Source organism: Phytophthora cinnamomi (genome assembly GCF_018691715.1).
Source record: "Phytophthora cinnamomi strain GKB4 chromosome Unknown Contig108, whole genome shotgun sequence".
Classification (NCBI taxonomy): Eukaryota; Oomycota; class Peronosporomycetes; order Peronosporales; family Peronosporaceae; genus Phytophthora; species Phytophthora cinnamomi.
The window spans coordinates 1-135,494 of record NW_027151041.1 but is presented as its reverse complement, the minus strand read 5'-3'; the positions used below and the strand labels follow the sequence as shown (position 1 = coordinate 135,494).

At 53.2% G+C, this 135,494-nt stretch overlaps 36 protein-coding genes across 40 annotated transcripts; 23 read left to right on the top strand and 13 right to left on the bottom strand.

Moving 5' to 3' along the window:
* Positions 1-6,783: 6,783 nt before the first annotated feature.
* IUM83_15107 (putative carbohydrate-binding protein) lies at positions 6,784-7,755 on the top strand (the record flags this gene model as incomplete). The annotated part of the gene is made up of 1 exon (XM_067939897.1): positions 6,784-7,755. One exon carries the CDS (start codon positions 6,784-6,786, stop codon positions 7,753-7,755), a length of 972 nt encoding a protein of 323 aa, XP_067782248.1.
* A 2,930-nt stretch (positions 7,756-10,685) lies between these two features.
* On the bottom strand, positions 10,686-12,012 carry IUM83_15106 (dynein assembly factor axonemal; the record flags this gene model as incomplete). The annotated part of the gene is made up of 4 exons (XM_067939896.1): positions 10,686-10,691; positions 10,784-11,521; positions 11,587-11,829; positions 11,917-12,012. 4 exons carry the CDS (start codon positions 12,010-12,012, stop codon positions 10,686-10,688), a joined length of 1,083 nt encoding a protein of 360 aa, XP_067782287.1.
* Positions 12,013-13,063: 1,051 nt separating this feature from the next.
* IUM83_15105 (fructose-bisphosphate aldolase, class II) lies at positions 13,064-14,139 on the bottom strand (the record flags this gene model as incomplete). The annotated part of the gene is made up of 2 exons (XM_067939895.1): positions 13,064-13,673; positions 13,760-14,139. The coding sequence occupies 2 exons, from the start codon at positions 14,137-14,139 to the stop codon at positions 13,064-13,066; spliced, it is 990 nt and encodes a 329-aa protein (XP_067782247.1).
* Positions 14,140-16,463: 2,324 nt separating this feature from the next.
* IUM83_15103 lies at positions 16,464-51,096 on the bottom strand (the record flags this gene model as incomplete). Of its 2 annotated transcripts, XM_067939893.1 has the most annotated exons (3): positions 16,464-16,838; positions 24,027-24,393; positions 50,885-51,096. In XM_067939893.1, 3 exons carry the CDS (start codon positions 51,094-51,096, stop codon positions 16,464-16,466), a joined length of 954 nt encoding a protein of 317 aa, XP_067782294.1. The 2 variants fall into 2 exon arrangements, with proteins under 2 accessions (XP_067782294.1, XP_067782293.1); XM_067939892.1 differs by lacking the exons at positions 16,464-16,838; positions 24,027-24,393 and having other exon boundaries at positions 50,806-51,096.
* IUM83_15104 (uncharacterized protein) lies at positions 43,379-45,112 on the top strand (the record flags this gene model as incomplete). The annotated part of the gene is made up of 2 exons (XM_067939894.1): positions 43,379-43,972; positions 44,072-45,112. The coding sequence occupies 2 exons, from the start codon at positions 43,379-43,381 to the stop codon at positions 45,110-45,112; spliced, it is 1,635 nt and encodes a 544-aa protein (XP_067782292.1).
* Positions 51,097-62,529: 11,433 nt separating the features above from the next.
* IUM83_15102 (uncharacterized protein) lies at positions 62,530-65,477 on the top strand (the record flags this gene model as incomplete). Its single annotated transcript, XM_067939891.1, has 4 exons — positions 62,530-62,872; positions 63,477-63,607; positions 63,670-63,765; positions 65,064-65,477. 4 exons carry the CDS (start codon positions 62,530-62,532, stop codon positions 65,475-65,477), a joined length of 984 nt encoding a protein of 327 aa, XP_067782327.1.
* Positions 65,478-76,461: 10,984 nt separating this feature from the next.
* Positions 76,462-76,767, bottom strand: IUM83_15101 (uncharacterized protein; the record flags this gene model as incomplete). The annotated part of the gene is made up of 1 exon (XM_067939890.1): positions 76,462-76,767. The coding sequence occupies one exon, from the start codon at positions 76,765-76,767 to the stop codon at positions 76,462-76,464; it is 306 nt and encodes a 101-aa protein (XP_067782325.1).
* A 436-nt stretch (positions 76,768-77,203) lies between these two features.
* IUM83_15100 (ATPase, vacuolar ER assembly factor, Vma12) lies at positions 77,204-77,936 on the bottom strand (the record flags this gene model as incomplete). The annotated part of the gene is made up of 2 exons (XM_067939889.1): positions 77,204-77,329; positions 77,400-77,936. 2 exons carry the CDS (start codon positions 77,934-77,936, stop codon positions 77,204-77,206), a joined length of 663 nt encoding a protein of 220 aa, XP_067782326.1.
* A 142-nt stretch (positions 77,937-78,078) lies between these two features.
* On the top strand, positions 78,079-81,753 carry IUM83_15099 (ER degradation-enhancing alpha-mannosidase-like protein; the record flags this gene model as incomplete). Its single annotated transcript, XM_067939888.1, has 2 exons — positions 78,079-79,622; positions 81,135-81,753. 2 exons carry the CDS (start codon positions 78,079-78,081, stop codon positions 81,751-81,753), a joined length of 2,163 nt encoding a protein of 720 aa, XP_067782295.1.
* Positions 81,754-83,149: 1,396 nt separating this feature from the next.
* On the top strand, positions 83,150-84,517 carry IUM83_15098 (ribosomal l1 domain-containing protein 1-like; the record flags this gene model as incomplete). The annotated part of the gene is made up of 3 exons (XM_067939887.1): positions 83,150-83,355; positions 83,488-84,354; positions 84,466-84,517. The coding sequence occupies 3 exons, from the start codon at positions 83,150-83,152 to the stop codon at positions 84,515-84,517; spliced, it is 1,125 nt and encodes a 374-aa protein (XP_067782296.1).
* A 176-nt stretch (positions 84,518-84,693) lies between these two features.
* IUM83_15097 (AP-2 complex subunit alpha) lies at positions 84,694-87,669 on the top strand (the record flags this gene model as incomplete). Its single annotated transcript, XM_067939886.1, has 1 exon — positions 84,694-87,669. The coding sequence occupies one exon, from the start codon at positions 84,694-84,696 to the stop codon at positions 87,667-87,669; it is 2,976 nt and encodes a 991-aa protein (XP_067782297.1).
* A 2,224-nt stretch (positions 87,670-89,893) lies between these two features.
* IUM83_15096 (uncharacterized protein) lies at positions 89,894-91,213 on the top strand (the record flags this gene model as incomplete). The annotated part of the gene is made up of 1 exon (XM_067939885.1): positions 89,894-91,213. The coding sequence occupies one exon, from the start codon at positions 89,894-89,896 to the stop codon at positions 91,211-91,213; it is 1,320 nt and encodes a 439-aa protein (XP_067782298.1).
* A 234-nt stretch (positions 91,214-91,447) lies between these two features.
* IUM83_15095 (50s ribosomal protein l24) lies at positions 91,448-91,849 on the bottom strand (the record flags this gene model as incomplete). Its single annotated transcript, XM_067939884.1, has 1 exon — positions 91,448-91,849. One exon carries the CDS (start codon positions 91,847-91,849, stop codon positions 91,448-91,450), a length of 402 nt encoding a protein of 133 aa, XP_067782299.1.
* A 608-nt stretch (positions 91,850-92,457) lies between these two features.
* On the top strand, positions 92,458-94,529 carry IUM83_15094 (putative protein kinase; the record flags this gene model as incomplete). Its single annotated transcript, XM_067939883.1, has 7 exons — positions 92,458-92,536; positions 92,639-92,792; positions 92,878-93,072; positions 93,154-93,269; positions 93,347-93,532; positions 93,604-94,391; positions 94,464-94,529. The coding sequence occupies 7 exons, from the start codon at positions 92,458-92,460 to the stop codon at positions 94,527-94,529; spliced, it is 1,584 nt and encodes a 527-aa protein (XP_067782300.1).
* Positions 94,530-97,095: 2,566 nt separating this feature from the next.
* IUM83_15093 (putative C2 domain-containing protein) lies at positions 97,096-97,491 on the bottom strand (the record flags this gene model as incomplete). The annotated part of the gene is made up of 1 exon (XM_067939882.1): positions 97,096-97,491. One exon carries the CDS (start codon positions 97,489-97,491, stop codon positions 97,096-97,098), a length of 396 nt encoding a protein of 131 aa, XP_067782301.1.
* A 1,611-nt stretch (positions 97,492-99,102) lies between these two features.
* Positions 99,103-99,858, top strand: IUM83_15092 (putative C2 domain-containing protein; the record flags this gene model as incomplete). The annotated part of the gene is made up of 1 exon (XM_067939881.1): positions 99,103-99,858. The coding sequence occupies one exon, from the start codon at positions 99,103-99,105 to the stop codon at positions 99,856-99,858; it is 756 nt and encodes a 251-aa protein (XP_067782302.1).
* Positions 99,859-100,294: 436 nt separating this feature from the next.
* IUM83_15091 (Hsp70-like protein) lies at positions 100,295-102,550 on the bottom strand (the record flags this gene model as incomplete). Its single annotated transcript, XM_067939880.1, has 3 exons — positions 100,295-100,450; positions 100,533-102,398; positions 102,509-102,550. 3 exons carry the CDS (start codon positions 102,548-102,550, stop codon positions 100,295-100,297), a joined length of 2,064 nt encoding a protein of 687 aa, XP_067782303.1.
* A 170-nt stretch (positions 102,551-102,720) lies between these two features.
* IUM83_15090 (uncharacterized protein) lies at positions 102,721-103,620 on the top strand (the record flags this gene model as incomplete). The annotated part of the gene is made up of 1 exon (XM_067939879.1): positions 102,721-103,620. One exon carries the CDS (start codon positions 102,721-102,723, stop codon positions 103,618-103,620), a length of 900 nt encoding a protein of 299 aa, XP_067782304.1.
* Positions 103,621-105,087: 1,467 nt separating this feature from the next.
* Positions 105,088-106,404, top strand: IUM83_15089 (CCT domain; the record flags this gene model as incomplete). Its single annotated transcript, XM_067939878.1, has 1 exon — positions 105,088-106,404. One exon carries the CDS (start codon positions 105,088-105,090, stop codon positions 106,402-106,404), a length of 1,317 nt encoding a protein of 438 aa, XP_067782239.1.
* Positions 106,405-106,757: 353 nt separating this feature from the next.
* Positions 106,758-108,117, bottom strand: IUM83_15088 (Aspartate aminotransferase; the record flags this gene model as incomplete). The annotated part of the gene is made up of 3 exons (XM_067939877.1): positions 106,758-107,676; positions 107,730-107,908; positions 107,986-108,117. The coding sequence occupies 3 exons, from the start codon at positions 108,115-108,117 to the stop codon at positions 106,758-106,760; spliced, it is 1,230 nt and encodes a 409-aa protein (XP_067782238.1).
* A 1,857-nt stretch (positions 108,118-109,974) lies between these two features.
* On the top strand, positions 109,975-110,529 carry IUM83_15087 (Histone H1; the record flags this gene model as incomplete). Its single annotated transcript, XM_067939876.1, has 1 exon — positions 109,975-110,529. One exon carries the CDS (start codon positions 109,975-109,977, stop codon positions 110,527-110,529), a length of 555 nt encoding a protein of 184 aa, XP_067782243.1.
* Positions 110,530-110,714: 185 nt separating this feature from the next.
* On the bottom strand, positions 110,715-113,131 carry IUM83_15086 (uncharacterized protein; the record flags this gene model as incomplete). Its single annotated transcript, XM_067939875.1, has 5 exons — positions 110,715-112,103; positions 112,173-112,352; positions 112,435-112,896; positions 112,974-113,014; positions 113,092-113,131. The coding sequence occupies 5 exons, from the start codon at positions 113,129-113,131 to the stop codon at positions 110,715-110,717; spliced, it is 2,112 nt and encodes a 703-aa protein (XP_067782242.1).
* Positions 113,132-113,306: 175 nt separating this feature from the next.
* Positions 113,307-114,928, top strand: IUM83_15085 (Isovaleryl-CoA dehydrogenase; the record flags this gene model as incomplete). 2 transcript variants are annotated; one of them, XM_067939874.1, is made up of 5 exons in its annotated part: positions 113,307-113,387; positions 113,465-113,655; positions 113,732-114,025; positions 114,124-114,594; positions 114,685-114,928. In XM_067939874.1, the coding sequence occupies 5 exons, from the start codon at positions 113,307-113,309 to the stop codon at positions 114,926-114,928; spliced, it is 1,281 nt and encodes a 426-aa protein (XP_067782240.1). The 2 variants fall into 2 exon arrangements, with proteins under 2 accessions (XP_067782240.1, XP_067782241.1); XM_067939873.1 differs by having other exon boundaries at positions 113,385-113,387; positions 114,124-114,573.
* Positions 114,929-116,861: 1,933 nt separating this feature from the next.
* On the top strand, positions 116,862-118,376 carry IUM83_15084 (uncharacterized protein; the record flags this gene model as incomplete). The annotated part of the gene is made up of 3 exons (XM_067939872.1): positions 116,862-117,307; positions 117,874-118,263; positions 118,343-118,376. 3 exons carry the CDS (start codon positions 116,862-116,864, stop codon positions 118,374-118,376), a joined length of 870 nt encoding a protein of 289 aa, XP_067782211.1.
* Positions 118,377-118,393: 17 nt separating this feature from the next.
* On the top strand, positions 118,394-120,804 carry IUM83_15083 (Transcription factor GTE3; the record flags this gene model as incomplete). Its single annotated transcript, XM_067939871.1, has 7 exons — positions 118,394-118,576; positions 118,646-118,685; positions 119,104-119,166; positions 119,240-119,377; positions 120,284-120,480; positions 120,553-120,718; positions 120,788-120,804. 7 exons carry the CDS (start codon positions 118,394-118,396, stop codon positions 120,802-120,804), a joined length of 804 nt encoding a protein of 267 aa, XP_067782246.1.
* Positions 120,805-121,160: 356 nt separating this feature from the next.
* On the top strand, positions 121,161-122,377 carry IUM83_15082 (uncharacterized protein; the record flags this gene model as incomplete). Its single annotated transcript, XM_067939870.1, has 6 exons — positions 121,161-121,331; positions 121,415-121,495; positions 121,557-121,590; positions 121,685-121,746; positions 121,808-122,273; positions 122,331-122,377. 6 exons carry the CDS (start codon positions 121,161-121,163, stop codon positions 122,375-122,377), a joined length of 861 nt encoding a protein of 286 aa, XP_067782245.1.
* IUM83_15081 (Ribosome functionion factor 1) lies at positions 122,374-123,318 on the bottom strand (the record flags this gene model as incomplete). The annotated part of the gene is made up of 4 exons (XM_067939869.1): positions 122,374-122,578; positions 122,652-122,885; positions 122,944-123,134; positions 123,193-123,318. 4 exons carry the CDS (start codon positions 123,316-123,318, stop codon positions 122,374-122,376), a joined length of 756 nt encoding a protein of 251 aa, XP_067782244.1.
* Positions 123,319-123,641: 323 nt separating this feature from the next.
* On the top strand, positions 123,642-124,016 carry IUM83_15080 (MBO2, coiled coil flagellar protein; the record flags this gene model as incomplete). The annotated part of the gene is made up of 1 exon (XM_067939868.1): positions 123,642-124,016. One exon carries the CDS (start codon positions 123,642-123,644, stop codon positions 124,014-124,016), a length of 375 nt encoding a protein of 124 aa, XP_067782260.1.
* Positions 124,017-124,196: 180 nt separating this feature from the next.
* Positions 124,197-124,574, top strand: IUM83_15079 (MBO2, coiled coil flagellar protein; the record flags this gene model as incomplete). Its single annotated transcript, XM_067939867.1, has 1 exon — positions 124,197-124,574. One exon carries the CDS (start codon positions 124,197-124,199, stop codon positions 124,572-124,574), a length of 378 nt encoding a protein of 125 aa, XP_067782305.1.
* Positions 124,575-125,129: 555 nt separating this feature from the next.
* IUM83_15078 (MBO2, coiled coil flagellar protein) lies at positions 125,130-126,062 on the top strand (the record flags this gene model as incomplete). The annotated part of the gene is made up of 1 exon (XM_067939866.1): positions 125,130-126,062. The coding sequence occupies one exon, from the start codon at positions 125,130-125,132 to the stop codon at positions 126,060-126,062; it is 933 nt and encodes a 310-aa protein (XP_067782306.1).
* Positions 126,063-126,646: 584 nt separating this feature from the next.
* On the bottom strand, positions 126,647-128,044 carry IUM83_15077 (D-2-hydroxyglutarate dehydrogenase, mitochondrial precursor; the record flags this gene model as incomplete). Of its 2 annotated transcripts, XM_067939865.1 has the most annotated exons (2): positions 126,647-126,734; positions 127,575-127,957. In XM_067939865.1, the coding sequence occupies 2 exons, from the start codon at positions 127,955-127,957 to the stop codon at positions 126,647-126,649; spliced, it is 471 nt and encodes a 156-aa protein (XP_067782308.1). The 2 variants fall into 2 exon arrangements, with proteins under 2 accessions (XP_067782308.1, XP_067782309.1); XM_067939864.1 differs by having other exon boundaries at positions 126,647-128,044.
* A 448-nt stretch (positions 128,045-128,492) lies between these two features.
* Positions 128,493-130,007, bottom strand: IUM83_15076 (D-2-hydroxyglutarate dehydrogenase, mitochondrial precursor; the record flags this gene model as incomplete). 2 transcript variants are annotated; one of them, XM_067939862.1, is made up of 3 exons in its annotated part: positions 128,493-129,262; positions 129,403-129,675; positions 129,809-130,007. In XM_067939862.1, the coding sequence occupies 3 exons, from the start codon at positions 130,005-130,007 to the stop codon at positions 128,493-128,495; spliced, it is 1,242 nt and encodes a 413-aa protein (XP_067782228.1). The 2 variants fall into 2 exon arrangements, with proteins under 2 accessions (XP_067782228.1, XP_067782227.1); XM_067939863.1 differs by lacking the exons at positions 129,403-129,675; positions 129,809-130,007 and having other exon boundaries at positions 128,493-129,008.
* Positions 130,008-130,275: 268 nt separating this feature from the next.
* On the top strand, positions 130,276-130,814 carry IUM83_15075 (zinc finger, C2H2 type; the record flags this gene model as incomplete). The annotated part of the gene is made up of 2 exons (XM_067939861.1): positions 130,276-130,533; positions 130,596-130,814. The coding sequence occupies 2 exons, from the start codon at positions 130,276-130,278 to the stop codon at positions 130,812-130,814; spliced, it is 477 nt and encodes a 158-aa protein (XP_067782307.1).
* Positions 130,815-130,830: 16 nt separating this feature from the next.
* Positions 130,831-131,576, top strand: IUM83_15074 (c2h2-type zinc finger-containing protein; the record flags this gene model as incomplete). Its single annotated transcript, XM_067939860.1, has 2 exons — positions 130,831-130,893; positions 130,953-131,576. 2 exons carry the CDS (start codon positions 130,831-130,833, stop codon positions 131,574-131,576), a joined length of 687 nt encoding a protein of 228 aa, XP_067782288.1.
* Positions 131,577-132,591: 1,015 nt separating this feature from the next.
* Positions 132,592-133,828, top strand: IUM83_15073 (uncharacterized protein; the record flags this gene model as incomplete). The annotated part of the gene is made up of 2 exons (XM_067939859.1): positions 132,592-133,452; positions 133,505-133,828. The coding sequence occupies 2 exons, from the start codon at positions 132,592-132,594 to the stop codon at positions 133,826-133,828; spliced, it is 1,185 nt and encodes a 394-aa protein (XP_067782310.1).
* Positions 133,829-135,027: 1,199 nt separating this feature from the next.
* On the top strand, positions 135,028-135,494 carry IUM83_15072 (uncharacterized protein; the record flags this gene model as incomplete). Its single annotated transcript, XM_067939858.1, has 1 exon — positions 135,028-135,494. A coding segment is annotated over one exon (467 nt), but the record flags the coding sequence as incomplete, so codon positions are not given.

Here is a 135,494-nt window from a genome sequence, read left to right as displayed (position 1 = left end):
AGGTGGTAGAACTATATTTCAACGGCTGAAACCTCTTGCTGTGTTGTGTGATCTCCGTGTAGATGTCTGTCGTGTAGGAACACGCGCATTTATATATGGCACACTTTCCCACCAACAACACCCACCGAGTCACCGAAGACTCAATGGGCTTGTTAGGGTTAGAACCTGAAGGCCCAGGAACTTTCCCTTGCACCTAGTTGATGTTTCCTCTGTGTACTGAGCTTCCGCTAGTCGACCGACGGAAGACTCAGCGTCACTAGCCACGAGCAAAGGCTAGCACGCTCTCACACACAAAATATACCTCGCAGGCCCTCAGAAGGGAGGGTCCCGGCCTTTTACGGCGTGATACGAGGGTGCCGGAGCTATACTCCGGCGGGAAGAAATAAAAGGAGTGCGCTCTCGCTCCTCCAGTTCCTGGCGACGACTCGTCGCTACCAATGCACCGGCCACTAACTCTTGGCCCTGCCAGGGATGAACACACGCTACACTAGTAGATGTGCCCACCGACAGTCATAATCCTACCTACCAGGTTTACCTTGAGCTGCAGGTCGTTCACTGCAGGCACCGGTGTCGCCCTTGCGTGGTTGGGAGGAAAAGCTGTTCTGTTATTGTTGCCCGAAGGCTTATCTTGTCTTCTCTTAAGTTTCCTATCAATCAATACAAATATCAAGTATAAACGCGTCCGTTTTGGACCGCCAGTTGTAACTCACGACTCTTCGGCGCTTTCTCTGCGACGTGGCAGCGTTACCGACGACTCAAACGGCCGCAGAAACGCCACCGACGACTGGGGACAGGCGGCGACGACTCATAAGTTCGGATCTTGCCAGTAGGATCGCACCGTACTTAGCGAGCTGCAACCGCCCGCGCTTGACTTGAGACTGTCGACGAGTCATCGTCACCGGCCTATTTAGGCCAATCAGCGATCGGGGAGTTTGGTCCAATGACTGGCGATGGGTTGTGACTTGCCAGTTGGCGTCGGCGCCTCGAGTCTTCTACGCACCCTGTCTCGGCTGCATTTCTCGACACCACATGTCGCGGCGCTGAAGGTCGCTTTTATTGATCTCGAAAGGCACGAACGACAGCAGCAGAAATGCAGTCACGCTGCGGCAGGTGGTGCGGGAACGCGTCCCCCAGCGGTTTCGAGGCCACGGCTGGAGTGCTGAGAGGGCCATAGTGATCAGGGGAATTCTTCGGAAGTGCCTATGCGGGTATTTGGCTACGGCAGGATTAGCGCCGTAAATGGCTAAGTAAAGCCTCAGCGGACTATTTAGATTGGCCAAAATAGGCGTGGACATGAGCATGCAGACATCAGGTGGTTGTGGTCCTGTCGTCTGTGCTCCTGACAAAGCTGTGGTGTTGGTTGTGCAAATCGTGGTGGTATCGGTGCTAAGTGTGTGCGGTGAGTGCAGCGAGTGTGTTTTCGTAAGAATGCGTGTGTTGTGAGGGCGTTCTCGAGAACGATCCCGAACGTGTCAGGAAGATCGACACATACACTCGCTCGAGATACTGCATGAGCGTCTCCTTGCAGATTCTTCCCATACGGTTGTAGCGCCGAGAGAACGGCCGTTCGACGGAGATCAACGGCAGACGGTCCATCATAACCCAGTCACACCATCGGCAAATATCGCGTGCATTGATCGTGCAAAAATGCGTGCTTAATTCAAACAATGGCAACTCATTTTTCAAATTGTTACTTAATCGGCAGCACTGTCTGCAACATCATTTATTCAGGTGCTAGAATCGCTGTTAGCTCTGAATGTTCTGTGCGTGATGCCCAAGGCTCCGGTCACCTTGTACTGAAACAGACGCACTGCCAGCCCAATATCTCTAGTTTTGTCGCACTAAGAGTGCTCATTGCGATTTCCATCGCGTTTTCAATCCACTGAAAAAGTAGATGCCGGTGCCACTTAAGCGATCAGGGGGTATGTAACTTACACAAATTCGAAACATGAGATATGATTGGCTAATTTCATATATGTAACATCTGAATGCATTTTTATGCGTCAGCAAAAAACCTCATTTTAAATCGTGTCTCTAAATCTCACAAATCGCACCTGTTAGCGCTAAACCAAGATCCACAGCAAAGCTTGTGTTGAGACGATTCCACGGTAATTTTCTGATCGAATATCGCTAAAATTCTAGGCTATTGCGAAAAATAAACTAATTCCCTCTCGGATGAGCAAAGTTAAGCGATAGAAACACAAGTGTTGTGTGCTCACAAAAGAAACCACTAGCTGCACATGTAGCTCTGCTTCTCGTTGGTGCATCACTTGTCGTTCAATTCATCTTACCGGCAAAGTTATAACCGTAGAAGGTATTCGCGCATATTATCGTGAACCAGAGAAGTAGACCTGAAACAACACTCGAATAGTGGCCTCTACAGGGTAGCATCTTGTTATTTGTATGTACAATGACCTAACCCTATAGGTTTATTTTCGCGCGCCCTCGGTCGTTGATTCCGTACGACGAAGCAACTTCCAGGTCACTAGGTTTCAGTATAGGGTTAGATCGGAAGCAGCTCCCTCTTGCTTGAAACAACATTTGGCGTTGTTTGGTGTTATTTGGCAATGAAAATCAATCATTCTAACTACGAAATAATGATCATCTACAATTTTCCAGAAAAAATAAAAACCACTCTAAAACTCACTCCAACATTTGGATGATCTAGTTCATACTACAATCTACGAGTCATACTGAAATGTATGAGTCATACAGAAATGTCCGAGTCATACTGAAATGTACGAGTCATACCGAAATGTACAACCTATTCTGGTTAGATGCGACTTCGGTGAGCCTGTGCGTATGAACACGTACATTTTCGTATGGCCACATACGTTTTGGTCTTACCATAACGTATATTTTGGTATGAAAATGACGTACCCATTGGTATGAACTCGTACCTTTTGGTATGAACTGTAACGGGGTTACACACACAAGTGACAACAGTCACTTGTGCATGACAACAGACACTTGTGCATGGCAACGGTCACAAGTGACAACTGTAACTTGTGCGTGACAATTGTAACTTGTGCATGACAATTGTCACTTAGCGTTTTAACAGATAAATATCTGTTAAAGGTTTTATATACTTCCTCACATTGGTGTAAGGCACACCAATGGATACATTGAAGTGGGCCACCACAATGAGTGGTCCACACCTACCCAAAAGATCCTATTGGTAGAAAGCAGTATCTTTCTGTCAATTAGAGACGTCCATATTGGCGGGGCTCTGACAGCCAGCCGCTGTCAACCCTTTCATAGATGATAAACAGTTTTAGCAGATTTAGGAGGAAGATCAACTAAGAAATAGTACAGTTCTCATTTTACCTTAAACTAGCTACTTGGTGTCTTTATTTGATTTATATTACACTTGTGTACTCAAGTATAATCAATTCAAATTATTAATAAACTTTACGCTTCCTCATACACATGGCGCACGTGTAAGCTAAAGTAGTGAGCCAAAGTGGGCCCACTACATGAACCCATACCTTTTGGTATGAACTCATACCTTGTGGTATGACTAAGTTGCTTTGCTATGTGAAATACCGATTAAAAAAGTTGTAGTATTCATCAACTTTAGGTTGGTTGCACCTCCAAACGTTGAACCCTAGTTGGAGCCTCCTTTGCGCTTCATGGTGGACTCTTTGAATTTCTCGAAGGTAGCGCACGCTCCAACACTTTCGAGTTTCGCAATGTCCTGCATCAATTTGGCAACTCACTCGTCTCGAAGTTGTTGGGCCTTTTCCTTTCGATGTTGGAATGCTTGCATGTGGCGTTCCATTGACCTCATGTAACGCGCCAATTTCCTGCAATACATGGGAAGCCGCGCCTTGAACTTGATATGATCGGCCTCTGCTTTGTCTTTCGCCTCTCTGGTCCTTTTCATGCGAAAACGTTCGTTTTTATACTCCACACCAGTCATCATGTCAAGTTCGTGGAGGGGTTTCCACTTCGTATCAACGGTCATACTGTCCCAGAACACGTTAAAGGCCTTTCCAGTATCACTCCAATACGCCAAAACTTTCTCCAAATGATGTCCTGCGCAGTTTTCAGTTTGGCCGGATGTAGCACGAAAATCGCCATCCGGTAGAGATACTGTACTTGGCTGTCACCTCTGTTGGGTCCTGTCCAAATTTAGATTCACATTTGCGCTCAATTCAGAAATGAAAAAATGAACAGGTGCGGATCCTTGCTGACAGCATAGAGGAGGTTTTTGTTAGACAACGGCTGGAAATACGTTTCCTCTGCGGTTTCCACGTCCAGAGGCTGCGCCTCTAGCCTCTAGCTCCTACAGTTCGCTGCGCCCCTCTGTAAAAAACAGATATTTTTGTAACAATAATTTTAATTTTAATTTACTTTCTAGAGGACGAAATTGCTCGAACACGCATTGCTCCCCCGTTACTTGAGAATGTTCTCTCGATTACGAAGGTAGGAGTCTCGATTGATCGCCTTGCGTGTCTTTGGGGGCCACACTCCTTGCGGTGCTTCGCCACGTTTGACTTCGAAACCACCTTGGAGCACAACCTTTTTCTACGACTGAGGACATCTGTGGAAATCGCATTTTGATTGGCTTAAAACCTTTTATTCTGGTGACTCGTTTGATTGGCTAAAACAAAACGTTGTTTCATGTTGTTCCAGGGAAAGAAGTATCTTTCAAGAATACTTTATTGCCCGCGTGATTGGTTTTCGGCATGTGGGGAAACATTCAACTAAACAAGCTTCTCACTACCACCGATTTGAGTAGTGGTCGTCCTGAGGAAATTTATTACACCAACACGAGTGCAAGCTATTAAAAAATAAATGACTGCCAGGATGAAGTTCCGGAAGTTTGCAATGAAATCACCAGAAAAAAGTCAGAGGCGGCTGTCGACTGCTGTTTACCCAGTTTCGCGCCTCAATATCTGGTCTCGGCTCCTTCGCAGGGATCAGCACAATGCAATACGATATTGAATGGGTGCTCCACTCTTCACCAACTAATAATGGTTATTTTCTTATTGTTTTCCATTAATGCATCCCTCCCGTTGACGAGGTAAAACTTCTGGAGTGAAGGACTGAGCGATACGAATATGCGAAACCGATAAATTTATCTTCCGCTTGGTAACTGCCCGATGCGACTAATTGTCGGTGCCTTTAGTATTTCCTACTAGGTAGTACTACATACACATTATCTCCATATTGATGAGGTGGCTGAAAAGGAAAGTTCATACCAATCACACGTATGGAGTTCGGCGGCAGGCTTTGATCTCTTTATTGCACCAAATTGAGGAGTTATTCCAATAAGTTACTCTCAGTTATTATTACGGTTATTCGAAGTTGCTTATGGTGGCGAACTTGGCTCAAGTTGCGATAAAATCTTCGGTGAGGACCGCTATAGTAAGCTTGCCTCTGGAGTTAACAACTCTATGATTCCGAAACGTCTTATCCACCGTTTGATATTGTGGGGTCATTGTCACTAATACCAGTCGTAGTGAAGATGCCTGATGAAAAAACTCGGGTAGAGTGATTTGGTATCGTGATACACAGAGGTGCTCGAGCGCGTGGAAACAATGGCGGTAAGAGTTCTTCATAAGATGCGCAGTTTGGCACGGAGTGATTGCCAGCCTTGATGCACTTCGCCGATAAAGATTCGCCATCCGAGAGGGTGAGGTGCTGAGAGTAAACCTACTCGCACTTTTGCCCGCCGCGTGCGCACCGAGAGGGCGAGACAAACGATCCAGAAGCTTCACCGGCGCTGCATGCAGCACCACAAAACTCCAACGGAACCCCGTGCATGGGGTCAGCTGATCCGTTCACGAAGGTTTCGTTTCAATAGTGGCAAGGTCGGAAGTTGGTCACACACTAGCAGCGTTGCCATTTTCCCACGCTTCAGTTTTTGCAAGCAGATTGCCATGTTGCACTTGAACCTCAGCCACCACCCAGACAGGCATGGCTGCACACCTCCCTATTTCGCGAAGCCATACATGTGCTCGAGAAATACATCAAAGTGAACTGCCCAGGGCACAGGCAACGTAGAGGTGCTGTGCAGTACGGCGATGGCACGACCAGCCTCCAGACGTTCGCAGCTGTCCTCAAGTTTACTTCCAAGTATCAAGGATGCCAAGGTTGTTTTAGCGGTGTAGGGGCCTACAGCACGCCTTGATTGACGGGGCAGGGGGGGGGCAGGGGGGCGTCAGCGTCGTCCTCGACACGGAAAGATAGCCAGGAACGGCTATCCTAGCATACAGCCCGTCCCGCTCACCATCCTGTGCGGACGAACGGTACGTCGCAGTGGCGGCTGTGCCACATGACGGGCCGAAGCAGCGCTGTGAGCTCGGCCTCGACATTTCGCCATGCCAGGGACGCCAGCACGACCCAACAACTCGTGAACCTAATGCACACAGGATGATCCAGCTGCGGCCGCTCTCCTCCATTTTCGATGGTGATTCCTCGCATTCTTGTCAATCGACGCTCCGCTCCGCAAAAACACCCGTTGTCAGACGCAAGCCGTGCGTCTTCCGCGTGGAGTCCGGCACCCGGTGCCGCACCGCAGTGGGCACTCCGAAACCGCCTCACTCTCGGCGTAGAGGTGCCCGTCGTCGTTTTGTGCAGAGCCCTCGGCTCGTCCGTGGCGCCCAGATGGCTTCCCCGTGCCGATCTCCTTGTGGTCGCTGAGGCTTTGACACGACTGACTTGATCTCCCGCTCCACCCGCGGAGCAACAGCAGGGGCCAAGCCCTCATTGCCAGCTTGTCCCGATAGAGGAGAAGACCGTCCAAGGACACCAACACAGACAACCCCAGACACGATGCGCTGCTGGACCTTTGGAGCCGCGCTGGGCATGCTGCTCTTCGGCGCCGCCGACGCGCTCGACAACTGCGACAGCAACGTGCTGGTGAACGCCTACGCGGGCCTGAACGTCAACTCGCAGCTCGTGACGTGCATGACGCAGAACAACTTCAGCGCCGCGCTGGACGGCTCCGTGGACCTCACGACCGTGAACGCCGCCTCGGCGCCCGACCAGATCAAGTCCATCTGCGCCTCGGACTCGTGCAAGACCATCCTGTCGACGCTCGTGGGCAGCGCCAATTTCAAACTCACCAACTGCATCGTCGGCAAGAACATCGTGCTCATGACGGAGATCTCCAACCTCCAGGCCACTTGCACGGCACTCGCCTCGACCACGGCTCCGGCGGCTACTACCGCTACTCCGGCCGCTACTACGGCTGCTCCGACCCCCGCTCCGGTCGCCACTACGGCCACTCCGGTCGCCACTACGGCCACTCCGGCTGCTACTACTGCTGCTCCGACCGCCGCTCCTACGGAAGCTCCAACCACCGCTCCTACGGAGGCTCCGACCGCCGCTCCTACGGAAGCTCCGACCGCCGCTCCTACGGCTGCACCGACCGCCGCTCCTACGGCTGCTCCGACCGCCGCTCCTACGGCTGCTCCGACCGCCGCTCCTACGGCTGCACCGACCGCCGCTCCTACGGCTGCTCCGACCGCCGCTCCTACGGAAGCTCCGACCGCCGCTCCTACGGAAGCTCCGACCGCCGCTCCTACGGCTGCACCGACCGCCGCTCCTACGGCTGCTCCGACCGCCGCTCCTACTGCTGCACCGACCGCGGCTCCTACGGCTGCCCCGACCGCTCCGGTTGCCACCGAAGCCCCGTCCTCGGATGGCAACAACAACCAGCAGCAGCAGCAGACGTTCTCCACGCTGGAATCGGACAGCGGTTCCGCGGGTGGCGTGTCTCCGGGCAAGTACTGCGAGCACTAAAAAGCAGGGAACCGATCGAAGAGGCCTGGCGGACAGAAGAGATGTCTGCGCTAACAAATTTTGCAGCTAATATCTACGTGTCCGACGCGTTTACAGCCGCACCACTAAGCTAGACTTGTAATGCATCGGTGCTGTCTTTACTCTTATAGCTCCGCTTCTTCCTCATCTCGCTGTCAGCTACCAGTATGAAGTACTCGTCGAAGTCACCTGTTCTGTGGACAATTTGGCAGTGATTCCTGCCGGTCAGGATTCTCTCCTCTACACGACACTTTCAATGCAAGTGGTAGTCAAAGCGCCAGCTCCAGCAGGCTCTGAAATACATGTACTACTACAGTAGTGCCTATGTATACGCCACCAGGTCGAGTTCATGTTCCTGCCCCATTCACCTTGCTATACTTCAGTAATTCAAACGAGTGAACTAGCATTCAAGTTAGGAATGTCAAAAATTGTTTGCATTATTGACAGCAATATCTAAAACTTACGACGAGGAAAGGTAGTGATCGATTGCAGACAGACATTCCGAGACAGTTGTCTTGCAAATTGTAGTCGGCTTGAGCGCCGCTGGTGCATTCATCATCTGGATCTAGCTGCTTTTGCAGTCTCGATCGGATGGGTCTTTACATCCAGGCTTTCCTCCCGGGTTACTGGGGCTACCACCACGGTAGTCATCTTCCGCTGCCATCCGGATGCTTGGGGCAGCGAAGACTTCTGTCATCCAGAGGACGGCGACAACGATCGCAGCTTGGAAAACCTTCATGGCTCTGGTTGGTAGGCGGAGAAGCTTGGGTGAGGTCGCAAATTGGAAAATGAGGGGATCCCGTGCGACTGTACTTGGTGGCGCGCAATGGTTATCAGTGAACTATTGAGGAAGGGAAAAGCGCTGCCAACAATCGACTTGCGTTTTGAATGTACTTCCATCAGTTGCTTCCTCGTTCATGTATTATACTTGGAATACGGTACGCTAGCTAGGACTGTCGTGACATAGTTCGGGATCGTGTGTACGATCCGTCAATGTAGGGTGATAAACCAATATTCAAGTTGTATCCCTTCTCCTACGCAGGATTCATACAGCCACTCCAAATATCGTACAGTATGATGTAATTCAACGGGAGGATGAATGGCAAATATACCACGAGACAAATGTCGTCCTTTAACATTGCCGCAACTTTGAAAAATATAATCGTAGCATGCGCGTTTAAAAGTGGTGAGCACAGCATGGATCTAATTGCAATCCTCCCACGATTTATAGCTGAAGAGCATGTCTGCTAATACTCTGCAGTTTTTATTTTTACTATTTTGAGAGCTGGGAATTACGACCGCTGATTGTGTTAGTCATCAAATACCGAGAACGTCTCTGAAATGTCTCCACCATCACTTCCCGCTTCTACTGTACGACGACTCAAAATTGTTCATATATATATGGTATGAACGCACATCATTGAGCAAAGCCAAAGACCGGCGTAGAAGCGGGAAGTGGTGGCGGCGACACATCCAGGAGACGTTCTCGGTATTTGTGATGACTAGCACAAATCAGCGCGAGATCGTGAGCTCCCACGAATTACAGCACTTGAAGTGCACAGGTTTAAAAGAGACTGCATTACAAACTGTAAAAAAACAGCAGCGCTCTTCATGCTATACATCGCGATTAGATCCATGACATCTTCACCGCTTTCAAAAGACTATGCTGCGTTCAAGGTTGCGGATTTTAAATAAAGGCGACTCTAATGGGAACGACAGCATTATTATCGTGGTGTCTCTGCCATTCACAAAGACTATCCTAGAAGTACAACACTTCGAATGGTGCCCATGTATGTCTGAGTCGTGCGTACGAACAGACATATCTCATGCTACACTGACAATCGATGTCTGCTCGTAAGCACGGCAAACGCGATTGTGGCGCTCGGTTCTGCATGAACCCGAACTACGCCAAACGACAATCCTAATAGCGCAACGCATTGCAAGTATAGTTACTATAGTACACCATCGTAATCAAGGCGTGTAGACTTTCAACGCGCGATTCGTAGCGCTTTTCCCTCCCTGAATACATGTACTTCGAAGTAATTCACTGACCCGTCCAGTCCAGTCGCTCCAAGATATCACCATCATATCCCAATTTGCGTCCTCACAATCGGGCTTCTCCCCCACCGACCAGTGCCATGAAGATTTTCCAAGCTGCGATCGTTACCAGTGTCCTCTGCATGACACAAGTTTTCGCTGCCCCAAACGTTAGGATGGCAGCGGAAGATGACTGCCGTGGGAGTGCCCCACCAACCCGGGAAAATCCCAGCCTGGCTGCTCGGATCCATCCAGGCGAGACTGCAAAAGTAGTTAGATCCCGGCAACACCACTCAAGACGGCTATTACTGTACACGTAGCCTCAGACATTTGACGCAATATTTGTCTTCGCTGGGTCAACTCTTTTTTACGAGTGTTTTTCAAGCTTCAGTCGGCGTTTAGCAACTAGACACGGTATGCGTGGTTTATTGCAGGGAGAAATGATACACTTCAAAGAGAACGCGTTGCTTAATTGCTCGTGAGCACTCAATCGAGCTCATTGACGTTCGTATGGGTGGGCGGAGGCGGCGGTGGCAGAACTAGCGTCGCTTGTTCGGTCTCCAACACTGGTGGGGGCGGAGGGAAAGGGAGTTTGTAGAGCTATCTGTCGCTTGTATTGCCGGTGTCGAGTTCTGCTGCACCATTTTGGGTAGCCGAAACTCACTTTCTTCGCTTGTTGATGTCGTAACGGGTAGATCTCGTGGTGAAATGGCGATAGGTGCCGGGGTGGTGCTAACATCGCCTGTGGAATCTCAACAGATTGAGTTTCAATCGTTTGAGCAATGCCCTCAGACTGGGTTTCCAGTCGAACACTCGCGGCTTGAATACCGCTACTATCGACGGGACAAACCGGAGCAGCAGAAAGCTCGCCAATGCTACCGCTGCCAGCTTGGGATATTTGAAAGGAGCTGTTAACGAAGGGGTCTTTGCCAGAAGAATCGCCCGCTCCCACGGTGGCACACTGGTGAAGAACCTCCATACGGCGCTCGTCGACAGGAATGGCTCCGGTTGGGGTGGATTCATTTGATGGCAAAGAACCTTCACAGTCAATGTCCTGGTTGTTTTCGTTGGTAGCATTGTTGCCACTGAAATCGTGCTCATCGGGCGCATTGACCACCGCCTCCCATCTCTTCTCCCGCTCTTGCTGTAGGAAGGCGCAGTCTTGAACAGGAACAATCTTTTCGCCAGAGAACGGGTTAATCTCCTCTGTTGGCTGTTCTTCACTCTCTGGGTTTTGGGCCTCCTTACACTTGCGTTCCTCTTCTTCGCGTCGCTTGCGCCGACCTTCAATCATCATCTGCTCGAAATACAGGAAGTTCTGCTCATCGCGCTCTTTCTTCTCGCGTCGGATTGTGTCCATTTCTTGCCGCTCTGCTTCTTGAGCCGCCTTCATATCGCCGTTCGAAGCCTCCAGAGCCTTCCCCCACGCCTCAACACGACGACGTTCATCATCGAACACCGGCCGGTCGTCCAGGTACTTGAGCTTGCGGCATCGGTACACCAGCGTTTTGCGGTACTGCTTGATATGCTTGACCACCTCGTTGCCCTGTAAGTACAGCACCTTAAGGTTCGGCAGCTGGGCAAGGATGTCTACGATGTCGACGTCGTTAATGCGATTGCTCTGAATATCCAGCACCGACAGACTCGGCAACTCCAGGATGTGAGCGATGTCCTTCGCACTCGTAAGATAGTTGGACTTGAGTGCTAAACTCTAAAATACGAGGCACTAGTCAGATAGCATTCCTGTCACAACTCCGAGACGTGTCAAGCGCTTACCGTTAGCTGCTTGAGGTGTCCGAGGTTTTCGATGCAGGAGATCTGGTTCTGGGAGAGGTTGAGCGTGTCTAGCAATAGCTGTGACTCGAGCCCTTCTATCTTCTGGATCAAGTTCTCGTGCAAATAAAGTGTGCGCAGCTCTGTCTGGTGCTCTAGTCCCTCAATCCGGGGCAGACCGTTGCCTTCCAGCCACAAAACCTTCAGCCCTGTGTACTCCTCGAGGTTCTTGATACTGCGAAAGCCCTGTCACATCATGCAAGCAGCACTTAGTAACTACACTATCACTACGCATTAATGTCCGCGCAGTTTTTTTTCCCTGACGCCTCTCACCTTGTAGTGCAGGTACAGCTTGTCGTTGATGGCCGGCGTCACGTACAGGTCGTTGTCCCGGCAGAGTTTCTTGAGCAACTTCTTTTCCATCTCCATATTGGCAGCGAGAGGTAACACACAACCTGACGCGGATGCGAATAGCGAAGTGCTGCAGCTGTTGAGCAGCCTGTTCAGGAGTGCGCCTTCAGCAAATGCACACGAAGGGACACAGCTTGGGATCTGTCGCGGCTCTTCAAGATCCGCTTCGTGTGCAGGACACCACGTTTTGTACCGTGTTCCACATAAGTGCTCTCGTGCGATTTGCACCACGGGGATCTTGCTCCAGCATTGCGACCTTGCTCGGAGAAAGTTGTTCAGGTCTTCATACCACGGATGCATGCGACTTGCCTTTGCCTACAACAAACGTTTCGTCTCAATGAACTATAGCGCCCATGCGGATCTCAACTCAGTCATATTGCAGGGTATAACAGCGACCGCCAGTGAACCTGCTGCTGCACCGCTGTGTAAGCGAAGCTGGCCGCTCAGGATGGGCAGCAAGCCCAGCGCCCAGCGATCCAACGCAGCGCACAGACATGTTCAACGGACCTCTTGCGCTCAGTATGCTGTGCCCGTGACGTGGACGCTCGCGCTCCACTCGACAGCCATGGTGTTCTCTGCCTGCAGCTAGAGGTGAAGCACCCCTAGACTGACTGCGTTTGCCCTGCCAAGTTGGCAGTGCCAACACCAATCTGCAGCTCGCCTGTGCACCTTCAAGTCGCAGTGCATCCGCTCAAAAAGATCCCTGCTGGACTACATGTAGACCACCAGCTGCGAAGCTGAAGTACATGTACCTTACCTTGTCCTTGGCCCTTGACCTCCTCGACCACCACCACCCACTGCGGAGCAACCATCGCCTGCCAGCATTGCTGCATACGGAAGAAACATCGTCGTTTTGGGGGTCCTCCCTTGCGGGAAGAAGATTTATTTGCTATTACATGGAGAGAACGCCGCGGCGCCAATGCCCCGAGACGACCTCAGCTCAGCTGAAACCAACCAAGCACTCAGCCACCTCAAACCATCAACGCCGCCGCGGATACTAACGCCGGAAAGCGGCTACTGTACGCCGCCACCCGGAGACCAGACAGAGCGAACGAACGCTGTGCTACGCTTACAGCACGTTCACGCAGTTCAGGTTGTGGTACGCCTGGTGCAGACGAGCGATCATCGACTCCTCCGACTTGCGCACCCACACACGCGGGTCGTAGTACTTCTTGTTCGGGGCGTCCGGGCCCTCGGGGTTGCCGATCTGGCCCTGCAGGTAGCCCTTCTTGTCCTCGTAGAACTCGCGCAGGCCGTTCCAGTACGCCCACTGCGTGTCCGTGTCGATGTTCATCTTCACCACACCGTTGCCCACGGCCGTCTGGATCTCCTGCGCCGTCGAGCCCGAGCCGCCGTGGAACACGAAGAACACCGGCTTCTCCGCCGCCAGACCCTTCTCCTTGGCCACGAACTTCTGGAAGTCGCCCAGGATCTCCGGGTGCAGCTTCACGTTGCCCGGCTTGTACACGCCGTGCACGTTGCCGAACGCCGCGGCGATCGTGAAGTACGGCGACACCGCGCCCAGCTCGTTGTACGCCAGCAGGATGTCCTCCGGCTGCGAGTACAGCGACGCGTTGTCCACGTCGCTGTTGTCCACGCCGTCCTCCTCGCCGCCGGTCAGGCCCAGCTCCACCTCCAGGATCAGGCCCATCTTGGCCATGCGCTCGAAGTACTTCTTGCTGATGGCCACGTTCTCCTCCATCGGCTCCTCCGACAGGTCCAGCATGTGCGAGCTCCACAGGGCACGCCGTGCTCCGCGAAGTACTTCTCGTCCGCCTCCAGCATGCCGTCGAACCACGGCAGCAGCTTCTTGGCGCAGTGGTCCGAGTGCAGGATCACGGGCACGTTGTAGTGCTTGGCCATGGCGCGCACGTGGTACGCGGCCGCAATGGCGCCCAGGACCGAGCCGTTCTGGTTCTTGTTGTCGATGCCCTTGCCGGCGTAGAACGCGGCGCCGCCGTTCGACGTCTGGATGATGATGGGCGACTTGATGTCGCGCGCAGCCTGCAGAGCGGCGTTGGCCGTCGACGACGACGTCACGTTCACGGCCGGGATGGCGAAGTTGTGCTCCTGCGCGTACTTGTACACCTTCACCACGTCCTCGCCGTTGAGGACGCCGGGCTGCACGATGTCGAGGAGACCCATCTTGAGTTGGTAGGGGGTGGTTGCGACATGCATCAAATTTGATGAATGAACGCCTATTTTTGCTCCTCGACGCATGCGGTTGAGAATGCACCTCAGAGCCATCTGGTCCCGGCTCAGGATCATTATTGGGATCGTGCGGCGATTCGTGCTTAATGATGTAGCCCGGATGTAATTACAAATTTCTTTGTGATAGCCCCACGTGGTAATAATGTAATGATTTGAAAAACCTGACATTCCTTGCTGTCCAGCGTTTTAGAGAGCCAGAACCATCAACCGGCAACGGATTATACGAGCTCATAAAGCTATAGGTCAAGTTGGTTATCTTAGGATCTGACGGGGGGTCCTATTACGAAGGGAATTCTTTTTGGTAGATCTATTTACTGGCTGACACGTTCCTCATGCGACTATAACCTTTCCTCCTATGACGTTTGCGCGCTCGATAGTAAGTTGCGAAGTGAGTACATTTAGCAGTTAGACAAAGCTCCTTAACGCTGCTTGCCTTACAGGAGGCTCTGCAGCTCCAACCACTGGTGCTGATTATGCAGTGTCGCGGTTGACGCGGCGTCGATTACTACTTCGTCTCAAAACTGATGTCCCGTTGTTGTAGAACACTTACGCGTTTTGTCAATATTTCGTCTTTTGCAGCGCGGTTTGGCAAATACGACGCGGCGCGTTCTCACGGTTTGAACCGTGTGCTTATTTACTCAGCACGGTTAGTTTTGACAGCAGAGTGACGAAATGAATGGCCACGGAGGTGATTTAAGAGCTGGGACAGGGCGGCAGATCGCAGGTGTCGCCCTTCCTCCTCAAACCAAGCGTCCAGCTCCGCCTATTCTCCTACTTTCCCAGTCCAATGGAGGTTTCAAGCACGCCGTAAAGGCGGGAGCTCACTTTGATGAGCTCATTGATGCCGTTACAGCAGCGTACTGGGAGCTGCCGCCATCGACAATAATGCCGCGTTCTTAAACCTGCAGGGGTCGATGGACTTGTGCATTCAGGATACAGGAGGCAACACGTTCAAGCCTCCTCACCGAAACTTCAGCGGGAGGGAAGACTGCCTCTGAGCCTTCAGTGCTCCCCTAAACAGCCGTAATTGTGTCGCAGCATTACAGGGAGCAGACTACTCACCATAGTTAAATCAAATACAGTTTGAGGACATCATTTTCGAGACAAAAAAAAGAGTGGGATGGGACATCAATTTTGAGACGGAGTGGTATGTAGGTGTAGTTTATGAGCGTCGTCCTCCACTACCCTACCCCTACTAACCCTATCCTTACCAGGGTCTACGATTATTCATTGATTACAAGTACTGTACATGTAATATGGTACAGCATGCTCATCAAGATTCCCTTCCTAGTGCGGTGCAGTGCATGATCGTTATTGAGATCGTGCCTCGTGAAATACCGTAGGGCTACGTGTACATGTAAAATAATAATCATACACATGTCGCATCAGTGGAGCTATCGGTGCCCATGAAACTGCCGCATTTCTCATTCTACGATTTCTCCTCCAGTCCTCAAGACCCAACAACCAACGCCCTGTCTATCCAGCACGACTCTTGTGGATCTTGCGGTCGTCCTCCTCGCAAGTGGCATTGCAGTGTCGAAGGCGACCAAACCGGTGTGTCGAACGTGGCCGTTGTTCACTCCTCGGATGTTCTCGCTGGCGAGGACAAGCGATTTCTTAGAAGGTACCAAACGGTGAGTGACGAAGACGCCGAGGAAGAGAGAGTGATGAGCGCGAATACGCTGAGCGATATGATGCACGATGAGGTTTACCGATTTCAGATGTTCCAGAAGTGGAAGGAACTTGGACATACCGCGGACAGCGTATTCCCCCATGTGCCAAAAAGTCTCTACGAGTACTACATAATCTTCCTGCGTATGAATGCCAAGAAGCATTAGCATGCCATTTGCATGTTTCAACTCTTGAAGCACGCCCCACAACGCCAGGCAGGAGACTGTATAGCCTCGCTGCGTTCTACTAGTACGTAACTGGGAAACTCGAACGGTACTGTAAAAGAAAAATCGTCTACAAATAGATGTTCTCTTCAGAAAATCGAACTCCCATTTGAAAACGTTTCCCGCATAACTGTGAAGGGGGATGTTCGCTCAACTAGCCTCTGGTATAAATGTAGAAGCACCCAGGACCATTGATGCTTTAGCAGTTGAACTAGGAAACTACACAAAGGACTCAGCGATAGGCTACACCTTGTTGCGGCCAATGGCATTGACTACGGTCACCGAGGCAGCAACAACGATTGGAGTGTTTGGTACTACCCGAGGCGATTCTGGGTCGGCTTCCCATCAAGACGTCAGCGTGGATCAATACTCCAGAACTGGAATCGCCCATAATCTTGGCGTTATCCGACACCACGGGTACGAGAAGCCTGTCAAGTTTAAATACACCGTTGCTTTGGTTTCGTCACAGATGACCGCCTGCAGCTCTTTGTAGAGCTCGTCGATCTGCGGCTGGAAGTACGCCTTCAGCTGCGGCCGCTTCAGCTTGACCGTCGGTGTCACCAGGTCGTCGTCAGACGAGAACGACTTCGGGTGGAAGTCCACGTTGCGGACGCGCTCGACAACGCGCAGTTGTGCTGCCTTGGTCACGCGCTCCGTGTCGTCACGCACGTCCTTCTGGTACTCGGGGTTGGCGAGCACCTTGGCCTTGCTGGCGTTGTCGCCACTGAATCCGTGCTCCTGGGCTCACACCTTCAACGCCTCCACATTGGGCACCACCACACCAACCAGACAGGTCTGCAGCGAGTCGCTGTAAACACGAAGAGCTGTGTAATGTGCTTGCACTTGGAGTAGGCGTTCTCGATCTTCTTGGCGGCGACGTCCTCCCCTGCGCCAGCATGAAGATGTTCTTCTTGCGGTCGATGATGCTGGGCTTGCCGTCGGCGTTCCAGCAGCCGATGTCTCCCATGTGTACCCATCCACGTTCGTGAATGACCTCGCGCGCCATCTTCGGGTTCTCATAGTACACGACGAACCTTGACGAGGATCTCGCCGCGCGGGCGGGGCTTGTCGCGGCTCGTGTAGCCAATTTCGGGCACGTCCTCTAGCTGTACATGACGGGCGTGCCCACGTGCGACTCGGTGGGCAGCCGGCTCGATCTATCGCAACCGGGATGCTACATCGTCTTGGTCTTCGTTTGTCACTCGTTGATTTGCGAACTCAGGAAGAATGGTCGATTACCGATTAGTGGTCTTCTCAATTTGCTAAGGGGTAGTGCTATCTTTTTGTCGTTTATTCGATCAGTGTCTGGAATACGATGCCTGGCCGTTGGGTGAGATGTAGCTGAACATGACGTACTCGGAATATATCGTGGTTTCTTCGTTGGAACTCCCCGAAGAAACTGGATGTTGCCAAATTTTGAGAATGCTTGTGAAGTTCTTTTGATTCGGCTTGTCGGTCTGTCTAAGCAGCCGACGGGAGTGAACTCCGAATGTTGTGTAAATCGCGGCAAGGGTGGTATTGAGTGGTTCAGGGTCGATTTCCCCGAAGCAGAGCCGGTTTCGTTCTGTCCTGCGGTGGTGGAGGGTAATGCACCTGATCATATTCCATAGTGATATAATCTCAGCTTGTTGGTTATTCCAGCGTGGTGCTACTTGCAGCTTGTGGGGCAACACAATATTTGTCCTTCAAAGAAGCGGCACCAGTCTTTCCAGTTCTTTCAACAGTGCGTCAGACTTGGAGCAGTCCTTGAAGAGATTTTTTGCTGTCTCTATGTTGTTGCATGTAGGATAAGGACAGCACTGGATATTTGGATCTAGATGTTTGAGGAACCAAAAGCGCGACCTTACTGGCAAAATACGTTGCGCGATGCGCATTTGTAGATCATCGTAAATTGGCAGGAGTTCCGATCTGTGTTGGCGTCCAAATCTCACAAAGGCGGAAACATCTTCTAACGTTGTGGCAGTTAGATCTAGGCAGATAGGATGTTGGGTGGGGTTTAGCAGCTGTGGTTGTAGTAGTTGTTTCACCTTGTCCCGGGGTATGTGAGGAAATGCGAATATTTTTGCGGCTGTTTTGACTCCTACGTTGGGAAGGAAAGTCGTCGCTTGGTTTGTTTGAAGTTCCAAGTTGCCTAGTGTTGCTTCCACTTGGGAAATAACTTGCATGAGCTCTTTATGGAGACTTCGGAGCCACATTTTCTGAGTCTGTAGAGGGACGCTAGTATTACTAGGATCCAGGGTTTTCCTTAGGAATGTGGAAATTGATGGATGTTTGCCAATGTCGTCGATAATATCTTTCATACAAGCGTATTGTAGATTTTTGGCTACCTCGAGTCTGAAACTCCTTTTCGGCTCCGCAATTGTGGCAATGTTTCGTTTGTGCCCTTGTGGAGTTGTGTAATGGAGGAGAGGGTTTTTTGATATCCAGAGTGGGGCACATAGTAGTGCTTTTGCGGGGCGGTTCTGTCCTCCTTTCGCGGGCCACTCGATCTTGTGCCATAGCTTTCAAGTTTCGGTCCACCAATGGGGCAGAGCCTCCATACGTAGCAGGCACTTGAACTTGGAAGGCGAGAAGTCCAGGAAGTCTAGCGGGTGGTTTACTGGTACGGATGGAGTTAGCGTCTCGAAGAACGTGGCTGCTAGGGATGGCCAGTTTCCCTTCTCTGGAGCTTCTGTCATCTTCGCAAACTGCTGGAGAAGTTGTAGTCGTTGTACATTTAGTTGTGTTTGCAGGTGGGGAAGTTGGAATCCGCCTGCCTTTCGCGGTTGATACAGTCGCTCAGTTGGAGCCAGTTGAATGAAGGTCGAGTCCTCTTCATTTTTCCGGGTCAGCACAAACTTATTTAACATTCGCTGTCATCTCCGAACGCAGGAAGTTGGGATCGTAGTGTGCGGGGTGAAGTGCCAAAGTACGGAGAGTATCATAGTGTGTACTGGTAGGAGCCGCCCCCGGAGTGTTCTCGCTCGCCGACCCCATATTCCGAACCCTCTGTAGAATTTGAATTTGTTGTTGAGTTCGGCGACTATTGTGTCATCCGATATGTGTTGGCCGATTGGTATGCCTAAATATTTGACTTAATCGTTGGGGCCTAGACACTTAACTTCGGGGATGACTGGACACGTTTGCCTTTTGTTTAGTGGCAATAACGCGGATTTTTTAAGTTGAGGCGTGCTCCTGATCCTTGACAGTAGATTTGCACCTGTTCTAGTTGTTGTCGTAATCTATTCGGGTTCGTGGCTATCAATGTCGAGTCATCTGCAAAGTATAGACCAGCTATCGTGGTTTGTACATTGACCGGTACACCAACGTCTTGGCGTTGGCGGATAAGATTGCCAAGTGGCTCGATACAGAGTAAGAAAAGAAGTGATGACAGCGGATCACCATGTTTCACGCCTCGCGTTACTTGCAGAGGTTGTAGTAGAAACCCGTTTAATAAAATCAATGCACGAGGTTTGTTGTACAGGAGGCGAATCCACGAGATAAAACGTTCGCCAAAGCCAAGGATTGCCAGAATAAGAAAGAGGTACTCCCAATTCACTCTGTCATATGCCTTCTCGAAGTCTAGGAACAGAGCCATCGCTTCCGAGTTAGTCATCGTTGCATGATGTTGGAGGTCATTTAGTAGGCGTACTTGATGATGTAGTGATCTATCAGAAACAAATCCTTTTTGATCGGGGTGTATAATGGTAGGTAGAACCTCTTTGAGGCGGTAAGTTAGCACCTTCGATAGGACTTTGACGTCTACCGGCACAAGTGCGATCAGTCTGTAGTTGCCTGGATCGCTCCGGTCTCCCTTCTTGTAGAGAAGAGTGACACAGGATTTTCGTTGGGAAGGTAGCAGATTCCCTCGGTCTAGTTGGTACTGAAACACTCTACATAGAATTTTTCCAAAAACCTCGGGTGATGTCTGGTAAAACGCTGGGGTTAGCCCATCCAGTACTGGAGCAGAATTGCTTCGCATGTGTTTGATAGCTGCTGTAAGTTCATCGGGTGTTATTGGACTATCCAATTTTTCAACATCTTCTCCTGAAAGTTTTAGTTTAATCGACTCGAGCAAGGCCGCTCGCTTTTCTTCACCAATCACAGTTCCATCTAGTGGACTCGTTGGGTCTCCGACAATTGTCCCCCAGTGGGAACGAAAACGTTGTTGCACTTCTTGAGGGTCGGTGGATATTTCCCCCGACTCTAGTTTCACTGACGTCACCTGCACAGGGCGCAGTAGGGAAATAGGAGGTCGAAAAAATGCTGAGGTTGATGTTTCCATGCTACCTGCGTGGAAATCAGAGGCAGAGTCCTGTTGGAGTCGAGCCACATGTCTTTCCGCTCTGTATAGACAGCTTTTGCCTCTTGATAAGTGTTATGGGCACTGGGTGACGGATTATCGACGTAATTTTCCATGCTGTGTTCGAAGCATTTTCCGCTGCTCGAAGGCCTTGATTTTCTTGGATCGCCATTACTGCTTGCAGGGATTTTAACTGGTTTGCCATTCGGCGTTTCCACCCTTCCCATACTAATCCAGGGTTATTGGCGTTAAGTTTGTCTGGAAGGAGGAGTTTTGTTTCGTTTTCGATTGCTTCTTTGATGAGTGGACATTCCAACGTTTTTGTGGGGAGGCGCCAATACCCTTTACCTCGCGGTTGGCGGCATTGCCTTAAGGTGACACTATGTGCTAAATGATCGCCCGAGTGAGGAACTTGAAAGTAGCGTGATGATCCGTAGTAGCGTGTAGTGAATGTATCGGACATAAAGCAATAATCGAGTCTGTTTTTCCTGGGTGGTGGTCCTGTGAAGACACGGCGCTCTGGGTGTTGAATTCGCCAACAATCAGATACGCCTAGACTAGCTATCCACTCCAAAGCGCTCTGTCTTGGTCGGTTTTGTCTAGATGACACCGTAGCCGAGTCTAGAAGTGGGTTAAAGGTCACGTTTAGGTCTCCCATTACCCAGTGTACGTCGCCACGGTTGATTTCCCGTGTCAACAGGTCTCATAGAAGTTATAATTTTCCTGTGGGTCGACCGGTGCATACACATTGTGGATGTATAGGTCTTGGTTTTGAACCCGTATTCGCACTACTAGGTAACGACCGGGGATTGTCCAATCTTCCATTTCTTCAGCTGAACCAAATCCAGGAAAATCGTTATGGATTATGGTAGCAACTCTACCACTTCTAGAGAACTGAGTGGTTGTATGCACGGCATTTCGGTCTGATATGAAATATTTGCAGACGAAAGTGGCTTGCAGAAGGAATTGAAATTTGTTGGCATGATGAACATCTCTAAACTTCGTCTCTTGTAAGCAGGTCACGTGATAGTTGGAAATCGTATTGTCAATCAGTTTGTACCCATTTTCTTGACTCCGTTAGTATTTACGGTCAAGATGGATACGTTTTCCCAGAGCGAGCCCTTAACAGTCAATGTGCAGTGGGCCTGCTGCTAGCAGCATGTTACCATCCTGCACCTGCATTTGTAGCATCGCTTTTTCCTCTGCTAGCCATTCATGGTTGTTCCTCAGGTGGATGAGTGTGGCCAGGATTCGGTGTGTCCACCCAGAGCTTGTCACTCGATCTAGAATGATCCGTCCGCACTCAGTGCGAAGGATAGCCATTAGTACATTCGGGTGTAGTTGTCGGGTGTCTGATGTCTGGATCCATGGCACATGGGTCGTGGCTAACGTTTGGATCCAGAAGTCGTTTTTGAAGATCTCATGGGCTGCGGCATACAACAGCAGTTCAAACAGCGCCAGTGCTAGAGAGATATCGTATAGTTTCGACTCGTCCTTCATGTTCACCAGCATTTCTCCGGTTCTTTTGAATAACGCCGCACGGGATGTCAGGGCAGCAAGCCCAGTCAGTTTTTTTTTTCATTTTGTAGTGAATTTGTTGCCGTTAGTCACTGAGTCGTGCACACAGCGGAACCACAGGTGCACACGCGTTAGTAATTCAATCAGCTCTGATTTTTGGCGCATCCACCGTGAGACTTTCAGCAAGAAAGCTAGACGGTTTTTGCTAATCTCTTTCATCACATTTTCGGAGCTCGTTTCGCTCGAGAAAACCTTCGTTTCCTCTGCTTCTAATGCCTGTTGAAGGGTTTTGTTTTCTTGTTCGAAAACGAGTTTTGATTTGACGATGTTTTCCGCCATCTCCGGAATCAATTATCTGACTGTAATAGGGTTCGTCGATAGTTTCACCTTGTTTTTCTGGTTTTCGTGGTAGTACGCGTACTCATTGCTGTTGGTGCTCTGTTCCGACGGGTTGATGCGGGTTACTACGATTTGGTAGCCCGAATCCCCATTTTCGTCGGGGTTCGACACACAACATCCCAACTCCGGGTCTAGTTCATCGAGGTGACTCCAGAAGTTGGGTGAGTTCCAGGATTGTGACGACGTCGTTGGTGGTGGACCACTTCGTCGGCTCTGTAGTCTCTTGGGCGAATGTGGGGATGTATCGCCTGGGAATTCGGTTGTCGGAGATGAAGTCTCTGACATGTCCGAATCTGCGCCAATGTCTAGGGATAGATCGAGTTGGATGTCATCGGACTCAGCGCCATGCGAGACCGGGCTTAGGACTGTGTCCGTGTTTTCCGCGCCCTCCATGGTAATATCGATACCGATCAGGGGTGGCATTGCGTGACTGGCAATGTCTCCCTCGCGTGATCGTTTCTCTCCTAGTTGTTTGGACGTTTTGTTGCGAGGTTTCTCAATGTTCGACACTTTCTGCCGGTATTCCCCGAACGGCAGTTTGCTCAGGTCGAGACAGTTGGGAGCCATTTGCTTGGCTGGAGGTGGTAGTACTGAGGAGGCACGTCTTTGCCTTTGACCGCGTATAGGACACCGTCCATTAAAAACTGTGAGCATACCGAGCCGTTTAACAGTAGGCTCGGCGGGCATGTTGGGCTTGCGAGAAAGAAACGTAGAATCCCTTAAGACACTCGTGTTTCCCGGCTGATGAATGTAGTGTTGTAGTAGATTGGCTTGCAGCTCATTAGTACCAACGCTTGAAACACCTTTCTAGCAGTGGCTTGGCTGCGAACGCCCATGATATCGATGAAGTAGTTGTCTGAGAGTTGATCACAAATCTTAAACTCCAGTCTTTTTCCGAGGAACACAACGATGTCCCTCAAGTTTCTTTTTTGTTTCTTTGGAGTCTACCTGGAACATCAGTCGGTTTCGAGGTAGCTTGTGCACATGCACGATGGCGTGTTTGTCCATTAAGTCTCGAATGATTGGGTTATCATCGATCAGCTTCAGGTTGGCGATAATCTTCGGGCGTGACAAATTTTGGAGGTTTCCACCAAAGCTTGCTTGAACGCTGAAGGGAGCATCTCGAACGGGAGTAGGTTGCGCGTTTTCGGCAAGGCGAAGAAGTTGTTCAGGACCTCGAACACCTTTGTTGTACGCTTCGCGTACTAACTCCAGACTATCTTCGTCCGCTATTATGCTGCCAGGTTGGTCTTCATGTTGGCCACAATTGTCCTCGCGGAACTCGTGACTTCCATTCAGGAGGTCCCCAATAGTGACTCCACTTTTAGGGGGTCCGTTACGTTGCGGTGTTGGACCGTGCACCGGGGCGTCGCCACTAGCAGGCACGGGAGCGGGTACGACGGCTTCAGGTTGGTTGTTTCCCTGCGAGCTTGGTTCGCGGTGGGTCGCTTCGCTTCGCTGGGCGACAGTGTGAGCGGGAGGTGGAGCACCAGCATGGTTTAGTGCCACTTGCTGTACGGCGGTGGCAGACATGGTCATGTTGGGAAGAAGGCTTGAAGGGTCGTTGGTTTCTCAAGTTACTCGAAGGCGGCAAATTGAGAAGTGATTTGCGAACTCAAACAGCGCTGATGTCTTCGTCTCTCATACTTCACTACCCTGTTCAGAGGAAACTTTAGGCGAAAGCAGTGGTGGGGAGGCCAACGTGAGCTCCGTCTTCGATGCGTGACGAAGCTGGCGAGTTTCGGCAGGTCGAAACCGAACATGTCGGCGGGGTATCCGGCGTCCATGAGCTTCTGCTCGTGCTGCTGCTGCACGGGCACCACGATGCAGCAGCCAAAGCCACCGCCTGTCATGTGCGCGCCGAAGACGCCCTCACAGCCGCAAACCGTCTCGAACAGGTAGTCCAGATCGTGCGTGCTCGCCTTGTAGTATTCGCGCAGAGACTCGTGGCTCTTGAACACGAGCTTACCCGGTTCAGCGTACTGGTGCGCACGGATGTGGTCACCGTGGGCTAGCCCCCCGTGATTACTTGTCGCGCGCGGCGTGGGTTGCTCTCGGTGGTGGACCTCTGCGTTCCTAACGAACTGTGAATGCCTAGTTAATGGCGGGGCGCTAGACACAGTCCTAACGAACTGTGAATTATACACCCGAAACGAGCAGCTCCGAACGGCGCTCATACCGTCGTCCCTTCACTGGTCAAAACAAAGAATCACAGGCGTGGATGCAGACGCAAACTGCGCCTAGTATCCCGCCGTTAACTATTCAAAGTTCGTTGCCGTTTAAAGCATCTAATTTGTGAGGTACGGTAATCGTAATGATTACCGTACATCGCAGAAAGAACGCGTAGTAGTAGTAAATGTGGTCTCACGTTCATTGCGCTAGTTAAGAGTCAACTTATTGAGCCTCCTGGCTAGTGTAGCGTTCGCATACATCGGGTCTCTCTTCTGAAGGTGTGTAGGCGAGGAGGGCTAGATAAGAAAGAATGCGTAACAATAGAATGCCAAAACCAGATTTTCGGTTTCGTTTGATAGCTATTTCTTAGAAGAAGCAGTTTCCAATCGATGGCTAACATAATATGTGATGCATAATCGTTTTACCTAATGGACGCCGCCCAAAACCGCTATAGATGGCTTGATGACTTTAGTATAACACTGCTCAGTGACTTTGCCAAAACGTAGCTCCACAACTGACAAAAAAGCGGGGATTGCGTCCTGTTCAATGAGCCCGGGTCACGACACAGGAAAGTCCAAAATGGTCATTTGACATAGTACACAATTTAGGCGCGAAAACCTGCTGCATATATCTTTCATAGTCTTCCAAAGGTCACTTTGCAATCTTGTCCAGAAGCCAGCAGATCCCCTCTCACTCAATCCTACAACAATGCTATCTCTCTCGCTTGTACTAGCGCTGGTCACCATGCCGGAGAGCCAAGGGGACATCTTGAAATGTGTGCGTCGTGACGTGAATGAGCTCCTCATTGCGGCGGAGCTCAAGCGCCAGATGCGAGTTCGCCACCGACTTTCGGCAGGGTGTCTTGGAGCGCTGCATCTCTCACCGAGGGTCCTGCTGTACGAGTACGGCACGGACGAGAACTTGCTAACCGTCACGACACTGACACGATAAGTAGATCTGGGCGAGAATGGCTCGTTGTTTCTCACTGCTATCTGATTATGCTGTGATTACTAGCGCTGCCTTCGACAAGCTTCTGGTCGGTTTGTGCCCTACTACAGTATTCACCGCCCTGATCGTAAAGGCGGAAGACCTCCTAAACTACAGCATCACCATCAAGTCCTCAGGCTCCTCATGCATTACTACGAGGGATCTATGGGTTTGAAGACCCTATGCCAAGTATTTCCAGTTCCACCAGCGAGGCCGCAGAGAACGCTTGCTCGCGGTGAGCTGGCACTACAAGCTTCACTAACGGGGGGGGGGGTATCCTGCGAGAATAGGCTGACCATCACTGGAGCATCAGCAACGGATGGCTGCCTGGATGGAAACAAGGGAACCGTTGCTTAAGAATGCTTTTGGCTTCGTTGACGGCAAGTGTGACGAGGTCCCCAGCCAATTCTAGGCCAGGACCCATCGGTCAGAAGCCCAAACGCTACCACGTAGCGGCCATATGTCACTTGATTCGTGGATATTTGTTGACCCAAGTATTGGCTGTGTACAGACTTCAAGTTGGATTGGCTAGATTTATAAACTGAGTTCTGTGGAGGTCAAGATGCAGCGACCTCGGACCCCAGGTCTGAGATTTGAATTCAGTCTGGGGCTGAGGTCTGAGATTCGCTCTAGAGGCACCAGATCTGGGGTTCCAGGCCTTTAATCGGACTCTGGGCAGAGATCTGAGCTTGGGCCTTTGGATCTGTGACTTGGCGTCACTTGGTTGCTTAAGTCTCAGATCCCAGATCTCAGATCCGAGTTCTAAAAGTTTGGAGTACCGGCAGATCTGGGACCTGAGAGTGATGCCAAACGTTTGAGTCTTTGGTGTGGCGAGGTTAGCAGGAAAATTCTGAACCCGCCCGTCGTCTACCCGAAACCGCTCGGCCCGACCCAACATTGACTACTGCGAACGTCAAGTGGACTGGCTCGCTCCTGGTGAAATGGCCTGGCTAGGTCTGCGGCTTGGGTGTATTCCGCCCAGACTCTGGACCAAGCTGGCATGCAGTTGAGACCCAGGGTGCTTGACTTCGACCACCGGGGGTCTGAGCTGAGAGTCCGGAGTCCAAGCTGAGAGTCCAAAGTCTGAGCACAGCCTTCACTGTGAATATGGAGTCTGAGCTGAGAGTCTTGAGTCTGGGCTGAGATCCAGGAATCTGGGCTCAGCCTCTGCTGTGATCATGGAGTCTGAGCTGGGAGCCCCAAGTCTGGGCTGGAAGTATGGAGTCTGAGCTGAGATCACGGAGTCTGGGCCCAGCTCCCGCAGTGGCTATGGACTGTCCGCCCAGAGTATGGAGTCTCAGCCAAGAGTCTGGGATCTGGGCGATGTCCGGGGTTTGAGCGAGTTGTATCGGGGCGGTCTGGGAGAAGTCGACTTGACATTCAGTCAGTCACTTCATATCAGCCGTACTACCCTTAGGCACCCCCATTGTGGGTATAAGTGCCTCACATGCAGTGACCAATTGGCATCACCGGGGACCTCTACGTGGCTGGCCTGACCTCAGTCGTAGTGAATACAATGACCTGCCCAGCACGAAGAGTCGCCCAAGTCAGTATTTGACGGATTACATCCCACCATTGTTCCAGGTGTACCCAAAGGGAAATTGCGCCCTCACGTGATAAATCTTACTTTGTGCATGTGTTAAATTCAATCAGAGTTCGATCCCCCCCCAAAGACGCAGGTGGTGCTTCCGCAGGGTCCAAGGAGATCATCCGACTAAATTCAGCTCCACATACCAACTCAGTTGCTATTCCTACGGGGTTGCAGCGGTGGGGGTATTTCATATTGTTACGCGCTGGGTACTTGCATACCCAGTGTCGTATTTCGTGTTTTCGGGCGGAAGGTGATCCGCCCTGAGGTTTCAAGGCAGAGCAGCACCTGGGATAGTGGTTTCCATGGCTGCTGGTGAATCCGTGTGGCGCGACTGATCTGGGATAGTGGTTCCCAGCGTCGCTGTTCGCCTACATCAAGGCGTGGTGCGCGGAAGTCCCAGGGCGCAGAGCGAGAACCCTGGACCAAGACAGGCTCAAGCCGAGCCAATTCTCGGGGCCACTCTGGTCTGAGGGGCGAGTGAAGACCTGTTACGCGGCTTACAGTCTGAGCCACAGGAGGAAGTTTCGTGACTGGAAGCGACTCGAAGCCGGAGTCGCTGAGCAAGGAGGAGGCTGTTAAGGCCCAGAGTCCAAGGGCCTGTGAAGAGAAGTGGACTACGTGTGTGTGGTGTCGTGCCTGCATATTCAAGGGGGTGAATCGGGCGAAGACACGTGCGGACTGAGACTTGCCAAGCGATGTACAAGTTTCGTCTGGGAACACTTGGAGACTTCGGGATCGGGGGTAGCTGGTGTGGCCGACGCAAGTCTGGGCCCACAGCGTAGCCCTAGGAATGACCGCACCAGGGATCACACGAGTGAGGAAGCAACACACACCTCGCTGACCTAGAACTGGGCTGAGCGAAGCCGTGCTGAGCCGAGAAGAGCTGAGCTTTGCTGAGGTGGCGCTGAGCTGACCAACCTGAACGGTGCAGAAGGAGAGCTGAGCTGTGTCGAGCTGAGCCAAGTCCGAGGTTGTGCGATCTGAGCGTCTTACGTGTTTCGTTGAGAGGCGCTTCGCCACATTGGGATTTGGAGCTCATTCTGGGGGTAGTAGTTGCATTATACCACAAATGACCGCCCGTTTTTTTTTCAACGAATATATTACCACCTACAGGTAATATAACCGTCGAATACCAAAAGTAATCAAAAAATGGGCAAGACCTCTCGATACCTTCTGATGCAAAGGAGCATTCTCTAATTTTTCAGACGCTACAATACTTCTAAATATTGTTTCAGCTAATGCACAAATGACTGCCGGTTTTTCAAATATAAAGAACGATCCATCCTGATAGATAAATATAAAGATATAAATAATCATATATACGATCCAACGATCCAACCATAATTATGTGTGAATATATTATTCCAAGTTCAGGCAGGAAATGTAAAAAGGCACCTAATAAGCCATTTTGTCATATTGAGAGCCATCATCCGGATTATAAATCATTTACAACTGAATATCATATCCCGAAGCATGGTATTGACCCCTTTAGGGAAAGAAGACACCTATCAGCAATGGATAGAGCGTGGCTATTGAAGCGCACATAAATTGTAAATATTTTTTTTCATCGAACCTGATATAAAGTATTCAATAATATATAGATAATCATAGATAGAACGACTTATACTCCGGAATTCTACCAAGCTAACAAGGATCGCCTCAAAGAGAATATGAGGCGCTCATATCTAAAGAATAAGGAAGCTCGCGTCGCCAAGCAGAAGGAATGTGATACTGCTAACAAAGACAAAATCAATGCTCGACGTCGTGAGAGGCGTAGAGCACTCAAGGAAGCGCAAACAGCAAACGAAACCAAGGAATCGAATTAATTAGTTTCATTTTTTTGTCATCAATCAGATATAAAGGTCTATCTTAAGCGAATATCAAACTAATATAAAGACATTTTTACGCGACGAAATATAGCCACCCATATATAGCTATGTTTGGATACGAACTCGAAGGACTACGCCGACTCGATATTAAGCCCATCAAATGGGGAACCTCTTACCGTTTGAAGGTGCGTGGACGCACTGGTAGAATGGTTTTCATTGGAAAACCAAGCCTACCCAAGAATATGAAGCTCATTGCCAAGCAATACAATGTCTCAATCGATGAGCTCACGAAACAACTTTCACCCGACTACAAGCTCGACACGCAATGCATTTTCAAGAAGGAGAAATATGGTGAGAGACACTTCTATGAATACATCCCAACGAGTGAATTCTATGATAAACTCGAAAACGTGCTTCTAAATCAGCCTAAGGCCTATAAGATCAACATCGCACTGGGTTATACGCTTTATGACCCAGTCAATGATGAAGAATTTTACTTCTATCCAAACATTGCTAACACGGCGGTGTATGACAGGCCATTCACCGTCAATAGCCGTGCTGATGCTCGAAAAATTGTTTCGGATATTAGAACCCGTGAGCTGGCCGACGGACTTAAATATCCGAAGTCAGGTGCCAAGCTCAAAGCTATCTCGGGCTTTCTGATTCAAATCGATTACCGCGATCATGCTCTTGGAGACAGCGATGCTCTCGTACCTGAATTCATTAAGAAACATAAATATATCGTTAATTTCACGAAGACTAACAACAAGTGCGTATTCCATTGCCTTGCATATCATTTCTCGGATAAGAAGGACTCAAGAAAAAATCAGACTCAGGTCAAAGCTGCCTTCAAGCAATACTGTGAGTTCAAGGGTTTTGAATACTCTCTCAGTGTCTATAAGAACTTTAAGCCTATCGACCTCCTTGAGTTTGATAACCTTGAGAAGTGCTTCAATCTCAACATTAATGTGTATACATACGATGAAGAGACAGGAGCTGTTGAGAACTTTCGCCCTACTGACGGTAAGTTCGAAGATACGATCAATATCTTATCTCACGCTAATCACGCACACTATATTACAAGCCCAGACAAGGTCCAGTCTCGATATGTTTGTCCCGATTGTAAGATGACGTTTGATAACTGCATCAGATTGAGGGAGCACAGCAAGTGTAAGTGTGATAAGATCAATATCGGATCATTTGTTAAGGCTCCTAAGATCTATCAACCTAACGCTAACACCATTAAATCGATTCTGAAGTCTTATAACGTGAAGAATGTAGATCATTACATTGATCGTTTCATCGATCTTGAAGCCATTTTAGCACCTCAAGACTTCGATAAGGAAGCTAAAACTCAATTCTTCAATGAACACGTTCCTGTTTCAGCAAGCGTTTGCGACAGCTTGACACGGGAGATTAAGTGCTTTGTCAATTCTGACCCGAAGCAGCTTGTTATTGATATGATGTGCTACATCAAAGTGGTTAGGGACAAAATATTTGCTTACAACGTCAGCAAGTATGAGAAACTGATTATCACTCTAATGGATTCGCTTGGTATGACTATGATTCCAGGCGAAGAACTTACCGACACATTCTTCAGTAAGGATCTGCACCGTTGGATCAAACCCGGAATGTTTTCGAATTTGGCCGAATTCGTTGATTGTTCCTGCGACTGTTTCATCAATAAGAAAGCTAAGCCTCTATTGGGTATTCTTAAGAAAGTTCCAGTTCTCGGTTTCAACAGTGGGAGCTATGATATCAATATGATCAAAACCGATTTGTTTGAAGTCTTAGGCCGTATCGATAAGGTCATCAAAAATGGTGGCTACATGGCCATATCGACTGACGATTATAAGTTTCTCGATATCATCAACTATGTTCCAGCAGGAACATCTCTTGATAAGTATCTCACAACTTATCTCGGTGGCTGTAAATGTGTTGATAGCATTCGTTGTGTCTGTGGTATGACTAAAGGTGTTTTCCCATACGAATATATCACCAGTTATGATGTTCTCAATGAGACTGAGCTTCCACCTAAATCAGCTTTCTACAGCAAATTGCGCAAGATCAATATCAAGGATAAGGACTATGCCCGCCTACAGTTCGTTTGGAGGCAATATGGAATGAAGACCATCAAGGACCTTCTCATCTGGTATAACAACCTCGACGTAGCCCCATTCGTGATGGCAATCGAAAAGCATCGTGAGTTATTCAAGCGTTTCGATTTGGATATGTTCTGTGATGGTGTCTCTCTGCCAGGCTTGAGCGAAAAGGTCATGTATCAGACTACAATGAGTGAGCTCAAATTTCCGCCTAAGAAGCCGGCTGAATCATTCGTCTTCCCTGCGAAGCGTTTCCAAGGCTATATCGCTCAAGACAAGGAAGCTAAACGTGAATTCGATATGACGAAAGATCACATCGCTAAGCTAATGAAGAAGCAGAGGTATCTCTGTGCCCTATGCTATTGCAAGCTAAATGAAGAGATTGTTTCAGTCGATCGTATCAATAATAAGCTCGGGCATATCGATGACAATGTCATGATTACTTGCATTGAATGCAACGTCGCACGCAAGGACATGGATATTAGGGCTTTCAGATACAAGAAGCTACTCGATTACAATGCCAATCGATTGGTATTCTCTATCGATAAGGAAGAGTCAGACATCTATTACAAAATGAAGGCCAATATCGCCGGCGGACCATCAATCATCTTCAATCGCTATGCAAAGCGTAATGAGACGAAACTTCGTGGTCCTGGTGGTAAAATGTGTACGAAGGTTATTGGATACGACGCTAACGCTCTATACCTGTGGTGTCTAGGCAATGAGATGCCTTGCGGACGATTGACTACTATTGACGCCTACGAAACGATCATTGACGATATCAAAGACAATAAGATTTTTGGTTTTCTTGAATGCGATATAGAAACTCCAGACCACTTAAAAGACTATTTTAGTGAGATGACCCCCATTTTCAAAAATATTGAGATCGAGCCGACAGCTGAAGTCATTGGTCAGCATATGTTTGACTACAATCAAACTCGAGGTAAGAACATGGCTAAAGCAGGGCGCAAGCTTATTGGGAGCTACTTTGGCAAGCAAATCCTCATCTATACACCTCTTCTCAAGTGGTATCTGGAGCATGGATTAGTTATTACTAAGACGTATAGCTTCATCAAGGCTCACAGTCATCGACCCTTCAAGTCATTCATGGAGCAGGTGTCTGCTACACGGCGAGAAGGTGATGTTGATGATAGCAAAGTTGTGATTGCTGATATGATGAAGCTTGTCGGTAATGCCGCTTTCGGTCGCTCTGGCATGGATATGAGCAAGCACAAGGAAATTAAATTCTTGAATGATGAGAAGCAAATTAAGCAGTCTGTCGAGCATTTCACACACCTATCAAGAACGGAGTTTTCCAATGGGACTGTTGAGTTAGTTAAGCATAAACGACGAATCAAGCTTACCAATCCTATCCATATTTCTATTGCCATATATCAGTTAGCTAAGCTACGTATGCTACAATTTTACTACGATTGCATTGACTTTTACTTCGATAGATTTGACTTCCAGTATCAGGAGATGGATACCATAGTGGATATATTGCCTTTAGTAATGATAATCCTTTCCCTAATATCATCAAGCCTGAGCTTCTTGACCATTTCAACAAACATAAGTATGAATGGTTCCCAAGAGACGATACCAAGGAGAATGCTGCTTTCGATCGAAGAACACCAGGTCTTTTCAAGGAGGAATTTCGTTGCAATGCTATGGTCAGTCTATCGTCCAAAAACTACATCTGCTACCTGAGTGGACAAATCGATGATAAGACTGGTAAGGAGAAGATCAAGCTATCAGCTAAGGGTGTGCAAAAATCGAAGAATGCTAATGTTCTGTGCTCTGACAACTTTGAAGCCGTTGTCAAGGGACAACAATTCACTTTCGAGGGAAATAACACTGGATTCCGCATTCGCAAAGAGACTAATTCAATCATTACCTACTCTCAGACAAAGACAGCCCTTTCTTACTACTACGACAAGCGACAAGTACTGTCGGATGGTATTTCTACCGTTCCTTTAAATATCTAAGGGGAAACATTTGCCATTTTTTTAATCATATAATATAAAGCTATGGATGATCTACTTGAGGGGTTATACTATGATCCAGCCACTGGTTTCATATCGGCAAAAGCCTTATTTAGGAAAGCTAAGGAAAGAGATTCATCTATCCGCTTAAAAGATGTTGAGGAGTGGTATAAGGGCAAGCTCGACATCCAAAGACATCTATCGCAGAAGGATACCTACGACAACTTTAGAATCACCTCTCACGACCCGAATTCATGGCAAATGGATCTTGCGTTTTGGCACAAGATTCCAATATTAGCAGCTATCAAAATCAACTCTCGACTGGGTTTCGCGAAGATACTCAAAAACAAAGGAGCAATCGCAGTATTAGGTGGAATCAAACAATTTGTTAAGGAAGAGAGGGTTCATGTATTAACGTCGGATAATGGTAAGGAGTTCCTCAATCGTAAGCTTCAGGCATTCCTCAAAGAGCGAAAGATCACACACTACAATAACGATGCTGGCGATCACGCTAAAATGGGTAAGATTGAACGTTTCAATCGAACGTTGAAGATGCGATTACTTAAAATTAATCAGCCTATCACTGAGAAACTACTTAGCGACGTTGTAAGTGGATATAATAACACTTGGCATAATTCTATCAAAATGACCCCAAATTAAGCCAAAGGCTCAACCATAGAAAAAGATCTTGATCATAATCGTGAGTTAATTGAAAAGGTAGAAGGAAATCTACCAATCAAATCTACAGTACTCTATCGTCTATCTAAAGGTGTATTTGATACGGAAAACGCTCGATGGAGCAATACCATCTATGAGATCGTTGGTATCGATGGATATCGTGTTCAGATTCGATCCAAAAATGGACATACCCTCTATAAGAGTCCCAACGATATCAAACTATTCAATTCAAAACCTACTGACGCACCATTCGAAAACGGACAGATCTATGAAGCTGAGCGACTATTGAAGCATAAAAAAAATGCCATCTAGCAAGCTCAAGTACTTAGTCAAGTGGAAGGGATATGATGAACCTACCTGGGAGAGTCAAGACAACCTTAGATTGATCAATAAGAATCGAAGAAGTAAATTGGAACAAACTTATTTCACAAGGTAATCGAAGCTAGATCAGGCAAGCATGCTGGCATTGGCTTAGGCATCTCAATAATCCTCTGATCTATTTTTTTTCTTAGACTTATGCTTACTAAGCTCCTCAGCCTCTTCAACGACCTTGCTATTATCATATATGTAAGCGGACAGCGGATCGTAGTCAATATACTCAATATCCATAATTTTCTTAACTATACTATATGTATACATAAGTTCAACATGCTTTGCATCGCGATCACCCTTTCCAATAAACCATGCTCAAGAGAGCCTCTCGCTTGTGGATTCTGTACTCAACACTCGAAAGATTACAAGATCCAAATGTATAAGAAGGAACTCAAGAAGATGCATCAGAGGATGCGTTTCTACGCAGAGAAACTTAATAAAATGAATACGATGCTCAGTGATATCCACCGCCTTGACTACATCAAGTATCGAATTCAGCAGTTAGACTCAACACGTCCATACCGCTACCTATGCTGCGATCCCGTTTATAAAGCCGAAGTCGAGGACATATTTGGGCTACCAATCGATGAATGTCAAGAAGCTTATATAAGGCTACTCGAGAAGCGCAACACAATTGTTCATAAATTCGCAATGCGACTTTGGGACACTCCAGACGAAGTACCTGAAACTATCGAATATAAGAAGCGATTTTATAAATAATATCGGTTGCCACATATAGAGCAGAGCTTAGAGATTTCAATTTCAGGTCTGCGACCCTTCGTTTTGCAATCTAATAGCATTCGACATGTTTCCATCATTTACATCCCTTGGTCAACGCGAGCAAAAGCGTATCGATCTACTCGAGCGGACGAAGCTCCGTGTCAGACAGAAATATGCAGCTCAACAGATGTACGCGGAAGCATCATGGGCATCGGACGCAGGCAAAACCATCTCACTTGACAAGCGGGCCACTCAGGATTCGAATGATCAAGCTGGAGATGGTGATTTAAAAAAGCCTTCAGTAGCAACTGAAAATCAAGATGATTCACTAAAATCCTCCCAGAAAATACCTGAGTTATCATCGGTTGGAATCAATACTGATCCACTGAAAGTGCCTATTATGGTTGATGCTGAAACTACTGCCAGACCAGACATGGCTGACGCTGAAGCAGTTGCTAAACCATCTATAGCACATATGGGGTCTACAGCTAAACCAGTTGCGATGGATAGATCGGCCGGTGTTAAACCTGATACCGCTGATGCATGGGTCGAGACCTCAGCAACCGCGGTCATTCGAGATCATGAAGATCAAGTTGCATCAAGAAATTGGATTAAAGCATTCTACAAAGCTAATCCAAACTGGGCGACCATTGGAATCAACCCAGTTAAGAAGGATGGTAAAGACGATAGAAAACGTGTCATTCGGGAAAATGGATCTCTTCGATCGGTAAAGAGTGGCAAAAAATTTAAAAGTTATGGCTCAATCGATTGGGTCGCTACCAAGTCTAAAATGCGAGATATGCTCTACGATGATGAAAGCAATTCGATTGATGAACTTGGTCCCATGCGCGCTGAAGATAAGAGAACGCTCGAAGAGCGTTCGATCGGCCAACAACGTCGGCCTCCCCAACCGCGATCAGATAGAAAGAGAAGGCGCGAAGGTGATATTGAAGATCTCGATAAAGCGCTAAAAGATCCACGGCTTACATTAAAATATTTAAATAAATCGACTTCGACAAAACTCGATGATGATGAGGCTAAATACAAGCTGACATGGTTTATCATTGAGAATAAAGCTATGTTAGAGGCTAACAACCTACAAAAACGCATAACTCCTATTCTTAGAGATGGTAAGGTGTATTTGGGTGGATATCTATGGATTGACAGCCATTTTAGGATCTTCGTGTTTGGTATAGATTATAACAAGCATCACCCCGCTGTGCAAAAAAATGTAAATTGGTCTGCTACGCTCGAACGATTCTTGACCATTGTCAAAGAGAAAGGACTTAGCTTAGTATCAAATACTGAGATGGCTAACGAAAAATTTGCTAAACCTTATGAATTAGCAGATGATCTCATCGATGAACGACCCGGTGTTAAAACCAGTAAAGATGAATACACGGACAAAGAGCTTGCTATCCCAGAACTTGAAGCTAAAACCATGCTCACGGATTATTACAGGAAGCTTGCTGATAATCAAGTGAAGATAATAGTAAGATTACGTCCGATTGTTAATTCGGATAAAGGTTCGAAGATCCACCCGACTTACTACCTAGGTGAGCCAACTCATAACAACCCCCTATATTTTAGAAACGCTCAGCACAAGCCTGTGAAAGGCGACGCAATGTCGCATTTGATGAGAAATATTCGATGGATGGACACATTCCAATCCTTACTAACTGAGCTAGAAGACTGTGGGAAATATGTTGATGATACCGGAAATCGAAATATAGAAGAAAAAAAAAACTCAATGATAATCTAAAGTTGCTACGAGAAGCCATCTTCAGCAACGCTGCTGATATCAAAACACCACTTGGCTATGAAGCTTATGGCGATGAGACCCTTCAAGAGCTACACGATGACGCAGAATCTGCTTTTCAAGAATATGGAGAAGCTCAAAGCCGCTTGGAGAAGAATATACACGATTCTAAGAAGTCGGAATCAAAGGCTGATAAAGACGCAGTAAGAGCGTTAAGGGCAGCGGTAAAAGCTACCAAAACAGCATATTCAATCAAATTTCGTGCTTACCAATCCAAGCTTGAGCAGCAGCGAGAAAATGATCAAATGGGCGATAATGATACGTTAATGTCAGCTTCAGCACTTGCTAAGGTTGAACGGGCAAATGGGCTGAAAGGTCGCGGACTACAAGGGGCAGGTGTCGTGCCATTGGAAGGTGTTGAGCGTAAAGGTAGGACTTACAACCTGAATGACATTCAAGGCAAAGCGACTCCATCAGAATATGTTTATCGCAAGCTTCGTTCTAAATTTATCAGATTGCCAGATCTTGACAAGAGGACGCTGACCATCGTTCATCCAAATCGCAGAAAGGTTGGTCCGATGCGTGAGATCAGTGATTCTCTACTGACCATGATAAAGGATCTGGTATTTAGAAACGATATCAGTCAGGAGAAATATGATCATCTATCTATTGATGATAAGAAGCTATTCAAAGAGATACTTGAGATGGCCCATCTTCAATACAACTTTGATCAGCATCTTGAGGACCCGCTCGAGTCGCTTCGGATGGAATACGATAAGCTCAAGGGAGAACTGATGCTTGGCAATACAAATCCATCGATTCTAAAGCAACTCAAGGTAGTATGTGTGGATATGTACAGCAATCGATTGATTTCTGATTCTGAATTCAAATCGATTATCACGCGACTACTATAAGAGCAGAGCTTAGACGAAGTCAAGGTCTGCGACCCTAACAAGGTTATAGCTATGTTAGTACTCGACCCACGAAATATTTCCAAGAGCGGAGGGCTCTATAATCTAAATGCTGGTCATAATCTAACAGATCTCAAATCCATCATGAAGGATCTCCTCGTTAAGGAGGTTCCATCGCGTAATCGTCCGACAGTGTGGGCGACTGATTCTAAGCGATACTCGAAAAAGACTGTCTCAACACAAACTGATGCCTCTGGCGAACAGTGGGAGAAGCACAGTGATACTAGCGGATCAGGCGTATGGGCCTATAAAAAAAAGAAGCGATCGGTCAAGACCTTTGCACTATGAAGTCATTGAAGCAACTTTTTTTTTGGCGCGGGCTAACGCCCCGCCCGGAGCGACTTCACGATGGTGGGGGAGAGGATCGAAGATCCCTCAGGGGAGAGAGCCCTGAAAGGGCTCGATCAACCAACTTCGTTGGTTTCTCCCTTAAGGCTCTTAGTCAGCTCTATTAACTCATCAAGACGTGCATACACATCGTCTCGATCCGCTTTGAGAATCTCCAACTCAGTCTGCTGTCTCAAAACCAGCTTATGAAGGAGACAGGAGACCTTGCCATAGTCAACAGTCATCTGAAGACCTTCCAGATCAACTGTTTCATCCTCGACGTGTAAATCGGGATTTGAAACGTAGTTGATACAATGGTAGAGGCCTGCCTTCAGCATTTCCTGAGCACAGTATCCGAGGTGCATAGGAGTGTCCTCCGAGTCGTTTTTGTATTTAAACATACAAGGCTCAATTTTCAGAAGACCATCGCACACAGAGTCCTCCACCGGTTCAAAACAATGCTTTAGACGTCGATCACTATATGTGTAATAAGCAGTAGAGCTAAGCATTGAACCAGCACAAGCGATAGCTATTGGAACAGAGCTTATAGGACCAACTGTCGAGAGAAGACCTCCAGATTGCTTGAAGTACGCTACACCAGTTGCCCCAGCGTCTATAGTGGTTGAAACGGTTATTCCCACGTACAACCCATACAGAGGCGAAGTACTACCAATACCTACCCTACCAGTAGTTGCTTGAATAGTAATATTAGTTTGATCATTGGTTCCTAATCTAAAATCATTGTTTGTAAAGGTTCCTATATACAAAGAATTGGTTGAAGTACTCTTGCTACCGTTATTAATTTCGATAACTCCTCGTACTGGTGTTGCGTTGCTGCCATACCCGTTTTGAACAATTGTGAAACTACCATCTAGCCATTGTAATCCATCGGACACAGTCGTAGCAAATGCGGATTGAGTCGCCGCTTAAGTAGGATTGATTATTACGCCTGAAACAGCTTGAGTTAGATTACACCAAATATCGCCGCCAACACCAACACCGCCTCCGACCACGAGCGTACCTGTAGCTTGACTCGTAGCAGCAATAGCTCCACTCATATAAGTACTGCCCGAATTGATCCAGAGAGCATGTTGGTTGGTTAGACTGACATTGGTTCCGGCCGATGGAGCATCGGCTATATATACGCTGGCTGCTCTAGTAACAGTAACGCCAGTATTACTTGCAGCGATGGTGCAAGCAGCAAAACTATTCATTACAGCAGATGCAGCTGTGCCAGAAGCAGCAGTGCTTGAATTGGTATAGGTTTGCCCTAGCGTGGCAAATTGAGGACCTTGGATAGTCCAAGAAGCTAGAGTTGTCGAAAGCCCGACGAAGAGGTTCCTAGCCCCAATACCACCGCTAGCTACTAAACAACCAAAATTAGGACTTGTTGAAAATGTTGTATTCGATAAGGTTACAATGCCAGATGCTGCAATAGTGGTTGCTCCAGCAATGGATCCCGCTAAATTGAATGATCCGGCTATTCCAAGACCACCAGAAATAACTAGAGCTCCAGTAGTGGTACTACTCGAAGCTGTTGTATCTCCAAGTAGTACTTTCCCAGCATTGATCCATAGGCTGTATGCATTAGTAATCGCCATACTAGTACCAGGAGCGGGACTATTATCGATATATACAGTGACAGCATTTGTAACGGTTGTTGATGAAAAACCACCAATAGTAGGCTGTGCATAGCTCGTAACTACAGAGCTCGGGAAGGTGCCTGACGAATTAATGTTGTAGGTTGTCGCCAATGAGTTGTGCTGGATTCCATTAATTCCCCAGGATGGATAATATGCTCCAGCTATGCCTCCAATCGTGATATTTTTAACAATTGCAAGCGAGGTAAGAGTGCCAAGAGCCGTAATATTAGGCTGACTAGCAGTTGTTAAGGTTCCGCTAATGTTACCAGAGCAACTAATTCCAGTTAGAGTGCCAAGAGACGTAATATTAGGCTGAGATGATGTACTCAGAGTACCACTGATATTTCCACTCACCGTAAGACCAGTTAGCGCACCAACGGAAGTGATATTAGGCTGAGATGATGTACTCAGAGTACCACTGATATTTCCACTCACCGTAAGACCAGTTAGCGCACCAACGGAAGTGATATTAGGTTGAGCCGATGTATTTAAAGTACCATTAATGTTTCCACTCACCGTAAGACCGGTTAGCGTACCAACAGAAGTGATATTAGGCTGAGATGATGTACTCAGAGTGCCACTAATGTTTCCACTCACCGTATGACCGGTTAGCGTACCAACGGAAGTGATATTAGGCTGGGCTGCGGTTTGGATGGTTCCAGTAAGGTTTGCAGATGATAGCGAATTGATACCAGTGATATTGCCCGATGCATCAAGTACCAGTGATTTCGATAAAGCTGCAGTGCCAGGTGTAATACCGATTACGTAGCTTGGCGCCGATGACACTGCTGCACCGTTAACAGTTAGACTTGAGCAACTTAGTGCTCCTAATCCGCTGAGTGATCCATCTGGAGCAACGACAAGAGCTACTCCAGGAATAGCTGTTCCAGCTGTTATGCCCGTAATATAGCTCAGTCGATAATCATGAATACCGAGATATAGTGTTTGGGCGTATGCATATGTCAAGTATCCCGTCTGATCAAGCGAGATGTAGAATGCTGGGTTATAGCAATTAGAAATGAATAATGGTGGCGGATAACTAAATCCTGTCATTTTTAGCCTCTCTTATATACGTCGAACGATTTTCTTAATCATGAGCTCTATTAGACTGAAGTCAAGTGGCGCGAGCCACGAGACAAAGTCTCTAGTCCCGCTTATTCCTGACTATGGAGGTTCTCTGCCTAAGAAATACAAGGCTGAGTCGGTAGGTGATATCAAAGAGCTTGGAATCAAAAAGCTATTTAGAATGGTCATCCTTGGCCCATCGTTCTCAGGCAAGAACAACCTGGTTTTTCATATTCTAAAGCATTCACCTCATGTTTTCAGTCATCTTCACATCATCGCGAGGAATCCTCATCAAGAGCTGTACGACTATCTCAAGGACAAATTGGAAGGATTCATCACGTTTCATGAGACTCCTCCGCAAGTCGATGTCATCAGACACACTCCAGGCAGCAAACCCGAACTTGTCATCATCGATGATTATTCAAACGATAAGAGTCTGCAGAAGAACGTTTTCAGCCATTATTTCACGAGAGGTCGCCATCATAAGTTGAGTACGATATTTCTGAGCCACAGCTGGTTTGGTACTAATAAGATGATTCGTTTGAATACTGAGTATGTAGCGATACTGAGAGCTAACTCTCGTCGCGATCTAATGCTGCTAATAACCGATTTCAACATCCCTGGTCTCACGGAGGAAGGCATAATGCACTACTACAATCGTGCTATCGGGCGTGGTAAGGGTCAGATGTTGTTCATTAACTCTGTAAAGGGTCAAATCAGGTACAACTTTGATCAATTGATTAAAATTGGCGAAAACTATTAGTCGGATTATATAGCAAATATGAGTAGTTTCGTCAAGATTGATAATACTAACTTAGTCCAAAACGGCTTGAATAATACCTGGCGATATCAATTTCCAGGCTCAGCTTGTAGTTTCCAAGATGTCGAGGCTTCGATTCTATCGATTTCACTGTACAACTCCGAGTTCAACATCGATTCAGGGCAGTTCGCTAACACCAGTTTCACGATTGAAGTGCCTACTGCTGCTACCACTTCTACTATTAGTGTCAATCTCCAAGACGGATACTACTTGTACTCCGATATCAACCGAAACATACAAGCGGCGCTGGTCGCAGCTGGAGCGTATCTGATTGATAGTAATGGAAACAATGTTTTCTACATTCAGATCGAAGAGAATTCAACCTATTATGCGTGCCAACTCGATTGCTCAGCTACGCCCACATCCCTTCCAACTGGATACACGCGACCAGCAACGGGTCTGTATTCGACAACGGGAACAGGTCTCCCAACGACGACACGAGTTCCGCGTTTGATCATCAGTAATGTCAATTTTGGTTCGATTCTTGGCTTTACAACAGGAACATATCCAAGTGCATCTCAGACGACTTCTACGAGTCTTCTGAGCAATACCATTCCAGCTATCAGCCCTTCTACAAGCTACATAGTTCGGTGTGATCTTATCAGGAATGACTTCGTGATTTCAGGAGATACGATGGCCTGTTTTGATAAAGGAAATGCTGGTATAGGTCAGCAGATTCAGTACTTCCCATCGCATGAAACTTGGTGCCAGACGCATGACGGCCCTCGGGCGAGCATTACCCTCTCGATATGGAACCAGAACAATCAACCAGTGAAATTTCGTGATAACAGCGTTAATATCATGCTTCTACTGCGTAAGAAACGAAGCTAAAAAAATAAGTTTTTTTCTTCTTAGTACGATCACATAGTGAAAGAGCCTCCGGTCTTGTTTTTACGCATAGAACGAAGCTTAGCCATATGAGCCTTAGCTTCAGGGGAACCCTTCGAAAACTTGGGTTTTCGCTTAGGTGCTAGACCTACTCCAAAGCGATGCTTGATACCCTTGCGGACACTGCTGATGAGCTCGTGATGTTCAGGCTTGGTTGCCTTAGAGTGTAGGAAACGCTCGCCCTCATCGATGGCGTCAGTGATGATCCCTTTGTCTTAGCATATCGGAGGGCATTGCTCGCATGTCGCTTGACATCTGCGAAACTAACGCGACCTCCTTCCTCATCACTATCATAATTGTCTACACCGATTCCGGTAAGAGACTTTAGACCTGCTCTAACAGGCACAGAAGCTTCAGGAGCACCAACTGCGGTAGCAAGAGCTGGAATGGCAGCATCAGCAGCCTTACTTAGTAGTCCTGAGTCTTTGGCGAATTTGAAACCAGACTTGATTCCCGACCAAATTTTACTCCAGATAGAGCCTCCTTGAGCCTTTTTGTAGCCTTTCTTAATTTCATGCTTCGTGATGTGAAGCCGGACGCCACGACCGCCCTTTTTGGCTTTTAACGCCTTCTCATGAGATTCAGGGTGCAAGTGTAATTTGGCACCTGTTCCAGCCAGCTCGGCTGCTGTAAGCGATAGCTTGCCAGATTTGACAGCTTTACGTAGCTTATGTGCGGGGACACCGCTTGAGATGATAAGTTCACAGTACATGATCGTAGTATATTTAACTCAGATTTTTAAAGCACAACGATATTTAAATTATAAAATCGTTTGAAGATATCCATGTGATTATGCTGCTTTGCATATAACCAAAGAATACACCATATGCCGCAAAAAGAACCATGAGCCGATTGGGTTTGAATTTCGCTATATTTGCTGATACTATAGCATGTTGGTGGGCCTTCTCACATGAGTCGTAGTATTCATGATCATGGACCGCTGTCCAATGCCCTATATGCTGGTTTGGCTTGCGTAGTAGAATCAGAAATGATCCTTTCCTTGGGAGAGCCGATTTGATCTCATTCGACTCATAGATGTGATCAAGATGGATATCCAGCTGCTTCGCTAAAGATATTAAATCGTGATCAGAGGAGACTGGTTTGACTAAGTTCATTTAATTATTTTTCGTAGATCCTATATCGAGAGCTATATAAGTGCTGCTCTCAACCAGTATGTCGGAAACTCAACTCGCCGATCAATTTCTATATCAGTCTTCGCTGAAGAGCGACCCGGCCGTCAAGGTCAGTTCACGCAAGCGCGTTCCGTATGTGATCGATCTAAATCAGGGTTCATACGCGAATGGCGTTATTACAATCGATGCTACTGCTCAGCTCAATGGGGCGGAGGGTTTCGCATGCCTTCGCGATGCATACGTTGTAATCCCGTACAAAGTTAGCATGAAGAACACCCACGCAAGTACTACACTTGCATCTGTAGCCAACCGTCTATCTGTTGGTCTTAAATGTGGTGTTTGGAATGTTATCGATGGTATGTCTCTCGAGCTCAATGGTAACTCTGTCATTAGCATGAGTGAGTACAAATTATTTGCTAACAACCTACGAGCTCAGGCGGAGACTTCGCTCGACTATGTAAATAAGCATGGTGCAGAAGATTTCCTTTTCCCTGATAGCTCGGGCTCGTTGTTATTCACATCTGGTGCCAGTAGTCTCTATGGTGATGGCTACAGCGCTACTGCTGCGGATATTACTCCAGCTCTTGGGACGTCTTCTACCGGCGCTGCTTCGTACCCTGTAAATGATCGATTCGTCCAGCGTCTTCTAAGCAACCCTCCAGTAGCTGGTGGTCAGAACACGAACGGATGGGCTACTATCGCATCGGGTGCTGCTAATACGATCGCTAACCAGTTTGGACGTGGTGCTTTTGTACCTGGTTCAACTGCTGCAGGTGCTATTGCAGGAACGTGGAACTATATGCTTAAGATCAAACTCGTCGATCTTCACCCGATTTTCAAGGAGTTGGACCTCATGGCTAACCCCCAGATCAAGCTTCGTTTCCGAGTGAATCAGGATGCGTCCGTCATCACACTTGGTGCGACTAAGTCAATGACTCTATCATCAACTACACTTGTTTCGGGTCAGAGCTGTCCTATTATGGTAGCATCTGCTGCTGGCTCTGCTCCGAACTCAGGTGTGTTTAATGCTACGACCGCAGGCCAAATCTCGGTTGCGTGGGGTGCGATTACAAACTCCCTGGAGCCTACTATTGATTCTACATACTTCCCATTCACGACTACCCGTCTCTATGTTCCGTTCCTTGATCTTGAGAACCGCCAAGCTATCATCAGTAAGCCTAACAAGACTATCAGATATATGGACTACTACGCGCAGTGGTTTTACCAGCGAGCTGGCACTGGTGTATCTTCTACTCAGCTAAATACTGCGTTTGACCTAGAGCTGTCGGCAAGCCTGAAAAACGCTAAGGAAGTTGCTCTACTTCCATTCGCGGAGACCTCTTCAGGCAACTTCAATGCCTCCACCATTCAGCAATTCCAAAGTTGCTTCGATAGCGCTCCTTGGACCGTCCAGCCTGGTTCGTCGATTCGTAATTTCAATGTACGTATTGGTAGTCAGCAAGTGTTTGATATCAGCTATGACTATGATTTCCAAGATTTCATTAATGAGTTCTCTAAGCTCGGCTCGATCAATGGTGACCAAACAAAGGAGTTATCGAACGGCCTTATTGACTACCAAACCTGGCAGCAGACTAACCGTGTCCTCGTAGCCGATGTGTCACGTTTGACCGAGAAGGATGTTCCTCAGAGTATCCAGGTAATGGGGACGAACGCCTCGACACAAGGCTGCAACATGTTGGTCCTTGTTGGATTCGAGAACGAGATGACGTTTAATAGACTCACAGGTGAGATTTTAGAATATCAGGCGAATTAAGCTCTAGTTAGTGTTTTGTGAAGAGAAAAAAATGAAGTAGCTTATGACCACTGATGATAATAAGTCGTTCGTTCATGTCGAGCTTTGTGTCTGCGGGTGTAGGTCTTACCACATTCACATTCTACTTGATCACTAGCATGCTCTCGATTGTACTTCAAATTATATTCCCGCTTAGATTTAGCAGCATCCTCATCCGATATCCATGCGGCTTGCTTATTAACACAGCTGGTCGCGTCAATAACTAACTGCTCAAAGACGTTAAGATCACGTCGGCTATCAATCTCATGCTCAGAGATCAAATGAATCTTGAAGTTTTCAATACCGTGCTCACGAAAATGGTGAAAGATCATCGCTGAGCATCTTTCATTACCTTTGATCCATCGCTTGTAATGGCGTAAATGATCTCCAAATCGCTTTTCGATTGTCTTTGTAGTACTTCCTACATATACAATAGTTTCGTCGGTGTTGGTGATCTTATAAACGCGTCCGATCATGATGTTATATTAATATAAAGATATTTGTTAGGATCAACTAAGTTCTCGTTTGTAGGATCGAACGATTATATAATCGCCTTTCTTTAACATAATTCTATCATCATTAGTCTTGACTAATAGGAGCGTCTTACCTGACCCACGAGCGATTTGCTTAACTTTTATATCGATACTAACCTGGGACACGAGTAAGTGTAAGACTCCTCTATCTGTGAAGTTATTCATAGTTATGCTAATGATTGATTTGCTTTTTCTAAGATCATGAATGCCCATAATTAAATATTATTTTTTCAAATATTTCCTGATGCCTATCTATATAGATAGACTGGATAATAATCATGAGTTCATTAACGTTTGGTAAGCATAAAGGAAAGGTTATTGAAGACGTATATGCTTCTGATCCAGGCTACTGTCGTTGGCTGCTGAATCAAAAGATTCTAATTGATTCGAACCCGGAGATTGCTGAGTTTATTAAGAGCAAATTCACTAATGATGACGGGTCGTTCCTAATGACGTGGGGAAAGCACAAAGGGAATACTATCCAACAGATCTATTCATTCGATTGTGGATACATCGATTGGCTAAAGAAGAATGACTTTGTTAATGAGAAGATGCCCAAGTTGTTAGCTGCTCTAAATGAGCTGTAAGCTGACAGTAATTTTTTTGAAAAAAATAGAGCCTTGTTAGCTTGATAAAAAAAATATTTACAATTTATGTGTGCTTCAATAGCCACGCTCTATCCATTGCTGATAGGTGTTTTCTTTCCCTAAAGGGGTCAATACCATGCTTCGGGATATGATATTCAGTTGTAAATGATTTATAATCCGGATGATGGCTCTCAATATGACAAAATGGCTTATTAGGTGCCTTTTTACATTTCCTGCCTGAACTTGGAATAATATATTCACACATAATTATGGTTGGATCGTTGGATCGTATATATGATTATTTATATCTTTATATTTTATCTATCAGGATGGATCGTTCTTTATATTTGAAAAACTGGCAGTCATTTGTGCATTAGCTGAAACAATATTTAGAAGTATTGTAGCGTCTGAAAAATTAGAGAATGCTCCTTTGCATCAGAAGGTATCGAGAGGTCTTGCCCATTTTTTGACTACTTTTGGTATTCGACGGTTATATTACCTGTAGGTGGTAATATATTCGTTGAAAAAAAACGGGCGGTCATTTGTGGTATAATGCAACTACTGGGGGTTGTCTGTGCATCAGACCCTGAGATGTTCAGTCTGGGGTCTGGGAAGAGAGCGTGGCCTGCTGCGTCTGATTTCACCTCGGCAAATTGGTGTCACAGCTGGGATATGGAATCAGTACCGTAGTTTTGCCCCCAGCTTAGATCCCCAGCATGGGAGTCTCAGAATCTGAGCCAAAACTGAGATTCGGCTCTGGGGTGCCACCGCTGGGATATGGAATCAGTATCGTAATTTTACCCCCAGCTCAGATTCCCAACTTGGCAGTCCCCGAGCTTGAGTCAAAGTTGAGATTCGGCAATTGTACACACACTCTAGGACGCTGAGCTGTGTTCCCGGTCTAAGATGATGATGGAGTCTTGGAAGTTAAGCGGCTGGGTGAAAGTCAGCTGCCACCCCGAGCCTAGGACGTGACGGACGTGACTAAGAATCTGCAACGTGCCTGCAGGACCCGGGATGTGACTTCGTGGTCTCGTGTATGAAGTGGCTACATGGAGATGGCTACATTGCCGGTCTGGGATCTGCGGTAGTTGCTCATTCAAGTTGGCGGTTGCCGTTTGGAGTGTAGCTCTGAAGGGTCCCCCCGTTGTGGCATTTCGACACCTGGTGTCTGGCACACAAGATTCGGCCCGTCCAGTCGCCTTTGGATATGGGCCATTTGGAGCCACAGAATCTTGGCCTCATCTGGATTACACCTGATTTGTACCCTGAGTAATCAGTGTAATCAAGTGATGACAGACCAAGTCCTGCCAATCCCGGCCACAAGATCCTGGCGTAATCGGGTTATCACTGATTTGCACCCAAGAGCAATCAGTGCAATCAACTGATGACTGTCCAGACAGGCCAATGGAAGGACGCCAAAGCAGTGACGCGCATTCACGGGCGCCGTCAAGCCAGTAGCTTAGTAGGTATTTCACCCTTGGTCAAGGTGTACCCAGGAGATGTTTGCACCCTTACTTGATAGGCCCTATGTATGTGCATGTGCATGATAATCAATCAGAGTTTGTTTTGCCCTGAAGACCGCAAGCCACGGAATTCGTTTTGCGCCGACGGACGTGTTGCTTCACAGGGACCAAGTCCCTGCTCCCGGCGGCGCGCGCAAGGCCAGGTGGAGTCGCTGCGAGTGTTCCACGGTCAAGCTCAGCTAACTCCAAATAAATTCAAGTTCAATAACCAAGCTTTTCGTGTTTCGGCTCGGTTTGCCTTCGTTGTTGTATCTCCACACGCGGGACATTGGTTTGCTGGTTTTGCTTGCTGATTGGCTGGTTTTCTGGCGGTGCTTCATATTTTCCGGCGGAAGGTGCTCCGCTCTGAGGTTCTGGCAGAACAACACCTGGGGCAGTGGTTTCTGGGGTTGCTAGTGGTATCCGTGTGGCGCGACTGATCTGGGATAGTGGTTCCCAGCTTCGTTGCGTCGCCTACATCAAGGCGTGGTGCGCGGAAGTCCCAGGGTGTAGAGCCATATCCCTGGATCAAGACAGGCTCAAGCCGAGCCAATTCTCGAGGCCACTCTGGTCTGAGGGGCGAGTGAAGACCGTTGTGCGACTCTCAGTCTGAGCCGCCAGGGGAAGTTTCGTGACTGGAAGCGACTCGAAGCCGGAGTCGCTGAGCAAGGAGGAGGCTGTTAAGGCCCAGAGTCCAAGGGCCTGTGAAGAGAAGTGGACTACGTGTGTGTGGTGTCGTGCCTGCATATTCAAGGGGGTGAATCGGGCGAAGACACGTGCGGACTGAGACTTGCCAAGCGATGTACAAGTTTCGTCTGGGAACACTTGGAGACTTCGGGATCGGGGGTAGCTGGTGTGGCCGACGCAAGTCTGGGCCCACAGCGTAGCCCTAGGAAAAACCAAGACAAGGGACTGCAAGAGTGAGGAACACTGCCTCACCCAGTTTGGAAGCTGAGATCTAATCTCAGATTCTGGATTGAGTGGTCTGAGATCAAGTCTAGCCGCGAGTCTATTCCCTGATTTCGGAGCCCGCAACGCCACACAAGAACTACAGGGTAGGCGGTCCAGTTGCTCTTAGTAAACCTATATGTATTTGACGACGCTTGTGCTCTGAATGCATTTGTAGGTCATGCAACCAAGCTGCTCAGATCTTCAAAATCCGGAGTACAACGGATGGCTACACGGTGTGTTCGTCACTGCCACGATTTGCTTCGGGGCAGATGGGTGCATTCTATGGGCAAAACACAACTGCCCCGGATCGTGGAACGATGCTGAGGCCGGTTTAGAATTCCGCTCCAAGCTGCTTGACACGAAGTTGTGTCCGGACCAGACATTGGGGTGGTGAGCGACTCGGCATTTCCGTGCTCATCCGCAATGAAGGACGGCGATATAGACCGACTGCTGCCTTCCGTCCGTCGACTAGCCCGCATGCTTCACAATACTATCACCTCTGTCCGACAGGCAGCGGAGTGGGGCGTGGGCAGCGTCGAGAAAGTCTACCACCACTTGCTCGTGTCATTGCCGTACGACCCTGAGAGAAGACGAGTGCTACTATCGAACATGTTCAAGATTTCAAACTACAGGGTCCGTGCTACCGGCGTCAGCCAGATTCGAACCACCGTTGCTCGTTAGCTGTTGATTTAGTTTCAAGTCCGTTTATATGTTGGGAATTTATGTAGTTTTCTATCTCTGAAAGTCAACTACTAACATGGTGGTGGGCTCTCTCCGTGCGTTCATAGTTCGAGATAACGTTAAGTGTGTTGTAACTACAAGCACGGCTGTCAATACAGGAACATGAAAACTTCTATTTGTAGCCCCTTTTCTGCAGCCTTGGCTCTATCGATCTTGTGTAAAGCGTGGCAATAGAAATGTGACCAAGACTCATTTCAAGCAATAATCATTAAGTGAATTTGATTAGCAACTAGCAATGAAAACAAAAGATAGCGTAGTGTCGTGTACTACCTACAAATGAAAATAAATGCTCGCATCGTCGGTACCTACTACAGCAACTCGCTGGACTGGCTGGCAGGCCATGATGAAGCAAAATGACAACTGCTAGTTCCATGTGGTATCGCTTCCGCCGTTCAAAGAGTGACGCCCGGCATCGATCCGTTCTTCAGGGATGACAGCATGATCATCGTGTCTTGCATGTGTTGACGTGCATCTTTATGGTCTTCGCGATGACGCTCTTCCTGCGCTTCACGATCAACACGACGCTCTTCTTGGCGGCGATTCTCGAAATACTCGCGCTCTGCACGGCGTTCTTCACGGCGTATCACCTCCGTAGCCTCGGCACGAGTGGTGTCCGCGCGGTCAGCGTCCGCGCACAGTACCGTGATAGTTCTCACAAGGTCACTCCCACTGTTAGATGCGCTGTGCGTAGTGGTATTCAACTTGCACTTCAGCTCGGCAGCAACCTTCTCTGCCTTCAACCGCTTTTGTTTGGTGTAGCTGGCCTCTTCAAACTCTGAATGCGCCCGCTTCGTCAATTTATCTCGTATCTCCGCCCATCAAGACGGTCCGAATTGTCTGATAACTTCGGGTACGCCAGTATCAGCACTGGCGATTCCTTTCACCTTCGATGCACGCGAATGCTTAGTCACCTTGGTCTTCGTAGCAGCACCGGTATTACGAGCACTTGGTGTTTTCGGTACGACCTCCGGTGCTGCTATTAGTGCGAATTCCGACGTCGCAGGAGAAGAATTCTTCGAAGCAGCGGGGGGGGGGGGGGGGGGGGCATTTTCCTCTTCTGCGTCCGACGTGGTGTCTGCACACGGATCGCCCTCATCCGACACCCCCAAATGGTGGCATCGTTCCCGTAGATTCGTATCCATCGAAATCGCCAGACGTCATACAGACCTCGCGGTCCCGATCACCCCCGTCGCACTCACTAGTATCTCCTGTCCCCGTCAAAGATGACGGTGGATCAGTTGTTGGCGCACCTTCCGACACCGGTGTTGTTGGACTTCCTGGTGGTCCAGGAGAAGGTCTCGAGGCCTGACAACGACCGTGAGAGTTTTGCACAACCTCTTCGTCTTCATTCTCACTCGTCACGAGTACAGATGGCGACTCGTCGATAAGTTGTTTATATCCTTGGCAAGGGCGACGTGTGCGGGCATGCTGACATACCCGAAAGGCTTGTGCAAGCTGTACAGCGACTTGAACTTCCTGTGGAGGCTTTCCATGTCGCGCTCCGCCCAGTGGGAGTGCTTGGACATGTCATAGCGCATGGCAACGGCATTCCACATGCCCTTGCCCTGCAGTAAGGCCTTCTTCACAATGTCCAGCATGTGCATGGCCTTGGCCGAAGAGCAATCCATCAATCCAGCAAGTTTGCCCATGGGAGCCTGCACGAATAATTGACATCGTACCATAGTGATTAGCAAGTAGCTATTGATGGGGCAAGAACGTCCACATGACGATCGAACCCAGTGGAAAGCAGACCGGCTTGGTCTGGATGGCTTAAACGGAGATCTACGTAGAGCATAGCACATTGTGAAATGAAGTCGACTCACAAATGCGCCGACAGCAAGCCATAGCTGTCTTTCGTTGTGCTGGCGTTCGCGGATTAAATAAGTGGTTGGGAGAGCACGCGTGCGGCGCGCGCCAAGTCAAATGTGCGCCAAAACCTGCTGAAGTTGGCGCTGGCTGGAGAACGAGTGGTGGTCAACAAAGCCGAACGTCGTAGCCGCGGTCGTTCAAGATCGCTCATCCAAAGTCGCGATCGGTACTCAATGTGGTGCGCGGTCTGTCACCTTAGCGTAATGTCAACACCGTCGTACACGCAAACCATTCCTGTTCTTCACTGCAGCACCACCGATCCCCGTGGGCCAGTGGTCAAATCCTGACGCGGAGACCGGGAGGTACCGGGATCGATCCCCGCCGAGTGCGGGACTTTCCACGGAGGCCGAAGATAGGCAATATCTTGGACGAGCAGCCACTCCGTGGAGTGGTCCGCCCTGCCAACCCGCACCCCGGTGTAGGCTAGTTGGGTGGGCTGGAGGTCCCAAGTGCCGAAAAAGGCCCCATAGTGTAATGAGGGGTATCAGAACCCGGTCCCGAAATGGGTCGGATAGCCACAGGCATCCCCACCAGAGCAAGCCTCAAGCCTGGTGTGTGGGTTCTGGTGGTTTAAATCTCTTCACTGCAGCACCATCACACAAATGCAATCATACAGCTTCTTGCCTGTTCAGCCTTCGCGATAATGCCCTATGGGTCATCATGATCTTGGATGTCGCGACGCACGCAGGAGTTAGATCCACAACGACACACAAACCACAGATCTTGGCCGTAGTTCACAATTATCTCCTTCCCAGGTAAGATGTCTTGTGTCGCCACGACGACAACGGTGTGGCGCCTGCCATTCGCAAACTCAAACAAGCACGCGTTCGCCGTGCACGAGTGATTTGCGAATCGCATGCGGCCACCAAGATGCTGGGCATCGATGCCAACAGCCAGCTCTCGAATGCCGTCGGTGCGAGCTCGCATGCTCAACATGTAGCCTTGGTCGCAGGAACGGCGTGAGGGATCCGTGGGCACGTAAACTAGTTGTCCGAGGTACTCTCCGAGAACCTCACCAGCCTTGATGGTGGACGTAGCCACAAGCGCGTACTGCAACGACTCAGTGTTCTGCATGACCTGCACTTTGTCAGATTCACGACGACGGTTTGCACAGAGCTCCTCCCAGCAGCAGCACTTGTCGGAACAGAAAATATTCCTATGTGCGTTCCGGCATGTTGCACTATTGCACGGGTCTTCACAGCCACAGTCGCCAAAGTGATGGATGTATGGGAGCTTGATTGACTTGGGGATGAAGTTGTCATGGAGGTAAGCCACTCGAGCCGGCCACTGTGCAGGCGAAAATGCGTTCTTAGACAAAGTACCGCGTAAGGTGGCCGATGATGCCTGCACGACTTGTTTGAACGTAGACAGCGGGTTCGAGCAGATCATCGCCTTGCGTCGGGTGGAGTCCGTCGCGGATCGACATTCAGGTTAATCGAGGCCGATTTGCGCCGGACCGTAACGTCTTGGATCACATAGTTGAGGCGTGTAGGTGGAGGGGGCGTTTCTTGGGTTGAAGAGCACCAGCATGGGTGCTCGAAAGCTGTATTTCCGGTAGAGCGCCAGCTTCCTGAAATGACTCACACAATCTGCGCTTGGAAGGCGGGCATTCGTCATCGGGACCAGTCGGGATTTCTTCACATGACACCTCGTTTCTTGCTGACTTGTACTCTTGCTCATCGCCTGTCGTGGCGCGTCCAAACCTTGTTCTCGCGATCGTTAGCCGAGGGCATCATTTGGCGGTGCAGTTTCATCGTCGCTAGTGTCAACGATGACTATGGTACCCGTCGGTGTTGAACACCCCGCGCGATCTGGAATAGTAAGGGATTACAATGCGTTCAACACAGCGTCAATATACATAGCACATTCACCTTCCAATTTCATGTCACTCCGAAGACCCCTCTGCGTACGCGCCGCCCTAGTCTTTCGCGCGCAAGTTCGCAAATTAAGCTCCCCCTGCGCGGTCCCCCGCGCGCTGCCCGCTTGTACGCCCGCAGCATATATCTTGACGGGTGAGCGGTTTAGTCTAGTGAGACGACGTTTTGGTCTCACCAAACTAAGTGGCTCTTTATGTAAGGAACAATGCCAGATCATAATATGAATTTGACATATTATGTTAAATTTATGTCGCCCATGGAGAGGGTGTTATTGAGGTTTTGGGTGACGTCCAATGTTAGAAGCCCAAAATAGCATTGCAATAGCATTCGAAAAAAGTATGTAGCGCTTCCATTTACAAAATGAAGGGTTAGGTTCTGATGAATCACTTAGCGGATGTATAGTAGACCTAACCCTATTATCGCTCCTATTCAAATCTGCTGCGCAAGGAAAAAGAAGCTACTTCCACGATATTTGGAATTTGTATGACGCGGTGTCAGAAGCAACTTCCATCGCATGAAACAATGAAATATGCAAAATCGGGTTGCATGACGAATCAGAAAAATCCTATATGCGAATATGCACCAATCGTTGAACGACCGAAAAAATAATTTTTTACAGTACTCATTTAGGTCGGTTAGATAAGGTCTTAGAGACGGTCGGTCTCCTACAAAGGTACGACAAGACTAATAGTACTAGCAAATTCAGACAAGACCAATATTACTACGGCAAGCTTAAAAGTACTAAGACAAGACTTGCTGTACTAGGACAAGACCTACAATACGATGACATTATCAACTACACAATTCCTTGCATGTACGCATGCCGAGTCTTCACAAGTCGGCGCTTTTTGTCGAGACGAATATATCGTGCAAGTGTGTCAATCGTGAGTACACACATATTCGGAATAACACTGTCATTTAACCAATGTGTGGTATAGTAAGCCGAATACGCGGTTAGTGTAGCGTCCGAAACCTCCCTTGGGTCAGCAACTCCCTTCTGGATGGCAAATTCCAACACATCTTGGGCAATCAGTTTGGCAACGCTAAAGCGGCTGGGAAGCACACCGCTTTTCTTTTTTGTCCAGATTGGTCCAATCGCATACTGGCTTGAATAAATGACGAGAAGGATCCGCCTTCCAATACATGCGACACAAATCCTTCCAATCTTTTGCTGGAGGGAGAATAGATACCTGTTCACTGCATCCAGGCCGATCGCGCGATGGCTCAGGCGCAGGGCTCCTCCCAGGCTGTAGTATCGCTATCAGGGTATCCAGTTTTTCTTCTAAAGTACTTGTAGATTTTTCGAGGGCCTTCAAACGCTTTTCCAGTGAGATTTCTGAAGGCGTCTGCCTAGTATTAGCTGCCGCACTTCGCTTTCTACCGGTAAACGTCGTCGGACAACCTGTGTAGACTTCACGATCTGGGGCCAAACAATCCGCTAGTTGTTTATCTTCGTCGCTAGATGCTTGGTCAAGAAGATAGCGCACAAGGGTCTCCGCCGATTCATTTTGTGTCCAGCCAGCCCACCACTTTACCATTCTGAGTGACCATCGCCTTTCTGGGACGGCAAACATGAACCGGTACTGCGCGCCAGCCCGACGAAAGGTATGCGATGTAAACCAGATATCTCTCCACGCTTGTCTAACGTAGCCGCGAGTCTTCGTTCCATTTCGATTGAGATCACGAACTACACAGTTAAGCAAGGTGATGAATGCCTGTTCTGACATTTTCTTGCCCCATTCCACACGCGCATTTTCACATCCCGTTGTAGTTGTGTCCGTCTTGAGAACGTTCTTTGAAATCTTCGAAAGTGCCAGAAATACATAATCTGTGTCACTCCATCGATGATCCGTCTTCGTTTGGATGTACGCCAGCCAGGCCGTCATATGATACAAAGCATCAATTGATCGTTCACGCTCGTCCAAGTGGTGTAGATTATAGCAGCGGCCTTCTGCGACCTCAGTTTTCCGTCCTTCAAGCTTGTATGATGCAAACGATATGGATGAGGTAGGGTCCGAAACGCTTTGTCGCGTGAGCCCTAGCGTTAAATTTTTCCACTGCAGGCTCAACACCTCGTTAATTCGGCACATGCTATAGAACGCAAAAGCGGATACCGCTGTAAACCACAAGCGACTTGCTTCCGTGAATCCTTCTGTGGTCGCCAAATGGCTGTGCAGAACGTTAAGTATGTCCAGCGAAATAGGCGTGGCTTGGCGCTGAGTAAACTCCACACTTTTGCGCTTCTTGAGACCGCGCATGAACTGCCGAACAAACGAGTCTTTTGCTGGATTTCCCAGACCGTACTTAATTCCATTCTCGTCGGTGACCACCACCCACTTATCTGGACCGGCAGCATCACGACGCTCGTGACTACTGTAGTAGTTTGCAACGGCAGCTCGTATCTTCTCGGCAGTCTGGTTAGATACAGCACTAGAGACCGATACACTTTCCATGAATGCAACAAGAAGAGAGGGAAGCTCGTGATGGCGCACCATAGCTGGATCCGGGTATTCATTTGCGACGCAGAAATCGCAAAACTTCTTAAAGTAGGATGCGTAGACGTCCCTAGTTTCCTTCTTGATCACATGCGTAGCTGTCGCAATTCCACCTTGCAATAGCTCTTGAAATGAGGGTCGTTGAGACGTTGGCTGTGATGCCATTGGAAAGAAACAAAATAAACTGTGCGCTCACAGCTTCCTGTCCAGCCAAATCAATTGTGAGCCTCTTCGCCATTCATTTTTACTCCAGTACTTTTAGTCTTGTCTTAGTACTTTTAGTCTTGTCGTAGTACTTTAAGTCTTGTCTTAGTACTTTAAGTCTTGTCATACTAATTCTTATATTGTTGACTAACGATGGCCTTTTTATTAATCGGATACAAAGCTATCCGAGTTTACCCAATCTGTAGTGGGTCTAACTTGACTCACTACTTTAGCTTACACGTTGCGCAACGTGTATGAGGAAGCGTAAGTACTTAGTAATTACTTAGGTTAATTATATTTGAATACACAAATATAAGTTAAGTAACAAAAGGATTCCAAGTGACTTAGATTAGGTAAAATGAGAACTGTATTGTTTGTAAATCGATCTTCCTCTAAAAGCTGCTAAAAAATTGTTTATCATCTATGAAAGGGTTGGCAGCGGCTGGCTGTCAGAGCCCCGCTAATATGCATGACTCTGATTGGTAGAAAGATGCTGCTTTCTACCAATAGGATCTTTTGGGTATGTGTGGACCACTCATTGTGGTGGTCCACTTCAATGTATCCATTGGTGTGTCTTACACCAAGGCGAGGAAGCATCCAAAACTTTTAACAGATAACCTATCTGTTAAATTCACAAGTGGCTTGTAGCCACTTGTGCGTGTAACCCCGTTACACCATCCCCCCCCTTAAGGTTAGACGCGCGGGGTCCCCGCACGTCAATCTTTTGGAATTGACCATTCGTCAATTCTCCGCGTTTGGAGAAGAAATCCGCGCTCATTCAACGATGAGCGCGCCTCAGAAGAAGCCCGCAAAGTCGATGGGGAGTCATCTCTCCATCGACGACTACTTCGAACGCCAGAAGGCGAAGTACGGTGACGTCGTCGACTTCGGCGACGACGATGAAGACATGGAGGGCGAGGAGGACTCGCCCTCAAAGCGTAAAGACTCAGTGTCGAGCGAATCGCTCGACCCTCACGCCAAGAGCGTTCGCCCGCGTGAAGGGGACGAATCGGACGCTTCGAGCTCGAAGCGTTCGCGTACTGAGAGCGATACCCCACTCGCTTCCGCCGGGGCTCTCAGTACTCCGCGCGCTGCTGCTGCAGCGCGTGATGTTAAAGCTCAAGGCTCTCCGCGCGCTGCGCCTGCAGCGCGCGATCCATGGATGCCGTCCGCGTCCGAGATCGCGGACCGATTTGGGAACTCGGTACCTCCGAATGAGGTGCCGCTGTACGTATGCAGCGCCATCAAAGATGACGCTGTGGCTGCCGAGCTGCACTTTGATGCGGAAACGCATCAAAGGCGCGATTACTACATCGGACTCTTTCATGAGCTCCGATGGTTTCAAAGCAAGAAGACCTCTTCTCGCAGCAAAGTGCCCGAATGGCAGGCACTTTACCAAAGCTGGAATGCCTTTGTTGAGAACTTCAACAAGAGGCCGAGTGCTTACCGTGATCGGATTAAGCAAGCGCGTGATCGCTTCGAGACGTACTCGAAGCGTGGAAAGCTGGAGCAACTTCATGTTGCTGCTGAGGAGAGCAAATGTGCCGTGCGCTGTGCCCGAGGGCTTTCAGTGCACGAAGTGCTTTCCGGCGCGGTCCGCTTGAGCGACCGCGACCTGAACGGGTACACGTCGTTCCGTGTGCCCGAGAGTCTCAAAGAGCTCCGTGCTAAGTTCTTAGCACGTGAGGGTTCGGGCGCTAGCGATGATCGCAGCGCTCGTGTTACTTCCGCTGCGCCAGCGCGTACTGCTCTTCGTACGCCCTCACCATTTCCGGAACGTCCTCCAGCAAGACGTTCCGCGGCTCTATGTATCTCGATGGGGAGGAAATCCTCTCCAACGAATACGAACACGAGCCCCTTGAGGGTTCGTTTTCGGGATACTATGGTCAACAATCCGCTCAACAATCCAGCGGGTTGAGCCGCGGGCGTCACGGATCGGCGGTGGCGGGGGTGGGAACACGCCCAGGTATGATCAGCCCCGGGCTGATCAGTATGCGCCTCTCCACGACCGGGTGACCGTCGTGGAGCGTCTACAGAGCGCTGAGTTCGCCGCCCTGAAACAGGAGCTGGCGAACCAGAAGGCCCAAGTCGCGGCGGTCTCGCAGACCGCCTCGAATATCCAGGTCGAGCTGGGGACCCAGATGAAGGGGTTGCTCCAGCGCGTCCGCGCGCTGGAGGAGAGGTTGCTCGTCGCCGAGGCCAAGTCCTCCGCTTCTGCCTCGGCTCCTGCCGAGGCTTCGGGTCAGCCGAGCTAGATGGCTCGTGCTGCCGGTATGGCTTCAGCCGTCCGACGTAAAAGGTCGGATGGAGGCGCATGCTAGACGGTATGTCTAGCGTGTATGCGTTGCCGTGGCGTGCCAACACAGTGAACGGCCCGATGAAGCGCGGAGCAAGCTTGCTTGCTCCGAAATCCGAAACTGCATGTCTAGGCAGGTTTTGTGTAGCTAACAAAACTAATGAACCAACTTTGAATTCATTTGTGTTGCCTCTGCCCGCATTGGCTGCGTTCAGCTTCTGTTGATCAACAGAAGCTGCTATAGTGTCTTGGACAAACCGAACAACGGCTTGTCTTTTGGTGATGAAACTGATTGCATCCGAGCTGAAGTCATTCAGCTCGCTCTCCGCTAGAGGCCCGGCCTCTGCGTGGTTCTTTGCGGTGTCTGCGCCCTGCGCAGACCCGTGATCGTTAACCATGTTGTTGGGGAGTCTGCGCCCTGCGCAGACTCATGTGGTTTGTCCATTGTTGCAGCTGACACTGTGCAAGTGTCAGCGGTTTCTCTACGGCTGCTGTATTGCAGTCGTAGATCCTCCCCACTTAAAGTGGGAGCCATCACTCCGAGTAAACTCGGGAGGCGTGGATGCCGCATGGCATTCACGTAGAACGGTGTATGCCCGGTCGAGGCATGCACTGAGTTATTGATGGCAAACTCTGTCATCGATAAACACTCGCTCCAGTATTGGAACGAGTGAGCGTAGCTCTTTAACATATCGACGAGCACGCGATTCACGCGCTCGGTTTGACCGTCCGTCTGCGGATGATCCGCAGTCGACATGGAAAGCTGGCTCCCAAGAAGTGTAAACACTTCTTGCCACAGATGCGCTGTGAAGCGCGGGTCTCTGTCCGACACGATGTCGGACGGCATGCCATGGTGTTTGAACACCATGTCGACGAGCAGACGGGCTGTCTGCTTCGCGGTCACCTCTGCTGGCACCGCAGCAAGATGTACCATCTTGCTGAAACGGTCTACAAAGACCACAACACCGGTGTTCCCTCCGCTGTCCGGGGAAGACCAAAGATGAAGTCCAAAGACATGGACTTCCAACACTCCGACGGAGTCGGTAGTGATTACAGTGGAGCCTGCGCGAATGGCGCAGGCTTCACGCGTTAGCATACCTCGCAAGCACGGATGTACTTGCGCACCCACTATACTGGTGGTGCCAGTAGAAGTCGCGCGTGAGAAGGACGTAAGTCTTCTCACGTCCGAGATATCCCGCAGTCGGGGCATCATGATACTCGTACATGATCCTGAGTCGCAGGTCATGGTCATTTGGCACGACAACACGATCCGCGTTGTCGTCGACTGCGTTGTAGAGTAGCAGTCCGTCGTGCACACGAAAGCGGTGTGCACGCGCTCGAAGGTGCTTGGGCAGCTTCTGCCGGGACTTGTCAGAAGGCGCTGTGCCATAGGCCAGCAAGAGCTTCGCGTCCGCGTCGTGCGCGTACGCGGCCTTCACATCATCCAACAGAGATGATGTGGGTTTGCTCGATCGCATGGCGTCAATGGCATTGACGTCAACAGCTTCTGCATAGTCTGGCCGACGTGATAACGCGTCGGCCACCACGTTCAATCTTCCGGGTTTGTATTCGACCCGGAAGTTATACTCCGCAAAGAATGAGAGCCATCTCGCCATTCTTTGTGAAATGTGTGGCGACTTCACTGCGGTGCGCAGTGAAGCATGGTCGGTGTAGACCACAAATGGTCTACTCCCAAGCAAGTACACTCGGAACTTTGCGAGTGCATACTTCATGGCAAGGAGTTCCTTGTCATGCACCGGATAGTTGCGCTCAGCTGGCTTCAGCTGACGCGATTGGTAGTAGACGACACGATCACGGCCCTCGTGATCGTGCTGCATTAACGCGCATCCGATCGCGAAATCGGATGCGTCACACACTACGTGAAATGGGCGATCTTGGTCAGCCACTGCCAAGATCGGCGCCTCAGTCAAGCCCCGCTTGACTGCATCGAATGCCTTTTGGCAATCGGGTGTCCAATTCCACACAGCTTCTTTCTTAAGAAGCTGTGACAGCGGGCGGATCTTGCCCGCATAGTCCTCCACATACTTGCACAAGTACGTGGCCAAGCCAAGGAACTGCCTCAGTTCCTTGACACTTGAAGGCGTTGGCCATTCATTGATCACTCTGACCTTTTCCGGGTCAGGGCGAACACCATTCTTCCCTACGAGACACCCGAGGACGGGTATCTCGCTCGCCCCGAAGATACACTTCTTCAGGTTCGCGTAGAGCTTATGTGTTCTCATAAGCTCAAGTAGTTTCCGGAGATGCACCCTGTGCATCTCTACGTCGGTCTTTCCGTCCACAGCCCGGCTGTGGATGAATACATCATCGAAGTAGCTCGGTGCGAAGTCGCGCACCGAGCGCAACAAGTGCGTCACGCACCTGTTGAAAGTCGCAGGGGCATTCTTAAGCCCCTGTGGCATTACTAGCCATTCCCAGAGCATGCCGCTTGGCGTGCTCACTGCCGTGAGAGGGATATCGCTCTCACGCATTAGGATTTGATAAAATCCATCTCGCAAGTCGAGAGCACTGTAAACGGTGCTCCCGGCCATCGAATCGATGATAACATCTTTTCGTGGTATCGGCGTCTGCGCCGGTACCGTCGCATCGTTCAGCTTGTTGTAGGCATGAACGATGCGCCATCCGCCCTGTGGCTTCTTGACACAGAACGTCGGAGCACTGTGCGGGGACTTTGATTCCCGCACTTGTCCTACTTTACGACGACTTTCAAAGAAGTCGTCGATCGCTTTCACTTGCTCTCGCGGCAGTGGCCACTGCCGCGTGATACAGTACTTCGTGCCCGGCACGAGATCAATCTCGTGCTGAATGCCCTTATCCTGCGGAAGCTCCGCAGGAATCTCTTCCGGGAGTACGTCTTTGTACTCCCTCAACAATTCGTAATAGGGACTCGACTTCAGCGAGTCCCAACCTTATTCCTCGAAGCGCTCTCGCTTCGTCTTCGCACTGAGAGTGTCTTCACTCTCAGTGGTACTTCCATGAAGAGCTGCCTCAGCTCTTCGCTCTCGCCTCGCCGTTCTTTCGCTGTCCGAAAGAACGCAGACTCTGCTCGATGCGTCCATCGTGCAAGTCGCGCGTGAAGCGATTCCAGCTCATGGCTGGAAGCGAAGTCAACTCCGACGCCGTCGTCGGAGGACTAGCGAGTTCCATGTCACGATACTGGAATCCAGTATCGGTGCGCGTCAAGACGCTTAGCGTCTTGACATTCGGCGTCACCGCCGCAGTCTGCCCAGCAGACTGCTCTTGTTGCGTCTCGGTCCCGGACCGAGACTTGCGCAGCGTTTTCCGCTTGCGCCGTCTTCTTGTTGTACGGAGCCCGGCTCCGCACAGTTGTTCTTCTGGTCCAGGCCCGGCCGTGGACTGTCGTTCGCCGGCGGACCCTGTCCGCGGGCGCGCGGTATCAAGCCCGGCTTGACCGCATTTTCCTTCGTGCAGCCCGGCTGCACGGTAATGTGTCCCTTCGCCGGCAGACTCTGTCTGCGGGCGCGCTATATCAAGCCCGGCTTGATCGCATGGCGCTTCGTCGTGCAGCCCGCGCCGAGGCGCTGCACAACTTGAGGGCGCTCAACCACGTGCATGTTCCTTCATGCAGCCCGGCTGCACGACAGCATGCAAATTGCGTCTGTGCGATACGTTTGCAACCGTCCGCACTGTTTGCAGCGTCAACTCCCGGAGTGGACACGCCTTGGTCACCCCGACGCCATTCATTGGCGGAGCCCCTTATGACCGAGGGTGCGTTGGCTCCCGGAGCTGACACGTCGTTGTCGACCTGACCTCTTCGGGTCAGGGACTGTTCCTAACTCACTTGAACGTGGGTGTTGGTTCCTTGGTAAAAATCGTGGGAGAAGAACCGCGCCAAGCGTGTCGGCGCCCAGCGTGCCAAGCGTGCCGCGCGTGCATTCGAGCGACTTGAAGGTGGGTTTAATCTATTGCGACCATAAGTTACCGTTATTTCTAACACGTGTCTCTAGAGTTACGAGCGGAGCTTCTCGAACTAGAAAGTGTATCTCTCCCTCCGAAACCCGAGCCTGTAGGCTTGAAAGGGCACGAACTGGAAGATTTAAGTCGTGATGCAGACCTATTTGAGTACATCTTCACCCAGGTAAGTGTTGATGGATGAAAATCAAAAGGTTCTCATGTGTTTATTAATATTACTGTGTTCAGATGGAACACAAGGACTTGCTGTCGCAAATTTGGTTTAAACGAACCTTTCTACTGTTGCATCCCGATAAGCGCCACCGCATGCCACCTGAGTTTCAGGTGGAACCCGCAAGTACGTTACTTCAATCCACGTGCAAGCAGTTTGTCTTCTATAGGCAGCGTATGCTCAAGGAAGAAGCAAACACGCTGTTTGGGGAGCGCGTTCGACTTCAAAAGTACCGCAGTTACTTACAGACAACTTTCAAAGCGAAGATCGACCGGTGGCTTGCTGACTGCGAGGATGCCCGTCATGAGAACAATTTACTGAAGGCGCCTATCCAAGACCAGATTGACGCGTTCGGAGAAGGCAAGAGCTGCAAATCGTTGATAGAGTTCGAAGCTTCGTACTTGGCGCGCTTTGCTGAGAAGGACAAGACTTATGAGGCTGAGGCGAAGAAAAAAGCAGCGATATCCGCCCGGGAGCGCCGTTTCGAGGCTGCTTTTGGTATTGAATCTGACTCTGAGGGTGATTAAGGGATTGGGTAACGGGGTTACACGCACAAGTGGCTACAAGCCACTTGTGAATTTAACAGATAGGTTATCTGTTAAAAGTTTTGGATGCTTCCTCGCCTTGGTGTAAGACACACCAATGGATACATTGAAGTGGACCACCACAATGAGTGGTCCACACATACCCAAAAGATCCTATTGGTAGAAAGCAGCATCTTTCTACCAATCAGAGTCATGCATATTAGCGGGGCTCTGACAGCCAGCCGCTGTCAACCCTTTCATAGATGATAAACAGTTTTTAGCAGATTTTAGAGGAAGATCAATTTACAAACAATACAGTTCTCATTTTTGCTTGGAAAGGTTGGTGCGCGATATCGCCGTGCGACGCGTGTGGCAAGGCGATATCGCGCACCAACCTTTCCAAGCACAAGAAGAAGTGCAAGGGCACCAAGTAGCGGCTCTCACGCAGTGAGATCCGGAAGAAGTCGTGGGAGAAGAACCGCGCCAAGCGTGTCGGCGCCCAGCGTGCCAAGCGTGCCGCGCGTGCATTCGAGCGACTTGAAGGTGGGTTTAATCTATTGCGACCATAAGTTACCGTTATTTCTAACACGTGTCTCTAGAGTTACGAGCGGAGCTTCTCGAACTAGAAAGTGTATCTCTCCCTCCGAAACCCGAGCCTGTAGGCTTGAAAGGGCACGAACTGGAAGATTTAAGTCGTGATGCAGACCTATTTGAGTACATCTTCACCCAGGTAAGTGTTGATGGATGAAAATCAAAAGGTTCTCATGTGTTTATTAATATTACTGTGTTCAGATGGAACACAAGGACTTGCTGTCGCAAATTTGGTTTAAACGAACCTTTCTACTGTTGCATCCCGATAAGCGCCACCGCATGCCACCTGAGTTTCAGGTGGAACCCGCAAGTACGTTACTTCAATCCACGTGCAAGCAGTTTGTCTTCTATAGGCAGCGTATGCTCAAGGAAGAAGCAAACACGCTGTTTGGGGAGCGCGTTCGACTTCAAAAGTACCGCAGTTACTTACAGACAACTTTCAAAGCGAAGATCGACCGGTGGCTTGCTGACTGCGAGGATGCCCGTCATGAGAACAATTTACTGAAGGCGCCTATCCAAGACCAGATTGACGCGTTCGGAGAAGGCAAGAGCTGCAAATCGTTGATAGAGTTCGAAGCTTCGTACTTGGCGCGCTTTGCTGAGAAGGACAAGACTTATGAGGCTGAGGCGAAGAAAAAAGCAGCGATATCCGCCCGGGAGCGCCGTTTCGAGGCTGCTTTTGGTATTGAATCTGACTCTGAGGGTGATTAAGGGATTGGGTAACGGGGTTACACGCACAAGTGGCTACAAGCCACTTGTGAATTTAACAGATAGGTTATCTGTTAAAAGTTTTGGATGCTTCCTCGCCTTGGTGTAAGACACACCAATGGATACATTGAAGTGGACCACCACAATGAGTGGTCCACACATACCCAAAAGATCCTATTGGTAGAAAGCAGCATCTTTCTACCAATCAGAGTCATGCATATTAGCGGGGCTCTGACAGCCAGCCGCTGTCAACCCTTTCATAGATGATAAACAGTTTTTAGCAGATTTTAGAGGAAGATCAATTTACAAACAATACAGTTCTCATTTTTGCTTGGAAAGGTTGGTGCGCGATATCGCCGTGCGACGCGTGTGGCAAGGCGATATCGCGCACCAACCTTTCCAAGCACAAGAAGAAGTGCAAGGGCGCAAGTAGCGGCTCTCACGCAGTGAGATCCGGAAGAAGTCGTGGGAGAAGAACCGCGCCAAGCGTGTCGGCGCCCAGCGTGCCAAGCGTGCCGCGCGTGCATTCGAGCGACTTGAAGGTGGGTTTAATCTATTGCGACCATAAGTTACCGTTATTTCTAACACGTGTCTCTAGAGTTACGAGCGGAGCTTCTCGAACTAGAAAGTGTATCTCTCCCTCCGAAACCCGAGCCTGTAGGCTTGAAAGGGCACGAACTGGAAGATTTAAGTCGTGATGCAGACCTATTTGAGTACATCTTCACCCAGGTAAGTGTTGATGGATGAAAATCAAAAGGTTCTCATGTGTTTATTAATATTACTGTGTTCAGATGGAACACAAGGACTTGCTGTCGCAAATTTGGTTTAAACGAACCTTTCTACTGTTGCATCCCGATAAGCGCCACCGCATGCCACCTGAGTTTCAGGTGGAACCCGCAAGTACGTTACTTCAATCCACGTGCAAGCAGTTTGTCTTCTATAGGCAGCGTATGCTCAAGGAAGAAGCAAACACGCTGTTTGGGGAGCGCGTTCGACTTCAAAAGTACCGCAGTTACTTACAGACAACTTTCAAAGCGAAGATCGACCGGTGGCTTGCTGACTGCGAGGATGCCCGTCATGAGAACAATTTACTGAAGGCGCCTATCCAAGACCAGATTGACGCGTTCGGAGAAGGCAAGAGCTGCAAATCGTTGATAGAGTTTGAAGCTTCGTACTTGGCGCGCTTTGCTGAGAAGGACAAGACTTATGAGGCTGAGGCGAAGAAAAAAGCAGCGATATCCGCCCGGGAGCGCCGTTTCGAGGCTGCTTTTGGTATTGAATCTGACTCTGAGGGTGATTAAGGGATTGGGTAAACTCGGATAGCTTTGTATCCGATTAATAAAAAGGCCATCGTTAGTCAACAATATAAGAATTAGTATGACAAGACTTAAAGTACTAAGACAAGACTTAAAGTACTACGACAAGACTAAAAGTACTAAGACAAGACTAAAAGTACTGGAGTAAAAATGAATGGCGAAGAGGCTCACAATTGATTTGGCTGGACAGGAAGCTGTGAGCGCACAGTTTATTTTGTTTCTTTCCAATGGCATCACAGCCAACGTCTCAACGACCCTCATTTCAAGAGCTATTGCAAGGTGGAATTGCGACAGCTACGCATGTGATCAAGAAGGAAACTAGGGACGTCTACGCATCCTACTTTAAGAAGTTTTGCGATTTCTGCGTCGCAAATGAATACCCGGATCCAGCTATGGTGCGCCATCACGAGCTTCCCTCTCTTCTTGTTGCATTCATGGAAAGTGTATCGGTCTCTAGTGCTGTATCTAACCAGACTGCCGAGAAGATACGAGCTGCCGTTGCAAACTACTACAGTAGTCACGAGCGTCGTGATGCTGCCGGTCCAGATAAGTGGGTGGTGGTCACCGACGAGAATGGAATTAAGTACGGTCTGGGAAATCCAGCAAAAGACTCGTTTGTTCGGCAGTTCATGCGCGGTCTCAAGAAGCGCAAAGTGTGGAGTTTACTCAGCGCCAAGCCACGCCTATTTCGCTGGACATGCTTAACGTTCTGCACAGCCATTTGGCGACCACAGAAGGATTCACGGAAGCAAGTCGCTTGTGGTTTACAGCGGTATCCGCTTTTGCGTTCTATAGCATGTGCCGAATTAACGAGGTGTTGAGCCTGCAGTGGAAAAATTTAACGCTAGGGCTCACGCGACAAAGCGTTTCGGACCCTACCTCATCCATATCGTTTGCATCATACAAGCTTGAAGGACGGAAAACTGAGGTCGCAGAAGGCCGCTGCTATAATCTACACCACTTGGACGAGCGTGAACGATCAATTGATGCTTTGTATCATATGACGGCCTGGCTGGCGTACATCCAAACGAAGACGGATCATCGATGGAGTGACACAGATTATGTATTTCTGGCACTTTCGAAGATTTCAAAGAACGTTCTCAAGACGGACACAACTACAACGGGATGTGAAAATGCGCGTGTGGAATGGGGCAAGAAAATGTCAGAACAGGCATTCATCACCTTGCTTAACTGTGTAGTTCGTGATCTCAATCGAAATGGAACGAAGACTCGCGGCTACGTTAGACAAGCGTGGAGAGATATCTGGTTTACATCGCATACCTTTCGTCGGGCTGGCGCGCAGTACCGGTTCATGTTTGCCGTCCCAGAAAGGCGATGGTCACTCAGAATGGTAAAGTGGTGGGCTGGCTGGACACAAAATGAATCGGCGGAGACCCTTGTGCGCTATCTTCTTGACCAAGCATCTAGCGACGAAGATAAACAACTAGCGGATTGTTTGGCCCCAGATCGTGAAGTCTACACAGGTTGTCCGACGACGTTTACCGGTAGAAAGCGAAGTGCGGCAGCTAATACTAGGCAGACGCCTTCAGAAATCTCACTGGAAAAGCGTTTGAAGGCCCTCGAAAAATCTACAAGTACTTTAGAAGAAAAACTGGATACCCTGATAGCGATACTACAGCCTGGGAGGAGCCCTGCGCCTGAGCCATCGCGCGATCGGCCTGGATGCAGTGAACAGGTATCTATTCTGTAACGGGGTTACACGTACAAGTGGCTGCAAGCCACTTGTGAATTTAACAGATAGGTTATCTGTTAAACGTTTTGGATACTTCCTCACATTGGTGTAAGACACACCGATGGATACATTGAAGTGGACCACCACAATGAGTGGTCCACACATACCCAAAGATCCTATTGGTAGAAAGCAGCATCTTTCTACCAATCAGAGACATGCATATTAGCGGGGCTCTGACAGCCAGCCGCTGCCAACCCTTTCATAGATGATAAACAATTTTTTAGCAGCTTTTAGAGGAAGATCGATTTACAAACAATACAGTTCTCATTTTACCTAATCTAAGTCACTTGGAATCCTTTTGTTACTTAACTTATATTTGTGTATTCAAATATAATTAACCTAAGTAATTACTAAGTACTTACGCTTCCTCATACACGTTGCGCAACGTGTAAGCTAAAGTAGTGAGTCAAGTTAGACCCACTACACCTGGTAGCACTTTGTAGTCCGTCCAACGACCGACTGCTTGACGTTCGTACGCGGTGTACGAACGCGGAGCCGAGAACCACATGAGCACGGAGGTGCCCATGGAGAGCTCCAACACGCCTGTAACGCATGTTGCACGCGCTGACTGCCCCCACCTGTCTGACCCAGAGTGGGAGGCCCTCCAACGACTGTCAACAGTCATTGGAGAAGCGGCGATAGCTACAATGCTGCGTACGCTATCGCCGACGGAGCAACATGGTGTTGCTCTGGGATTCATCATGAAGGAGCAGCGTGACGCTGCTTCCTCAGTGACGGCGTCGTCAGGGACGACACCGCGTGCTCAACCATTAAAGTTGAGCGTAAGCAATTACGTGGGAAGAGAGGGCGAGCCTCTCCTCCGATGGCTTGTCGAACTCGACACAGCCATAGCGGCTCGACGCATCGTCGACCCGCTGTCGAAGGTCGCGTTCGCCATGTCCTGCCTTGGCGGACGCGCAAGGAGTTGGGCGTATGGACGCCGACTCTCCGATCCTACGTGCTTCAGCACGTACGAAGTGTTCAAGAGGAGCTCAAACAAGCGTTTGAGCCCCCGCAAAACGAGTTCCGGTCGAGGGCGGAGTTCCTCGACCTTCAGCAGGGTAAGCATGACGTCCATGCTTACGCGCAGCGCGCACGATATTTGGTATCAAATATCGTGACTAACCAATTGACGAGGCGACCAAGGTCGTCACGTTCATGAAAGGGCTTAGAGATGGGCCTGTAAAGACCTATCTCTTCCGAGAGTACCGAGTACTCTCGAAGCTGCAATCACTCTTGCCATGCAAGAAGAGTTTAGCCTGCGGCAGGCTAAACTCCATGTAAACGTACCGAGGCCGCAACCGCGCCCGGTAGCGAGACGGGAGGTCCGGAGCCAATGGACCTCTCGAGCGCAACAACTGCTGGTTACCAGCAGCAGGGAGGTAACGTGCGATGCTTCCGTTGCGGAAGGATCGGTCACTTTGCACGGGAGTGCACAGCTCCCATGCCCCCTGGAGGTGGCCGTCGTGGCGATGCTAGGCATCGCCGCGGACCAACAAAAACGCGAACATCCAGTAGGCGCGGGGCGCCCTACTGGTAATGCAGTCGCGCGTGCCGACATCGGGCACGCGACACTAGAGACTGCAGCCCCAGTGAGACCAGCTCTCACTGCAAGAAACAAGATGACAGGCCGAACCTAGTCATCTTGAAGGTAACGTCGAAGAGAGCGAGCGACTCTCTTCGAGCTTTGGTAGACTCAGGCGCGTCGAACAACTTTGTTCGACTACGAAGCCTGTCGAAACTTGACTTCGAGGAGGTAGATACACCTCGAAGTCTTCTGGAAAATACGACTGGCAACAGGTGCCATCGTGAAGACCGAGAAGCGCGTCGTGAACGTGCGCTTCTCGTACAAACAACGAGTGTTTGTCGAACACTTTATCGTCCTGGACCTGGACGATAAGTTCGACGTGGTAATGGGCATGCCGTGGCTTGCACGGCATGATCCGGTAATAGACTGGAAGAAGCGCACGCTCGTGCGCTTCGGACGCGATAGCGGAACAGAGAGCGATGGCCCTGTTACCGCAGCGCGCGCACCAGCAGGTGCGCGCGGCTCACCAGTCGAGACAGCGCTTTATGCTGCTGTCCCGGAGTGCCAGGAAGTGCGCGAGGGCGCGCACAAGTGAAGACCACGTCGGCAATGCTGCCGACGTCGGAAGAAAAAAGATGTGTTGGTTCCGGGAACCAACACCCACGTTCAAGCGTGTAGGGACAGTCCCTGACCCGAAGCGGTCAGGTCGACAACGACGCGTCGGCTCCGGGAGCCGACGCACCCTCGGTCATGAGGGGCTCCGCCAATGATTGGCGTCGAGGTGACGAAGGCGTGTCAACTCCGGGAGTTGACGCTGCAAACAGTGCGGACGGTTGCAAACGTACCGCACTGACGCAATTTACATGCTGTCGTGCAGCCGGGCTGCACGACGAAGCGCTATGCGATCAAGCCGGGCTTGATATCGCGCGCCCGCAGACAGGGTCTGCCGGCGAAGGACACATTACCGTGCAGCCGGGCTGCACGAAGGAAAATACGGTCAAGCCGGGCTTGATACCGCGCGCCCGCGGACAGGGTCCGCCGGCGAACGACTGTCCACGGCCGGGCCTGGACAAGAAGAACAACTGTGCGGAGCCGGGCTCCGCACAACGAAAAACAGCGCAAGCGGAAAACGCTGCGCAAGTCTCGGTCAGGACCGAGACGCAACAAAACAGTCTGCTGGGCAGACTGCGGCGGTGACGCCGAATGTCAAGACGCTAAGCGTCTTGACGCGCACCAATACTGGATTCCAGTATCGTGACATGGAACTCGCTAGTCCTCCGACGACGGCGTCGGAGTTGACTTCGCTTCCAGCCATGAGCTGGAAGCGCTTCACACGCGACTTGCACGATGGACGCATCGAGCAAGTCTGCGTTCTTTCAGACAGCGAAAGAACGACGAGCGGAGAGCGAAGAGCTGAGGCAGCTCTTCATGGGAAATACCACTGAGAGTGAAGACACTCTCAGTGCGAAGACAAGCGAGAGCGCTTCGAGGAACAAGGTTGGGACTCGCTGAAGTCGAGTCCCTATTACGAATTGTTGAGGGAGTACAAAGACGTACTCCCGGAAGACATTCCTGCGGAGCTTCCGCAGGATAAGGGCATTCAACACGAGATTGATCTCGTGCCGGGCACGAAAGTACTGTGTCACGCGGCAGTGGCCACTGCCGCGAGAGCAAATGAAAGCGATCGACGACTTCTTTGAAAGTCGTCGTAAAGCAGAGACAAGTGCGGGAATCAAAGTCCCCGCACAGTGCTCCGACGTTCTGTGTCAAGAAGCCACAGGGCGGATGGCGCATCGTTCATGCCTACAACAAGCTGAACGATGCGACGGTACCGGCGCAGACGCCGATACCACGAAAAGATGTTATCATCGATTCGATGGCCGGGAGCACCGTTTACAGTGCTCTCGACTTGCGAGATGGATTTTATCAAATCCTAATGCGTGAGAGCGATATCCCTCTCACGGCAGTGAGCACGCCAAGCGGCATGCTCTGGGAATGGCTAGTAATGCCACAGGGGCTTAAGAATGCCCCTGCGACTTTCAACAGGTGCGTGACGCACTTGTTGCGCTCGGTGCGCGACTTCGCACCGAGCTACTTCGATGATGTATTCATCCACAGCCGGGCTGTGGACGGGAAGACTCGACGTAGAGATGCACAGGGTGCATCTCCGACCTTGAGCTTATGCGAAAGCATAAGCTCTACGCGAACCTGAAGAAGTGTATCTTCGGGGCGAGCGAGATACCCGTCCTCGGGTGTCTCGTAGGGAAGAATGGTGTTCGCCCTGACCCAGAAAAGGTCAGAGTGATTAACGAATGGCCAACGCCTTCAAGTGTCAAGGAACTGAGGCAGTTCCTTGGCCACGTACTTGTGCAAGTACGTGGAGGACTATGCGGGCAAGATCCGCCCGCTGTCACAGCTTCTTAAGAAAGAAGCTGTGTGGAATTGGACACCCGATTGCCAAAGGCATTCGATACAGTCAAGCGGGGCTTGACTGAGGCGCATAATCTTGGCAGTGGCTGACCAAGATCGCCCATTTCACGTAGTGTGTGACGCATCCGATTTCGCGATCGGATGCGCGTTAATACAGCACGATCACGAGGGCCGTGATCGTGTCGTCTATACCAATCGCGTCAGCTGAAGCCAGCTGAGCGCAACTATCCGGTGCATGACAAGGAACTCCTTGCCATGAAGTATGCACTCGCAAAGTTCCGAGTGTATTTGCTTGGAAGTAGACCATTTGTGGTCTACACCGACCATGCTTCACTGCGCACCGCAGTGAAGTCGCCACATTTCACAAAGAATGGCGAGATGGCTCTCATTCTTTGCGGAGTATAACTTCCGGGTCGAATACAAACCCGGAAGATTGAACGTGGTGGCCGACGCGTTATCACGTCGGCCAGACTATGCAGAAGCTGTTGACGTCAATGCCATTGACGCCATGCGATCGAGCAAACCCACATCATCTCTGTTGGATGATGTGAAGGCCGCGTACGCGCACGACGCGGACGCGAAGCTCTGCTGGCCTATGGCACAGCGCCTTCTGACAAGTCCCGGCAGAAGCTGCCCAAGCACCTTCGAGCGCGTGCACACCGCTTTCGTGTGCACGACGGACTGCTACTCTACAACGCAGTCGACGACAACGCGGATCGTGTTGTCGTGCCAAATGACCATGACCTGCGACTCAGGATCATGTACGAGTATCATGATGCCCCGACTGCGGGACATCTCGGACGTGAGAAGACTTACGTCCTTCTCACGCGCGACTTCTACTGGCACCACCAGTATAAGTGGGTGCGCAAGTACATCCGTGCTTGCGAGGTATGCCAACGCGTGAAGCCTGCGCCATTCGCGCAGGCTCCACTGCAATCACTACCGACTCCGTCGGAGTGTTGGAAGTCCATGTCTTTGGACTTCATCTTTGGTCTTCCCCCGGACAGCGGAGGGAACACCGGTGTTGTGGTCTTTGTAGACCGTTTCAGCAAGATGGTACATCTTGCTGCGGTGCCAGCAGAGGTGACCGCGAAGCAGACAGCCCGTCTGCTCGTCGACATGGTGTTCAAACACCATGGCATGCCGTCCGACATCGTGTCGGACAGAGACCCGCGCTTCACAGCGCATCTGTGGCAAGAAGTGTTTACACTTCTTGGGAGCCAACTTTCCATGTCGACTGCGGATCATCCGCAGACGGACGGTCAAACCGAGCGCGTGAATCGCGTGCTCGTCGATATGTTAAAGAGCTACGCTCACTCGTTCCAATACTGGAGCGAGTGTTTATCGATGACAGAGTTTGCCATCAATAACTCAGTGCATGCCTCGACCGGGCATACACCGTTCTACGTGAATGCCATGCGGCATCCACGCCTCCCGAGTTTACTCGGAGTGATGGCTCCCACTTTAAGTGGGGGAGGATCTACGACTGTAATACAGCAGCCGCAGAAAACCGCTGACACTTGCACAGTGTCAGCTGCAACAATGGACAAACCACATGAGTCTGCGCAGGGCGCAGACTCCCCCAACAACATGGCCAACGACCACGGGTCTGCGCAGGGCGCAGACACCGCAAAAAACCACGCAGAGGCCGGGCCTCTAGCGGAGAGCGAGCTGAATGACTTCAGCTCGGATGCAATCAGTTTCATCACCAAAGACAAGCCGTGATTCGGTTTGTCCAAGACACAATAGCAGCTTCTGTTGATCAACAGAAGCTGAACGCAGACAATGCGGGCAGAGGCAACACAAATGAATTCAAAGTTGGTTCATTAGTTTTGTTAGCTACACAAAACCTGCCTAGACATGCAGTTTCAGTTTCGGAGCAAGCAAGCTTGCTCCGCGCTTCATCGGGCCGTTCACTGTGTTGGCACGGCACGGCAACGCATACACGCTAGACATACCGTCTAGCATGCGCCTCCATCCGACCTTTTACGTCGGACGGCTGAAGCCATACCGGCAGCACGAGCCATCTAGCTCGGCTGACCCGAAAGCCTCGGCAGGAGCCGAGGCAGAAGCGAGGACTTGGCCTCGGCGACGAGCAACCTCTCCTCCAGCGCGCGGACGCGCTGGAGCAACCTTCATCTGGGTCCCCAGCTCGACCTGGATATTCGAGGCGGTCTGCGAGACCGCCGCGACTTGAGCCTTCTGGTTCGCCAGCTCCTGTTTCAGGGCGGCGAACTCAGCGCCTACAGACGCTCCACGACGGTCACCCGGTCGTGGAGAGGCGCATACTGATCAGCCAGGGCTGATCATACCCAGGGCGTGTTCCCACCCCGCCACCGCCGATCCGTGACGCCCGCGGCTCAACCCGCTGGATTGTTGAGCGGATTGTTGACCATAGTATCCCGAAAACGAACCCTCAAGGGGCTCGTGTTCGTATTCGTTGGAGAGGATTTCCTCCCCATCGAGATACATGGGAGCCGCGGAACGTCTTGCTGGAGGACGTTCCGGAAATGGTGAGGGCGTACGAAGAGCAGTACGCGCTGGCGCAGCGGAAGTAACACGAGCGCTGCGATCATCGCTAGCGCCCGAACCCTCACGTGCTAAGAACTTAGCACGGAGCTCTTGAGACTCTCGGGCACACGGAACGACGTGTACCCGTTCAGGTCGCGGTCGCTCAAGCGGACCGCGCCTGGAAAGCACTTCGTGCACTGAAAGCCCTCGGGCACAGCGCACGGCACATTTGCCTCCTCAGCAGCAACATGAAGTTGCTCCAGCTTTCCACGCTTCGAGTACGTCTCGAAGCGATCACGCTGCTTAATCCGATCACGGTAAGCACTCGGCCTCTTGTTGAAGTTCTCAACAAAGGCGTTCCAGCTTGACAAAGTGCCTGCCATTCGGGCACTTTGCTGCGAGAAGAGGTCTTCTTGCTTTGAAACCATCGGAGCTCATGAAAGAGTCCGATGTAGTAATCGCGCCTTTGATGCGTTTCCGCATCAAAGTGCAGCTCGGCAACCACAGCGTCATCTTTGATGGCGCTGCATACGTACAGCGGCACCTCATTCGGAGGTACCGAGTTCCCAAACCGGTCCGCGATCTCGGACGCGGACGGCATCCATGGATCGCGCTGCAGGCTCAGCGCGGAGAGCCTTGAGCTTTAACATCACGCGCTGCAGCAGCAGCGCGCGGAGTACTGAGAGCCCCAGCGGAAGCGAGTGGGGTATCGCTCTCAGTACGCGAACGCTCGAGCTCGAAGCGTCCGATTCGTCCCCCTTCACGCGGGCGAACGTTCTTGGTGTGAGGGTCGAGCGATTCGCTCGACACTGAGTCTTTACGCTTTGAGGGCGAGTCTTCCTCGCCCTCCATGTCTTCATCGTCGTCGTCGAAGTCGACGACGTCACCATACTTCGCCTTCTGGCGTTCGAAGTAGTCGTCGATGGAGAGATGACTCCCCATCGACTTTGCGGACTTCTTCTGAGGCGCGCTCATCGTTGAATGAGCGCGGATTTCTTCTCCAAACGCGGAGAATTGACGAATGGTCAATTCCAAAGATTGACGTGCGGGGACCCCGCGCGTCTAACCTTAAGGGGGGGATGGTGTAACGGGGTTACACGTACAAGTGGCTGCAAGCCACTTGTGAATTTAACAGATAGGTTATCTGTTAAACGTTTTGGATACTTCCTCACATTGGTGTAAGACACACCGATGGATACATTGAAGTGGACCACCACAATGAGTGGTCCACACATACCCAAAGATCCTATTGGTAGAAAGCAGCATCTTTCTACCAATCAGAGACATGCATATTAGCGGGGCTCTGACAGCCAGCCGCTGCCAACCCTTTCATAGATGATAAACAATTTTTAGCAGCTTTTAGAGGAAGATCGATTTACAAACAATACAGTTCTCATTTTACCTAATCTAAGTCACTTGGAATCCTTTTGTTACTTAACTTATATTTGTGTATTCAAATATAATTAACCTAAGTAATTACTAAGTACTTACGCTTCCTCATACACGTTGCGCAACGTGTAAGCTAAAGTAGTGAGTCAAGTTAGACCCACTACATATTCTCCCTCCAGCAAAAGATTGGAAGGATTTGTGTCGCATGTATTGGAAGGCGGATCCTTCTCGTCATTTATTCAAGCCAGTATGCGATTGGACCAATCTGGACAAAAAGAAAAGCGGTGTGCTTCCCAGCCGCTTTAGCGTTGCCAAACTGATTGCCCAAGATGTGTTGGAATTTGCCATCCAGAAGGGAGTTGCTGACCCAAGGGAGGTTTCGGACGCTACACTAACCGCGTATTCGGCTTACTATACCACACATTGGTTAAATGACAGTGTTATTCCGAATATGTGTGTACTCACGATTGACACACTTGCACGATATATTCGTCTCGACAAAAAGCGCCGACTTGTGAAGACTCGGCATGCGTACATGCAAGGAATTGTGTAGTTGATAATGTCATCGTATTGTAGGTCTTGTCCTAGTACAGCAAGTCTTGTCTTAGTACTTTTAAGCTTGCCGTAGTAATATTGGTCTTGTCTGAATTTGCTAGTACTATTAGTCTTGTCGTACCTTTGTAGGAGACCGACCGTCTCTAAGACCTTATCTAACCGACCTAAATGAGTACTGTAAAAAATTATTTTTTCGGTCGTTCAACGATTGGTGCATATTCGCATATAGGATTTTTCTGATTCGTCATGCAACCCGATTTTGCATATTTCATTGTTTCATGCGATGGAAGTTGCTTCTGACACCGCGTCATACAAATTCCAAATATCGTGGAAGTAGCTTCTTTTTCCTTGCGCAGCAGATTTGAATAGGAGCGATAATAGGGTTAGGTCTACTATACATCCGCTAAGTGATTCATCAGAACCTAACCCTTCATTTTGTAAATGGAAGCGCTACTTCCTTGTCAGTATTTTCTTCACATAAAGAATGCATATTTGCCCTTTTCAACTAGTGGTAACCAGAGTGCCAATCAAGCTGCACCGAAAGCATGCTTTCTGCGAGGCACGGTAAGTCGAGTCCGGGGCCAAGAGGACGATCATCACTAAGAGCGCTTCAGCGCCTAGAACATTTTTCTTGTGTTTTCAAAAAGCTGTTTCCGTGAATTAGTCGCTGCTCCATTCTTCGTTACCTTCACGTTTCGTTACCAAAAAACACATATCGGGCTGATCCGCGTCAATCGCTGCTCAATATAGTATTATATTTTGTTATAATATATCGTTCGTGCTGGTCAAGGGTCCAAGGTGGGTCAGATGCCGATGCCGAGACGTAGCCGCAGATGCGGGTGCTGCTTCTGGGCTTCCTCCAGCGCGAGGCGGTTGGCGGTGACCTCGGAGTCCTCACCGCTGTCGCTGCTCGCGGACCCATCGTAGGTCACCGTCCCGTAGCCATTGCGGCCGGGCTTCACCGTCGCTGAGGTGTCATTGCCTGCCGCCTGGACGTGCCCAGCTTTGGAGTCTTGGTTCGTCGTCGCCTCTGCTTCGGGTGCTGCACCGCTGAAGTCGAGCGTGGCGATCACAAGCAGAGCCACCACACACCACCGCCGAGTCTGCATTGCAGCTGCCTGTCTCCTCCTGCTGCCACGGCGTCCGTGTCGCCGCGCGAACGAAAATGAGCGTGTGTTCCACCGCCACTTGGGTGGAAAGGCAGGAATGACCAGCAGGAGCCAGGAGGGGAAGATGCAATGGGAGCCGGTCGGTACAACCCGCCAGCATATCGGAGTATGGCTGCGTGCAGACGCAGATAAGACGGCCGGCGCCATTTGCTTGCCTCAAGTGGACCCCTCCCCCGAGCAATTGGCAATTGCCGCGGTGTCGCTCCTTGAGCCTTTACATGCAGAGGCTCGACTGAAAATACAACTGACTTGCGGCATAAGCCTGCTCAACAGAATTGCAGTTCACAGCTCATATTTATTGCTAACTCACCTTCTCCCTACCATAAACCTACCGAATTGCATCTCCACCCGACGGACAAAGCACCGGACCAGCTGCCTAGAAGACGCTCTTGTGCTTCCTCTGATCGTGCTCGATGCTCTCGATCTTGGCCGCTCTTGCGATAAAGAGCACCATCTCGATGACCATCATGACGATGGCACCACCGAGGCCAGCGACGAGTCTCTGCAGGCAGCAAGCGCCAACACCTCGTTAAGCCAACGACACAGCACGACAAAATCCACCGCCGCCTCACCGTCGTCTCGTTCTGCGTGAGGTTCCTCGCCACGAAGTACACGGCGATGAACGCCGTGACCCTGGCCATCACCATGTTGGCGCCCACCGACAGATGCTGACGCACACTGGTCTGGTGGCTGGCCAGCTCCCGGTCCGCCGTCTGCGTCTTGACGTTGCGCACCATGCTGCCGTAGCGCATCTCCTCGTCCAGGCGCAGCAGCTTCTCGCGGCGCCGGGCGAGGTACTTGGCCCTCTTCTCCCTGCTCTCCTCGTCCTGCTCGGTCTGTTCCTGCTCTGTGGACACTGCACGCGCCTGCAGGCCGCTGCCCTGACGCAGTAGCGCCGCCAGGCTAGGCGTCGACGGGTCCGAGGCGCGCAGATCGCCCAATAGGTCCGCCACGAGGCGGAACTCGGCCATTGTCAGCGCGTCCTTCGCCTCGCCCAGCAGCAACTGCTTCACGTCCGCTCGGTTGAGCTGCGCGGGGCCCAGACGCGTCGCCAGGAACATGCGCAGCGCGCCGGCGCCCGCGCCCTGGAGCTGCACGTCGAGCGGCATTGCATGTACTACTGCCGTGTTCTTAACTGAAAAAAGATCTATTAATACCTGTTGAAGGTAGAAACATTACCTCTCGTATCGCATACTGCTGTCTGATCCCTTGCCTGTGACATTTAATTTCCGTCATGCCTCACAGTCTCAGATGCTGCCGCGTCAGCATCAAGCGCGTCATGGCGACGGGCGCGGCGCCGCGTACCGCGCCTCTCGCTACGCGTGGGGCGCCACCGTCAAGCGTGCATGTACCTGTGCGTTCCTGCTGTCTTTCGCACTGCTTTTCGTCTCTGTCGGCGCTGCGCCGTCCGAGAACGGCGCCAAAAGCGACGGCGAGTCCCAGCCTCCCGTGCTCTCGCACTTCAACGGGCTGCACACGCTCTCGGGCGCCAGCTACCGCGCCTTCAAGAACCGCCTGAAACGGCAGATGCGCGGCGAGTCCTGCCTGCGCTACCACGTCGCCGGGACCTGGTGGCACTACGAGTGGTGCGTCGATAAGCACGTGCGGCAGTTCCACCCGCAGCCTGCCGGCCCCAAGGCCCAGAAGCCCAAGGAGTTGAGCATCCTGCTGGGTGCATACAATGCAGAGAAGCCGCAGCCGCTGCGGGTCTTGGCCGTGGACAACTTGGCAAGACTCGCGGACCCGGACCGCATGGGCTACATGGCCCAGCAGCTTTACGGCTCGGGCGACTACTGTGAGGAGAGAGGCGCTCCGCGGATGGTGAAGCTTCAGGTCAAGTGCTGTGCCTTCCATGACAACGAGACGTACGTGGACTCGGTGGAGGAAAAGGCTCCCTGCGAGTACGAGATGAACGTGTGCTCGCCCGTGGCGTGCGGACTCATGCAGCGCGACCAGTTTGTGTTGACGGCGCCGACGTACATGGAGGGGGAGGAACGGAAGGCACTGGCCAAGACTGTGAGGGACATGTTCTACCATGCATATAATGGCTACTTGAAGCACGCGTTCCCGCAGGACGACTTGCTGCCGCTTTCGTGTCGTGGAGGAGAGTTTGAGCTTGGTCGGCTGCCTATGCTCACGCTGGTTGACACGTTGGACACGTTGGCTGTGCTAGAGGACGCGACGGAGTTTAGACGAGCGGTGGAGCTTGTGGTGGAGAACGCCGACTTTAACTTGGACACGGAAGTATCGGTCTTTGAGACTACAATCCGGTTGCTCGGTGGGCTGCTGTCGGCACACCTTTTCGCGGTGAATACCGATTTGAAATTGTACCCTGACGGCGACTATGATGGAGCCCTGTTACGACTTGCGGTAGACCTTGGCGTTCGTCTGATGCCTGCGTTTGATACAGTTACGGGGATTCCATACGGCACGGTTAACCTGAAGCACGGCGTACCAAAGGGAGAAACGCCTATTGCATCGACTGCCGGTGCCGGGTCGCTTTCTATTGAGTTTACGATGCTAAGTGTTCTAACGGGTGACCCCAAGTATGCTGCTGCATCACGTGGTGCTGTGCGTGCACTATTCCAGCGCCGATCGAAGATCGGACTCCTCGGAAAGCACATCAACACGAAGAATGGTGATTGGACTGAGACGTCTTCGGGCCCGGGGTCCAATTCGGACAGTTTCTACGAGTACTTGCTCAAGATGTACGAGCTATTTGGTGATCGCGAGGCATTAGAGATGTTCGCGCAAGTCTACCCGGCGGTGCTGGCTCATAACAAGCACGGCGACTGGTACACCGATGTGTCGATGTATACAGGCTGCCATCATCATAGTGGGAGCTCGTCTGTCGTCTTCGAGAGTTTGGCAGCATTTTGGCCGGGCATGCAAATCGCAGCAGGTGACTTAAATGATGCTGCGAAATCCATGAACGCATTTTATCGCGTATGGCGTGACTACGGCTTTCTTTCAGAGCAGTTCAACGTGGGTGACTGGAAGCCTGTGAAATCTCGGGGTGGAGGTGGAGCTCGGTATCCGCTTCGCCCTGAGCTTATCGAATCGACATTTTACATGCACGAGGCGACTAATGACTCGTCATGGCTCCGGGCTGGCGCGCATGTGGTTCATTCTCTACAAAAGTACGCTAAAACTCCGTGTGGTTACGCGAGTATTGCTGACGTCGACTCCAAGAAACAAGAAGACTACATGCCATCATTTTTTCTCTCAGAGACGTGCAAATACCTCTACTTGCTGTTTAACACGACCCATTTCTTTCGTCAGGGCAACTACGTGATGACTACAGAAGCCCACCCACTGCCGATTCTTCCAACGAAGCTTGTTGAACCGATTCTACAAGCTGCAGACGCGTATGTAACCAAGAGTGAAGTGTCATATGACAATCGATACTCACCTGAGCGTGTGATGCGGTGCGAAGCCCCCAAGTTTTACGATCTCATCGACTATTCTGTCCATTACGAAGGAAAAGTTGTGGCGCGCACTACTCGATGCTCACCTGCAGCACCGTCACCTGCTGCATTGATCAAGGCCTCCAAATCGGCAGCTGAGAAGATTGCTCAGAGTGCCTCCGAAAAAGCGAAACCAACAAAACCTACGACTACAACGACGACTACGACAAAAAAGAAGGCAAAACCAATCGATACTGAAAGTGTAGCATCCGATGTGCTGCAAGAGTGGTTACCGTCGCTCGAGGAGAAACTCCGAAAGATTGGTGGGAAGAATGTCAACGATGAATGGCTCCAGCACCTACTGGAAGATACCTCTCTTAGCGTCACGAAGAAACGGCAGCCTGTGATGCAACAAGATGATCAAGGGCATGTGGTGCAACACTTGTACGGTGGAAGTCAACTCGGAGAGTTCCGTGTCGAGCAGCTTCCGGGTCGCCTGCGCGTCACGCGAGAAGAAACTGGTGATTGGATTGAGGCCTCGGGGATCGTTGATGCAAGCCACATGATTGTTGGACTGGGTTTCAATGATGGTAGTGACGACGATGACATTGGCGCTGATTCGTACACGTTCGAGGAGCCAACAAGCAAAAAGGTTGACCACGGTGATGATTATCACCCGCCGTACATGGCATGGAGCTACGTGTACAAGGTTAACGAAGACTTATCCCTACCTGTTGATCAACGCTGTTCACTGCGCGTACAAGTGGGCTACAAACCTCATCCAGGAGAGCCGCAACACAATGGAAAGGGGCACCCGCACGTAAACGGGGGTGGCAAGGGAAAACCCACCGTTTGGTTGACTGTGCCTTGTGTCGGTGCTGGCTTTGGTGTGGCGAACAGCTTTAAGGCGTCTCGCGCCTTCCCCAACATGGAACTTGTCGTCGCTGATCCCGTTGACGCGTGCAGTGAGGTATCCAATCTGCCCGAGGAACGCCTGCGTGGGAAGATTGTGCTTGCCCAACGAGGCGAGTGCTTCTTCGAAACCAAAGCGCGAAATGCTGAGAAGTGGGGAGCTGCGGGTGTCATCATCGTAAATACTGAAGACGACGACCTTGTGATGGTCATGGGCGGTGTCGATGAGAACAGTGCGGAGGCTACCGACGAGCCGCTTGATATCCCTGTCGTTATGGTACCTGAGCGCCTTGGCGAATGGTTCGAGACTCGGTTGGTTGAAGCAGAGGCTTCTTCGTTGGCTCCTGTAGTGGTCAGTATTGAACTCACGGTGCGGCATCATGACCGCGAAGTTGACCAAACGCGACGAAGAGGAAGGGGCATCTCCGGTGATCGATCGTTTCCCCGTATTGACGGTACAGCGGACAACATGAAGGTCTATGGCCCGGTGTGGGGGGTGGAACTAATCACGATGGGCTCAGACAGTGAAAATGGTCAGGACCAAGAGGACGATCACCAAGAGAGCTTCACCATCGCCATTGTCGGCACGCCTCCGTGGCAGCATTAGAAATGTGATGGCAACTCCATAGAATAGAGCAGCAACTAATTCACAAAATGTTTTTGCGTTGTTATCTGCGTCCACTACAATAAAACTGCATTACTTCCGCTAGACCGTAGAAGTCTATTGTTCTTGCCGCCTCGCGAGCAGCTCTCTCATGTTGCATTCTTTGTTTTGCCTTCAACAGCAAGACATTTTCGCTATCGATTGGTGCGTACCACCAAAAATTAGCTCCATGCACCTCCCGTAGGGAGGCCATCGACTCCGAAGAAGAAAAAGAGCGCGCGGTATGAGTTATCCGGAAGTACGAATCATTATCGGTAGTACCGTGTTTTGGCCTTTTCTTTTGCTACTTCGAAGTATTTTTAGCTGGAAAACTGTGACCGTTTTAAAAAGTGATCCCTACACCTAATAAGATAACTTCACATACATGTGTCAATCGATAGTACCGTGTTTTGAGCTTTTTTTGCTATTTTTTAGTTGGAAAACTGTGCCCGTTTTAAAAAGTGATCCCTACCCCTAATAATATAACCTCACATAAGAAGCAAAATGGGAAATTCCAAATTACGCCTAAAAGACAACCGTAGAGAACTGTAATCACCATAATAGAAGGCTGCGGGCACCAAACGTAAAACTCGTATAACAAGCGCACAGATCGAATGCACACCATTATAATACTTCTACGGTCCCTTCGGAAAGATGGCTCGCAGCCTTCGTGAGATCAAGGTACCGTTCTAAAAACCACAGGACAGGAAACTGACAAAGCGCTTGCCAACGGTTCGCCGACGCTTTTGACAGCGACAACGGTGAAGACGTATCCATGGCAAGAGAGGGAAGTCCGCGGTTGCAGGGTGCTCGTTCAGCGTCCTACTACTCCATCTCACCGAGGTTCTCTCCCCTTTACTGTACACATGTCTACTAAATGTACCTTGTACACAATACCATACAATGGGTTCGCTGCTATATGTACTCGTAGCAATGTGACGGACCAGCACGTCAATTCAAGCGCAGTGGTATACATTCGAATGTACTCTAAGTTTCCCTCTGGTCTAAGCGTTCCGTGGCTGGCTGGCTGGCTGGCTGGCTGGCTGGCTGGCTGGCTACCTGTGGACAGTAATTTAACGCGACTTAGGTAGTGCGCTCTCCCGTTTGATACGCCTGATGAACGTATTCTGGAATTATATCAAAATTACGGGCGTATAATAGTTTGGAATTTCCCCCCAAAAATGGTCAGCGGCTGTTAGCAAAACGCCTTGACAAACGTTGGCATTTTCGCCGACCACAATGACAAATGCGGCTCAATGTACCATCCGAGTGGTACAACCTCGCCCAGCCAGCCGCGGTTCGTGGCCAGCCAAAGACTCGGGCCGTTGCAGTCGCTATTGCCAATCACCACCCGAGGACGATGGCCGAGGTGACGATCAAGAAGGGCCTGCGCAACCCGCTGGACGAGGCCCAGGTGCGCCGCGCCGTGCTGGCCCTGCAGACCTTCGTGGCCAAGAAGAGCGAGGAGCGGGCCAAGGCGCCGCTGGTGGAGGACGCCGAGTTCGTCTCGTGCATCCTCACGCGCAAGCTGGTGCCCGGCAAGACGTCGCTCAAGCCCATTCCGATGTAAGTTTTTTCGCTCGGAAGGCATGGCCCGCCCGGGCCACGCACTGGCCCGCAATGGCCAGCGACTGCCGAGCTGTTTGCAACCTTTTGCACACAATTCTGACCTCTGGCCGCCGTGTTATCGCTGCGTAGCAACCTGCCGCACCCGCTGCACGACGAGGGCGCCGAGATCTGCCTGTTCGTGAAGGATGAGGACAAGAAACGCATCAAGGAGGCGCTGGCCAAGGACCCCGTGGCCGGCGTGACCAAGGTCATGACGGTCAAGAAGCTGCGCAAGAACTTCTCGCGCTTCGAGGACAAGCGCGCGCTGGCCGCGGCCTACGACATGTTCCTGGCCGACGACCGCGTGCTGCCCTACCTCAAGGGCCACCTGGGCACCAAGTTCTTCTCCAAGAAGAAGCAGCCCATCGCCGTGCGCGTGTCCCGCAAGAGCGTGGCCGCCAGCGTGCGGCTGGCCTCGCGCCGCACGGCCCTCCACGTGAGCGCCGGCGTGTGCAACAACGTCAAGGTGGCCCGCCTGGACATGACGCCCGAGCAGATCGTGGACAACGTCATGGTGGCCATGAACAGCTGCGCCAGCCTCGTGCCCAAGGGCTGGAACGGCGTGCAGTCCATCAGTGTCAAGACGAGTGACTCGGTCGCGCTGCCCGTGTACAACGCGCTGGCCACGCTGGCCAAACTGCCGCCCGTGGGCAAGACGGCCAACCTGAAGAAGCGGAAGCTCGAGGAGTTCGTGGCCGAGGCCGACGAGGAGGAGGCCCCCAAGGCCAAGAAGCAGCAGGCCAAGAAGGCTGCGGTGAAGGAGGAGGAGGCTCCCAAGGCCAAGAAGGCCAAGAAGACCGGCAAGAAGCAGGTGGAGACCCCCGTGAAGGAGGAGAAGAAGGAGGCCCCCAAGGCCAAGAAGGCCGTGAAGGCCGAGGCCGCAGCAGAGAAGAAGCCAGAGACGACGACCCCGCCGGCCAAGAAGAAGGCCCGGGGTAAGAAGAAGGTGGCGAAGAAGTAAGCTCCTGTCCGCGCAACCCGTTCCTGGTCGGAGTAGATAGATGATTTACATACACATACACATACTGCTCTCACTTGAATGCGCTGTTTCGTGTCTGCCATGTACAGCTCTGGCCGGGATCGAGTGAAGCTGTGCCGGAACGGAGCGCTTGTGGACTGATGGAAATGGTCTCGTTCGTTGTGTTTGCCTGTGCACAGGTACTGGAGCTGCTCACTTCAACTTGTGCTTGACATGTGCCACACTTGATCGCAACCGCCGGCGCCTCCTGCCTGCGACCGCTCACTCCGGAACAAGACGCCCGAGAAGCAAGAAGAGTCCTTAACGCGTCGGTCACCATGGCGATGTTCAGTGCCCGTGGGCTCAACAACTTCATCAGCGAGCTGCGCGCGTGCACGTCGCGCGAGGAGGAGCAGAAGCGCGTGGACAAGGAGCTGGGCAAGATCCGCCAGAAGTTCACGCAGACGGCGAGCAACTCGGGCCTGGGCAGCGGTGGCCCAGCGCTGCAGTCGTACGACCGCAAGAAGTACGCGTGGAAGCTCATCTACATCTACATGCTGGGCTACGACGTGGACTTCGGCCACGTGCAGATCATCAGCCTCGTGTCCGGCTCCAAGTACTCGGAGAAGTGTCTGGGCTACCTGGGCTGCTCCATCCTGCTCAAGGCCTCGGACGAGCTCATGACGCTCGTCATCAACTCCATCCGCAACGACCTCAAGTCGCGAGAGGCCAGCTCTCAGTGTCTCGCACTGTGCTGCGTGGCCAACCTGGGTGGAGCTGATCTAAGTGAGACCATGGGCCCCGACGTGGCAGCTCTGCTCACGAGCTCGGCCAGCATCGCCCACGTCCGCAAGAAAGCGGCACTGTGCGCGCGTCGCCTGATGCCGGACAACCCGGAGCTGCTACCGGTTGAAGACATGGAGCGTAGGCTGAACGACCTCATGAGTGAGAGCCACTTGGGTGTCGTCACCTCCGCGGCGGGCTTGCTGCAGACTGCTCTTTCGCTGCATCCCACCGCCTTCCGCTCGCTAGTGGAGCCTTGCATCCAGAGACTGAATGCTCTGGTGACGCACAAAAACTGCCCGCGAGACTACATGTACTACAACACCCCGTGCCCGTGGCTGCAAGTCAAGCTGCTTCGCATCCTGCAGCAGTTCCATGCCAACGGTGCGCTGGACGCCGACTCGGCGGATGGCAGACTCAACAACATGTTGAATGAGACTCTGAACCGTGTGCTGGCGCGCACTCCTCCCGGCAAGACTGCCAAGAACAATGCGGCTTATGCTGTGTTGATCGAGGCCGTGAACCTTGTCATTGCTCGCGGCAAGCCTGGTGGTGACACGGACAGCCCCGCGTACAAGCTGCGAGAGCAGGCTGTGGCCTTGCTGGCCCGCTTCATCTCCGTCACGGAACCCAACATTCGCTACGTCGGACTCGACTCGATGTACCGAATGGTGCGCCTGGACGGAGATGGCACCGGTGTGAAGCAGCATCAGGAGACTGTGCTCTTCTCGCTCAAGGACGCTGATCCGTCCGTGCGTCGCCGTGCGTTAGACTTGTTGTTCGCCATGTGCGACTCGAGCAATGCTCAAGAGATCGTGGGTGAGCTTGTCAACTACCTGGCCATCGCGGAGCGAACGGTGAGCACCGTCCCGGCCACTGGGCCCGTCAGTGGCATCCGCGAGGAAATCGTGCTAAAGGCTGCCATTCTGGCCGAGAAGTACGCGCGCGACTTGCGTTGGTACGTAGACACAGTGCTGCAGCTTTTGACTATTGCCGGTAGCGAGGTTCCCGACGCGGTATGGCACCGCGTCGTCCAGATCGTTACGAACCGCGAGGAGCTTCAGCGGTATGCCGCTGAGCAAATGTTCAAGGCTATGGAACCGCGGTACGTGGATGAGACTACGACCAAGTTTGGTGCTTACGTGCTAGGCGAATTCGGTTATTTGCTGTGTGACAACGCCTCGATGAGCGGCACGCGCCAGTTTGAAGTTCTCCACCAGCACTACGCCGACTCCAGTGTGCCTACGAAGGGAGTTCTGCTGACGGCTTTCGTCAAGATGGACAACCTATACGAAGAACTACGCACGACCGTGCACGGAGTACTTGCCAAGGCTGCCAGCAACATGAACCTGGAGATCCAGCAGCGTGCCTGCGAGTACTTGGCTCTGCGTCAGCTTTGCCAGAGCTCTCCGAACGGCGAGGAGGTGCTTCGTGCTGTGTTGGAACCTATGCCGGTATTCCCGGAGAACCGTGAGTCCGGGCTCATTGTTCGTCTTCGCAACCAGCAGAAGGCTGCAGCCGCTGTTGGCGAAGGCTCCGTACTGCCCGAGGAGGGAGCAACTTCACCCCGTGCGCAGGCGCGAGCAAACGAACTGCCTGCGGCATCCCAAGGTGTTGACTTGCTGTCTTTGGATGAGCCGGTGGCCCCCAAAACTTCATCGGCTTTTGGCATGGGAGCAAGTGCGGAGGCTATCCGTGGCCCCAATCCAGCGTCGACAGATCTAGGTGACATCTTCGGCGGCGGTGGCTCAAGCGGTGGCAAACCCATTGGTTTGGACGCGTCACTAACGCCGCAGATCGCCGTTTGGGCACGAAACCTCATGTTGAATCCCCAAGGTGTACTCGTCGAGAATGACTTCCTCCAAATCGGTGCCAAGCACGAGTATCGCGGCTCTCAAGGCCGAATCAACCTGTTCTTCGGCAACAAAACCACCCACACACTCAATAATTTCTCGGTGCAGCTTGCGACGGGCAACTTCTTCCGTGTCCAGGCGGAGGAGGTGCCACCGCAGCTTGCGGGGAAGCAGCAAGCCAAGCAACAGATCATGATCGAGGCTATGGCGCCATTCACAGAGCCCCCAATGATGACGGTTAGTTTCTCGTGCAATGGAACCAGCTATGCCTACCAAATGGCTCTACCGTGCCAGGTGACCAGTTTCATGGACCCGGTCGCAGTGAACGAAGAGGCCTTCCTCCAGCGGTGGAATGCACTGGAAGGACAGGATCGCGAGCAGCAGGAGGTGGTGCCGGCGGTCAGCAAGTTGGACTTCACCCAGGCTCGCGAGTGGCTCAGCACGAATCTGAAGTTCGCCATGGTCGACGGGTTAGACTCGCAGGCGAGCGGCAGTCTGTCCGGAGCCGCCACCTACCGCACAGGAGCGGTGGGTCCCAACGGCGACAAACTTTCGGTTGGCTGCCTTGTGCGCCTAGAAGCTAGCGATGGTAACGCCTACCGCATCCGGGTTCGTGCGGTGCATCGCGACGTGAGTGTTGCGACCAAGAACTGCCTCAAAATGCTGCTTCAGGCGTAGAGTAGTAACCCAGCGGTCAGTCACCCACGCAACGATCTATGAACCACCCCATCCATGTAGTTCGCATAGGAGAGTTACCAACCAAACCTTTTCAAAAGCTTTCGAGCATTCCTCACGTGTGTCGCCGAAAGTAGTAACGCGAAAAGGCTTCGACCTTCGTAAAGTAGCTCACGCCCACACAAAGGCGAGTGTGCAACGTCAACTCCAGGACCCACAGCTCAACTCGCGTGGCTTCTCGGTCCACGATGTTCAGCAAAAGTCAAGCCGAACAGATCGGCACCATTACAACCGAGACGAGGTACCTAAACTCGGTCGATGTTTATCATGGAGCTACTTGCCGCAGGAAGGCATTGCCCGCCGACGTCGTTCACACAGGGAATCCCTGTCAGGATGTACCTCCGAATCATGCGCGCGCTTGGGATGGGGACAACCGGCACGTACCGCCGCGATGTACCGACGGGGTCGTATTCATTTGCCCCGGTAGACCTGATCTAATGTAACTTAGTCTATTAAGTCTTAAACCATTTTCCAGTGAAACTAAAGTCCGACATTTGAATCGCAGCTTGGACGGCTCGAATTCGGCACACTGCTTCACGCACTATCCTATCCTCTTCGTGTTGACGAGATCTTCCAGCCGAACACCAAGCACACCTCGTCAACAAGCTTGAGCGGGATCAATGGCCTCAACGGCCGAATGCAGTGAGTCTGGATAGACGCGAGCTGGGGTCCGTGTCGCTTGCACTGGCCCACCTTGACATCCGTGAAACCCATCCAGATCGGAACCAGGCGGAGTAGAGAACTCGCTCAATCGACAACATGGTCATGCCCAGCTGGTCGGCTGAACAGAGTTTTGTATGGGCCCTTGTATCGGGCGTAGGAGTGTTCATGTTACCAGCCACCAGCCGGCTTTCCCGCTATCACTCTAGCGCACGAAAAGAGACGCACAGTCTCCATTGCTCCGCCCGAGACATCAAGCGGGACTTGCTGCACCGCACCAAGCGCGGACTTTGATACACACAGTGCAAGCTGTTAGCCGCGACGGCGTTTCTGCGAGCTGCTGGCGGAACTGGACATTGTGGTCAACACGCTCCCCTGAGGGCACGCCACAGTTTGAAATCCCGGCCGAGTTTCTCGGCCTGAAGGCGTCACCAGCACGTTAACAAACCTACTAACTGTACAGGCAGTTATTCCGCGAGAGCTCGAGCTCTCGACCAAAGCACAAACTCCCATGAAGCGCTCGCTCGTGCTCGCGCTACTGCTAGCGCTGTACGCGGCAGCGGTGGTGGCGCAGACAGGAGACACCGCCACGGACGCGGGACATTCAAAGATTGGACTCGAGTCAGACACGCCGGCAGCCACGGAAGCTGCACCGAGGCCGGCTACCGTCGTACCCGCCGGAGGAAGCGGAGACGGCTCGAGTTCTTCCCCTACCGCTGCAACGAACGCGCCCGAAACACCAGCCCCAGGGACAGAATCGCCAGCAACGAATGCGCCGATTGCTACACCTGCCGCAGGAACAGAATCGCCGGCGACGGCATATCCATCAGCCACGCCCCCCGCGACAACCAGTCCGGCAACGACGGCGCCGACAGTGACAGATGCCCCCACAGCAGCCCCGAGGACAGAGGCTCCCACGGCAGAACCATCCACGACCACCCCAGTGACGGTAGCGCCGGCAACGACAATGCCGACAACGACAGCTCCATCAACGACGACTCCAGCTACAACCGCTCCGACAGAGGCACCCACAGCAGTTCAAGTTACTGAAAGCCCGACTCCAGCACCGACTCCAGCGCCGACTCCAGCACCGACCCCAGCACCGACCCCAGCACCGACTCCAGCACCGACCCCAGCACCGACTCCGGCACCGACTCCGGCACCGACCCCAGCACCGACTCCGGCACCGACTCCGGCACCGACTCCGGCACCGACTCCAGCACCGACTCCAGCGCCGACTCCAGCGCCGACTCCGGCACCTACGCCGACAACTGCTACCCCTGAGGTGACCACTTCACCTAAAACCCCTCAACCGGTAGCGTCTTCAAGCGCCTCAGGTTCATCGACAGGTCCCTCGGACTCGACCTCGGGGAGTGCATCGTCAAGCGCGACGAACTCTTCTGATGGCGGCAGTACCGAGTCGCCGACCAACACGTCTTCGAGTGCGACCCAGTCTTCAGGCGACAGGAGTGCGGATAAGTCGACCGGTGGCTATGCATCGGGAGAACTGCCGCTTTCTCCGATCAACTCCGACGGCAGCACCAACGCCGAGGCGCAGCAGCACAGTAAGGATTCGGACCCGACCAACGCCTCCACTTCCTCCGGAAAATCCGAGTCTCTCGGCGGCTGGAAGCTCGCTGCGGTCGTTGTCGGTGTCGTGGGCGCTGTGGTTGCAGCCGTCTTCTTCGTGCACGCGCGTCACGTGCGCATGGCGGCGGCCAGCAAGCGCTCCCGTGGCAGCTCGGAGCAACGCGCGCTGGACTCGTTCTTCCGCCAGAACCGCGTGACTGTGCCGCGCGAGACCGGTGGATCGTCGTCAAACAATTTCGTCTCGGACCCGCTCACTCCGCGGGACGAGATCGCTGTGACCATGCCGTCCAACAACCAGCAGGCACACGTTGTCGCCGGAGCAGCAGCTCTAGCGTTCAACAGCAGGAATCGGCCTGGCAGCGGTGCAGGCTCAAGTGCGAGTATCGAGACCCCGACAGAAAGCTACCACGGCAACAACGACTACGACTCGTTCACAGGCAACGCGCCGTCAATGGTGTCGGTAGCGTCCTCGGGTGCGTTCGGGAAACACTCGGAGTTTTCCGAGAGCAGCTCTCTCGGCAGCATTGCGCCGTCGGCCACGTCCAGCCAGCGATCCGCGCAGGTTCCAGGCTTCCCGACTCGTCTCGAGACTGTGGCTGCGTCTCAAATTCGCACCTCGAAGCGCGGTTCGTCGGCCGCGTCGTTCGGAGACGCCCAACGAGACACCCAACGCTCGGACCGGTCCAGCAGCGACTTCTCCGTCTTCAACGCGTCCGTGGACGAGGACGAGTTCTACCGCATGAGCACGCAGATCTTCGACGTGTCGGCGTTGCCGGTCACCACGTCGGAGCACTCCGAGCCGCGCGAGAGCGGCGAGAACTACCGGGACAGCGGCATGAGCGACGCGCTGAGCGAGTTCAGCGTAGACGACAGCTACGCCACGGAGCGCATCACGGGCAACAGCTACACCTCGGAGCGCAACACGGAGAACAGCTACACCTCGGACCGCATCACGGAGAACAGCTACACCTCGGACCGCATCACGGAGAACAGCTACACCTCGGACCGGATCACCGAGAACAGCTACACGTCGGACCGCCGGACCGACAACAGCTTCGCCACGAACTTCAGCGTGGACGACAGCTACGCCACGGAGGGCAGCTACGCCACGGTCGACAGCTTCGGCACGCACTCGACGCAGGACACGGACACGGACGACGAGTTCTTCCGCCGCGACTCGGACTCGCTCGTGTTCCGCACCTCCAAGGAGTCCGAGCTCAGCGAGGGCGAGATCTAGAGAGAGAGAGAGTGTGTGTCTGCCCCCAACCAGTTAGACGTTGTCCATAGCCCCCTGTTAACTTAAGCAACCACCTCCACACCGTTCCACCAGCTCCTCCGACCTGTAGTCAACCAACAAGAAGAGGAGAAGAACCTCCGTCAGCAGTAAAACAGAGTCTCTCTCTCTCTGCATTTATCCTCCTCCTCCTTGTAGCCTCTATCTGCTGCTGTGCTCTGACTGACTCCTGTGTATTTAGGCCTCGGCCTCCGCCACGTGCTCCGCAGCCGCCGCCGCGTCGATGGCGGCCAGCGCCTCGCGCACGCGGTCGCGCGTCTTGAGGCCCTTGACGCCCAGCTCGCGCTCGTCCTTGATGCTCAGCAGGTAGTTGTCCAGGCCGCCGCACTTGTCCACGCAGCGCAGCGTGTGCGTCGTCACGTTGAGCCCCACCTTCTCGTCCAGCGCCTCCGAGTAGAGCGTCTTCCACTGGTGGTTCACATTCCAGGCGCGGCGCGTGCGGCGCTTGGAGAACGACACGTTGTTGCCGAACGCCTTGTCGCGCCCGGCGAACAGCCCGCGCTGGGCGCGCCCGGACACGTGCTGGCGCTTGGCCGCGCGCGTGAAGGCCTCGAGGAAGCGCATCGAGGTGGACGCCATGACGTCGCGGATGCCGAAATTGTACGGCGCTCCCGGCCTGTGGCGGTTTGTACGCTTTCTGTCTGAAACGGGCCAGACCGCGTGGTCCAAGTTGCTCCTTGAGGGCCAAGCAACTTGAAATTGGATGTAGAAGCACTAAAATGGCCCGCGTTGCTCGTTAGGGTGTCCTAATTCCTAACTGTACAGTCCTCTTTTAAAAATAGAACTCTAAAAGACTTCTATTTTATTTTCGGGTCCACTGCAGGAATAAATACATCGTCGAATCGGATCGCACTTTCGAAATTAGCAATAAGCAAATGGCTCGATTTTGAAAATCGATAGTCTCTGAAACCGCATCGGACTCCCGAAATTAGGATGGAAACAACCCCCTGCAAGAATCGATACCTTGTCGAATCGAATCGTCCGTAGTGAATTTCGTCCAAGTTAGTAGTTTTTGGCCGGTAAAAATCACTGGAAAGGAATGTCGTACAAGTTGCTGCGTCGAGCGGGTTTCCACGAACTTTCCTCCCTGGTGTGCCGCACACCAGGCTGTATTTCCATAACAGCGCGTGCTGATTCGCGATTCGACGCTGGCCGAGTCAAGTGACGTCGGGCTGAAGCTGATGGCGATGGCGCGTTCGCTGCTGCGGCTGCTGGCGCTGCTCTGCTGCGCGCAGACGCTGGCCGCCTCCGCCTCCAGATCCTCGCGTACGTCCTGCATCCACTCCCTCTCTCCCTCTCCCTCTCTCCGCCGTCTAACCCCACTGCGTCGATCCCCATCGACCGATGGCTTCACTGTCGCGCTCGCAGACGAGAACGTGGCGTCCGAGGCCGACCGCAGGCGCTTCCGCTGGCTGGACGAGGGCGCCACCGCCTCGGCCACAGTGCGCGAGTGGGGGCAGCAGCAGAGCTTCTGCTTCTTGGAGAACTCGTCGCTGCACGTGCGCATGGACCCGCTCAACAGGTGAAGCAGCGCGAACGCAGCGTTTGTTTGCAGTGCAAAGTGGCGGGGAGGTGGAGTGCTGACTGGGTGCAATTGTGGGCTGCAGTACGCTGCAGCCGGCGCTGATCCAGACTCTGGGCCAGTCGCGGGAGGCGCAGGCGCTGTTCAACCTGACCAACGCCACGCTCTCGTACCTGCAGACGGCTGCGTGGCCGCTGCGCCCGTTCTTCTGGGCCTGGAGCGAGCTGCGTGTGGTGGTGCGCAGCCCCAACGTCGACCAACTGAGCTTCACGTTCGCGCGGTAGGAGGCCGCTGTCTTTTCCTGGATGGGTGGGTGGGTGGGGTGGATACTTATTTTATTGTACGTTTGGTGGGGATGCAGGACGCCGGGGCTGTTGTGTCGCAGTGTGTTGAAGGCGGCACACCTGACGCCGGCGCTGGAGCAGTTTGTGCCCCCGTATGTGGTCGACGCGGCGGAAAACTTCCTCTACGTGGCCTGTACGTGGTGTCCGCTGCTTGCAATTGCAAATTGTTGTCGTTGCTTTTTGGTTGTGCTGACGATGTGTGTGTGACAGCCAAGCTCGTGTGCGAGAACTGTGTGGGAGGCTGCCCGCTCGAATGCAGAACTGGTGAGGGCGAAGACGCTTGCATGCTGGAGCTCAGCCCGTATCACGCTCCGTGCATCACGGTGACCGGGCCCCCGCAGCCGTTCATCTCGACTTCGACGCCACAGTTCAATTTTGATTTCACGTTCTTCACATGTGAGCGACGCTGGTTGCGACTATGTCGAAAAGGGCTATGCTGATCGAGTATGTTCTTGTACGTGTTGTAGATTTGTCGTGGGTGTACGCGCAGAACTTCTTCCTGGGTCTGCTATTATTTTATCTATCGGAGTGGCTGTCCCGCTCGCGCGCCTTCCACTACATGCTGGGTGCAGCGGTTGGCGTATTTTTCTCGGCACTTCTGGCCCTCTACATTTTTCAGCGTCAGGCTCGGAATACTACCAAGATGCTTCCTGGTGCACAGCTCGTGTCGTCCCTCGCGTCAGTGGCTACGGTAGCGGTGCCGGTGACGGGCTTCGTTGTTATGCCGAACTTATATCGCCTCGGATCGTGGGCAATTTCGTACCTCGTCTACTTGTGGAATCGCGAGGTTCTGTTTGGTATCCCCCACCTTGGCAAGATCTATTTCGCCTTTTTCGCTTTCTTCGGGTGTGTGCTGGTGTGGTGGTATCAGTGGGGAGCGTCGGCAAAGTCAGGGACGGAGCCGCAGGATGAAGAGGAGGTCGAGGAAATTGGCGTCTTGGACGACGAGCTTCCTCCTCCGACAAGCCTGCAGCTTATCATTTCGCGTTCGCTGAAGCTAGTGGGCATGACGTTGCTCTTTTACAGCACGTCTTCAACAGAAGCCTCACTCTTGATTATTCTTCTCGTGTCGCTCACTCGCGTCTTCGAGATTATTGCAACCATCGCGTACTTCTGGTACCATTTTGAGAAGCCCGGCCGCCACAGCGCCCTCATTTCGAAGAAGGAGTACGAAAAGCAAGGGCAAACAGAAACCGAGAAGGCGTTGGCCCAGTTGCAGAAGTATCTCAAGGAGAACCCGGACGAGCTGGACAAGGTCCGTGAGGACAACGAGATACGCCTTCGGCGGTTCACTAGAGGTCGCAACCATCTGGACGTGGCCACACAGGAGTCTATGCTTTCACGCCAACGCAACCAGAGGCGGTCATTCTGGTCTTACTGCTCCATTCAGTAGTTCAGTGGTAGGAAATAGAGAAGTGGGAACGATGAGCGAACCCGTTGCAGCACACGAGCGCGATCAAATGCAAGACAAAACTAGGTACGCTGTCTCGACGATGTTAATTAAGCCTTGGAGTGGTGTGTATGTCTGACAATAATCTTTGTTTTCCTGCCGTAGATGATACAAATGCTGCAAACAAAATCCACTTGCTGTGGTTGTCTTGAATTACGCACTACATGGATTCGTAAGACCGATCGGTTCAATCAATTCGCTGCTCTCACGTCTTCAGTGCCTCGGGTCTCTTTCGTTTGTTGCCAGGTGTTCATTCAGCCGAGCTTCAGGATGGAATGTGGCCGCGGCTTCGAGTCCAATAAAACCCACCAGATACTACCGGCACGGCATCATGCTGCACCTCGTTGTTTTCCGACTTGAATGAAGGTTTGTCTTCGGAAGCCGATTCGCCTTCATCGTTCGTGATCCCGTGGACTCGAGATTCACGACGGATGGTTTCCTGCAGTCGCTGCCACGAGTAACCAGCACGACTGGAAACTGCAGTAGGTCTGTTGTCTTCAGACCCGCACCGCCAAGTCGGTTCCGAGTTGAATGTGTCCAGCCATTCTCCATCAAACAAGTGTTGAGGGTGGTTCGTTGCTCGTTCGGCACGGCCAAACGTAGCAACTGGCCTGCGGATCGGTGGGATCGGTTGGTAGCGGCGCAAGATGCCTGGACGATTGACCATCAACATCGTGTTAATCGGTGGAAGTAGTCGGCGCGGAGGCAGTGTGAGTGCTGGGATCGGTGATCGTGCTTCAGGCCATGACGGCGGCTTGAACGGGCAGTAGCTGCAGTCGACGACAGCGCTACAGGTTGAGCGTGAGATGCCATCTTACTCCTGCTGCTCGCTGTCGATGCCGTGGATCTCCCGCCGTGAGCGAAGCAGAACCCACCTTTGCGCGCAGTGGTCGTGCAGCCTTCGAAGACACATCGCTTCCCGCCGCCATGAGCAATGCAGCGGCCTCGACTCACCGCACTATTCGCACAGCCTTCGACCACGCATCGGCGTCCACCACCGTGAGCCTTGCAGAGTCCGAGCCTCTGGGCGCTGCTCGTGCAGCCTCTGACCGTGCACCGCTTGCCACCGCCGTGTGCGATGCAACGTCCGCCAGTCTTCGCGCTGCTGGTGCAGCCTTCGACCGCGCATCGGCGACCACCTCCATGAGCTCGGCAACGTGCACCGCTTACAGCACTGCTAGTGCAGCCGGGTACTTGGCACCGATGTCCTCCTCCGTGCGCGATACAGAGACCACCTTTCTTGGCGCTTGACCCGCAGCCTGCTCGCTGGCAACGTCCTCCGCCGCCGTGAACGTAGCAGAGGCCTCGGCTTTGGGCACTGCTAGTACAGTCCGTCACCTGGCAGCGGCGACCTCCTCCGTGCGTACGGCACAGGCCGCCCGAAGCTACGTGCTTGTTGCAGCCCGGTTCGCTGCATTTCCGTCCACCGCCATGCTGCACGCAGAGCCCTTGGCTCACCGCGCTGCTCGAACACCCTGAGGAATCCCGGCATCGGCGGCCTCCACCATGAGCGACGCACAACCCGCCGGAAACAGCGTGCTTCATGCAGTCTGGAGCACGGCAGCGAGTGCCTCCGCCGTGCGTCGGGCACAAGCCTCGACTTCGAGCAGCATTGGTGCAGTCCGAGACGCTGCAAACTTTTCCTGCAGCGATCTGGTTCAACTCGTCGTCTCCATCTTCTTCTTCTTCTTCTTCAGCGTAGCGCTCTTGCTCGCCATCGTCGTCTGTCTCCGAAGTGCTCGGAATCTCCGGCGACCACATCTCGGAGCTGTCGTTCTCGTCTTGCGAGTACGATGCCGCGTGAAGAAGTTCCCCGAACTTGGGGACGTCGTGCGTGGCATGTTTCTTGACGATTTCGCCGCCTCCAGTTGAGAGCGACGCCGCCTTTCTCTTCATGCTGCCGGCGTTAGTTGTTTTGCTCCGGCTCGGCTTCTGGAAGCTCGACGCCTTGGGCTCCGATGCCGCCGTTGGATCGGAACTGCGAATGAGTCCGCGAAAACAGCAATGGAGAGCTGCTCGAAAGCGGCAAAAAAGCTGGGTGGGGGAGCGACGTGCGTGGCAGCCGTAGCGCCGATGGAGGCGCCGAACCATCGACGGAAAGCGCCCTGGGACCCGGCGAGAGCGCAGCTTCCCGTCCACGACGAAGAAACCACGAGCGCGGCGAGATGGCTAGCGACCTGGTGGGTTGCGTCTGTCTGGCGCCGGCGCTGGCTTGCTTCGAGCGAACTCGGGCGAGAAAAGCTTCCTCCTCGTCCCGGATGCCACACACACCGCCATCGTTGACAGGTCTCGACCAGCAGCACCACCAAAAACGACAAGAAGCACTTTCCGCGCAAGTCCCAGCTCGAGTAAAAAACAAAGCCCTTGTCGTCGCCAGAAGCTCTGCTTGTCACTGCAGCCGCTCGCCAATTCAACGGCGGGTTGTATGTACATGAACAAAAGGGGAGACTCGATTCGATCGTTATGAGCACCTCACCTACCTACACGTCCCGAGTCGTCGTCGGTGGGCCTAGTCCTCCTTCTCCAGCTTGATCTCGAGCATGATGGCGCTCTTGCGCTTCTGCTTGGCGAAGGCGGCGGGCGTCTCGAGCTCGTACATGAGCACCTCGGACTCGGGCTTGTCCTGCAGCGCGGCCAGCGGGATGGTGCACGAGCCGATCTTGTCGTCCTTGGAGATGCGGTCGTGGTCGAACACCTGCACGTCCAGCACGGCGCTCTTGGGGTCGTCGGCGATGAAGGCGAAGGTCTCCTCCGGGTCCCACTCCGGGTTCAGGTTGGCCGGGATCATGGAGCTCTTGCGCTCCGTGTTGGCCAGCTTGAAGACCACGTACGGGTCGCTCTTGCCGTTGAAGTCGGCGGACGGCAGGTCCACGGCCTTGACGAGCGTCACGTGCACGGCGTACATTGCGGAGAGGGGGGGGGGGCGGACTGCGAGAGGATACAGTAGTGGGGGGCGGACTGCCGACGATTGCTGCGGAGCTTGAGCTTTTCACAAGTGAACGACCGACGTGCGTCAGCTCGCGAAAGGCAAGTGGTCCACACCACGGCCAGAGGGAATGCGGACATGTGGTGGGGAGCCGAGTGCACCGAAACACCTGCAAGCGACTGCTGTTAGGAAGAGCTCCTTCCACGCCGCGCGCAATGCTGCTACTACTTACACTTTAAGGTGTCTTTTTACCTTATTTCTTGCAGTGCATGGACTCCATGCCATGGACCGATGCTTCAAACTTTGCATGCACCATCACTAGCGCGAATATCGTATAGGGCACCTACCAAGGTGGAGAAAATGACTTTTACTTCCCAATAATGCCGTACGCTTTCTTCAAGTAAGATGCTGCTTTTCTCCAAGGGTGGAGCTTACAATCTATTTTACCCAAGTTCCCGAGCAATAACATACTTTTAAGTATTGTGGAGAGAGGTCAAAATGATAGGCCTGTTTACATGTATTTCAATGGAGGAAGCGATGCTTCACACTTTGTAAACACCATCGCAAGACGCGTCATGCACACCTCCGCCAAAATGATCGTTTACTTTCGTAAAGAGCCGAGGGTGGTGCAAAATCGTACCGTTATCGGGAGGCCCAGGTTTTGACAATTCGGAGAGGCATCGCTATGGCACCTCAGTTACGTTCTCGGCCGTGAAGCGCCGGGCTAGGTTGTGTGAAGCAAGGTGAACCTTTTCACCCATCGACAGGCCCGACGCTGATACAAAAAGAGCGTTCATTAATCTCTCGAAGCAACTGCAAGCGTGCCTAACAATCTTACAGACCAGCAGTGTGACCGGCAGGCCGCAACGACCCAACAGCAAAAAACGAGCGCCATGTGGACCCAAATGCCGCCGCCGCGGTTTTCAAAGCGTTTCCTGCCCTGAATCTGGGTTGACAGCGACGGCCATTGCAGCCTCTGGACCGAAAGAAGGGAACGGAGCCCTCCGGCGCGATTGCGAGTGGCAGCTCGTCTTGCCCGCGCCCGCAATCACGTCGAGACCATTGCGCCGAGCTATCGTGCGGTCGACAGTCTTCGTTGAGACAGGAAATCAGACGCTCGCGAAAAAGCGACGAGAATGACTGCACCGACACCCCAGCCACAGCAAAGACACCGTCGCCTTCCGACGGGTACACACACTGGTCGCCAGGGTGAACGGGGTTGTGCTCAAGCTCCAGCCTGTAGTTGAAGCTGTGATCAATAGGTCCGACGCCGAAAATCCACACCTTCTCGTCCGGATAGCGCCGGATAATCGATCTGGGTACAAACGCCGCATGTCTCAACGCCGAATGCCGTCTCACGATTGGGCAAAACACCGAAAATTGCGCGTCGCCAGTTGGTGGAAAATGCGTCTTCGATTTGTTATACCGCGCGCTCACGAGGAGGCGACATATCATGCCCCGCAGCATCAGTCGCACTCTGTATCTCGACCGCGCGGACGCAGCAGCACAGCACAGCGGCTAATACTGTAAAGCTCTCTTCCAGCGCTCCACACACACACGCACACACTCCTCCATAGACACGCAGCGGCCATGAGCACGATGCACACGCTGCAGGTGACGCTGGTGCGCGCGGGCGACCTGGCGGCCAGCGACTTCGGCTTCATGGGCATCGGCGGCAAGAGCGACCCGTACGTGGTGTTCAAGGTGGGGCGTCTGAGCCAGAAGAGCTCCGTGGTGCAGAGCAGCCTGAACCCGCGCTGGGAGCCGGCCGAGACCTTCCAGTTCCAGGTGGACCGCCCCAAGGAGAAGTGCCTCGAGGTGCACGTGATGGACTACGACCGCTTCATGAAGGACGACTGCATCGGCAACGCCAACATCGCGCTGGCCCCGTTCCTGGAGAAGAAGCAGTCCGAGGTGGTGTCCTACGAGCTGGAGGTGCCCCCCGACTACGACAAGCAGAAGCGCAAGTCCGTGCTCTTCCTCGAGATCAAGGTCACGCCCAACGAGCAGGTGGACCAGGTGCTCGAGCTCTGGGAGAACCAGCGCTACCACATCGTCAAGAAGTGGACCACGGACACGCACATCGCCGGCTCCACGGAGCGCAAGCGATGGAGCTCCGTCACGGACGCCAACATCTCGTCCAACGCCTTCGAGGACGTGGCCCCCAAGGTGCCCAAGCACCTGCAAGCCGAGGGCTGGACGCTCGACGTGTCCCAGGGAGACGACAACGGCTGGATCTACGCGCCGTCCTTCTCCGGCCCGTGGCAGAAGGACCCGTTCACATTAGCCATGGTGCGGCGACGCAAGTGGATCAACAGGTGCACAGCCCCCGGCGACAATCAATAAGGAGAGGATGGATAGAAGTCCAGGCGTTGGTTTCATCCACCGATCGATCGATCGATCGCCCTTCCTCGCGTAAAGGAGGAAACGATTTACTATCCAGCGCATTGAGGCCGAGAATCGGTGCGCTTGAACGCTTTTCTGGACGGAGAAGAGCGCGACGACGACGTGATGAAGGAGGCACAACGGCGCAACAACAGTGACGACCGGAATGAATTGGGCGCGTGTTGTGAGCTGAGCTGTGAAGTGAAGCAGCAGGTAAAAAACCAAGTGCGAGCACAAGCACAAGCTTGGAAAGGATCTAAAGGCTGCAGTTTGTGTTGGTGCTGTGTGCTTCCGAGTTTTTAGGGAAGAATGATATCCACTTCAGTTCGTTTTACGGGCTTCATCTTTCTCATTCTCTATTGCTGTAGTTCGCCTCATCTTGATCTCACGACGGCGTTTACGCGAAGGCCTTGCTCCACATCTTCTTCTCCTTGTCGAGCTGGCGGCGAAGACGCAACTTCAGGCGCTCGTCCAGCTTGACAACAGCACGGTCCTGCGGGGCAAGGACCAGAGCCGCCTTGACGTCGTCGGCCGCGAGTTCCAACTTGTTCTCCTTCTCGTACGCCACAGCGCGACGGTAAAGGGCCTTGACGCTCTTCGCGTCCAAAAGCCAGCGCCTCGTTGCAGTTGGAAACAGCCTTGGAGTAGTTCTCCATCTTGAGGTAGCACTGCGCAAGGTTAAGGTACAGGCTCAGCTTGATCGCGTTCACCTCCTCCTTGTCGGCCTCGGTAAGGTCGAAGAACTTCGAGGCGTGCGTCAGAGCCTTCACGTAACGCGCAGCGGCGTGCTTGTGGTTGCCGTCACGGAAGAGCTCATTGCCCTCCTCTTTGTTCTTGACCACCATGCGCATGCGCTCGGGCTTCTTGAGCTTACGCGTGTCGTGGTCTTCGTCGCCGCCCTCGGCCTGACGCTCAGCTTCAGCCTTCTGTGACTCCAGCTCAAGTTGCTGCTCCAGCGCACGCTCGTCGGCCTCCACAGCAGAGAAGTATGCCTCGCAGGCAGTCCGCACCTCGGTTTCGATCTCCTGGTGCTTGGTCTTGATCGCGTCGAGCGTGGCAGCCTCCGCTTCCTCAGAGTAGATCCAGTCCTCAGCAGCATCCAGCAGAGGGTTCAGCTTGGACGAGTCGAGCTTGTCTCCGTGCTTGCCGCTGCTCTTCGAGCGCATTTCGTAAACGAACGCCTCGATGGCATTGCGTTCATGAGCGATCGCTGCCAGCTCAGCATCACGAGCCTGGAATTCCTGCTCCAGGGCCACGTAGCGAGCCAACTCCGCAGCGTCTTCCTCAGAGTCCGCAGGAGCTGCAGCAGCCTCAGCAGCTACCTCACTGGAAAAGGCAGCACCCAAAGCCACAGCGGTAGTTGAATCCAGCATCCGGCCGATGAGATCAGCGGTACGCTGCTGCTCGGCAGGGAAGGCAGCGATGATAGCCTCCTGCACAAACGGGATGCGAGTGCCACCGCCCACGATTTCCACCGACGCGATATCAGCGCTGGGAACGCTCTCCTTCGCAGTCTCCAAGGCCTTCTGCAGCATCTCCGTGACACGAGCACGTTCAGCGGCGCACAACTCCTCGAACACGCTGCGCGAGATCGAAATGTTGACATCCTTCTCAGGGGCGAGGTTCTCCACGGTCACGCTAGCCTCGCCAATGGTAGACAACAGCTTCTTGAGCTTCTCGCACGCTTGGAACAGGCGCTTGCCCCCCTTCGAGTGGAGCGCCACAGTCAATTGGTGCTTAGTCTGCACCTCCTTCTGGAAGTGCTCAAAGAGACGGCGGTCAAGCGTCTCGGCGCCGAGTTCCACATCAGCCTCCGTCGCCAGCAGCGTCTCGCCAGTCGGCGTGAGCTTCACCACCGCAACACTGGTGCTGGTGTGGCCCATGTCCACAATCGCAATGTGACGAACAGTCTCAGCCGCCATGGCAGCATCGCCATCGGCATCCGACGCCGCGGGGGCTTCCACGGGGTGCTTGCGGTGGAAGCAGCGGGCCAGTGCCGCATCGCGCGAAATGATCGCCAGGCTCGGGATGCCCGCAATCTTAGCAGCCAAACGCACCGCGCTCTTCTCCCCGTCACCCCACACTGAAGGCACCGCCAGCGTCACATGGAACGTCTCATCTTGGAAGCGCTTCTTCATCTGCGTGGCCAGGTTGGCGAATAACATGCCCGTGAGCTGCTCCACCGTGAACTGCGTCTTGCTGCCATCCTTGCCGTAGTCCACCGTGGCCACCACACAGCCAGCCTCGTTCACCTCGAAGGTGGCTTGGTGTCCGGGCAGACGCTCGAGCTGCTGCTGCACGTCCGCCAGTTGGCGCTTGCCCACGAGTCCGGACAGGAAGCTGATGGTGTTGCGAGGGTTGGTGCTGGACGACAGCACGGCCGACTCGCCTACCAGGCGCTCCTCGCCCTTGAAGGACACCAGCGTGGCTGTGGTCATGGCTCCGAGTTCATTGAGCACCACGTCGCCCGTGCTTTCGGCCACTACGCAGCGTTGCGCGCCCTGCGGTAGTAACAACCGTAAAGCATGGAATTAGTCGGTGAATTGGGCGAGTTAGAGCGCCCGGGAGCCACTGTTAGGATTGCAAGGCGACGGAGAAGCAGACCACGTACGAAGTCGACGCCGAACACGCGCGGGGGCTGCGTCGTCGCCATGGGATCAGTCCGTCGAGGTGTGGAGGAGGGCAGTTGCGAATGTGATCTGGAATACTCTATTCCGTGTTCTGTACACAAATGTACCCATATTAAATCTTGACCATCACTCACCAAAAAAAGGCAAGTCGCAGTTCGGCGCTGCTCACTTGTCAACTTGCTAGAAGCTCGCCATGATCGATACTACCAGCTCGCCAACGGAGGAGACGGCCTCGAGGCTAGTGTCGGTGCTGGAGACGTTTGCGAGAAGAGGGGCTTCCTCTGAAGAGCTCGAGTACACCGCGGAGCTCTTGATCGCGACAGCGGGGGAGGAAGACTCGACCCAGGACAGAGCCAAGCTCACCGCCGCCTTCGTCGAGGTGCTGGAGGAGATGGAGTTCCTGGATGCAGGCCAGTTGCCAGCAATTGCAGAGCAGGTTGTTGCTGTGGTTCTAGGCGGCGAAGACGACGATAGTGGGGAGGAGCAAGAGAGTCACGCCAGTAGGAGACGACGCCTGAGGCGAGAGAGGTTGGAGACTCAGTTTGCCCTTGGCAAGAGCTGTCTCGTGGTGCTGAAGGAGGACGAGGCTTGGCACCCGGCTCGTATTACGAAGCACATTGGGGAGAAGGAGGACAGTGACAGCGAAGAAGGCAGTGCCGTGGATGATGACCGGCCGATTGAGGTCGAGGTGGAGTTTATCGAGTTTGGCAAGAAGCAGATTGTCAGGGAAGACGAGGTGGTGCTGGATGAAGATGTTGCTGGTCGTGAAGAGGAGGAGGATATGACCGGTCTGTGCGAAATGTGTGAGCGGCCTATGAATTTGACGGCGCACCACGTGATCCCTCGCGTCACGCACTCCAAGTATCTGCGCAAGGGTTATACGAAAGAGTTCCTAAACACGTGCATTATGATCTGCCGCCAGTGCCACAGCAAGATCCACTCGGTCGAAGACAACAAGACGCTCGCGCGCGAGTACAATACGCTGGAGAAGATTATGCAACACCCGAAGATTGTCGACTGGGTCGCGTACGCGCGGAAGCAGAAGGCTCGCGTGAAGCCGCGGAAGAAGAGCAAGTGGCCCGTCGGCAAATGAGCTAGTCCAGCATTGCAAAGGAGATCGCTGGACCATCGGATGGTATCCAGTCGTGTCCTCAAGAGGCGTGCACACATGTATATTTCCAACGATTTTATCACTTGACATGGCCTCGATTTGACACAAATTCTGGTGACTGACTCATAGCATCGATGAGAGGGCTGTTTCCGGTGAATCCTTACCGAGTAGCCGGCAACAACCATAATCTGCTGTCGCCGCAGCGATCTCGGCATGGTGTCGGCCCGACACCGTCGGGTAGCTTCTTGGCAAGACGGTGCAGCATGCAGTTTCGAGGGAATCTGAGGCGCTTTTTTCAAGAACCACATCCGCTCAGCTGAGGAAGTCACGCGGCTCTATGAGATTCCAGGCCATAGAGTCGACAAAGATCGAGTTGATGATCGGGTCGCCGCGAATGAAACTTCAACATGTATTATCGCAGTTGTCGCCAGCAATATTGGGTTTAGCCAAGTCAGCGACGCGGGGGCGGCATCCACCGTGTACCTGCGTTTCCGCGACCGAGCATACCGAACGAGTGGCGGGAAGAAGGCATCTTCACAGTTTCATACCCACACGACACGCGCGCTGGCAGCGCCGCTGGAACTTGCAGTGGTAGCTGCCGTTCTGGCAGAGGCTTGGCAGCGGAGACTACGCTTTGTTTGCCGTCTCATGTTGTCAAAGCGCAAACCAGGCGATGAGGACAAACATCACGGTAGCCATGAAACCTGGCAATGAGGGGCCCAAGCATCACGGTAGCGATAAAGCCCGCAGCGCATACATGTACTCTATCGAGACTCGATTCAGGCCTCGGGCACGGACATCCGAGCCCAGTAATGTTGCAGCTGCGCAGCCTACAGTTACGCAGGACCATTCCCGTGATGCTCACTTATACTCGCTTTCACTATTTCATCGTTCGCGCAATCCGATTGGCTGACAGCTTCAACTAGGATCCGATCTGGGATCTTGACTCTGACAAGCATGGCCAAGCACGGTTGCCCCGCGTTTGGCCATGCCGCAATGCTGCGATACTTGCAGTCTATAATGCCATAGAATTGATATAGTCTACATTCTGGATAGAGTGCCATCCTCGCGTCCACCAGGGCGTCGTATTGCGTAGTACGCAGCAGAGGGAGGGAGGTCTCGAGATTCTGTGCGCGACGTTTCAAGAGTGCACCAAGGCGACTTCAATCTGGATCGCGGCAGGATATGCTGGCCGGAGCCCAGCCATCCGTTGGTTCGCAGCCGTCGCGCTTGAGATCCGAGCGGCGCGGCTCGCACGGGCGAATGTGAGCCCTTAATTTTTGGAATAAGCGTGTGAACCGTCGGCTGCAGTGGCCATAGCTATCGGATCCGCTCCCAGGATGTCATTCTCGAGCACGACGTGTCCCGCGCAAGGCGTCCTCCGCGTGGCCAAGCCCAGGCAACGAACTCTCGACCCCAGCCGCACAATATCTGTTGACTGGCATCGCCATGGATCTGGAGAGCATCGACCCTGTTCACGAAGAGCTGCACCTTGCCGGCAGGGCCAATGCCTCTCCATTTTTCATGAGTTCGAGGGCTCCGACATCGTCGCCGCAGCCCTGGGAGCTGCACGACGTGGATTTCCTATTGCCGGGCCCGGTTGCCGGTGCCACTCGGTCGTTCTTCCAGGACTCGTCGAGGAGGTACTGTCTGAGTCTTCACGAATCGGAGCTCGCATATTCCTCGGAGCTGGACGACTCCACGAAGCCACTTGGTTTTCGCTCGGGTGCCTACTGGCAGGACATGACGCTGACCGATCCAGGCACAATCGAGTTTTCATCCTACCTGGTCGATGATGTCTTCACGGACACTGCGTCAAAGTCGCCACCGTTGAGTAAGTCTTCCGCCAATATAGTGCCCCCTACAAGGCTCCGGGTCGACGCCGCTGCATGCAACAGCAGAGAGAACCGCAGCCACGCCAGTGCACTGCTCAAGGACGACACCTCTGTGGTGTCGCCGACGATGGTGGACAAGAAGATCCTCGTCACAGACAACGACCTCAGGTTGTTCTCGGAGGGTTCTTCGTCCATGGGGAACATGAGAGCACTTCGAGAGCACGAGCCGTCCAGAAAGAGCTCACCGCGCGTGCGCGAAAAGAGTGCTAAGTCAGCGACGCGTGCAAAGCTTGGCTCTTCGCCGGGTGGCCAACCTCAGTCGTCTGCAACGACACCCCGTCAATTGAAGAAGCGCTATACTTCACCAGAGCCTGACTTTGTCGACTACGACGACATCCCAGCCCCAAAATGTGCAAAGGTCTCCGACCAATCGGGCTGGAGTGCACCAAGCATTGACCCCCGTTGGTATTGGGGCCGCTCAGACGGGTTCCATGGCATGCAGCCGAGGTTGGTGAGTCCTGAGACGGTAGCAACAGATCCAGAGCACAACGGTGCCAGCATTTTCCGCTGCATTGTTCACCAAGTCACGGCGCAGCAGCCACTGCAACAACAGCTACCGCTGTACCAGTACCAGCACCACCAGCAGAAAAAGCTGCGCCAGCACCAGATCATGACGTTACCCAAGCGTAAAATCGGCATCTACTCGCCTGCTGAGCGGCGTGAGCGGCTGAAGCGCTTCCACGAGAAGCGAAAGCTTCGCGTGTACCATAAGCGCATCAAGTACGACTGCCGCAAACGGCTCGCCAATTCTTGTCCGCGCATCAAAGGGCGTTTCGTCAGGAAGTCCGAGTACATCCAAGCTAAATGCGGCGACGCTATTTCCCCGGATACGTCGGAGACAGCTTCCAGCTCCGAGGATTGTCTGCTATAAGAAGCGGGCGCATTTGTTGTTTGTGTGTATGCAGCATCTTCATTGAAGTGTACATTTCGTTCAAATACAACATTGCGTGTTATCAGTCTGTCTGTCTTGTCTTAGCAAGCAAGCGTGATTCACGGCAGAACACTGTGCTGTAGCAAATCGTGCCAGCAAGGATGATGTACGAGAAAGCAATCAACACTTGCGAAGGATGGTTCTAACGGCTCAGCCTGTGTATTAGCTGGGCTTGGTCTGTGATCTTTACACCTTTTGCAGCTGCAACAACGTTTCAGCAGCATCCGTGTGGTGGAGGACTTGCCTCATCGCCCACCCGCTTCGCACACATACATGCACGCACGCACGTAGGCTTAAGCGTTCTGCACGACCTCGGCGATCGACTGGGCGAGGTACTCAACGTTCTTGGACGTGACGCCAGCCATGCTGACGCGGCCGTCCTTGGTCAAATAGATATGGTGCTCCTCGATCATGCGCGTCACCTGGGCCTCCGTCAGACCGGTGTAGCAGAACATGCCGATCTGCTCCGTGATGTGGCGCCAGTCCGACTTGACGCCGTTGGCCTGCTCGATCTTCTCGATGGCCGAGCGCAGCGCCGTACGCATCGAGATGATGCGGTCAGCCATGCCCTTGCACTCGCTGTACCACTGCTTCTTGAGCTGGGCGTCCGACAGGATCGTGGACACGATCAGCGAGCCGTGGATGGGCGGGTTCGAGTACATGGGGCGGATGATGATCTTGAGCTGCGACTGCACGCGCTCGGCCTCCTCCTTGCTGGCCGTGACGACGCTCAGCGCGCCCACGCGCTCGCCGTAGAGGCCGAAGTTCTTGGCGTACGACTGCGAGAGGATGATGTTGTGGCCCTCCTTGACGAAGTGGCGGATGGCGGCGGCGTCGCGCGTGGCGTCGCCCGAGGCGAAGCCCTGGTAGGCGCAGTCGAAGAACGGCACGTGCTTCTTGGCCTTCATGACCTCGGCGATCGTCTCCCACTGGTCGATGGTGGGGTCCACGCCCGTGGGGTTGTGCGCGCAGGCGTGCAGCAGGAAGACGGAGCCGTCGGGGGCGCCCTCCAGGTCGTTGAGCAGGCCGGAGAAGTCGAGGCCGCGCGAGGCCGGCTCGTAGTACGTGTAGCGACGCACCTCCATGCCGGCGTTCTTCATGATGGGGATGTGGTTGCCCCACGTCGGGTTGGGCAGGTAGATGGGGTGCCCTCGCCCAGGAACTTGGCGAAGAACTGCCAGCCAGGCGCACGCCGCCCGTGCCGGAGATGGTCTGCACGCCCGTGACGCGGTCGGTCTTGAGGGCTCTCGCAGTCGTCGCCGTACGCGAACTGCAGCGACAGGTCCACGAAGTCCTTCATGCCGGCGATGCCGGCGTACTCCTTGTTCTTGCCGGCGGCCATGATGCGCTTCTCGGCCTCCTGCACGGACGGCAGCACGTACGGCTTGCCGTCGTCGTCACGGTAGGCGCCGACGCCCAGCGAGATCTTGCGCGGGTCGGTGTCCTGTGTATTAGATAGAGGCGGGGCGTCAGACTACGCGATGAGGAGATCTTTGTCCTCTGCTTTGTGGGAGGATTCACCTTGTTGAAGCGCTCGGTCAGGCCGAGGATCGGGTCGGCCGGGCCCATGGGCACGCTGGCCAGCCACTGGCCGGCCGCGGCCTTGGTGGCGAAGCCGCGCGAGGATTGGAGCAAGAAGCGGCGGGCAAGCATGGGCGCTGAGGAGTCGAGGCCGAGGATTTTCGGGAGTGGCCATCTATGGCCGGCGTGCCGCCGCGCCTCCAAGCAAGCCGCTAATCGAGGCAATTACCCACGGTTTAAAACACCCGGGATCTTCCCATCTATCGCCGGAATATCGCCGAGTTAACGTGTATGAGTAGATAAGGGTGTCACGGCCCGTATAGTGATTGCCAACGTCGAGCAGCTTCAGTTGTGACGCGTTGTAGGTGATGAAGTCAATATGCAATTGCGGGTACGTTACTGTGCTGACGGGTGGATTTGCTGTTACTTGAGTCCATTGTCTGAATGGCTTGAAGACACTTGCTCGCCCAATGTGGTTCGTTTACAATTTGCTGTCTCGCTCCGTTGAAGCTGCTTATTGACACGTAATGATTCATAGTCGTTATGGTGGATAAGCATGCTGCTACTGTAGTAATTTCAAGTGATATGCAGCGCACAGGGCGACGGTGTGGTGTAGTTGCTCGTACACAGGTCACTTGCTGCGTCTTTGCAATAAAGCTGCGTGAGCACCAATCTACTGAGATAAATGATACAGCCTTGCATAAAAGCGCGCTCAAGGTTTTAAACGGTGAGCCCTGTTTCTTGCGAGGAGCTTCGTTGGGAAAGCTCATGTGGCAACGCGCAAGCGATGAAGTGGCCAGGGCATTGGCGATGACCTCGCTCGCCGTAGGGGGCATCGACACTTGACCGATATCCTGAACAAAGGCCTCTATAGCATCGCGTGCTGTGTAGTAAAGCACTCGGCGGTTTTCGGCATGGTGTAGGATGGCAGGGCTGAGGCCTCTCCAGTACATAGGGCAGTGAGAAGGAGGAAGGCAGAAGAAGGTTTCCTCGCCGCGCTCTCGGCGCTTGTGCACGAGGCGAGGGGACGAACTGGAGCCTGGGAATGCGCGTGCAGCTCCGTATCGTACTGTTCTGCCCTAGTGCAGTGCTCGATCGAGAAACGGCCGTGTTCATACGGGCCTTTCCTTGCTCCGAAGCGAGGTGTCCGCGATTAGCCCACGCGTGACGGAAATGGGAATGGAAGAAGGGTTTGTTTGACGGGCCCTACAGCGCGCCCCAGACCGAGTTGGTCGATGCGAGTTGCATAGGGGAGGTAGCATACGTCTTGTGTACTCGTATGCAAGTTTTCGTTGTACAATATTGACTATAGCGGCCGTTAGAGCCCCGTCGCCGTTGGCCCCCGCCTGGAAGCTCAATGGGTCAGTATGGGACGGGTGGCATTTATGGGTCAGACCGCGCTAAATGGAGATCGGAAAATCGGGCCGAGACAGCCGTGGCGGGCTCCGAGACGCTGCGCGCCAGCCCGACACGAGCATAACCCCCGTGTGCAGCACGCCACCATCTCGCTGTACACGTGCGCGCGCGGCGCCGGCGCTCGCTGGGGGCCGAGAACGCTCGCGCCGCGTGGCATTCCACGGACTAACTCGGGTGCTCTCTACGTGACCCCCCTCCCTTTGAGCGTCCCTCCATCCCCGTTCAAACAGCCAGTGTATTCACTGGCGTTCCCGACGACCTCGACGAGCGCGCGCGAGGAAGCCGGCGCGTCTCTGCACCGCGGGTCGTGATTGGCGGAGAGGCAAGCCAAAGTTTTCTCCCTGTCTTCGCGAACCGCGCGCTGATTGGCGGAGCTTTGTGAAAAGTGGTTTGAATTTAAGCGCGCGAGTTTCGGGCCCATACAGAGCGCGAGTCACACGCACTTCAACGGGCCTGTCGGAAAGACACGGTGCGACGACTTGAAAGGAGATTTTTGGGCTGAAAAAGCCTCGAACACAACGGAATTTCCCCACTCCAGCTCAAGTCGCACCCCAAGCCCCCAACTTCACCAAGATGCCGTCCGCTCCGTCCACCAAGAAGGCCAACGCCGGTCCCGGCTACTACGACCTCATCAAGGAGGCCGTGCTCTCGCTCAAGGAGCGCTCGGGCTCGTCGCGCCATGCCATCGACAAGTACGTGGCCGCCAAGAAGGGCGCCAGCTACTCCAAGTCGCGCCTGAACATCGCGCTGAAGCGCGGCGTCGAGTCCGGCAAGCTCGTGCCCGTCAAGGGCTCGTTCAAGCTGGCTGCCGAGGAGAAGAAGGTGGCGGCCAAGAAGCCCGCCACCGCCAAGCCCGCCGCCAAGAAGGCCGCCGCCCCGGCCAAGAAGGCTGCCGCTAAGAAGCCCGCCGCTAAGAAGCCGGCCGCCAAGAAGTCTGCTGCCAAGAAGCCCGCCACCAAGAAGACCACCAAGACGGCCAAGAAGACCACCAAGACGGCTAAGAAGCCCGCCGCCAAGAAGGCCACCAAGGCCACCAAGAAGGTGTCGGCCAAGAAGCCCACGACCACCAAGAAGAAAGTGGTGAAGAAGTCGGCGGCCAAGAAGATCACCAAGGCGGCCAAGAAGTAAGCTACGCACGCGCCCAATTCGTTCAGTATGTTACTAGTTTCGTGATCGTCGGCGGCCGCGGACTGGTCTCGTCGCCGTGACAGCCCCCTTTATTCTTATTATTCCCAATGGAATCCTATTCAATTTGCCTTCATTCGCCGCTCCCATGAGTTGAAAGTGCACGTTGCAGGTGAAGATACGCTGCTCTATTGACTAAAGAGCTGCAGGCGCTGCTCCTCGATGAGCGCATGGCTCTTGTCGAGCTTCACCTGCAGAATGTGCAGTTCCTCCTGCAAGTCGGCGATGGCCTGGTCTTTACGAGCTACGGTCGCCTTGACGCGCTCGTGCAGGTTTGACAGCGCGGTGTCGTGCTCGTCGCGCAGCTTCTGCACTTGCTGCTGGAAGTGGCTCTCCAGGGTGGCCTGCTTCTCGCGCAGCGAGGTGATCTCGACGCTCTGCTGCTGCTGCGCGTACTCGCTGTCGGTTTGGAGGCCGCTGCAACGCTTCTCCAGCTGCGCCATCGAGTCCTCGTGCTGCCGCCGCTCCTCGTGCAGACGACGTGCCAAGTCGCTCGTTTTGTCGCCGGCCTGACGCAAGTCCTGGCCGAGCGCTTCGTTTTCGCGCCGCAGCTCGTCGTGAAGACGTTCCAGCTTGCTCAGCTTGTCGTGCAGCTCGCGGTTCTTCTCCATCCACACGCCCTCGATCTCGCCCGTTTGCTTGAGCTTGCGCTCCAACTCGGCGCGCTCCTGGCTGAACTTCTTCTGCGCCTTGCGCTCGGCGCGCTCGACCATCTGCCTACTCTCCTCCTGGAGCTTCTCGATCACCAGCTCAATCCTCGCGTCGCGGGTCTTCAGCATTTGCTTCTCCAGTTCCTGCTTCTCTCGAGCCATTTCGTCCCGCAGCTTGCTGGTTAGCTGTGCCTTAAACTGTTCACACTCGACGCTGGTCTGCTCTCGCAGCGCCATGAACTCGCTCTCATACTTCGACATGATGTCCTGCTTCTCCTTTTGCAGCTTCTCAGCCGCGGCCTGGAGTTTGTGCATGTGTTGCTCTTTCAGCTCGTCCATCTCTTTTGCATTGGTGAGCTTCGCTGCTCGAATTTCGGCGTATAACTCGTTCCGCGTTGCCTCTGCTTCCTCTTGCAATCGTCGGCGTTGAGCGCTGAGCTGCTGCTGCAACTCGGCATCGGCGGCGTCTAACCGTGTCATCAATTTCGCGCGCTCCTTTTCACGCGCCTCGACCAGCTTGCGTTCGTAGTCATCTTTCTGTCGTTGCAACGCGAGTTCACGCTCCTTTTCGAGCTGTTGCTGCAGCTTCCGTCGTTCCTCGCTGGCAGCGTCACGAGCCTTCTCCAAGTCTGTCTTGCCTTTGGCTAGAATGAGCTGGATGTCGGGCTCCAATGCCGCTACGGTGGACTTCTTGATCTCCTCGGTCTTCTTTACGATCCACTGATCTCGACGAACCTTTTCCTGCACGGCCCACCTCTCCTTGGCGTCCTTGAGCTTCATCTTGAAGCGCTCAGCTTCGCGTGCAGCGTTCGCGTTTGCCTTCTGGGCCTCTATCACCAATTCATCGCATCGCTTTGCTAATGCAGACTAACACATTACACATTCATTAGTGTCAGGAATTCACCGAGGTTATTAGCCATGCAAACCACTACTTACTTTGTCCGTCACGAGGTTTTGTGCGAAATCCATTTGTTTTTCTAGCTCCTTGTTGAACTTTTGCTGCTGTGCTGTAAGCTCCTGCTTCATATGCTGCTCAGCATCTGCTAGCAATTGCTGCGTCTTGGCGGCGTCCTTCTTGCGTGCCATCTTCAGCAGCTCGATTGTCTTTGTCTTGTCCTATAGAGAAAGGTAGAAAAGTAGATCACCATTAGCCTTCGATCTTACCACAGCCATATGCACTATCCAGTGAGTTGCTCACATTCAACTCGATCGTAATGGTTGCCAGCTTCTCCTTTATGCCGACGTAGTACTGGTGCGAGTTGTTGCTATCGTCCCGGCGACTGAAAGTCGAGCGACAAGAACGCAATGGCGAGTGTTCTCCGTCGCCAAATTCGCTGGCACTGTGGGGTCTATTGGAGTCTTCCTCCCAGGCAAACTCCTTCGGTTGTCTCCTGTTCGATTGTCTTGCACGATGTGACGGTGCGGACGATGCCCGACTCGTGATCGAGGGCAACTGCCCTGCTGCAGATTCGCTCTCCAGAGCGTCTAAATAGTCATAAATGCTACTGCCAGCACTGCGGTGGCTGGTGTTGCTACCTGCTCGAGAGCGGGTCGCACGCGATTCGAGCTCCGCCTGATGATTGTCGTCATTTTCCTGTTGAGGCGATTGCGGACGCTCGAGCTGCAGCTTATTCATCTTCCTCATCACTGCAACAGGCAACTATTGTACCAAAAACCGCGACAACATGCTAAGGAACTGTTGAACAAGTAGAACCGGAAGCACTCAACAACACGTACCCTTGAATCGTCTTCATCATTGTTGGAACCTCTGGCCCTCGCTGCCGACACACATCAATTCCATTAGCTTTGGCAAAACTCACTCAAACACTTGCAACGAAGTCCTACCCTATCGTACCATGCACTCGGCGGCGGTCAGCATCGTGTCGCCGCTGCATCCTGCGGCGAGGAGTATGGGGAGTTTCCGGGTATTATTGGCTCGACCAGCACCAGGCATACAGACAGCAAATCATCGCTGTTGCCCTTGACTTCAAGTTGATGTGGCGCACACAGTTCCCGACGCTTGAAGTTTTGACGTCACTCGCCAATTCCCTCTCCGTGCATCATATCAATATGCTTCGTCAACTCCGCCAGCCTTTGGTTGTCGCCCGCCGCGCGCGTATCGCGGCCGACGGTAGCCTCCTCCGCTCCATGGTGCGTGACTGTCTCGTAGTGGAAGTCTCGAGGGAGGAACGCTGGTGTTGACCGAGATATGCGTGCAAAACCAACAGTCGTCGAGCAGCGAGCTGGATCTGTTCACGCCGACGGAGGAGCATGGCGCCCTGCGGGAGATGCTGACCGGATTCGTGAAGACGAAGGTGGACCCGCAGGCGCTGGAGCATGACCGCGCAGAGAAGTTCAACATCAAGCTCTTCCGAGAGCTGGGAGAGCTCGGCCTGCTCGGCATCACTGCACCAGAAAAGTGCGTGCTGCTGCTCATATTGAGTCGTTTCGCTTAGCTAGTGGCTCTAACATGTTGTTGACTGGTGCTATGACAGGTACGGTGGATCGGAGATGGACGCTCTGGCGGCTGTGATCGCGCACGAGGAGCTCTCGTCCAGCGACCCGGCCTTCTGTCTGTCCTTCTTGGCGCACTCGATGCTGTTTGTGAACAACGTTGCGCGCAATGCATCGGACGCTCAATGCCAGAAGTACCTCCCTGACGCCTGCTCGGGCGCCAAGATCTGCGGCATGGCTATGAGCGAGCCCTCCGTCGGCACGGATGTGCTGGGCATGCGCACGACGGCGAAGAAGTCTGAGTGTGGCAAGTACTATCTGCTGAACGGAACCAAGTACGTGTTGTTCTTAGGGTGGTGAATTTCCACTCATTTTAGTCTGGTGGGGGCAGGAGTCTTACGTGTGGTGCTGTTGATGCTCGTCAATGATCCAGGATGTGGATTACGAACGGTGCCCTAAATGACACGGAACTGGGCGACACCTTCCTGGTGTATGCTCGCACTGGCAACACGGGGAAGGCGAAGCAGGACTTTTCGTCGTTCCTCGTGGAGAAAGGCTTCGAGGGATTCTCTTTGGGCCAGCGCATCAAGGACAAGTGCGGCATGCGCGCCTCAAACACTGCCGAGCTGGTGTTCGAGAATTGCAAGGTGCCAGTCGAGAACATCGTGGGCTCCGAGGGCGGCGCCGTGCTCTGCATGATGCGCAACCTTGAGATCGAGCGCGTGACGTTGGCGGCCATGAGTCTGGGCATCGCGCGGCGCTCACTGGAGGTCATGAGTAACTACGCCAAGGAGCGCGAAGCCTTCGGCCGGCCGCTGAACAATTTTGGCCAGATCCAGAAGAACATTGCCGAGTCCTACGCGGAGTACATGGCTGGACGTGCGTATGTGTACAACACGGCGAGGTGGGTTGAAGTGGGTGTACACTGACTGAGCTGTGAAGGCGAAGCTTTACTAACATCTAATCCGTTTGCGCATGGACGGTGGGAATGCAGGAAGCTGAAGCTAGACTCGGTGGGCAACCGCGTGGACACGGACGGCGTGAAGCTCTACTGCGGCGACATGGCGAAGCGCGTCGCGGACCGCGCCATCCAGACGCTGGGCGGCTACGGCTACGTGGGCGAGTACAACGTGGAGCGCCTGTGGCGCGACTCGAAGCTGCTGGAGATCGGCGGCGGCACGAACGAGTCCCACCACAAGAACATGGTGCAGGACCTCGTGCGGAACCCGGCGTTCTGAGCCCAAAGTAGCAAAGTAGGAGGGTGTCCCTTACAGCCACGTGAGTCAGCCTCAGCGACTCGAGCCCGACAACTAAAAGAGCTAATGGAGCAGTGAGCGTCCTTGTCAGCGGGCGATTGAAGTGCTACACTAGCAGCAGATCTTGTGGACAAAATCTGGAAGGAATCGGTAATCGGATCTTTGCAAAACGGCGCGATCTTTGGGTGGCCCACCCACAGCGTAACCCGCCCGTAACCCCGCCTGGCCTGCCGACCGCCTGCGAGCCACCGCTGCACGTAGTGTCGGACGTGCCCAAAGCCGTCGCTGCGACGCGAAGTGTCCGTCGTGCACAGCACAATCACACGCGGCCGCCTGATACTGGTCACGTGCAAGTTGAAATGATATGTTCTCGTAGCGAGTGGGAGCGGAACTCCCTCTATAAGAACACCGTAACCCTTGTACGTGGCGACATTTGAGTGGCGGTTTTTTGGGCGTGAGCCGTAATGCTGTGCTCGCTCCTGCTTGGCCATGGCCGAGCTGCCTGCTGCCTGTCATCCGGCGCCACCTGCACCTGTACTCGTCCTCCCTACGCTCGGCGGGGGCCGTCCGCCGACGTCACCGCGGGGGGCTTTCATCCGCCGCCCGCCACCGCCGCCATCGTCTCGCTCGCTTTGGTCCTTCTCGAACGGTTGTTCTTTTGCTGGGTACGGGAAATGGATGGTGGGAAGCCACAGCAGGGGCTTTTTCTGGCCGTGCCGGAAAGACTGCGCCGCTCGAGCACGGGATCGGCAGCACAAAGCGATAATTTGCGGCGCAGTCTTTGAGACCGGACTGGGAGGGGGTTTCAAAATCTGAGTTCAAGTCCCAAACGGCTGCAAGCGCGGCAACGGCAGCATGCGACGACTGTCGAGCACGGCGCGGCGGGGACGCTTCACACGACGAAGCACACGAGCGGAGACCGTCGCTGGCAAGACGTGACGCCACCGCCGCCAAGTTCACCGCCGCCGCCAGCTGTAGAGGCCAGGCTGTCTCGGATCTTTAGCGGTCTTGAGGCATCTTTCGGCCCAAAACGGCGAAGAAAGCAGGTGCTTTCGATCGGCTTTGGCGGGGTTGACCGCAAACCCGCCAAAGGCGATTTGGGGTCGATCGAGGTTTTCAGATGCGCATACTGGATCCAAGTGCGGCGGCCGGTCGCCGAGGTTTTTCCCGCTCGCCCGCGGCCGTTCTTCTTTCCTCGCTTTCCCAGAAACGAATTTCAGTCATTTTCGAAAGCAAGCGAGCGGTGGCAGGCGGACCCCCCCCCGAATACACGCCCCCGCCCTCTTTTGGAGTGACCATCACTCCCGAGGCTGTCCAAATTCGCGCGCCGCGGCAACTGGGGTCATTCCTCAAAAGAGAGCAAAGCCCGCGGACCCGGCGCCCCAGCAGCCCGCCCGCCGCCGCCGGTCCCCGCGTGACGCGCCTGCCGCCGACGACCGCAGTCTCGTCCGCGAGCGCCCCTCCCAGCAGCAGCAGCAGCAGCAGCACGCGGCCGGCTTCGCCAAGCTGGCGCCCGCAGCCACCATAGGCGACCCAACGCTGGACGATCCGGGACGAGGTGGTGCGGCCCGACAAGGCCGAGAAAGGCGACAAGAGCGCAGTGTTCCAGACCGCGCGCATTGAAGTAGTGAGCCCCAGCGACAGCGCCACCCGTGGACCTCGGGCACGCCCGAGGGGACCTTGACAGCGCCAGCCCCGACGCGCAGCCCACCAGCCTCGCCAGCGTGCACGTGTGCGTCATGATGGTCGAGCAGCAGGCGCAGAAGACCAAGAGCAACGGCACCCCGCGATCAAGCAAGAGTCCACCGCCCATCCGCCCGCGACCAAAGATACGAGCAGCAATGCTGTAGCGCCTGCGTCAGTGTCGGTCAAGGCGGAGAAAGTTGCAACTGCCAACAAAAGCCCAAGTCCGTGCCTGATTCCCGCGCGAAGTGCTGCAGGCGCGCCGCTGCTGGTCGGCAAGTACTACATCCAAGACAAGCGCGCTGTCTGGTCCGGCATGTGGGGCATGAGCGAGGCCGCGTTTGGCCCCAACGGCATCATCAGCCCGTTCGAGATGAAGTCGCAGGAAGACGTCTCTATCCCCACGTGCTCCGGCGCCGCGGACAGCGTGCATCCGGCGATGTCCGGATCAGCGCTTGCGCGGTCGTCAAGGACGACAAATACCTCCGTCAGCGATGTCTCGCCGGTGTATTTGGGCTACGAAACGGATGCGAATGTGCGATCGGCGATGCCTTTTCAGGGAAAGTACAGCGGGTCCTTCCAGATCCAGGCCATGCAAGCACCAGACCGTGGCGGAGAACGACGTGGAAATCCGCTTTGTGCACGACGCGAGCAACCCGTCGCAGTTTATCGTTTCAGGTGCTGGTGAGAACCGATTCGGGCTATTTACGCTCCACGGCTTCTGGACAAGGAGACAAATGAGCTGCGTCTGTACAAGGTGTACAAGCCGAAGGATCCTGTGAAACGCACGCTGCCGCGACGCAAGGGCAGCGCGGGCGGTTACCCCGGCGGTGAAGCGCGAAGTGAAGGCCCTCTCGATCTCCGCCCCTGGCCTTGCTGCTATCACGGCCTCTGCGGACGTTGTCAAGATCGTGACCCTCTGGTCGGTCCTCACTATTGTCGTGCTGCGAAAGGTCGGCACGCCGATGTCGGACTACTCGTCGCCGTCGTTGGTATTGGGTCGCCCGAGCGGAAGCGTTCCGGCGCACCTACGCGAAGACAATATTCTCGATCTGGACCATGCTCCCATGAGCATGAAGAAGTGCCTCAGTATCTTGAAGGGTCTGATGTCTAATCCGAAGTCTGCACCCTTCTTGGCTCCGGTAGATCCAGTTGCACTGGGTATCCCAGATTACTTCCATGTTATCAAGGAACCAATGGATCTCGGAACTATTCGGACGAACTTGAGACTGGGCTGATGACAGCCCCACGGCGTTCGCGGAGCAAGTGCGCCTTGTGTTCCGGAATGCAATGCTCTACAACGCCGCCCACAGCCAAGTACACATTTATGCACGCAAACTCATTGACGACTTTGAAAAGCGATTCAAGAGTCTCAACGTCAAGCTATCGACCAAGAGCAAGCTCTCGGATCCGAAGTCCAAGAAGGATTCCAAGACAAATGCAACGTACACATCGAAGAAAATTCGAGGAGGCAAGGGAACAAAGGGCAACACCAAGCGACAAGCCTCTGGGGACGAAACGGGATTAATCATGTCGTTGAAGGAAGACATCGAGCGTTTAAAGGCAACTCTGGAGCAACTTCAACCAAGTATGGCGAAGACAATCGTTTCCAAGCCAACCAAAGCTGCTGCTAGGTACGCTTTTCTGCTCTGTGGTAGGTGTTCGCGCTGCGCGCGTGCTAACTGTGTATTTTTTCTTGCTTTGCGTGTTCAGACCGTTCAAGATGGAAGATTTGACGAGGAGTTAAACGAGCCTATGAGCCAAATGGACAAGGCTCGGTTGAGTTCCGATATCAAATTACTCCCTCAGGACAAAATCAATCGTGTCCTTCAGATTATTGCGGAAGCGGTTCCAGTTGCAAAGCTGGCAAACGAGAACGACGAAGTAGAGTTAGACATCAACGCGTTCGACACCCGGTGCTTGCGAATGCTGGAAGGATATGTTAGGGTAAGAATCTTACGCCTCTTCGCCACACACGCCGCCAGTACTAAGTGTTCACTGTTTCTCCTCTTGTAGGAAAACGGGATTGGCCGCAAGCGGAAGCGCCCGGCTAAAAGTCCAAGATGGCGCCAGCTGACAAGCGACTTAAGTCTGCGAAGGTGGCGGCATTAAATATCCGACACCGCCAGGAGGAACTTAAGAGTGAACTGGCGGCAATCGATGGTGATGCTACCAGTGGAGCACGCGCAGCTCCTGGGGATGGTGCTGATCGACGTTTGGACCAAGATGTTGCCATGACAGACGTGGATGCCGATACGGAAGCTGCCAAAAGGGTGGCGACAGCTCATCGGAGAGTTCGTCTAGCTCTTCCGAGTCGTCAGACTCGGATAGTGATAGCGATAGTGATTCTGACTCGGACGACGGCGGCGCTCCTCTGGAAAGGGTGGGTTTGTGAGATGTAATTGAGCCAGTGAGTCTTAAGTGCTGCGGTTCCAGTCACGTATTAATTAACGCTCTTTGCTGCCATGCCACAGTCCCCACCGCTCTGGGCGCTCCGAGTCTGTCACAGCTTGACCCTTCTGCTTCAACTCACGCCGGTTAGTAGATATGTTGGCCAATATCTGCGTGGTGAACACCCGTGCTGACATTACTGGCTGGTGCTTGCAACAGTAGATGCTGCCAAGAAAATTCGTGACGAGCAGCTATCGAATGCCGAGCCTCTTCGCGTGGAAAACCGCGGGGCCTGGAGCATGCTCGCCAAGAAGGAAACCCTAACGGAACGCCGCTCCCTCACGCTAATGGAAGCCAGTCAAGCTCGTTGTGGCTTTCTGCACGCTCGATGGAGCAGATCAAGCAAAAAAATTCAGCAGAAGGAGAAGGAGCGCACCGATGAACTAGAGGCATTGAAGCGTCGGGAGACCGAGCAGCGCGAAAGGAGAAGGAGCGCGAGCAGGCAGAGCGGCGGAAGCAGGAGCAGGAGCAGGCGGCGAAACTCGCGGAAGAGAAACGTGCCCGAGAGGAACGTGCTCGTGAAGCCGAACGCTTACGTCTTGCCCAGCTCGCAATGGAGCGTGAGAAGCTGGCTCGTGACGACGATGTCGAGCTTCACGACGCCACACTGAGCGAGGATCTGGATGCATTCAGCTCGTCCTCATTTTGTAACGTCGCTGTGCACGACGAGGTGAGCTGACACCAATGCGGCGATGCGGCTCGAGTGGTGGGTTGTGTCGGCGTTTGCCAGCCTTCCGACCGCGTTTCGCATCGATGCATCCCCGGCGGACGTGCAAATTTTAGGAAGCTGCCGTCGAGTGCGTACATGCGTTGATATTTATGCCGGTATCCCAATCCCAACACCAGAGTAAGAGTAGCAAAATCTATCTAATCAACAAAATTGATAGGAACTAGAGACGAGTGTCCATTTACCGACTCGCCGCGTACAGAACGCCTCTTCATTTTACAGACGCTGAGAAGAGTTGAGATAATTGCAGAGATGGAGAGCAGCCACGCGCAGGTGAATGACCTGCACAAGAAGTTCGAAGAGCTCAACGAAGAGGTCTCGGCTGCGCTGTGCAGCAGGATGCCCAAGCGCGTCAACGTTTGGCGCTCGCAGCAATCTCGCTGCAGCAAGAAAAGATGCGATGCGTCTCGCCAAAAGACTGGGGCTGGCGCGGCGACGTGACAGCTCTAGCAAAGCATATCGATCTGCAACTGCAGGACAGCCGCGCCTTGCGCTCGCACTACGCGCAGTCGCTAATCAGTACTACAGCTCAAAACAGCAGGAAGAAGCCGAAGGCTCGCGGCTGCGCTGTCTGCGATCTGATCTACGGCTGTTGCAGGACTTCCGGGTCCGATACTTTCGGCAAAGCGGCGAGAAGGACCCAGCTCTGCTTTCGGCGATTGAGGAGGAAACGGCAAGTATTGTGATGAATGGTACAACTCAAACTCATTTTTGATGTTGAACGAACACTGGTATGCTTCTTCAGAAACAACTCAAGGCATTCCTCGATAAGAACGCGAAGAAGGAGAAGATGGGAGGCAAGCAAGAACAATCAGCATTGGTGCTGGAGCTCTTCGAGATGCGACGCGACATTACGAGTCGCATCTCGGAGGACTTACTGAAGGAGAAAAACAACTTGACGTCGAAGTTGGGTAGGATAAAATGCCTCGTCACATGAATATTATTGAGATGGTTTGCTCACCTTGTCGCGCACAATTCAGGAATCCGGAAGCTCTAGCCAACGACAGCCTTGGCAACAACAATGCACCGACTGAAAAAGATGCGCTGGCGTCGTGGGATACACAACTCTATATATCCTTTTCGCTTGTACCTTTGTGTTGGTAACGATGCCTGCAGATGTATCAGTTGACTATATCTGTGTCCTTAACTGCTGAGCCGCGATGGTTGCCATTGATGTACTTACGTCATTCTAATGCAGGCGTTGAGGACCTGCAGAAGGAGAAGCGTGAGCGCCTCGCTGCTAAAAGCCGGAACTCAGTTGTGTCTATTGCAGGAACTGAGGGCTTTAGTGGCCTAGCGACCGAACCGAAAGCTGTGTCACTAAGTAGGGTCAGCAGCGAAGCAAAGTCTGACATGTTGGTGGATGACGTGCATTTTGCTATGCAAAAGCTCAAGCGTGAGGTGGCGGAATTGAAAAGTACAAACTCAAAGCTGCTGCTCACGAATTCGCAATTCGAAGACGACCTGGCGCACCTGCAAGCCAAGTTTGAAGAGGAGAAGAGCTCATCTGAACGGAAAGAAGTGGTTTGTTCCAAAGATGCAGAAGGTACTCGACATTTATCTTGCATCGTTTCTCTTCTCTAAATTCTAATGTGAACGCTGCTCAGATGGAAGATATTTTGCTCTCAACTGCCAAGGCTTTTGAAGAAGTGAAGCTAAGCGTGGAACTGATGACCAATATGTACAAGGTTAGCTGATGCTTCAGCCATTATCATTATTTACTGCCCTGACTCGGTTGCACAACTACAGCATCTTAGCACCACGCTGGCTGCCCAACAAGATGGTGAAGACGAACTGAAGCGCGTACGACTGACTGTATCGATCGTCTCTGCTGGTATGCACGTACTTCCCCGTTACTAACATTACGTTTGCTGTAGAGCGTGACCGAGTGTCGCTCTTGTTATCAAGCGAAATAAAGAAGATCGCTGCTCTTACTAAGGTGGTTTGGTAGAAGTCAAGCGATATCTAACCCCTCTAACATGTAGAACTTGTATCTACAGGAGAGTGAGCGCAAGGATCGTCTAGTCACGCTTGCTATGGCTGCGCGATATGAAATGGTTCAACATGCAAACCGACAAGAAAAGTTAGCGGCGGAAGCGTGTGAACAGCGTAACCAGTTGGAGTCTCGTGCGCATCAAGCTGAAGCCGAAGCAGCCACACTCAAACTGCAGCTTCAAGATGCCTTTGAACGCTTTGAAGACACCAACACTACCCTCAGCAACGCGAAGACATCTATTGTGCAGCTACAGAATGAAGTGCGCGCAACAGCCGACGCCGCCACGGCTAAAGAAGCCGAGTTACTGGCAGCTTTCGAGAAACAGCAAGCCGCGATGCAGCAAAAGCTAGACAAAACCAAGCGTGAGCTCATGGAATCCATGTCTGAAGTGCTCAACTTGGACAACAGACTTCGCAGAGCGCAGGAAAAACTCGCAAACAGGCGTCTGGCGCTGCAACCAGATGATTCAGGTACCAGATGCCAGCGAATTGACTCGTTTGTTCATCGTTGTGTACACACGTTTATAGCCTCTAAAGTTCACAGCAGCAAGAGGCGTACTCTGCTACCCTGCTAACTGAACTCCGTCGCGAGCTCGAGATTTAAATACGAAACGTCGACGCCGCCCAGAATGCGCTCCTGTAGTTCGTCCTCGTTCTCACCCTGGATGGTCAAGTAGAGGTGCATTTGTAGGTAGCTGGCCCAGCTCTGGCACATCGCTCCGATGTACTGTGCCGTGGTGCTGGAGGCCACATCCAGATCCAGCCCGAAGTAGTTGCTGCGTCGGAAGTAGTGTGAGCTTCGTGCCCGTAAGCGCTGGGCGGTTGGGCACGAGCGTCTGCAAGATCCACGGGCCATCCACTAGATTCGGAATCAGCTTGAAGCGGTTGTTACGGAACTCGTCGTCGCTTTCGTCGCAGAACCTGTCCAGCAGTCGGTGGAAAGCAGCAGCACTCGTCCTCCCCGGGTTCTGCGGCGGCAACAGCCAGTAGAACACCAGACTCAGGTTGTCGGCGTTTGGCAGCTCAATGTTCACGATGAACACGCGCGATTCCGGAAACGTATCCCGACAGTAGGCCAGCACACTGTTCGGTCGTGTTTCCTCCCTCATGGCGACGTGGTGGCCTTCTCCGTCTCTCGAACTTCCACAGATCCACGTGCAGCAGCCCCATGGCCTTCCCGGCAGGAACCTTCTCCTGGTCGTCCATGTACGTCCTGCCGCGCACTTGGACGTCGCTGGCGTCGGGCTCGGTCCACATGGTGCGGATCTCGCGCGAGTGCACGGCGAACGGCGCGTCGTCGAACTCGGACGTGCGGCGGCGACCTTGCTGCTGCTGCAGTCCGAGTCAGACGCGGTGATGTCCGCGTGTGGTCCACGTCCTCGGGCGCGACGTACTCGTCCAGGTCCTCGACCGTGACGCTGCGCACTTCCATGGCGTGCGGCAGGCCGCAGCTCCACTCGGCGTCCAGTCTGGTGCAGCTCTTGCGACGGCAAATCTCCACGCCCGAGACGGACATACGGAGACGAGCAGGAGGGCGAGGAGAGGAGAGTGGGGAGGGGGGAACGGCGCGAGGACAAGCGCTCGTCCACAGGCAGGCAGGAAGTGATGGGATGACGCCACGCACTGCGTCTCGATGACCGCAAAGTGCTGGATTTGAGTGTTGAGATAGACATGTCGCACGACCGGATGGGTACATTCACGTGGACCACGCCGTTATCAGAGACGGACAAGAGTGATGGTCACTCACTTCAACTTGGGAAAATGCGCACTCGACCTATATGTGGCGATGGCGGCACTAGCGCTGCGGCCAGACGGCAGGAGGGCAGGCGGAGGAGATGATTGAGCCGCAGGACGACGACGGCGCTGGGCCTGGGTCCGGCTCGCCGACGCTCTCGAGCAGCAACAGCCTCGGAACACGCGCGCAACGCCGTCGGAAACAACAACGAGGAGCTGGCGGACGCAGAGGAGCTGGAAGATGCGGAGCCTGGCGCTGCTGTTGGCGGCGGTGGCGTAGCACCTGGCTCTGCTTTGGGGAGCCAGGCCTCCGACATGTCGGCTCGCGCGTCGGCGTTCCGCCTGCTGGAGCAGTACTTCGAGGCGGACATGCTGACGCTGGACCAGCTGCAGTTCCACAAGGAGAAGTACGCCAAGCTGCACTCGTGCGTGCTGGCCCCGTCCAAGCACGAGAAGCAGCTGCTGAGGCCAAGGCGCTGAACCGAGACCTCCTCGGCGAGAAGATCCAGGTGGAGAAGCAGGCCATCCGCAAGGCCGAGGAGGTGGCGGCCTTCTCGTCGGTAGAGCGCGAGAAGGACCGGGCTCTGAAGGAACTAGCGGGTAGACCGAGATGCAGTGTTGACGTTTGAAATCACAGAGCTGCAGCGTGAATACGCCGACTTGGTGGCGGAGAAGGAGGCCATCCTCGCTGCCCATGCACAGCTCATTGAGCCCGAGGTGCGGCAGCTGACGACTGAAATTACGGGCCTTAGCGACGAGACCCACCGCCTAGACACTGAGCTGGCAAAGGACACGCAGCGTAAACGCGAGTATTTGGCGCGTCTGGACTTCCTGCACCAAGAAAATGCGCGTCTAGAACAAGCTAGCGCGGCGGAGCAGAAGCGCCTGAACCAGCTGCAGGGTGACCCAGATCGCATGCAGAAGCAAGCGGATGTCGTTGCACGAGCGGTGGCTGGTTTAGAGAGAGAGACTAAAGGACAAGACACGAGGTGTCGAGTTGCAATCATCTGTGGAGTCTACTGCTGCGAAGTTACATGACGCTGACGAGGTGCAGCGTGAACTCACTCAAAACTCGATGTACATCGAGAGACAATCGATCAACGCCAGAGATGTTGATCACGTGACACTGCATCTCCGTGAGGAGCAGAATGTCAATATGATGCGGCTCGGCGAGAAGGCACGACTCGATATGCGCGCAAAGGCTCTAGATCTAGCAGCTCGACGCGAAAACGAGCGGTGTGGGAAGGCGCAAAAGACTACGACCGTCTGAAGCGCGAACTTAAAAGCAGATTCTCATGCTGGACAGTAACAAGGCTTTGCTGCCTAATCTCCTCAAGTAGTTGACGTGCAGCATCAAGTGTCGGCCTTACGTTCTGAAAACAAAGATCAAGCCCAGCGACAACTGGATGTGAAGCAGCAGGTCGATCTGCTAATCGCCCGCTTTTGAAACAAGAGGATGGAGAGAAAGCACAAAGTGCGGAGCTCGAATCGTTATCGACACAGGTTACAGAGCTCGAGGCAGAGGTCGGTCAATGGTTAGTGGAGGAAAGCAAGCAGAAAAAGTTGGTCACGATGCTCACAGCCCAACGCGAGATGAAAGCTCGCGAAGCCACGTCAGCGCTAAATGCCGAGCGTCAAACTCAACAGGAGCTCAAGACGAAAGAGCTTGTGATTTTCGACTTGGCAAAGAAATGGAACGAGACAACAAACCACCTGCGCGAGTTTTCCGCCCTTTACGACGTTGTCAAAATGAACGCAACAAGTACGCTCAACCTTATCCAGGCATCTACCCAAGCTTTAGCAGAAATGAAAGAGAAGATCAAGATACTTCACAACGAAGTAGAGGTGCTTCGGAACGAGTCGCTCGCCAAGGATAAGGCACTCGTAAAAGAGAAGTTAGCACATGCAACAGCACAGTGCTCGCGCGATTCGTTACGCCTCGACACCAACAAATCGCACGACGCGTATCGGGCAAAGCAAGAGCAGGTTGAGCAGCAAATTGTCGAGATCGACAAACTCAATGGCATCATTACACACACGGAAAAAGAGCTGCTTCGATTAAAGAAGAAGTACGAGTTGGCGGTGGATGCCCGAAATGCTACCGGTGTGCAGCTCATTGATCGTAACGACGAGCTGTGCATCCTTTACGAAAAGTCTAACCTACAGGAGCAGGCCCTTAGTGCTGGTGAAACTGGATTAACCCGCAAAGACCAGGAGATCCGAGTACTCAAAATCCAGTTGGCAGACCTGCAGCGCCAGCTTGAGAATGCGCGAAGACAACTGCCTCACCTACCTGAGCTGGCCCAACGTATTATGTCCTTGCAGGAAGATCTGAAGCAGGAGAAAGATGTCACGGAGTTGCTTTGTCGTGACCTGGAAACTCCTAAAACAACGACCGATGGCGTGCCCTGGGTGGTGAAGATCCCGATGAAGAGCAGCTCTCGGCTAAACTTTCGTATCTGGAAGAACGATACCACCACAAAAAAGAACAGCTTCTTGAAAAGGAACTTGTGCTGGAAGAAGTGACAGGGCTATCCAACAAGTTTCGAACGCAGGCATCCGCCCGCCGAGGGGAAACTTTAGAGCTCGCGAAGCGGGTTAACGATTTCCAAGGTCGTATCAAAGAGACTACGCGTCGCATGATGGCTGTAGTTTCGGAGCTGTCAATGTACCAAGCTACAGCAATGAAGCTCCAGAAAAAAAACATGATGCTTCCGTCGACGTTGAGGAGTGCCAGAAGCGTGCTCTCGCAGGATATGCGCCGAACGCCTACTGCGAGCAACAGCTTGTGCGATTGCAAACGCAAAATTACACAACAACGAACTTCTCGGGCTGCAAAGAACAGGCGAAAGCTGCAGCTGCACATGCCGCCAACTTTCCATCGCAACTCACGTACACCACAGCAGAGGCACGGCCAAACGCGTATATTCCGGAGGACTTGGGCATCCCCAAGCCGTACGGACAGCAAGCCCCGTTCAAACCTTCTCAACAGGGAACTACTATGCGTCACATTCGCGTGCCGCAAAAGAGGGATATCGAGATCTAACAGAGAGGGAGGTTCAATCACAATATATCGTTCTTCCATTCCGATGCGTGCTTCGTTGGCTTGATCATTGCGCCTCGGGAAGAACCTTGTACGGGTTCAGTATTCCCTTCGGGTCCATCATCTTCTTCATCCGCTGCATGAGCTTGATGGCGCTGTCAGACTTCGACAAATGGAGATACTCAGGCTTGTGGGTTCCGATTCCGTGCTCAGCACTGATGCTTCCGCGATACTTGGAAGTCCACTCGAACACAAACGGCTCCAAAGTTTTAAACACCTTGTCGTCGTATTCCAGAGTAGAGATGTTCAGATGAACATTGCAGTCACCGATGTGGCCGTAGCATACGACCTTCGCATCCGTCGGAGCAAGCCTCTCTCTGGTTTCCTCCGCAATTTTGTAGTATTGCTCAATCGGCAACGACACGTCGTATTTGTACACGTACCCACGCGCAGCAAGTGCGACGGTAATGTCCTCCCGGATCACGAAAAGCTTGCGGGCCTGTGCCTCATCTTGGGCAACCGTCCCGTCGACAACGACGCCAGCCCCCATCACGTCCTCCAAATACTCGTTTAGTTTCTCCATATCGTGATCAGCGTTGCTGCCTGACGTCTCAATTAGTACGTAGTACGGACTCGGCGTCTCGAGCGGGTCTTTCGTCCAGTCCTGCTGGGACAGCACCATATCCAACGACTGACGGTCCATGAACTCCACCGCCGACAGTACCTCACCTAAATGCTTCTTTGCCTCAACAAATGCCTTTTGGACCGATGCGAAGTCTTCACAGGCAAGCAACGCTACATTCTTCGACGAAGACCGAGGTGGTGTCAGAATCGACACCTTGGTCACCACACCAAGAGTACCCTCAGATCCGATGAACAACTGCTTCAGGTCGTAGCCCGTGTTGTCCTTCCGCATCGTGCTCAGACAGTCAATGATGGTGCCGTCCGCAAGCACCGCTTCAACACCCAGCACCGTACCGTGCAGCGAGCCATACCTCAACAAACGCAGACCACCGGCATTAGTAGCGACGTTGCCACCGATCTGACACGTGCCCTTGGCGCCGAGGTCCAGCGGCATCATGTAGCCGTGCTTGGCCACGTAGTTGTCGAGGTTCTCGAGGATGCAGCCGGCCTCGCACACCAAGATGCCCGACACCTCGTCGAACGAGATGACGTTGCTCATGGAGCCCGTGGACAGCACGATCTCGTCGTACACGGGCACGCTGCCGCCCACGAGGCCCGTGTTGCCTCCCTGCGGCACCACCGGCAGGTTGCGCTCGTTGCAGTACTTGAGGATGGCGGAGACCTGCTCGGTGGTCTTGGGCTTGAGCACCATCTGGTGGCTGCTCTGCGCCTTGTACTTCTTGAGCCAGTCCATGGTGTACGCCTCGGTGTCGTCGGCGTCGGTGAGCACGCTCTCGGCTTGAGCAGCTGCTGGAATTAGGCCTTGTCGTCGTCCGTCCAGGAGGCGTGCGCCGGGTTGCGTGCGGGCGTGGAGAAGGCGCGCAGCGCGAAGCTCTGTGCGGCAGCGGCACCGACGCCGGCCTGGCGCCGAGCCGTCCGCAGCAGCGAGGGAGGATCATCGTGGGGTGGAGGGAGTGCCGGGCACGGAGGGAATCGCGACTGACGTACTCGGTGCGATTTTGATTGGCAAAACACGTGCATAAAACGTTATCCAAATTGAAGTTGGGGCATGTGCTTCAGGCGACCAACTCGACGCACCAATAAGCAGACAATATCCGATAGTTTGGTGACTCAGCAACGACATTTATCGCCTTAGAAGACGGCTACGATTCTGGCTTTGCTGATGATACTGCTGAATCGGTTCACGTAGGTTGTGTCCAAATGCAGTTTGCACTCCTTCGGCTGCAGTCGCATGCAATGGTTACGAAAGCGGCGCCTTCGAAGTTGTCTTACTCGCTGGAAGGCAACACCTTGTACGGGTTCAGGATCCCCTTCGGGTCCATCATCTGCTTCATTTGCCTCATGAGCTGGATCGAGTTGTCCGACTTGGACAGGTGCAAGTACGACGGCTTGTGTGTGCCGATGCCGTGCTCGGAGCTGATGCTTCCGCGGTACTTGGAAGTCCACTCGAAGACGAACGGCTCCAGAGCGTTGAACACCTTCTCGTCATACTCCAGCGTGGAAATGTTCAGGTGCAGGTTGCAGTCGCCCATGTGGCCAAAGCCGACGACCTCGGCACCAAGAGGTGCCATCTTCTCGCGGACCTCTTCCACGGCCTTGTAGTACTGTTCCATGGGAAGCGAAATGTCGTACTTGTACACGTATCCGCGAGAGCTCAGTGACATGGAGATGTCCTCACGCAACATGAACAGCTTCTGCGCCTGGGCCTCGTCCTGAGCAACTGTGCCATCCACCACGATACCAGACCCCATCACATCCTCCAGGTACGCCTCCAGCTTCTCCATGTCGTGGTCGGTGTTGCTACCCGACGTCTCGATCAGCACGTAGAATGGGCTTGGCGTCTCCAGCGGGTCCTTCGTCCAATCTTGCTGTGACAACACCATGTCCAGCGATTGGCGGTCCATAAACTCCACCGCCGACAGTACCTCACCAAGGTTCTTCTTGGCTTCCACGAACGCCTTCTGGCAAGCCTCGAAGTCCTCGCACGCAAGTAGAGCGACGTTCTTGGACGACGAACGCGGGGCGTTAAAATCGACACCTTGGTCACCACACCAAGAGTACCCTCAGATCCGATGAACAACTGCTTCAGGTCGTAGCCCGTGTTGTCCTTCCGCATCGTGCTCAGACAGTCAATGATGGTGCCGTCCGCAAGCACCGCTTCAACACCCAGCACCGTACCGTGCAGCGAGCCATACCTCAACAAACGCAGACCACCGGCATTAGTAGCGACGTTGCCGCCGATCTGACACGTGCCCTTGGCGCCGAGGTCCAGCGGCATCATGTAGCCGTGCTTGGCCACGTAGTTGTCGAGGTTCTCGAGGATGCAGCCAGCCTCGCACACCAAGATGCCCGACACCTCGTCGAACGAGATGACGTTGCTCATGGAGCTCGTGGACAGCACGATCTCGTCGTACACGGGCACGCTGCCGCCCACGAGGCCCGTGTTGCCTCCTGCGGCACCACCGGCAGGTTGCGCTCGTTGCAGTACTTTAGTATGGCGGAGACCTGCTCGGTGGTCTTGGGCTTGAGCACCATCTGGTGGCTGCTCTGCGCCTTGTACTTCTTGAGCCAGTCCATGGTGTACGCCTCGGTGTCGTCGGCGTCGGTGAGCACGCTCTCGGCTTGAGCAGCTGCTGGAAGTAGGCCTTGTCGTCGTCCGTCCAGGAGGCGTGCGCCGGGTTGCGTTCCAGTGTGGAGAAGGCGCGCAGCGCAAAGCTCTGTGCGGCAGCGGCACCGACGCCGGCCTGGCGCCGAGCCGTCCGCAGCAGTAAGCTAGAAAGCATCGTGGTTGATCTGCGCTGAGCTCTTGAACGTGTGCGGTGCTGGAGGCTCGGAAGAGGAATGGCGTGTTGATACCTGAGCCAAAGAAATGGGTCGCGTCGCGCAAACGGATACTTTGTGTGTGGATGGTGTGGCAGACGACTAGTTAGGGACATGCTATTCGGGACACGAGTGGCGGCCAACCGATTGGTTATCATCTCCACTCTGATTCCCAAGAGGCAAAAGCAGGCAATAGCTAGCACAGTACTAGCCCACCTCGATCGCTGAGCCATGTTGACGTGCACGGCGTGCCGCCTGGAGTTCGCCTCGCCGGCGGAGCAGAAGGACCACTTCCGCAAGGACTGGCACCGCTACAACCTCAAGCGCAAGGTGGTGGAGCTGCCGCCCGTGTCCGAGGAGCAGTTCGAGTTCCGCATGCGCAAGGTGCGCGAGGAGAAGGAGGCGCAGGCCGCCAGCGACCCCAAGCAGAAGCAGCGCGCCAAGCAGGAGCAGATCAAGAAGTCCGGCGTCAAGACGGTGCTCAAGTGCGTGGCCTGCAACAAGACGTTCACGAGCGCCAACGCGCACGAGAACCACTTGGCGTCAAGAAGCACCTGGCCAACGCCAAGAAGAACCCGGAGGTCGCCTCGGCCGTGGAGACCGTGGAGAAGCAGATGGAAGTCGTGTCGCTGGACGACGGCGGTGAGGGCAAGCAGGAGAGCCAGCCCAAGGAGCTCACGGAGGAGGAGCTGGCCGATCGAGGACAAGAAGCAGGTGCCGCTCGAGAAGGAGGACTGCATCTTTTGCACACACCACGCCGCCGACTTTGACGCGTGCTTGACGCACATGCTCAAGGAACACGGCTTCTTCATCCCGGACGTGGAGTTCCTCGTGGACGCCGAGGGCTTGGTCGCCTATCTGGCTGAGAAGGTCAAGGTCGGCTTCTACTGCTTGTACTGCAACGGCAGGGCGCCTTCCGCACGCACCAGGACGTGCAGAAGCACATGATATCGCTCTCGCACTGCAAACTGCGTTACGAGGACGAGGATCTGGAGGAGCTGCTGGAGTTCTACGACTTTGAAGCGCAGTACGCGTCGTCGAGAAAGAAGAAGGCTGCTGCTGAGGAGGAGGTCGAGTGGGAGACTGACAGCGAGGCCAGCATCGACAGTGACGAGGAGGTCGTGGAGGAGGAAGAAGATGACGAAGATGACGACGACAACACCATGGAGGTGTCCGAGACGGGCGAGCTGGTGCTCTCCAACGGCCGTCGCCTCGGCCGCCGCGAGTTCCGGCGCTACTACAAACAGCACTTCCGGCCGGACGAGACGCGCGCGTCGGTACTTGCTGCCACCAAGGAGAACCTGCTGCTGGCGTACCAGACGGCGGGCGTGGACCCTCGCGGCGGCAGCACGGCGCTGTCGACGGCGTTCGTGGCCAACTTCCTCAAGAAGCGTAACAACATCGCCGGCGGCATGTCCATCGCCGAGGCCAAGCGCAAGAACTTCTGGCACGAGAAGAACCGCTCGCGCCTGGACAACCGCAGCCACAAGCTCCAGAAGAACCCGAACCGTCGAGCGATGGTGACGGTCTAGAGCCAAGTAGAAATGCATGCCACCAATACAACCAGTCCATTCACAGCCAAACTTTTCTCTTACGCTACATGCGATGCACATACAGGATAGGCTACCCGAGGTAGCGAGCGATTCTCAAACTCAGGTCCAGCCGCGCACGTCCAGCCATTTCGTCGGGCCCGTCTTCCTCAGACGTGCCAGCGGTATAATACACGTACAATAGTCGATCGAATGAGCCTGGGCCTGCAAGAATCTTAAACCGCTGGCCCCGCCGGAGCTGCTCGACAGGCCGAATCACGCCACGCACGGCCAGCCTGTCGTCGCGGGACCAGCGACGATAGCGATGATTCTCGACAGCAGCTACCGCGCTTTCGCCATCGCGCTCAGCATCCCGCGCTACGGCCCACAGGCTCGCAAAATCATACCGTACTGACGCGCGCGCTGCAAACCATCGAGTCTCCTTCTGACCAGAAAAGGCAGGAGAAATTCTGCGATATTACCTCTCCCTCCACGCCCTCTCCTCGGCCTGTCGTGCCCAGCACAGCAACGGATACACGGCTCCGCGGTCTACCATCGTGGCACCTCGGCTCTCAGCTCAGCGCAGTAAATTAAGGACGGCTCCGCGCGAGCCGAGTGCAGGCCCGAGTTGAAGTGAGCCTCTGCCCATGATGTCATAGACTCTGAGGCTGAACCCTTATCGCAGACATACGTACCAAGCTTCTCGTGCATAAACGGGTCGGCGGCCGTTTCTCGGCATAGTGAAAGCAAGTGACGGAGCAGAGCCGCGGCGGCGTCGTCGATCGTGGTATGTCGCTTGCGAGTCCGGTTGCACCAGGATCGAGGCGCCGGTGGTGGTGAGTTTCGCCTTCCTCTCCTCGTCGGCAGCGAGCGGACTCACTCACTCGCGCTGCGCTCTGTACCGCGCGCGGAGGAGCTGGCAGGCAGGAGCAGAACCCCATCGCGGCTCAGAGCACAATGGACCGCGTGAACACCTTCTTCTGGTCGCGGCTGAACCCCACGGGCGAGCTCGTGCGCTCTGTCGTTGCTGCGCGAGCTGGTGCCCGACGACAAGCTGGACGCGGCGTTCGAGAGCCTCAGCATCGCGGCGAGCTCCGGCGCAGCGGCGCTGGCCGAACGCAAGCCCGAGCAGGAGGACGCCGAGGTCGTCGCCGCCGCTAACGGAGACGCGGACGCTGCGTGCGAGCCCGACTTCGAAGGCGAGGAGGAGTCGAGCGACGAGGAGTCGGCCGGAGAAGACGGTGCCCGGCGAGCTCGAGCGCAAGTGGGCCAAGATCCGCGCCGTGTTCCACGACTGGGACGAGGAGCAGGGCGACCGCGAGAAGAAGATGGACGACATGGCCGAGCTGCTGCTGCGCTACCGCGTGCTGGAGAAGGTGCTGATGCCAAGGTGCTGGGCCAGCTCACCTTCGAGACGCGCAAGTACGTGGGCAACGTGTTCCGCGCCATGACGGTGCACAACCTGCGCGGCTTCATCGAGCTCGTCGGCGAGCGGCCCGACATCATGCGCTGGCTTGTGGAGGGCTACCGGAACAACGACACGGCGCTCATCTGCGGCTCCATGCTGCGCGACTGCTTCGAGTACCAGACGCTCACCATGATCTTCCTCCAGGACCTCGAGCCCGAGTTCGAGTTCCTCTTCAAGGTCACCATGGAAAACAGCAACTTCGACATCTCGGCTGACGCGCTGATCAACATCTCGCGGTTGCTGACGGTGCACAAGAAGGCGACGGTGCAGATCCTGGACTCGTCCTTTGACCGCATATTCGGGCTGCTGAACGGCCTGCTGACGTCGGAGAACTACGCCACCCGGCGGCAGGCTCTGCAGTTGCTGCTCGGAGCTGCTGCTCGACCCCGTGAACTTTACTGTCATGCAGCGGTACGTTGCCTCGCGCAACAACCTCAAGCAGGTGATGCTGCTGCTGCGTGAGCCGAGCGATGCCCTACGGATGGACGCGTTCCACGTGTTCAAGATCTTCGTGGCGAACCCGAACAAGTCGCCCGAGGTGGAGCAGCTCCTGGTCCGCAACTGCGAAAAGTTACTGGCCTTCGTGAGCGACTTTGGCAAGGCCGAGGTCAGCCGCGACTTCCTTCAAGAGAGGTCGCTGCTGGTGTTCGCGCTGGAGCGCATGGCCGAGAAGGAGCGTGCGCAGGAGAAGACGCAGGAGCAGGCCACGCGACCCGCGTCGCTGTCGAACGCGGAGCGGATGCCGATCTCGGGCCCCGTGTCGGAAGTGTGTGTGAAGCAGAAGTAGGCGGGCAGTACAAACTAGTATTTAAGACAATAGGAGTGGCGCGACACCTAGATAAAGGAATCAATAACTCAGCATGCTCTCATGTAGACGGCGGCGCTTTGAGTGATTTCGATGCTCCTCTTGGATCATGCTCGTAGAAGTCATTCTATGCTACATGTAGCGGGGAACCACTGCTAGCTTCGACCGTCACCAGAAGAATCGCAGAATCGGACGGACGTTTACACGACAATGCTCGCTCGAATCTTCCCGACGTGCTTTCTGCTGCAAAATGCGCGCATCGAGTCTCTTGGTCTCTCCCGAATTCTTCTCGATCATTGCCGCTCAGTGCTCGCATATTGCAACTCGTATTGCAGCTTGATGCTCGATCACTGCTGCTAGCACCTGGTTTCTTGCCTGCATCTTCTTGACGACGCTTCTTCGAGCGACGCCAGTATTTGTCCTGGGCGCGGTTTCGAAACCTCAAACCTGCGCCAAGTTCACTTCGTCTGGGCAGGGTGACCACTACACGTTTGACCACCGCGGTTGGCGCTGCAGACGTAGACGAAGGAAGCGGGGCACTCTGTGGACGAATCCACGGACTTCGCCATCGGTGTCGGGGACTTGTCTTCCAAACAGTCGTTCATGTGGCCTGCTGCTGCCTGGCGAGGAGGCATCACGATCGCGACACGTCGATGTCCATGTGCGGCGCTGGATAGCGCCACCCAAGAAGATCACCGTTGCATGGCGTTGGGGCGCGGGCCTAGCATCGAAACGCTACGTCCAAAAGTCGCTTCGACGAACCGTGAGGAGCGAGGAAACGTGGCGCACAACATTGCTGCAACATGGTGTCGCCTGCAGATCGGGGAGCACGATGGCCCGCGCAGGCAATGAGGACAGGCCGCGTCGGCTGTCCATTCCTCCCCAACGCTGCTCGAGCTCTCGCGGATGGTGCTGGCCGGATGCGATGCTTGCTGCTTGTCACAGAGAGAGATGGCTACACCGTATGTGACACCTTCGCGCAACACGCAGCCCATCTCTGTAACTTTGGAACAGTTTGTCGTCGTGCAGTCGAGAACAGAGGACGAACCAGGCGCCTTCGCTGGTCGTCCTGGTGGCCCCGCGCAGCCTTCAGCTTCACTCTAGCCAGCCAGCAGCTCGCGCGGACGCAGCCACTGCACGTCTACTCCTCCTTCGCCTTGCAGGCCGTCGGCGTGCCAAGCATGATCGACGAGGACTCCATCTCCGTGGTCATCACGGCCTCGAAGGAGGTCGAAGGTGGCGAGACGCTGGACGCGGACGACGGCGGCGTCGTGACCCACGCCGGCAAGGGCCACAAGTACACCATGTACACGGTCTTCGTGCGCAACGTCACTACGGGCGGCAAGTGCGTGGTGCGGAGGCGGTACTCGGACTTCTACAAGCGCAAGGAGCTCATGGAGCTCGTCCTGGGGCCACTGCAGCTACTGCGAACAGTACCTGCAGCAGATCGCCGCGTACCCGTTCCCGCGCCGAAGGCTGCTGCGCTCGAGCCGCGCGGCCGTCGTGAAGGAGCGCATGGACAGCCTGGGCTGTTCCTGCGCCACATGCTGTGCATCATGGCGCGCAGCTTCGAGGACTGCTCGCAGGCCTGCGAGAACATCGAGAACTGCATTTTGAAGTCGTTTCTGCAGATGGAGCACCGAGACGC